Genomic DNA, 144,179 nt, shown 5'->3' on the forward strand with positions numbered 1-144,179 from the left:
ACAAACATAATTAAAACAGTGAGGTACTTATATACTAATAGGCTCATGAATTAATGTCCAGGATGATATAACATCAAGGAATATATTCATGTAACCTCTAGAACAATGTAATACTCAACAAATATATATTGTTTTTAAAATGGTATAGCCAACTAGAAAATAATATGAACTTGGATTTAAACCAGGTAGCAGGACAAATTCCAGATGGATCAAATATTTGAAATGAAAAACAAGAAACTTTTAAAAATAGAAGAAGCCATAGGAGAATTTGTTTTATTCTTATAACTTTTAGAAGCTCTTTCTAAAATAAATAAAATCCTGAAGCCAGAAAAATAAGATTGATAAATTCATTGGGCGCCTGAGTGGCTCAGTCGTTAAGCGTCTGCCTTCGGCTCAGGTCATGATCCCAGGGTCCTGGGATCGAGTCCCGCATCGGGCTCCCTGCTCTGCGGGAAGCCTGCTTCTCCCTCTCCCACTCCCTCTGCTTGTGTTCCCTCTTTCGCTGTGTCTCTCTCTGTCAAATAAATAAATAAAATCTTTAAAAAAAAATAAATAAATAAGATTGATAAATTCAAGTACATAAACAATTTCCGCATGGCAAAAATCCATCAGAATAAGAGCTAAATGTAAGATATAAAATGATAAAATACATTTGCAACTTTTAACATAGGCAAAAGATTAATTCCCCTGATTTATATATATATAAACCAAATCAGTAAGAAAAAAGATCAATAACTCAATAGAAAAATAAGCCAAATATATAAGCAAACAATGGAAAAGGAACTACAAAACTACAAATTATTTTTAATATATTGAAGATGCTCAATCTCACTTATTATTAGAAAAATGCAAATTAAAATTACACTAAGATGCCATTTTTCACCTATCAGATTGGCAAATGTCTAAAAGCTTGATAAATTTCCCTGTCAGTGTGGGTGTGGGAAACATGTCTGCTAACACATTGCAAGTGGGAGTGTAGACTGGTACTTCTCAATGGTGAGTACCTACCTTTTGACCTAGCAACTCCATTTCTGAGAATTTACCTTATAGAAATACTTATACCTGTGCTACTTGTTGTTTGTACAAGGTTATTACTCATTGCATCATTGTTCTTACAGCAAACACTTGGAGACAACCTAAATATACAATGTAAGAGTGACTAAATAAATGATGGTACAGTCATACAGTGGAATGCTATGTAGCTGAAATAAACAGTGAGAAAGCCTTGTATGTACAGATAAGGAATGCCCCAAATCTATTGTAAGGTTTTTTTTTTTTTAAAGAGAATGACTTAAAAGTATGAGTATTATTTGTTTCTTTTTAAAGGGAAGATAATATGCATAAAGTATCTCTGAAGACATAGGCAAAAGCCTGATAACATTGATTTCCTTCACAGAAGGAAACTTGATGATTGCAACAAGGAGAGTTTTTTCACTGAATTCACTTTTGTATCAATTTTATTGTCATAATTTTTATTTATTTTTTAAAACAATTTCCTATTTCAAAGTTAGTAAATAAAATGTATGAAGTAAAGCAAAATAATATTCCTTCATTAAATTGGCAAATTTTGGGAAACTGTGGCTATCTCTAAGCTTGGATTTGCCCATCAGCATGCTGTGACAATGTTCGTATGTTTTTTTGCATCATTGATTTAGCTGTCATGCCATGTTATAAATGTATGTGGTTTATTGGATGCATGAAAAATTCTAACTAATACATGAAACATTATAATACGTGAAAACTAGTACATGAAGGCTAATACATGAAAAATTCTCCCCCATTGTTTTTTTTTTTTTACAAAATAATTAAAATTCCTTTTATTTATTACATGAGAGTATTATATGAAAATTAAAAGTTTATTTTCTGAGTCTTTACTATTTTGAAGACTAATTGAAAGTTTGCCAAATCTGTAGTCTTATCCAATTGAACCATAAAGATTTTACATAATTTCATCATCCAAATGAGTCGAGAATATCAAACTTTTTTCCTATAGCTTGCATTATCATGTTTTCAAATGACACATTGGGACACTTTAAGGAGTTATGGAATTTGTTGGGTCATAGGTAGCTTTTTAAGAACATGAAATACAATAAAACATAATAGAATGGAAAATATCAGAGTGAATCACATGTAATAAAAATACATGTTCTGGGTTGTGACGAAAATTGTATTTCTTACATACCAGGTGCTAAGGGTTCTGGTGCTAGGGACATAATGACAAACAAGACTGTTCCAGCCCTTATAAACTTTACAGTCTATTGGAAAGAGTCAGGCAAGAAAGAAGCAAGCAAACAAACCAGTGCAGGTTACAAACAGTGCCAACAAGGAATTACCAGTATGCTGGAAGGAAGAATACCAGGGATGGTAATGTCTTAAATAGAGCATCCACGGAAGGTCTCTGAGGAGGCTGATGTTCAAGTTGCTGCTGAAGGATGAAAAGAAGCCAGTCATCTGATGGTCCAGAGAAGAGCTCCAGGCACAGGGAATGGCAAGCATGGACCCCAAGCCGAGAAAGAATGAGGTGTGTTCTGGGGATAGAAGCATGAGATAAGACTAAGCAGAGAAATAGGAGTCAGACCATGCCAGGTCTCCCAGGCCAGGAGAAAGCAAATATGGATTTTGTTCCAAGTACAGTGTGAGGCTACTAAAGGACTTTTATCAGGGCAGTTACATGTTAGTGCTTGAGTTTTAAAATAGCATCCTGGTTTCTCAGTGTAGGATGAATTAAAAATAAGGCAAGGGTGGCTTTGTCTAAAGTGAGGAGTGAATGAATTTGCCCTTGATTTGGAGTTAGAACTGATATATCATCAATGTAGAGTTACACAGAAAGGAAATGTCAACAAAAATGACCAGCCTCATGGCTTTAATAGCTGGGTGTATGACAATACCATTAGTTGCATTTTTATGGCTATCTGCTCATCTAACAGACTTAATACAATGTCAATGGCATGACATCTGATTAGCTTTGGCCTCATGGATATGCTTTCCTTCATATGTAATATGGAAAGTTAACTTTGAATGACATTCTAAATGTATGTTCACTGTTGGATCTAAATTTTATGTATATGTACATTTTTTATAACTTTGAGCTATTCAATTTATGCTGAATAAAAACTTAAAAAACTTAGAGCCTCATATCTATACTCTATAGAGTTTTTTTTGACCTGATAGTTACAAATGATGTTTCACATTAGCAGAACTCATAAAGCTATTTTCCAAAATTTCATAAAAAGGACTTGGACAATTTGATCATCTTGCAAGGTGACCCTTTGTGAAAAATAAGTTGTAACACTTCCTTATTTTTCATCACATTGTTTTTATGTCCTGTTGCTGGAGGGTAGACACAATTGAAACATCAGTTAGTGCCGTGTAATACGATTTGTTACTGATCTTGAGTCTGGTCAATCTTTCACGTTCATTTTCAATTAAAAAATATTTTTGGTTTTTAGCTAATAATCTATTTCTAATTTTAAGGAAAATTCAAAAATAATTAAAAAAATAAAAAATGATGAAAAATTACTACTTATAAATATTGAAATGGAAATATCCCAATCTCCAAATTTATAATAATTCCATCCCATATATCATGGACAAAAAAATTCCAACCTATGCTTAAAAGAATCTATAACAAGATATTAGGAATATGAGCTTTGTTGGGTTCAGTTATTATTAGGAAATGATTATGCATTGATGTATGCTTGCCTTAGCAGATGTTCTGGCTTTCCCTGGCCTTTAATTGAGGGGATGCCCTTGGGCCATGCAGGTGAGCTGCCTGTGTGATCTTATGGGGCCTGGGCATCTGTAGGCCTCTGCTTACAAGATCAATGCAGGATTACATTTATTAATTACTGATTTAGGAATAACAAGTTAAAATTCAAATATAGGTATTGGTAAAAAGCAAATTTTAAGTCTTTAAGAGAAAAGACACACTTGTAGCCCAAACAATTGCATTATTAAATAGATGATGCATTTGAGGATACATGCTCTCTTCTATGGTTTTGAAACAGTTAAAAAAATCTATTTTTCAAAATTAAATTGGAAAAGAATGTTTGTAGAACCATTGAAGCATATCTCTGCAGCCCAAATGTTCCAGGGGCATGGTTCAAAAACCACACAGACAGACAAGACTGATAACTAAGAGGACACAGAGAAGATAGACTCTGCTCTGCAGGTTCTGCTTTGATGATCCTCTCCCAGCCATCCCATAACTTCTCTGGAGTGCTCAAGGCCATGGATTTAGAAAAAAAGCCAAATATTTTTTCAATTTCTGTACAGTATCAGAAGGGCAACCAAAAATAATGGGAAGAAAAAAGCCCAGACTTTGCTACTATCTAGCTCTAAGGCCCCTAGGCAAATAAACTCATTCAAGTTTGGTTTCCTCATCTGCTAACATCTGGCTCATAGGGCAGCTCTGAGTAACAAGTGAGGAAATATGTATAATTGATCCACCCCATTGCCTGATATATATTAAGAATTAATTAAACAAGGGCATATTAGGTATCTACTACATGCAAATTTCAATTATAAGAGCTGTGAGGAAAAAAAAAAAGTAGACCACAGAACCTTGTCCTTCAGGAACTTATGCCAACAATGTGAGGAAGAAGGCAAACGAAAGCCTGACAGTCCTTGTGCCAGGCTGTGCTAGGTTCAGAGTGATGGACTCTGTCTAAAAAACAAAGTGATTGAAGCTCACATTTAAATAAGTCACAGTTAGTCTGCTATTTCATTTCTGAGCTCTTAGTTTCTTTGTGCAGTGCTGAGCTGTTGCTGTTTCCAATAATTAATTAGGGGTCAGAGTGCTGGACTTAAGGTGTACCATCTACAATGGGGAGAAATACTTGATTTCTTTTTGTATGTAAAACCACTCTGGACAATGGGGATATGAAACTCACGTCAAACAGCTGCTGAGATTTGGAAAGAAGAGACTCCGTTCGGTGACAAAGCAAGAGAAAGGAATGGCACTCTCACTCAGGAGATGCACCCATACATACAAGATGCTCAGCAGGAGATGGACATGTCTGGAACTAAAGAACAGATGGATCTGACTAAACCCCAGAATTCTCTAGTTTTACAATCTTTCTGGTTCAGTTAAATCATAAGTGTATTTTGCTTAAATGCTTTTCACCCTTGATTTTCAGACATAAGCTTTTACCAATGATATTTAACCAAATGACATTAAAAATTATTTTTCTGAATCCAAACTTAATTTTTAAGAACTATAAACAACTCTTAGTATCTTCTCCTCCTCTCTCTCTCTATAGATATCTGTATCTATCATCTTTCTATCATCTATCTTTCATCTATCATCTATCTATCTATCATCTATCTATTATCTATCTATCTATCTATCATCTATCATCTATCTATATCTACATCTATATTTGTATATATAAAGCATTTTGCCCTTGGAAAAATAAGTGGTTTTAATTTTACCCAGTGTAAGAAAACTCCAAGTCCATGAATTTTGAACTTGCTGTTTAAATTTTCAGCACAGCCGTCAGCACCTTGCTCCCTTCCTAGGAGGCTTAACATTTGTGGAAGAGGCTAAAATGCTTGCATACATATGTGAAATAGGTAAAATAGACATCATTTTCTGAATGTTTCCAGTCAAGAAACAGAAGTTAAATGCTGAAGGTCACATGGCCAATAAATGTTCAAGCCTGGTTTAGTACTCAGGGCGAGGGATTCCATGTCCGTACCACCCATGAGAGGGATACATAACCTGAAGCCAACTTGTTGGCATTTGACCTACTATATGTGCGTGTACATAACCCAAGCTCCAGGAAGAAAAAAAAAAATCCCCAAGGAAAGCATGCCAACAGGTGGGGACAAGGAACAAAGGAAAATCCCCAAGGAAAGCATGCCAACAGGTGGGGACAAGGAACAAAGGAACAGAAGAGATTCTGCAAGTAGAACTCACTGACTGCCTTGATTAATTGCCGCCCACACAACTAGGTGTTGCTGCTGTTTACTTAGAATTCTGCCAGCAATGAGGGTTCTGGATTCCTGAGGATTGCTCCATTCCTAGGCCTAACTGAAAGTCATTATCAATTATATCTGATGCATGACCACCACCCCAGCCTTCCATTCTCACCGTGTTGGGGCCAGGCAGCCAGCTGTGTGCATACACACCATTAAAGCTGCCCCTGCATGCTCTTCCTCATGAGTGCACCTTCAGTCCCCCTCAGGAACTTCACCCCTCCACTTACGTAGTTTCTGCTTGTGGCTTCATTTTGTGTTTCTCAAAGCTTAGGGGAACTCTATGGGATTTGCCTTGCAGGTAGAGGCAGTGATTAAAAGGACTGGCAAATAAAAGAAAAAAGAGGAGTAGAATTTGCCTCTGAAATGTGGAAAAGCTTCTCTTCCCAATCTCTCTACTGCTGTGGTTTTCATCAGACTTCCAGAGTTCAGGGAGGAATTGAGTAGAAGTCTGAGGGAACCTGTCGAAGAGTCTGAGGCCCTAGGCAGGCACTGGGCAGGGAGAGCTGGGTTCAGAGTTACACTTAATTCATCCCAGCAGCTTTGGGGTGCTTACTGGGAAATTACTGGTACCTTGCCAAACTGAGCCAGAAGCCTTCTCTTCTTGTGCCTCACCCAGGCAAAATAGTAGTTTTCCAGAGTTGCATCTCCTGCTGCCCCCAGGTCCTGCCTTGATCACACACATGGTGGCATGTTCATGGGGTGTAGGCTGAATGACAGGGATGGCTATAAACATCATTCTTGTCACTACCATGTAAATGGTAATTCTCTCCCACTGGCCTATACTTTCATGCCTGGACTTCCATCTCTATTCTTCATTAAGTTATTGAGTTTCCTTGTTCCCATGGCCTCTCTCTGTCTCTCTGTAAATAGTTTCTAAAAATTGTGGTAAAACCACATAACATAAAATTTACTATTGTAACCATTTTTAAGTGTACAGTTTAGTGATGTTAAGTATATTCACACCTGTGTGCAAAAGATCTATGGCCCCTCTTTTAAAACACAATGTCCTTGAAACAGGTAGCATATTATGGGTGCCTGAGCTTTCTGAAGCCATGAGATCATGAAGCCATGAGATCATGTCCCTTCAGTAACAGGACAGACACAGTGCTCACAGCCAGGGAACATGGGAGAGTTGGGACAAAGAGGGCCTCAGGTATGAGGGAAGGAGAAAGGGGGACAGAATTGTCACAGCCCAAACCCCTATGAGCTATCCCTACCCTGATGCCACATCACTCCCTCTCAACCGAAGACAAGGGGAGATGCTTAAAGAGAAATAGAATGATTACCAGAAACCCCATTTCTTTAATTGATTATAGATGGCTAATGTTTAAAATACATGGGCGAAAACTATTATACAAAGAATTTTGTTAAACAAAGACAAAATAAAAAACGTTTTTTAAAATTCTTAACCTTTCATTTTTAACCTAAATATTTTCCAGAATAAAATTATTTTAAAATTCATTGTTAGTTCCTAAGAATAAAATTCTCCAATTTACACAGTCCAAGATATAGAGCAATCAGTGCAAAGTCTAGGACAAAATAAAGGCTTGTCTTTCACATACCAAAAACAGTTCTTCCATTGGACATTCCAGGCACTGTGACCAGAAACAAATGATATAACCAACCCCTTCAGTGGGGGAAGGGGGAAAGAAGTGTTTCTTGCTTTTTTTTTCCAGTTGTGGTAAAAATACACATAACATAAAATTTACCATCTTATGTTTAAGTGTACAGTTCACTGGCATTCAGTATGTTTATATTTTTGGGCAACCATCACTACCATTTATCTATAGAGCCCTTTTCATCTTGCAAAACTGAAATTCTGTATTGTTTAATTCCACTAAACAGTAACTCCCCCTACCGCCCTGGCAACCACCATTCCACTTTCTGTCTCTATGAATTTGACCACTCTAGGAACCTCACGTAAGTGAAATCATACAATACTGGTTCTTTTGTAACTGGCTTATTTCATTTAGTATAATGTCTTCAAGATTAATCCATAATATTGCATATGTCAGAATTTTTTCCTTTTTAAAGCCAAGTAATATTCTATTCCACTGTATGGATATACCACATTTATTCATTCATGCATCCATTAATGGATACTTGGGTTGCTTCCACCTTTTGGCTACCGTGAATAATGCTGCTATGAACATGGGTATGCAAATATCTTGCTTTCTAAATTCCATTGTCATTGGACAAATCATGAATCATCTCACTGCTGTCTCGTCAGGGACCTCAGAGTCATCGTTAGGTTTTGAGTCTATTAATACCTCTTACAATAACTTTAGGCCTCAGAGTAGGCAATCCTCAGTCAAAATGGTTTTGATTATTCCTTCCACCTCTTTGGAAGTTAGGATGGGCCATTAAGCTTTCTTGAGAGTTGTAACTTCTGATCCTGCCCCCCTTAAGGTTTGAATCAAAATTCCAGCTCACGTCAAGGATGAAAATCTTGGTTGAAAATGAGTTAAAGTTGTGTGTAAAAAGGAAAAAAAAAAAAGGCTGAATCTGGTGTAAGACAATGATACTTTCTTGGGTTGGCTAATCTGAGTATGGGTCTGAAAACCTAAATAATCAAAGATCTGGGCAAACAAATGTAGGAAGGAAGGCTTATATTGGGAAGTCATCAACAGCATGGGAACATTAAATGTACAGGAACTTACAACCTACCAGAGAAAAATTAACAGGATATTTATATAATTTTTAAAAAGCACACTTTGTTTTTAAAAAACATGAAATACATATTGAAGTATCAAAGTATAAGTGAACCATAACAATATTTGAATTAGCATAGTTTCTCCTTATGATGATAAATAAAAGCTTTATTGACCCCAAATTTACCTGATAATAGTAAAGCAGGTAATCATCGAATCCTGGGTAGAGTATGGCTGGATTTGGATGTCAGGGTTTAGGGTTTAAATCCTGCTCTGCTACCTGGGTAAGCTAGTTACTCTCCCTGATTCTGTTTCCTTTACTGTATAATGGGAAAAATGATTTTTTAAAAAATTCCTCACAAGAACATTATCAGAATTAAATGGCACATGTGTTAAAGTGCCCGGCACAAGCCAGGCATTGAATGCTTGCTCATGCTCATTTCCCTTCCCTCCTAACTCCTGATAGATTTCACAGGTCAGGCAATGGTGTCTTTTCAGAAACAACGATGGTGTTGCCATCGTTGGAAAAGAGTAACTTCATCTGAGCCAAACCAGTTCAGTTGCTAAGTTAGGAATAAAGATCTCTTTTCAAGAGGAAAGAGATCTGGCCCAAATGGAAAGCTGAATACTCTGTCCCCCAAGTTCTTTTCTAGTCTCTGCTCGTCACACTTGCTAAGATTTTGGAGGTTCCAAATCAACAGGATGCCAGATTACTCCTGTGTGGAAATGTTATGTCTCAGAAGATGTATCTTTGGTTTTCCATTGAAGGCCTCATTCTCCAAGGGCAAGTCAACATGTCAAGGCCAACTGCACAAAGGGAATGACATATGATGATTTGGTTTTTTCTCTGGGTTCTTGGCATTTTTCTTTACCAAAAAATTTATGTCTGTTTGGTGTTGTTTTTGGTCCCAGCTGCATTTAAATGTACCTCTTTTATATTGCTTTGTTCTTTTAGTGACATAACTGCCCTCCAATTATTGCTGCAATCTGCACTTTGCTTTCTTCTCCTTGTAGCTCTTTGTATAGTGTATACAGTGAGGGAAATGATGCAGGCTGTTTAGAAATACTCTGGTCAATTTGCTTGTCTCCCCTTCTTCATATGATTATCTGCAGACATGCTGTGTTTACCAGCCATAAGCCATGAAACATGCACCTCCCTTGGAAGAGTACTGGAGGAGAATGGCATGTGGTGGGAATTAGCACAGAAAACCGGGACAGGAATACCAGAACCTAGATCCTAAACTCATCTCTACACCCAACCATGTGCTAAATGACCAACAGCATCTGTGAGTATGGTGTTCTCTGAGCAGTGTCATTTGTTCAGTATTGAGTATGACAAAGCAGCAGAGACAGAGGATGCCACATATTGACCACAAAATGATGTCCTTCCTTCCCTAAAATCCTTCTGCAAGATAGATATTAAATAACCAATTCCAGACGTGTTCAGGGTCCCAACAGGATAAAGCCAAGATCCCACTGGAACATAGTTTAAGCCTCAATGCCTCAAAGAAGGCTTGAGTTGGTTGGTCTCACAGAGGATCAGGAGAAAATGGAATTGGGCTATTGCTCTGAACAGATCCTGTCAAAATAGTGAATGCCATCAGAGACAAGTCATTGGCTTGACTGAGAACTCCAGTTAGCACATACCCTAAACAGTTGCGTCATGCGTCCTGGTTTGGGACAGGGCAGCGTTCTCCAATGACACTTCTTTCAGGAGCAGCCAGTGTACTTCCACTCCACAGTCCCCAGGCTGGTAATACCAAAAGTTTCCTATGAGTGGGGTGGTGAAATGCAGCTCAAACCTCCCTGGGTCCATTGAACACCCACGCTTCCTCCTCAATAGGTGGGTTTATAAGAGAAAGTAGTTATCAGGTGCACCATTAGCATATTTTTCAGAACAATTGCCTGCAACCAACACTTTTATCAGCTTGGCTTTCTTCTCCCAGAATGCAGTCCTTGGCAGGAAGTCAGCTCTTTATTGACTTTACTACTAGGATAAACAAACCTCCTTTGACATACAGAATGGCAGAAACTGTGACTTCCTTCCCACCTCCCATGGAGGCAAAGCAGTTCAAGTTGGAGGAAACAGAGGGTTGGGCTTAACATGGATTCAGAGCAAAAGTCATGGTTAAATATCTGGCCAAAATGCTCCCTGTGCAGGCAAGAGGAGTGAAAGGTGTCAGAAACACCAAGGAAGCCTCAAATGTGAAAAGGAAGGGAAGAGAGTCCAGGAAGAAAGGGATAGATCCACTTCCCAAGAGATATTTGTTTTGCAAACAAGGAAGTCTCAATGAGCCTTTTTAGCTTTAGCTTTGCACTCTGAATCTGCTCCATCTTATTTAGTGAAAAGATTGTAAGTGAACTTGAAAGACAAGGAAGCATTTTAGTAACTGTGGAATTAGTACATTAAAAAGCAAAACTTAGGAATATAATCACAAAAGCAACTTTTATTTTTGTTCTTCTGCTACCCATTTAAACTTGCTCAATGCAGTTTAAAGGTAGTCTTCTCCTGCTCCTGGATGAAAAATCAAACCATCTCCATGACTTCCTGCTCACTATTTTGTAACAGAAAATCCTACCTGTACTGTAATATGTGAGCAAACATAATTAGGCAATTACAATGTTCAATCCAAATGATTAATAGAACTCTAAATGATACTGTATTAAATCTTCAATTCCCTGTACCAAGCTTGGGTGGGCTGGAGGCTGGCTTATAGTGGTGGCATCAGAGAGGAGGAAGAGGGGCTTGGTTCTTCTCTATTTCTCCACTTTGTTTACTAGGTTTCCAACCTGGGCATGGTCAAGAGGTGGTGAGGGAGGGAACAGATGGTAAGAAAGTTTTTACTTGAGTGATGTAACAAAATGGCTTCAGGGTCACTGAACTGGTATATGTTTATAGCTGGCTTTCCTATGGGCATTTTTATGGGTTCATTGGAGTTAGGGGGCACTGAAAAATTTGCTAATACTTCCCAAAATGTAGACAGTTTATTTTCTTCTGAATAATTCCAGAAAAATACTCAATAATTAGGATATTTTTATTTGGTGGCAAAACTGAAGCCATGCATGTCAATAAAGAACAAAATATATGTTATTCCACATTATAATGAAGACAAATCAGGACAGAGTTAATTTTATCCCTCCTATAATATGTAGCCAGTCTAGCTTTTGTACATGTGGCTGACCAATGTCTGTGTCCCTCCCCTTTCTGATCCTGGCCATCCAATGCTCTGAGGCTCTGTTCCATGGAGAGAATATGTTCCTGGTCCTGCCTCTAGGTCACTGAGGAATAGGGAGAATCTTTAGTCCTGCTAAAGGAAGGAGAGGTGCTCTTGTCATTGCATCTTGGAAATCAAATCTCATTTTGCTGTAGAAATATTAGGTCTCCCAATTTGAGAAATAGGAAAATATTATTACCCCACAGGATTTGAGAGATTTAGGATATTAATGAGTGAAAGTACCCTTTATATAGCCAAATTGCAGTAAATATGAGTTCCTTCCCTATTTCTTTAAAAGAGTTTACTGTGAATGAGTGGGGAAAAGAAAGACTGAAAGTACAATAATTGAAAATGTCCATTATGTGGCAAGCACTGGTTAGGATAAATAGTACTATCAATGCTCAAAATCAATTGCTTTGTACATTAATCAGGATTTTAGGATTAATCTGAAACTTTATAATCATTTTGGCAGGTATTTTTGAGAAAAATGTGTTAAAGATTCTGAACAAGTGTTTCTGCATGAAATTTTGGACTAAACCCTGGCAAGTATTATATATAGATGTGTGTGTGTGTGTGTATATATATATACACACACACACACATATGGAAATGTTATCATCAAACATATTTTGTGAAATATTCTCTATTAGAGATTAAATGAATTTTAACCTGTTTTACTAGAAAATTATAATTTTTAATTCTGTTACCAAAATTCCCAAGCTTTTCTGCTTAAGGCTCAAGGAAATAAATTATATTAATTAGAAAATAGGTTGCACCACTCATCTATCTTTTGGGTCTTCAGATAAACAAATACCCAAAGAATATTTGGAAGGATTAAATGTCTCCAAAGCAGGCTAAACGAATATGTGACACTCTGCTTCCAGGATTAATCTGGGCTGGGAAATAGAAAGATTGTGGCTTTCCCTGCTGAAAGATGTCTATTGTTCTCCCTCCTGGTAAATCGCCACAAGGCTGTCAGGTAGGCTCATCCCCATGTTGCTACGTCATAAAATTTAGATGATACAAAGACACATCATCACTCTGCCAAACCCTAAGATACAAGGCCCAGGTATGTCACTGCCAAGTGGGAACCACTTTGGTTCATACAGGAGGGACATACCAGCAGGAGAGAGGTTCTGAGGAAGCAGGTGTCTGAAGACAAGACACATTTGGCTTTCCCAGTGGTGCTAGCCCATGCACTCTGGGAATATTCTTTGCATTAATCTTAATTATAGAGACCAATTGATTGAAGACCTAGGATTTGTTGAGTAATTTTCTGATGCATACCAGTGTACTATTTACTGCACTTCTTTCCCACTCTCTTCATTAATTAAGTCACTCATCTGTCAACATCAGATCTATTATCTACAATAGTGTTCCATGTGCCATGGAGATCCCCCACCTGTGTCTTGAACCTTCATTTTCCTTCTTTCTGCTGTCCAAACTCTTCCTAACTTTCTAATCTGGCTCAAGTTCTACATTTTCTCTCAGTGATTCTCTCAAGATTCACCTGGAAGGCTTTTGTCAACTATGTATCCCCACCAGAATCTTGTAACTAGTGGAATGTTGGCTCTTAATAGATATTGACTTTAATTATTTGAAAATGGAGTCCATTTCTTCCACACTTGAGTTGGAAAACTGTGTCACCTGGTACTCATGTTGCATCTTTCTCCTATCTTGAAAAACGCTTATGGAATTGGAAGTATTTTGATAATTTTCTAATATATTTTCTTGTAGCTAAATTAGAATGGTATCTGCACAGAATTGAAGGAATGTTGAAATACTGAAAGAACATAAGCTAGAAAGTAGAGTACTAGCATGCTCTGTTTTTCAGTTTTCCCATCTGTTCAGTGGGAAACATGATGCCTAAAATAGGCCTCTGGTACAAAGATAAATCCCACTAAATCTTTGATAGAGGTGAAGCTTCATGAGCAGTTCTGGGTGGGTTGTGAATATCTTTCAGACATCGCTCAAGTTATTTAATTTTCTCTCCAAATTTTCAACCTTTTCTCTTGGCAGAGTTTGTACTTGTTTGTAACAATTTTAATCATGTTGTTACAAATGATAGTTGCTTTCATGAGCAAATCATTATAATATTTTTTAAATTTCTGCCTTCTATTGCTAAACACACACACACACGCACACACACACTGTCATATGAAACACAGCACAGGTAATTTCTTGATTACACTGATGCTTTCATACAGAGATCTCTTATTCGTCTTTGAGCTCCTTTACCCTTCTCCCCACCCACCCCATCTTCCACAGGGAAGAAGACAACAGAAAGCATCAGTGTGCCCTCCCTCTGACACCATCACCTCAAGACTTTCTTCCCAAGCAAAGCCCACTTTAAGCCACTCCCCATGGCCTCCGGCATGCCCCCGACCAGCAGTTTTGAGGAAGGTCAGGATCCTTTGCGTGTCTATGTTGCTTGCTGTCAGGCACCAAAATAGTAACTCCCCTTCTTCCCTTCTACAAACACACAAAGTTTTCCCCCTTGCTTGCTTGCCTTGTACAAAAGAAAGAAAACATCCTCAAGTCCTGGACTTCTGCCAGTTTTCAAAAATAATTGAACTTCCCTTACTTTCAAAGAGATTAGGTCTCTGAGACTTCTAAGTTCAGATGTTCAACTCTGTGGGTGCTGCTTAAGCTTTGACTGACCTTTCCTCAGGACCCTCTGATGACATAACAGGCGACCCTATGGGCTGAGGAACAAGTGTCTTGTTATCTGTTTCCTGTTATCTCAGCCGCTGAGACCAATGGGGACCATGGCTCCAGGGGTGAGGGGAGAGTCTGCTGCTGAGGACAGAAGTGTGTCCATGGTCCCCAGCATCTCTAGAATAAAAAGCTCAGTGCATTTCTGTGGATAGCCTCTTTGTTCTGTTCTGTCAAGTGCATTTTTAGTTCTGATACAAAATATCAACTTCCTGTTTCGGTTTCCTCTCCTCCAGTTTTCTCATCCTGAAGCCTCAAGCCTGTTGACAAACACCACCAAACAGCATGCCCCATGACGGCTGCTATGGGAGCAGTTCTTTCTCATCCATAGTTGGTGATTTGGAAAGCAGTGGGGTGTAGTGGGAAGAACCGTCTTTGCAGCTACACTTACTTGGGCCAGTCCAAATTCAGCATATATCACAGTTTGACTTTGAGCAGGAAACTGGCTTCTCTGAACCTCAGTTTCTCTACCTTTAAAATTGAGGAACACCTTACAGGGTTTTTTTTTTTTTTCCAAATTAAAGATCATGTATGCAAAATTCCTTGTGCTGTGCTTGCTACAAAATAAGTCATCAATACTTTATTAGTGTTATTATTGTTAAAAGTATGCTTTCCATGCTCTTTGAAACTCTGCTTGAGCTAGCACAAAAGGAACTTAGGTTAGCTACAAAATAATAGACAAGAATTAATCTTTTTCTTCTAAAACTTATACTTCAATTTTAAAATTAAAACCTTGAGAGACTTCAAAATGAATATTGTGGCAAAAATGTAAAAAAACAATAAAAATGAATATTGTGAAAGAAAATGAATGTTGACTTCTGTTGGTACTTGGAAACATCCCATATTTCCACCTACATTATGCTTGCTCTTGAATCTCTCCTCAAAAATACTAAGTTATTTTGGTAGGATCAGAGGCTTCCCTCTTGGGTACTAATGAAGAGTCTTGTAATGCTCTTCTAACCTTCTTATCAGGATCTGTATTAGTCTGCTTAGGCTGCCATAACAAAATACCACAGACTGGGTGGCTTAAATAATAGATATTTATTTTCATACAGTTCTGGAGGCTGGAAGTCTGAGATCAAGGTGTTGGCAGGGTTGGTTTCTTCTGAGACCTCTCTTCTTAGCTTGCAGATGACTACCTCCATATTGTATCCTCACATGGTCACCTTTTGGTCAGTGTATATGTCTATGTCCACCTCCTCTTAAAAGATCAGTCCTACTGGATTAGGGCCCAGCCATGTGACTTCATTTTCCCTTAAATACCTCTATAAAGTCCCCCTCTCCAAATATGTCATATTCAAAAGTAGTGGGGGGTTAGAACTTCAACACATGAATTTTGTAGGTGAGTGCAGGGGGGAGACACAATTCAGCCCATTATAAGGTCTCTGCAAGAAGGACATTTGGAGGTGACACTTCACCAAGATCTGCTCCCAAGGATGGCACTGATGTTTGAGCCAGGAGTGTCAAGTGTCATCTCCCAGTGTTACTACAGCTGCCAGCCCTCAAGATGCAAAATCTCCTTTTGTACTCTTTGGTCCTTTTTGCCAAAGACAACCTATGCTCCCCACCCCTCTATATATTTGATGACTAAGTTGGACCTCACTGTATCTTCATGAAGACAATGTCTTTACCTTCAGTCTCAGTTTCTCTTTTCACAAGGCTCATAGATGAGTACCATGGCTTGAGTAATGCTAGACCTATGTGGGGTGCCCATCTGAAGGGGTACTCAGAGCCACTTTCTTCCTAAGAAGGAGGCTTGGTTACTGGCATGCAACTAAAATGCCCAGCTCTGTCCCCCTAAAGGATGAGTTCATTCTCAGATGATTCCACAGCTCCACATCCTTCTATTTCACTTGACATACCCACAAGGATATGAACCTGAACATTGTACTATGCTTAAGCTCAGGCTACCATTCATGTTTCTACACTTTGCTGTGAAATGTATCTTTTCATAGGTTTTTAAGCTGAAAGATTTTTAAGCCAGTGATAGACATCCCATATGTTTTTTATGGAGTCCTCTTACAATATCTTTGCTGTTTATGTTCCATAACTTCTGTCATAAACTAGGATGGAATTTCATAGAAGTTTTGAAAGAAGAGAGAGATAAAGAAAGAAAGCAAGTGACTACTTACTCTATGAGGATTAGGACAGGACAGTGTCTATTTCATCCACCCATGTATAGTCAGTGGTTATCAAGGTGACCAACACATAGTGAGAACTCGGAAATATTTGTGGATTGTTGAAAGGTATATGTGGCTATAGTAAGCACTAGTAGAAGAGAGAGATCCAATAACTAACTACTATTTTGTAGCTCAAGCCAGATTTTCTGGGCACTTTTTTAGACCAGGACATATGGGAAGTCTTAACTCTCTAGAGGTGAGCTTAACTTAGGCCTAGCCATAACCATACACACAGACACAGACATAAACATGCACATACTCATATCAGTGGTCCTTTGTCCTCTATGGATCACATGCAAGCAAAAAAAAAAAAAATATGCAAGTGGAGTTCTGCTCACTAAAGACATCTCTGTCACATTTCCAGCATCTTCATGTTGCCATCAAAGTATGCAGGTACAACATGACATCATGGCATCCTTGATGCTAGTTGGAAAATGGTAGCTATCTTCCTTCAGCATATGGATGGTCCACTACACATTATCTTGGATTCTATAAGCCAGTTTTTATATTGTTGCCACTTCATTGGTCCCAAGTTGGAAAATAAGTAAGGTATTTATGGAATTGTACTAAAGAATGATTCAGACATTCTCCATATATAGGATGTTGGATTGAGTTTCAGAACATTTTCTCATTAATGTATTATTTTGTATCTGAACATAGTCACCAATGTACAAATCTATCCTTTTGCATACATATATCTCAAATCTTTTCCAACTCTATAAGTCTCTCCAAATTGTCCAGTCTTGGGCTAATACCCAGATGTTCAGTTTTTTAGAACACATCACTGGCTGGAACACTATAAAGAGTCCTTCATGATAACTTTATTGATAGCACTAATAAAATGAGGAATCCTCCAACCTTGCGCAGATTTTTATGATGCATTTCTTAGTATTTAATGCATTATGTTTCCATTACCAATTTAAATAATTACTCACAGCTACCTATGATGCATGTTCCTGAGAAGCCCTCACCCACTTTTCCCTTCCCTCTCAAGGAATTAAGTTTCAATTGTAGCACAAAATCCCTCTGTCCATGGTAGCCTTATATACAAAGTGATTTGCTTGCTGACTTAACAGTAATAAACAGAAAAGAAAAAAATGTCTCCTGTTATAGTGAGACATCCACTGTGATCATGTGATGGATGATTTTAGATATGATTCTTAAATTTCTTACTCCAGCCAGAACATTCCCCTTAACCCTGGTTCAGGATCCTGGGATATTTTGATATTTTATCATGATATTTTATTGTAAATTTGGATTTGACTTCTGAGCAGAAGAAAGAAGCAAGAGGAGCAGAAGAAAGGAGTAAAAATAAATGATAGAATTTACAGAGGGGAAAATAAGATAAGATTGAAGAGAAAAACATAGATCATGAAGGTAATAAAGGAAGAATAATAACATAGGAAATGTGCAGACCCATAAGAAGGCTGTAGATGAGACTTGTGATATAATTCTAAGGTTTTGGAAGACCTTAAGTTGTACTCCCTCAGTCTGACAACTGGGTAAGTGTGGGGGGGGTGATGAATATGAGGGTAAAATATCCCAGAAACAGCAACAACAAAACACTTCTCAGAAGCTGCATCAAAGGGCATAAATATTGCTTTTCTAATTCCATTCATGCCAAGAATAGATGCCTATGCAAGGGATTCTCAACCTTGGCACTTTTGTTATTTTGTGCCAGATAATTCTTTGTTGGGGGGATTGTCCTGTGCATTGTAAGATATTTAGCAGTATCCATTAGATGCAGTAACCTCCTCCTCTCAGTTGTGACAACAAAAAGTGTCTCCAGACATTGCCAAATGTTGCCAACATTGTCCCCAGCAGTTAACAACCACTGGGTAGAGAGGGGAGAAGGAAATAAATATGACAAGGAAATTCATATTATTCTCCTTGGATTCACCACTACATAAGGATGTCAGACAGCAGAGGTAAGCAAATATGTAGAGAGGTTATCTTAATAAAACTTAAATTAAACTTGGCTTTGAACAACCCTCCTTCCCCATCTTCTTGCCTTCCCACAACTATGCACATTATTTCCTCTTTCACTGGACCTGTTCCAATAGCTGTGTGAGTCTTCCAAATCAAATTTATTTGCCTATGACAATCACCTCTTTGATTCTACTGTAAGGCGTGGGGGAAGCCATTCTGTCCTGTTGTGAAAGGCTCCTTCGGTTTTCTGTGATCTCCCTAGGTGTATAGATTGCAAAACCCAGGTATAGACAAGGAGCTTAGACAATGGGAAGACTTATTAGTAAATCCTTTGAAGTGTGCCAAAGGCAGATGCCTCTTCTTTTTCTTTCTCCCTCCCTCTTTCTTCTCATCCTCCATTCCAGATGCCAATGGTGGGAACTGGCAAAACAATGAAAGTAAACTGAAGAATGAGATCAGGAAAGAAAGGAGTTTTCAGAAGTGACATGGAGAAGGCTGCCAATTCTTCCTTTCCTCACTAGCAAAAAACTCAGGAGGCAGCGGTCTGTACCCTAACCTGAGGCCTGGGTCCTAAGGGTGAGGGAGGCACTTCGGAGAACAGGCCTCATGTGATCATGCATGGCTGTTAGGGCTTGGTGTAGGGGTTGGGAAGTCATACAAGCTTGACTGATCAGCTTTGGATGCAATAAGCTATGGCCTGAAATGGGCTGGAGGGGCACAACTCATCTCTATTGCAACCTTCTTTTTAACACTTGGTTTAAAAAGTTGCTTTAAAGTCTTCAGCCCCTACCATTCCTCTCTGCCCTTGGGAAGCTATCCCTACTCTTGGCCAGCTGTGTCAGCTTACTGGGAGAAGGTGTGACATGCTTATTCACCTCTGGGAAGAAGAAAAGTCTAAAGGTACATTTTGATATTGTAGGGAAGGAAAATGTTACCTTTCTTCCTTTCTAGGTTCTTTGTCTGATCTAATGACTAAATTGACATAACACAGATTAAGAAAAGAAAAACAAGGGGGAAGAGCAAGATGGCAGAGGAATAGGAGACCTAAATTTCATCTGGTCCCAGCAATTAAGCTAGATAGGGATCAAACCATTTTGAACACCTATGAACTCAACAGGAGATCGAAAGAAAGAATAGCAGCAACTCTCTGAACAGAAAAGCGACCACTTTCTGGAAGGTAGGATGTGTAGAGAAGTGAATTGGAGGTGATATTTGGGGAGATAGATGGCGGGGGAGGGGGCCTCCATCAGCTGGTTCCCGGCAAGTGATAGAGCTGCGGAGCACAAAATCAAACTTTTAGAAGTCTGCTCCACTAAGGGACGTTGCTCCAGTAGCTAAGCAGGAGGTGGAACCCTCCCTGGGACAGTGTGGTCACAGAAAGACCAGGGGTGCCTGAGTGTGGCAGAGCTCCCAGGTATCGGAGTGGGGAAGCTCAGCTGCAGAGACTGAGCCGAGGAGCAGGCTCTTAGCTCGGGGTGCCCATAAACCATGATCCGTGGCACAGTCGGGCCACTGTTCCTCCAGCAGGGACTCAACAAGCAGCAGATCCGGGGAGACTCCCCTTCCCCCCCAGGAGGAGCAGCACGAGAGTGCACCACAGGAATCTGCTGGGTTTAGAGACTCCAAACGGGGTCGTGTACCAGAGATAGAAATGCTCTGTCACAGGCTGGATGAGCACAGAGTGTGGCCGGAGACTGGGGAGACGGGAGTGATTGACTGCTTTTCTCTGGGGGCGCACTGAGGAGTGGGGCCCCAGGTTCTCAACTCCTCTGGGGTGGAGATTGGGAGGCCGCCATTTCACTCTCGTCCTCCAAAGTTGTACAGAAAGCTTGCAGGGAACAAAAGCTCCCCAGAGCAAACCTGAGCAGATTACTAGCCTGGACCCAGCAAGGGCGGAACAATTCCGCCTCTGGCAAAGACATTTGAGAACCACTGCAACAGGTCCCTCCCCCAGAAGATCAGCAAAACAGCCAGCAAAGACCAAGTTTACCGATCAATGAGAACAGCAGAACACCAGCACTAGGGGAATACAGCACATAGAATTCATGGCTTTAGTCCCCCTGATTCTTTAGTCCTTCAAAGTTAATTTTTTTAATTTTCTTTTTTTTATTTTTCTTTTTTTTAATTTTTCTTTTTCCCTTTTTCAATGAACATCTTATCAATCCCTTTATTAAAAATCCTTTTTATTTTTCAATTTTAGAGTCATATTCTATCCCTTCATAGTAGTTAACCTTATTTTTGGTATATATATATATATATAAGTGGTTCTCTCTTTAAAATTCTGGGATACAGTTTCTTCTAACAGACCAAAATATACCCTAAATCTCTAGTGTATGGCTTTGTTCTAGTCTCCTGCCTGATCACATTCTCTCCTCCCTTTTTTTTTATTTCTCTTCTTTCTCTTTTCAACCAACTTCTTATCTTATCAATTCTTTTGATAAAATCTTTTATAATTTTCATCTTTATGGTCATATTCCATCCCTTCATCGTAATTACCCTTAATTTTGTACATATATAAGCTTTTCTTTCTTGAAATTTTGGAAGGCACTTTCTTCTAACAGACCAAAATATGCCCAAAATCTAGTGTGTGGCACTCATCTATTAACCAGCCTGATCATATTTGATCATATTCTTTTTTTTTCTTTTTCTTTTTTTTTTCTTTCTTTCCCTTTCTTTTCCCCCGGTTTCAGGTCTCTTCTGATTTGTTCAGCATATATTTTTCTGGGGTCGTTGTTACTCTGTTAGCATTTTCTTCTCGCATTCATCTATTCTCCTTTGGACAAAATGACAAGACAGAAAAAATCAGCTCAAAAAAAAAGAACAAGAGGCAGTACCAACTGCCAGGGACCTAATCAATATGGACATTAGTAAGATGTTGGACTAGAGTTCAGAATGATGATTTTAAAGATACTAGCTGGGCTTGAGAAAAGCGTGGAAGATATTAGAGAAACCCTTTCTGGAGAAATAAAAGAGCTAAAATCTAACCAAGTAGAAATCAAAAAGGCTATTAATGAGGTGCAATAAAAAATGGAGGCTCTAACTGCTAGGATAAATGAGGCAGAAGAAAGAATCAGTGAGATAGAAGACCAAATGATGGAAAATAAAGAAGCTGAGAAAAAGAGAGATAAACAACTACTGGATCATGAGGGCAGAATTTGAGAGATAAGTGATACCATAAGATAAAACAATATTAGAATAATTGGGATCCCAGAAGAAGAAGAAAGAGAGAGAGGGGCAGAGGGTATATTGGAGCAAATTATAGCAGAGAACTTCCCTAATTTGGGGAAGGAAACAGGCATCAAAATCCAGGAGGCATGGAGAACACCCCTCAAAATCAATAAAAATAGGTCAACACCCCAACATCTAATAGTAAAACTTACAAGTCTCAGAGACAAAGAGAAAATCCTGAAAGCAGCTTGGGATAAGAGATCTGTAACCTACAATGGTAGAAACATTAGATTGGCAACAGACCTATCCACAGAGACCTGGCAGGCCAGAAAGGACTGGCATGATATAGTCAGAGCACTAAACGAGAAAAATATGCAGCCAAAAATACTATATCCAGCTAGGGTGTCATTGAAAATAGAAGGAGAGATAAAAAGCTTTCAGGACAAACAAAAACTAAAGGAATTTGCAAACACGAAACCAGCCCTACAAGAAATATTGAAAGGGGTCCTCTAAGCAAAGAGAGAGCCTAAAAGTAACATAGACCAAAAAGGAACACAGACAATGTACAGTAACAGTCACCTTAAGGCAATACAATGGCACTAAAGTCCTATCTTTCAATAGTTACCCTGAATGTAAATGGGCTAAATGCCCCAATCAAAAGACACAGGCTATCAGATTGGATTAAAAAACAAGACCCATCGACATGCTGTCTGCAAGAGACACATTTTAGACCCAAAGACACCACCAGATTGAAAGTGAGGGGGTGGAAAACTATTTACCATGCTAATGGACACCAAAAGAAAGCTGGAGTGGCAATCCTTATATCAGACAAATTAGATTTTAAACCAAAGACTGTAATAAGAGATGAGGAAGGACACTATATCCTACTTAAACAGTCTATCCAACAAGAAGTTCTAACAAGTGTAAATATCTATGTCCCTAACATGGGAGCAGCCAATTATATAAGCCAATTAATAACAAAAGCAAAGAAACACATTGACAAAAATACAATAATAGTGGGGGACTTTAACACCCCCCTCACTGAAATGGACAGATCATCTAAGCAAAAGATCAACAAGGAAATAAAGACTTTAAAGGACACACTGGGCCAAATGGTCTTCATAGATATATTCAGAACATTCCATCCCAAAGCAACAGAATACACATTCTTCTCTAGTGCCGATGGAACAGTCTCCAGAATAGATCACATCCTAGGTCACAAATCAGGTCTCAACCTGTACCAAAAGATTGGGATCATTCCCTGCCTATTTTCAGACCACAATGCTTTGAAACTAGAACTCAATCACAAGAGGAATTTTGGAAAGAATTCAAATACATGGAGGCTTAAGAGCATCCTACTAAAGAATGAATGGGTCAACCAGGAAATTAAAGAAGAATTAAAAAAATTCATGGAAACCAATGAAAATGAAAACACAACTGTTCAAAATCTTTGAGATGCAGCAAAGGCAGTCCTAAGAGGAAAGTATATAGCAACAAAAGCCTTTCTCAAGAAATAAGAAAGTTCTCAAATACACAACCTAACCCTACACCTAAAGGAGCTTGGGAAAGAACAGCAAATAAAGCCTAAACCCAGAAGGAGAAGAGAAATAATAAAGATTAGAGCAGAAATCAATGAAATAGAAGCCAAAAGAACAGTAGAACAGATCAACGAAACTAGGAGCTGGTTCTTTGAAAGAATGAACAAGATTGATAAACCCCTGGCCAGACTTATCAAAAAGAGAAGAGAAAGGACCCAAAAAAATAAAATCATGAATGAAAGAGGAGAGATCACAACCAACACCAAAGAAATACAAACAATTATAAGAACATATTATGAACAACTATATGCCAGCAAATTAGATTGTCTGTAAGAAATGGATGCATTCCTAGAGATGTATCAACTACCAAAACTGAACCAGGAAGAAATAGAAAACCTGAACAGACCTATAACCAGCAAGGAAATTGAAGCAGTCATCAAAAATCTCCCAACAAACAAGAGTCCAGGGCCAGATGGCTTCCCAGGGGAATTCTACCAAACATTTCAAGAAGAATTAATACCTATTCTTCTGAAACTGTTCCAAAAAATAGAAATGGAAGGAAAATTTCCAAACTCGTTTTATGAGGCCACCATTACCTTGATCCCAAAACCAGACAAAGACCCCATCAAAAAGGAGAATTACAGACCAATATCCTTGATGAACATGGATGCAAAAATTCTCAGAAAATACTAGTCAATAGGATCCAACAGTACATTAAAAGGATTATTCACCACGACCAAGTGGGATTTATCCCTGGGCTGCAAGGTGGGTTCAAATCTGCAAATCAATCAACGTGATACAATACATTAATAAAAGAAAGAACAAGAAACATATGATCCTCTCAATAGATGCAGAAAAAGCATTTGACAAAGTACAGCATCCTTTCTTGATCAAAACTCTTCAGAGTATAGGCATAGAGGGTACATACCTCAATATCATAAAAGCCATCTATGAAAAACCCACAGCGAATATCATTCTCAATGGGGAAAAACTGAGAGCTTTCCCCCTAAGGTCAGGAACACAGCAGGGATGTTCACTATCACCACCGCTATTCAACATAGTACTAGAATTCCTAGACACAGCCATCAGACATCAAAAAGAAATAAAAGGCATCTGAATCAGCAAAGAAGTGAAACCCTCACTCTTTGCAGATGATATGATACTTTATGTGAAAAACCCAAAAGACTCCACCCCAAAACTGCTAGAACTCATACAGGAATTCAGGAAAGTGGTAGGATATAAAATCAATGCACAGAAATCAGTGGCATTCCTATACACCAACAACAAGACAGAAGGAAGAGAAATTAAGGAGTCGATCCCATTTACAATTGCACCCAAAACCATAAGATACCTAGGAATAAATCTAACCAAAGAGGCAAAGGATCTGTACTCAGAAAACTATAGAATACTCATGAAAGAAATTGAGGAAGACACAAAGAAATGGAAAAACGTTCCATGCTCATGGATTGGAAGGACAAATATTGTGAAAATGTCTATGCTACCTAGAGCAATTTACACATTTAATGCAATCCCTATCAAAAGACCATCCACTTTTTTCAAGGAAATGGAACAAATAATCCTAAAATTTGTATGGAACAAGAAAAGACCCTGAATAGCCAGAGGAATGTTGAAAAAGAAAGGCAAAGCTGGCGGCATCACAATTCCGGACTTCAAGCTCTATTACAAAACTGTCATCATCAAGACAGTATGGTACTGGCACAAAAACAGACACATCGATCAATGGAACAGAATAGAGAGACCAGAAATGAACCCTCAAACCTATGGTCAACTCATCTTCGATAAAGCAGGAAAGAATGTCCAATGGAAAAAAGACAGTCTCTTCAACAAATGGTGTTGGGGAAATTGGACAGCCACATGCAGAAGAATGAAACTGGACCATTTCCTCATACCACACACAAAAATAGACTCCAAATGGTTGAAAGACCTCAATGTGAGACAGAAGTCCATCAAAATCCTAAAGGAGAACACAGGCAGCAACCTTTTCGACCTCAGCCACAGCAACTTCTTCCTAGAAACATCGCCAAAGGCAAGGGAAGCAAGGGCAAAAATGAACTATTGGGACTTCATCAAGATAAAAAGCTTTTGCAAAGCAAAGGAAACAGTCAACAAAACCAAAAGACAACTGACAGAATGGGAGAAGATATTTGCAAATGACATATCAGATAAAGGGCTAGTATCCAAAATCTATAAAGAACTTATCAAACTCAACACCCAAAGAACAAATGATCTAACCAAGAAATGGGCAGAAGACATGAACAGATATTTTTCCAAAGAAGACATCTAAATGCCAACAGATACATGAAAAAGTGCTCAACATCGCTCAGCATCAGGGAAATCCAAATCAAAAGCTCAGTGAGTTACCACCTCACACCAGTCAGAATGGCTAAAATTAACAAGTCAGGAAACAACAGATGTTGGCGGGGATGTGGAGAAAGGGGAGCCCTCCTACACCGTTGGTGGGAATGCAAGCTGGTGCAGCCACTCTGGAAAACAGTATGGAGGTTCTTCAAAAAGTTGAAAATAGTGCTACCCCTATGATGCAACAATTGCACTCCTGGGTATTTACCCCAAAGATACAAATGTCGGGTTCTGAAGGTGTATGTGCACCCCGATGTTTATAGCAGCAATGTCCACAATAGCCACTATTGAAAGAGCCAAGATGTCCATAGACAGATGAATGGATAAAGAAGATATGGTGTACACACACACACACACACACACACACACACACACACACACACAATATGGAATATTATGCAGCCATCAAAAGGAATGAGATCTTGCCATTTGCAATGATGTGGATGGAACTGGAGGGTATTATGCTGAGCGAAATAAGTCAATCAGAGAAAGAAATGTATCATATGACCTCACTGATATGAGGAATTCTTAAACTCAGGAAACAAACTGAGGGTTGCTGGAGTGGTGGGGGGTGGGAGGGATGGGGTGGCTGGGTGAAAGACATTGGGGAGGGTATGTGCTATGGTGAGTGCTGTGAATTTTGTAGAACTGTTGAATCATGACCTGTACCTCTGAAACAAATAATACATTATATGTTAAAAAAAAAAAAAAAAGAAGATAGTAGGAAGGGAAAAATGAAGGGGGAGAATCGGAGGGGGAGATGAACCATGAGAGACTATGGACTCTGAGAAACAACCTGAGTGTTCTAGAAGGGGGGGGGATGGGTTAGCCTGGTGATAGGTATTAAAGAGGACACATATTGAATGGAGCACTGGGTGTTATATGCAAACAATGAATCATGGAATACTACATCAAAAACTAATGATGTAATGTATGGTGATTAATATAACATAATAAAATAAAATTAAAAAAACAAGAAAAGATAAATAAATTTAATACATATGTATAAGAGCTCATCAAAATATGAAACCCAGAAGTGACCAAACAGGCAGATTTTATGTCTTTTAGACAAAGATACAATAAATTTGTGAAGAATTCAGAAGACAGAGGGGTTAGGGCTTGGGGCAGTAAGTTAGGAAAGAAAACAAGGCTTGTTCATATAATTTTCTTCGCCTTGAATTTCCTATCTCTGGTGATAAGAATTCCTTCTACCTCCAGGGGCAATGAAGTCACCCTTCACATGGGGAATTTATTTCCTGCTTTCAGGGGGATGAAAGAGGGTCAGAGTATCATTCTCACAGTGGCTGTTTCTTAAATAATTTTAATTAGAAATAATCAATATGCCAAAGTGGCATATTTGAGAGCAGCCTTCCTGGAGTCCCATAAATTTCCTCCTCTGAAATTTCCCTGGAAATTTTACATGTTAGAAAATGAGCTGATTGCTGTGAAGAACAGAATTAGGTTAGTAGCTGAGTAGTAGATTGTTCTGTATCTCACTGAACAAGTCTTTTAGTCCTGAGAACAGTTGAGACTCATTTTAGAAGGGAGTGATGCAAGTGGGCTTTCAAAGTTAGGCTATTGTATAAACAATCAGGTATTCAGTAAGAGGCCTTTCTATGGTAACAAAAGAGAAACAACGGTTAATGATTGGAGCAATTTTCAAACCAGTTTCTGAGTTCTGAGTGTACCCAAATGAGAAGATTATTTTAAATTTTTTTTATTTAATATTCAATTTAATTAACATATTGTATTATTAGTTTCAGAGGTAGAGATTAGTGATTCATCATTTGCATACAACACTCAGTGCTCATTACATCACATGCCCTCCTTAATGCCCACCACACAGTTACCCCATCTCCCACCCACCTCCCCTCCAGCAACCCTCAGTTTGTTTCCTAGAGTTAAGAGTCTCCTGTAGTTAGTGTCCCTCTCTGATTTTGTCTTATTTTATTTTTCTTACCCTTCCCCTATGTTCATCTGTTTTGTTTCTTAAATTCCACATATGAGTGAAATAATATGATATTTATCTTTCTGACTTATTTAACTTCACACAATACCCTCTAGTTCCACCCACATCATTGCAAATGGTAAAATTTCATTCTTTTTGATGGCTGAGTAGTATTTCATTGTGTATATACACACCACATCTTTTTATCCATTCGTTTATTGATGGACATCTGGGCTCTTTCCATAGTTTGGCTATTGTGGACATTGCTGTTATAAATATTGGGGTGCATGTGCCCTTTCAAACCACTATGTTTGCATCCTTTGGATAAATACCTAGTAGTGCAATTGCTGGGTTGTAGGGTAGCTCTATTTTTAACTTTTTGAGGAAACTCCATACTTTTTTCCAGAGTGGCTATACCAGCTTGCATTCCCAGCAAGAGTGTAAGAGGGTTCCCCTTTCTCCGCATCCTCACCAACATCTGTTGTTTCTTGAGTTGTTAATTTTAGCCATTCTGACTAGTGTGAGGTGGTATCTCATTGTGGTTTTGACTTGTATTTCCCTGATGCTGAGTGATGTTGAGCATTTTTTCATGTGTCTGTTGGTCATTTATGTCTTCTTTGGAGAATCGAAAAGATTTTATTTTATTTTTATTTTTTTAAAGATTTTATTTACGTATTTGACAGAGAGAGAGACAGTGAGAGAGGGAACACAAGCAGGGGGAGTGGGAGAGGGAGAAGCAAGCTTCCTGCGGAGCTGGGAGCCTGATGCGGGGCTGGATCCCAGGACCCTGGGAACATGACGTGAGCCGAAGGCAGACACTTAATGACTGAGCCACCCAGGCACCCTGAATCAAGAAGATTTTAGATGTCAGGTTTGAAGCATCTTCAGATAGACTGAGAAAGTCAATGGCCATCTGACAGATTTTCCTATTGTCTAGTTGGAATGTCTTTGGTGATCTTTCCAAGAGTCTTACACAGCAATAGGCAGGAAGATCATCCATATAGGAGTTGTGGTGATTTACATAAAGTTTATATAGAATTGTCCAACTAGTTTTAATAATTATAAGACAGAAGAGTGGGAGAAAAATTAGAAATATTAGTTTGGAGAGTCATAGTCAAATATTGGAGGAAACAAGAAAAATTCAGGATTTGACCAGTTTACAGGTAGAAAACAAAACCTCAACGACAATCAACAGAACTAGAATCTAATATCCACAAGTGTGTATTATTGTATTATCTCCACAAGTGTGTATTATTGTATTATTGTAACACATATTTTTCCTCTTATAGTCACCTGCATTATTAAAGATAACCATAGAGAGCTAATTTGTTGGTAAATTAGGTCCAATTTCAATAAACTTAGCCTGATTATTTATGCAAGGACAGCAAGAATAGTGATTGACCATATAGGCTCTTTTAAGTCTGCTTTGTTTGAACTTTTCATAAGAAATCTCAGATTGAATGGTAAAAAGCCTCTCCAGGCTAAGAAGCCAGGCTAAGAACTTGCCATGAGATTTTGCCAGTAATGCCTGCAAATTTGGGTGAATTCCTCTCCTTTTGAGGTCCCCAAGTTATCCTGAGGTTCCTGAGCCTGCCAGGAAATTACTTTCTTTACCCTGATAAGGCTGCTGGAAACTCTATAAGCAAGATACCAGACTGGTATTTCCAGGAGGCTTTATTGGCTCCATAGAGGCAACCTTAGTTCCTGAGCTGTCTGGTCATATCTATATGTCTCTCTAAAACATGATATTCCAATCATATAACCAATGTTTCCAACTGTGTCCTGTTATAAGGAGGACAGATTCTTATTGAAATTATGCAGATAAGTATATTGCCATGAGAATAAGAGTATCCTCTGAGAGTTTCTGAATTCTAGAGGGGGAAAGAGGGGCCCCTAAGTGGTGCAGTCAGTTGGGTATCTGACTCCTGGTTTCAGCTCAGGTCATGATCTTAAGGTCTTGGGATCAAGTCGTGTGTTGGTTCTGAGCTCAGCAAGGAGTCTGCTAAAGTTTCTCTCTCCCTTTCCTTTTGCCCACCCCCACCCCATGTTCACTCTTTCTCTCTCTCTCTCAAATAAATAAATAAATATTTCATCTTTATTCACAAAGGTATATTTTGCCAAATTGCTTTAAGTCATGGCTAGCCTAAGAGAAAAATAAAAAAGTTTCTTTAAATCTGCAAAGAGAAAACATTTTTTAAAAAATCAGCAATGTTTCAAACAAAAAGTCATAAAAAATAATTATCCTTCTCAGTTCATTTAATCCCTGGTAATTACTATTTGTTCTGCTGGAACTCCAGGTTTTTTGTATTAGTTCTAGAAATTTTTACCCAGTTCAGTTTTTTTATATCTTAAAGTTATCAGAAACCTGTATTCTATAGTATTTTCCATGAGTGCCCTTGAAGTTGAAACACTTTTACAAACACCTTTGTGAAAGAATCAGAGTAAAACACCATCTGTAAATGACAAGACTTAAAAATTGTCGTGATTAAAGATCTGATGAGAGCTCACTACAATGTAATTGACAGAATATTTTTTTATTTCTATGACATAAATTTTAAGATAATAACTGAAATAACCACTGATAACATTATACCAGGACATATTAGATTTCTAGGAATTTCATACAATTTGTAGAACACATATACTTACACTTATACTTTTTATTTGACAATGCTTCCCATGTAACATACTATATCAAATAAGCCCAATTAGTGTAACATTTTTTTTTAATAAGGAGAAAAAAAACAATTTTTTGTTTGTGTGATTTTCCAGGGACCTTTGAAAATCCTGCAAATTTTAGGTCAAAAGACTTCATTTAAAATTTGATTTGGAGAAGTTTGTCAAAAATATCAAAAAGGTCTTAAAACATTTGGTCAAATAGGATCATAGGTCATTGTGAACTAGTACTCCATTACCAATTTAACCAAAGTGACAATTAAGACTTCACAGGCAAATACAGAAAAATATAGTTATAAACAAAGCATAACAAAACAAAACCAACTTGGTTCTTTCAGTAGAGAAGCCTTGACTTTAAGTAATAAAGGACCTGATGAAAGCAGTGTGAAGCACAGTTGGTAAGACACAAAATCTTTGTTTTCTAAGTAGATTACTGAAAAGGTAAAGAAAAACCTTTGTTTAGATTTCTTATTAAGAACAGACGAATAATCTAAGAAAACTTTGTCCTTTTAACAGAGAGAGAAAACCAAATTTCAATTCTGTACCAGATTATTTTTGATATTAAAAAATTCATTTAACTTAATTAAATTTATTTTAATCTTAGCCAGCTTGCGTACACATTAAAATTCCTTTCCAAAGATTCTTTTTCCACAGACCTTCTATAACTTTCTTTTTTACATTCAGATTTTGTCTTGGGTTTTCCTCTTCCCCATTTTGAAATAATTAACTTCTCTTTAGGACAAAATTACTTTCTTTTCCTCCAACGAAAATGTATTTCCATTCCTCATACCTTCTTTTACTGAAAACACACAGTCTGCTTTCCTTCATTCAGAGATGTTTCCCTTATTGTTTCTAGTGGTTTTAATTACATACATTAGAATTTTAAGCCTTAAAAACCTTAATTTTTAGTGAAAATAAAGAAGTAAACAATTATATACTGCCGTTTATATTAACATTCTGTGGCTTGGCAAATTTATAAAAACTTTTATAATTTCTAGAAACATGTTTTTTCACAGCAAATTTATCAGTGTGACACAAAACCTGTTTACTAATAGAAAAAAAAAATGCCACTAGTTCTTCTATAAAAGGAAGCAACAGTGAATAAGCCTATGCTCAGTAATTGATGTTTTAGTATTTTATCTTATTTGGAAACGATTTAAATATTTAATGACTATCCATCATTTAATTTAATTTAGTAAAACTCTTAACAGTGAAGTCACCAAAGAGATTTGGGTAACTATTTTTAATTAGACATACCATCAAACAATCATTACTGAAAAGTTCACATAAAAATTCTTATCCCACTTACATCTATTTAATTTACCTGTTCTTTACAATCATACTTAGATTACTCATGGAAGTTTTATGAGACGTTAAAGTGGCTAGCCATCATCTTAAGTTATTTTCCTGGCTGACAAATTTTGTAACAGAGAAAATATGAGCTTATTTGACTTTCAGGAAACCTAGCCAGAATAAAAGTTGCATGTTTGCACTACATTTAATCCTGGTAATTCTGAAGACATTTCTATTTAATTAAACCAACAAACTTAAAGACGCTTTTATTTACTGAAAATTATCCTAGATGACGTGAACTTGAAAGACGTTTGAGTTAGTTTTTATGTTTCTAGAGTTTTAAAATATTTAATTCATAAACGCTTATTTTTAAGCCAATTAAAAAGAGCTTTTTCACAAATTAATTTTTGCAATACCACCCAGAGGTAGAAAAATACCATATCCATAACATACATATACATATATATAGACATACATAAACATACAGACAGACACAAACAGAGGTCTCATAGCTTTCATTTTGAAACGTGAGCTACGAATCAGGTGCGATACAAATTCACTGGCTTATAAGTAATTGTGTCTCTGGCAGATGGAACAAGTTAAGGTTACCCACTTAAAAGTCTTTTTGCTAACACTTGAGGAGACTTTGAAGATTTATATTTTTTCTTGCCAAGTAATCTTAAGGAGACTATGGTCTAGAGTTTAGGCAAGAGAGCCTTTCTAGCATTTTGTATTTTTCAAAGGTCCCCTCACCTTTTTTAGCTTCAAGAGTTTTAGTTACCTCCTAGGGTGTTAATATTTTAATGGTAAGATCTGCATCTTCAAGGGACAGAGAAATAATGTAAGTTGGTTTCTCTCCCTCTCTCCCTCTCTGTCAATCTCTCTCTCAGTTTCAGATGTTTGTTTGTTTTGGTTTGGTTTGGTTTGGTTTTTTTGTGGTTTGTGTGTATGTGTGTGTTTTTGTAGGCTTTTCTGAAAGTGGAGGTATAATTTATAATTTAAATTTATAATTTAAATTTGTAATTTAAAAGACTTGCTTCTCTGCATTCTTTAGATGGGCTTCTAGGATATATCTGCAAAGAACATTGCATAGGAAGGCTTGAAGCTGGCAGAGCTTGATTATAGGGCCCAGCAAAATAAGCTTTATTGTTCATCCCAGGTGCTCCTGCTAAATTTACTTCTTGGCTTTTAGCATTTACATAAGTAACTGTATATACTGGGCCCAGGAATTAGACTGTAGTGCTTATAAGAAAAAGGATGCTAAAAAAGGCAACCGGGTGTTTAAGGGATTTTCTGGGGAAGGTGGAGGAGTTTTAGGAGTTAAGGTAATTTGCTGAGAGGATGGGGCTGGATTTTAAGAAGAGGAATTTATGTTGGATGTGGACTTTAAAATTTAATTCCTGTTCTTTCATCTTGTTAAGGGAGTCCCTAAGGCTAGCTGTTATACTTCCTTGTATCCACTTTTTAATTTGCTTTTTTTATAGGTACCAAAAAGACAATTGTTTAGGATGAGAGATCTCTAAAAATTTTTTTTTAATAGAGCAATTCAGAGGATCTATCATCTAGCCATTGACAAGTAGAATCATATATTAATCTCAGTAGCAACTCAAACCAATAAGATTTTTTTTATGGTTTAACCAAGGATACAAGAGGCATCCTACAAGAGAGTGAAGAGGTAGTCCTCACAAGATCCAGACACATAGCCTAAGAAAACACAGATGATAATTATGAGGGGCCCTCTTTTTAAATAGTTGTTTCAAAACACAGGGAATCTTGTGTTCCCACCACCTTTGGAACAGAATAGGGTGACTTAACAAGCCAAAGTTCACCTTTTTTTTTTTTTTTTAAGATTCTCTAAGCTCAGATCCATAGCCTATTTAGCTACCTACCAGATGCATATGCATCCTCCTGCTGGCAGAGACCAGAGAGAATACTTTCACTGGTCATAAAGTAGACAAAAGAAAACAATGACCTTCTCTGGGAGTAGAAAGCATCAATAGCAAACAAATTTTTACTAAAGTCGATATAACCAAGGAACTAGTTTATACAAGTATTTTCTCCAGTTAATTTAAATTTAGAAAAAAAAGAAAAAGACTCCCATCACTCTCATTTTTAACAAACCCTGCAGGCAGAGACCCAACTGATGTGGTGAGAATTCTTAGCTTCTGCAGGCATATGTTAGAGGCCCTAGGATCTCTCAGTCACAGCAGCCCTGGAGTGAGCAGGGTCCAGCCAGAGAAGACTCCTGGCTGACTTGCCAAAACTATAGAGGAGGAAAACTTTCCTTTTTCTTCCCTCTAGTTTCTTTGGCTGGTCTAATAATGAAATCAATGGAAGACAGATTTCTTTTAGACAAAAAAAAAAAATACATTTGTGAAGAATTGAGAAGGCAAATGGGCTTGTGCTTGGTGTAGTGAATTAGTAGAGAAGTAACAAGTTTTCTTTGTATTGTCTTCTCAGCCCTGAATTTCCTATCTTTGGTGATTAGGATGCCTTTTACCTTCCAGTTGCAATGACAGTACCCTTACATGGGGAATTTATTTCCTTCTTTTAGGGGGACAGGGGAGGGTCAGAATGTCCTTGCACTGGCTGTTACTTAAGTAACTTTATTTTTTTTTAATATTTTATTTATTTGACAGAGAGAGCACAAGCAGAGGGAGAGAGGGAGAAGCAGGCTTCCTGCTGAGCAAGGAGCCCGATGTGGGACTCAATCCCAGGACCCTGGGATCATGACTCGGGCTGAAGGCAGCCGCTTAACTGACTGAGCCACCCAGGTGTCCCTCCTAAGTAACTTTAATTAAAAATAATCAATATGCCAAAGTGGCATATTTTGGGGAAGACTTCCCTGAACCCTATCAATATTTAATAAACATGAAGAGGCTGCTTTGACATTCCTTTATTCAATGTGGGAAGGGGAGAACTTACATGCAAAGAAATAAGACCAAGGATTTTACTTTGAGGAAGAGAAGATCAGTGAAGAGCAGTATATCTAAAATCACACCATGACAGCCTTTAAAATAAAAGGTAAATTAAAAAAACATCCTGAGACTTCATGATACACATCCATAAAATCTAGGCAGATCCCTCTTCATGATGCTCTTCAGGATTCTACATCTGAAGTATCTTCAAATCTTTATATCCAATCCTTCACACTGAGGGGTTTTTTCTGGGGAGAAACTGGGCCCTTTAAGAGTACGGTTATGAACATCATCACAGCAAATGCACTCCAGAGGAGGGCCTGGTAATGAGGCTGTGGACTAGTAACCTTACTGGGGTCATCTGGAAAGTCAGTGCAAATCTGGAAGCAGAACTCCATGGGCCTCACCCAGTGTTTGGGTGGTAGTGAGTGCTGCACAGTGCTTTAGCCTTGGTAGTGACAGGAAATGCACCCCACACAGGATCAACACAAGGGGTCAGTTTGCTTTCCATGCTCCCCATCCTGAACTGTTCTATATACTCTTCCTGGGTATACACAAGACCTCTTTGGATCCCAAGACAATGTCTTCCATCTTTAAATAATGTGGTCATTCTTCCTATGAGCAAGTCTGAAGTTATTTACCAGTTATTTCTTTCTTAAAAATTGTATTGTTTTGTTAAGAATGATTAGAGGTCTGCTGTCAGGAAATTTTGAAAATATAGAGAAGCAAAACAAAACAAAAGAAAATCAACCATAACGAGTCTAAGGAAGATGGAGGAAGAGTAGGGGACCCTAGTTTCATCTGGTCCCTGAAATTCAGCAATCAAATCATTCTGAACACCTGTGAACTCAACCAGAGATCTGAGAAAAGAATTGCTGCAAGTCTACAAACAGAAAAAAGACCACTTTTTGCAAGAATGACAAGACAGAAGAACTCACCACAAAAAAGAGAAGAAGAAACAGTACTGACTGCCAGGGACCTAATCTGTATGGATATAAGTAAGATGTCTGAAGTAGAGTTCAGAATAATGATTATAAAGATATACCTGGGCTTGAAAAAAGCATGGAAAACACTAGAGAATCCCTTTCTGGAGAAATAAAAGAATTAAAATCTAATCAGGTCTAAATCAAAAAGGCTATTAATGACATGCAATAAAAAATGTAGGCTGTAACTGATAGAATAAATGAGGCAGAAGAGAGAATCAGTGATATAGAAGACAAAATGATAGAGAATAAAGAAACCAAGAAAAAGCGAGATAAACAAATAAAGAAACTGAGAGGGGTGTCCTGGTGGCTCAGTGAGTTAAGCAGCTGTTTTGGCTCAAGTCAAGATCCCAGGATCCTGGGATTGAGCCCTCCATCAGGCTCCCTGCTCAGTGGAGAGGCTGCTTCTCTCTTTCTTCTGACCCTTTTCCCTACTTGTGCCCTCTCTCTCAAAAAATAAATAAAATCTTTAAAAAAGAAAAAAGAGAGATCACAAGGGGAGAATTTGAGAGATAAGTGATACCATAAAACAAAACAATATTAAAATAATTAGAGTCCCCTAAGAAGAGAAAAGAGAGAGAGAGAGAGAGAAGGGGACAGAAGGTACGTTTGAGCAAATCATAGCTGAGAACTTCCCTAATCTGGGGAATGAAACAGGCATTCAAGTCCAGGAGGCACCTCAAAATCAATAAAAATAGGTCAACACCTTGATATATGATAGTGAAGCTTCAAATTTCAGAGACAAAGAGAAAATCCTGAAAGCAGCTTGGGGATAAGAGGCCCATAACCTACAAGGGTAGAAACATAAGGCTGACAAAAGACCTACCCACAGAGACTTGACAGGCAAGAAAAGACTGGCATGATATATATTCTGGTAATGAGAAAAATATGAGTGCAGCCAAGAATATTTTATCCAGCAAGGCTGCCATTCAGAATAGAAGGAGAGATAAAGAGCTTCCAGGACAAACAGAAACTAAAAGAATTTGTGATCACTAAACCAGCCCTGCAAGAAATATTAAAGGGGATCCTGTAAGCAAAGAGAGAGCCCAAAAATAACATAGACCAGAAAGGAAGAGAAAATATACAGAAACGATGAATTTAAAGGCAATACAATGGCACTAAATTCATATCTTTCTTTTTTTTTTTTTTTTAAGATTTTATTTATTTTATTGAGAGAGAGAGAGCACAAGAGGGGGGAAGCGGGAGAGGGAGAAGCAGACTCCCTGCCGAGCAGGGAGCCCGGTGCGGGACTCAATCCCGGGACTCCAGGATCATGACCTGAGCCGAAGGCAGTTGCTCAAACAACTGAGCCACCCAGGCGCCCGATATCTTTCAATAATTACTCTGTGTAAATGGGCTAAATGCTCCAATCAAAAGGCACAGGGTATCAGATTAGATAAAAAAGCAAGACCCATCGATATGCTGTCTACAAGGGGACAGGGCAGAGATGGCAGAGGAGTAGGGACCCTATTTCAACTGGTCCCCTGAATTGAGCTGGATATTAGCCAGACCACTCTGAACACCCACAAAATCAGCCTGAGATGTAAGATCTATACAGACAGAATATCCCCGGTGGTTGACTTCGGGGTATGAAGTGGGGAGCTGTGATTCTGTGGGCAGATATTGGAAGATAAACAGAAGAGGGAGGGAGCTTCCAGGATCCTGCACCACCAGAGCACAAAAACCTCCTGTGCTAGGGAATGGACACAGACTTGCAGACTGGTAGTGGTGGGGAAGGGACTTTAAGGTAGCCCCTAGACTGAAACCTGGAGCTATGGGGGCATGCATGTAAACTGGGAGAGGCTGGCAGTTTTAGAAGCACAAAGGGCAGAGACATACCTGGACCTGAAAGTGAGGGCTGAGAGTGCTGCTGTGGGGTGCACAACCCAGGACGCTGCAGTTTTAGCAGCACAGACAGAAACGGAGACAGTGTGGCCTGGAGAGCTCACTGAAGAACAAACTGCGACCTCTGTGTTCTGAGGCAGAGGTCTGGAAATGGTCACTTCTGCTCTGACTCTCGGAAAAGAGGTGGAAAGCCACCAGAGAACAAAAGCCCCAAAAAACTGGTTTTCACTGAGCCATCCCCCCTCACAGGGGGCAGGGCAACTCTGCCCAAACACGGTTGCTTGAGTAACAGCATGGCAGGCCCCTCCCCCAGAAGACAGGCCTGGAAAACAAGAGGCCAGCAACCCTAAGGTCCCTATAATACAGGTGCATCTTGCTTGTGTTGTTGTCAATAATTTGCACTCTATACATTCCCTCAACCACCCCTCAACAGAATGACTAAGAGGAGGAACCCCCCAAACAGGAAAGACTCAGAGACTGTGACTTCTGCCACAGAACAAATGGATATGGATATAAGCAAGATATTGGAAATAGACTTCAGGGTACCAGTTATGAACACAATGGCTAGGATGGAGAAAATGATTAATGGCAACATAGGGTCTCTACGGGCAGAAATGAGAGCTAATCTGGCAGAACTTAAAAATGCGATCAATGAGATCCAATCTAATTAGATACTCTAACAGCTAGAGAAAGTGAGGCAGAAGAACGAATGAGTGATCTAGAAGATAAACTTATAAAAAGAAGGAACAGGAGGAGGCCTGGAATAAACAGCTTAAAATCCATGAAAACAGAATTAGAGAAATAAGTGATTCCATGAAACGTTCCAATGTCAGAATTATTGGGATCCCTGAGGAGGTGGAGAGAGAGAGAGAGGACTAGAAGATATATTTGAGCAAATTGTAGCTGAGAATTTCCTTAATCTGGGGAATGAAAAAAGCATTCGTGTCTGAGAGGCAGAGACGACCCCTCCCAAGATCCAGGAAAACAGGCCAACACCCCAGCATGTAATAGTAAAACTTGCAAATCTTAGAACAAAGGAAACCATCTTAAGGGCAGTTAGGGGGAAGAGATTCCTTACGTACAGAGGGAGGAACATCAGAATAACGTCAGACCTATCCTCAGAGACCTGGCAAGCCAGAAAGGCCTGGAAAGACATATTCAGGGTACCAAAGTAAAAGAACATGCAGCCAAGAATACCTTATCTGGCAAGGCTGTCATTTAGAATGGATGGAGAGATGCAGAGATTCCAGGACTGGCAGAAACTGAAAGAATATGTGACCACTAAGCCGGCCCTGCAAGAAATATTAAGGGGGGACTCTATAAAAGAAGAAAGACCCCAAGAGTGATATAGAACAGAAATTTACAGAGACAATCTATAGAAACAAGGACTTCACAGGCAACATGATGACAATAAAATCATATCTTTCAATAATCACTCTCAACGTGAACGGCCTAAATGCTCCCATAAAATGACACAAGGTTGCAGATTGGATAAAAAGACAGGACCCCTCCATATGCTGTCTATAAGAGACTCATTCTGAACCCAAAGATACATCGAGACTGAAAGTGAAGGGATGGAGAACCATCTTTCATGCCAATGGACCTCAAAAGAAAGCTGGGATAGCAATTCTCATATCAGACAAATTAGATTTTAAGCTAAAGACTGTAGTTAGAGACACAGAAGGACACTATATCATTCTTAAAGGGTATATCCAACAAGAAAATCTAACAATTGTAAATATCTACACCCCCAACATGGATTTATCTAGATTTATCTAGACAACTACATAAGCCTACTCTTAACCAAAATAAAGAGACATATTGATAATAAAACTCTAATTGTAGGAGACTTCAATACTCCACCCTCAGCAATAGACAGATCATCTAAGCAGAAAATCAACAAAGAAACATGAGCTTTGAATGACACACTGGATCAGATGGACCTCATAAATATATACAGAACATTCCAAACTAAAGCAACAGAATATTCATTCTTCTCAAGTGCACATGGAACTTTCTCCAGAATAGACCACATACTGGGTCACAAATCAGGTCTCAACTGATACCAAAAGATTGAGATTATTCCTTGCATATTCTCAGACCATAATGCTTTAAAACTGGAACTCAATCATAAGAAAAAATTTGGCAGAAATTCAAACACTTTGAAACTAAAGACCACTCTGCTCAGGAATGTTTGGGTCCACCAGGAAATCAAAGAAGAACTTAAACAATTCATGGAAACCAATGAGAATGAAAACACATCGGTCCAAACATATGGGATACTGCAAAGGCAGTCCTAAGGGGGAAATACATAGCCATCCAAGCCTCATTCAAAAAAATAGAAAAATCCCGAATTCACCAACTATCTTTGCACCACAAAGAACTGGAGATAAAACAACAAATGATGCCTAAGTCACAAATTAGAAGAGAACTAATTAAGATTAGAGCAGAGATCAATGAATTAGAAACCAGAAATATGATAGAGCAGATGAAGAAAAATAGAAGCTAGTTCTTTGAAAAAATTAATAAAATCGATAAACCACTGGCCAGACTTATCCAAAAGAAAAGAGAAAGGACCCAAATTAATAAAATTATGAATGAAAGGGGAGAGATCACAACTAACACCAAGGAAATAGAAACAATTATTAGAAATTATTATCAACAACTATATGCCAATAAATTAAGCAACCTGGAAGAAATGGTTGCCTTCCTGGAAACCTATAAACTACCAAGACTGAAACGGGAAGAAATTGACAACCTGAATAGGCCAATAACCAGTAATGAGATTGAAACAGTGATCACACACCTCCCCAAAAAACACGAGTCCAGGGCCTGATGGATTCCCTGGGGAATTCTCCCAAACATTCAAAGAAGAAATAATACCTATTCTCCTGAAGTTGTTTCAAAAAATAGAAACAGAAGGAAAGCTTCTAGACTCATTCTATGAGGCCAGCATTACCTTGATCCCCAAACCAGGCAAAGGCCCCATCAAAAAGGAGAATTACAGACCAATATCCCTGATGAATACGGATGCCAAAATTCTCAACAAAATCCTAGCTAGTAGGATCCAACAGTACATTAAAAGGATCATCCACCATGACCATGTGGGATTTATTTCCGGGATGCAAGCATGGTTCAACATTTGCAAATCAATCACTGTGATAGAACACATTAATAAGAGGAGAGAGAAGAACCATAGGGTCCTCTCGGGTGGAATACTCGCGGGACAGTGTGGTCTCAGGACCCTCGGGGTCACAGAAAGACCGGGGGTGCCTGAGTGCGGCAGAGCTCCCAGGTATCGGAGCAGGGAAGCCGGCTGCAGAGACGGAGCCCAGGCGCGGGCTCTCAGCTCGGGGTTGCTATAAACCGTGATCCGCGGCACAGTCGGGCCACTGCTCCTCCAGCAGGGACCCAACAAGCGGCAGATCTGGGGAGACTCACCTTCTTCCCCCGGGAGAAGAGGTGCGGGAGCGCACCGCAGGGATCTGCTGGGTTTGGAGACTCCACCCGGGGTTGGGTGCCAGATAGAAAGGTGCGGTCACAGGCCGGGTGAGCGCGGAGTGCGGCCGGAGACCGGGGAGATGGGAGTGACTGACTGCTTTTCTCTGGGGGCTCGCTGAGGAGCGGGACCCCGAGTTCTCGGCTCCTCCGGGGCGGAGACTGGGAGGCCGCCATTTTCACTCTCCGCCTCCAAAGCTGTACGGAAAGCTTGCAGGGAACAAAAGCTCTGGAGAGCAAACCCGAGCAGATTACTTAGCCCGGACCAGCAAGGGCGGGGCAATTTTGCCTTCGGCAAAGACATTTGGGAACCACGGCAACAGGCCCCTCCCCCAGAAGATCAGTGAGAACAGCCAGCCAAGACCAAGTTTACCGATCAATGAGAACGGCAGAACTCCAGCGCTAGGGGAATACTGCACATAGAATTCATGCCTTTTTTACCATGATTCTTTAGTCTTTCAAAGTTAATTATTTTTTTAAACTGTCTTTTTTTTTTTCTTTTTTCTTTTTTTTTGAATTTTTCTTTTTCCCTTTTTCAACCAACATCTTATCAATCCCTTTTTTAAAAAAAATTTTTTTATTTTTCATTTTTAAAGTCATATTCTATCCCTTCATAGTAGTTACCCGTATTTTTGGCATATATATATATAAGTTGTTCTCTCTTTAAAATCTTGAGATAGTTTCTTCTAACAGATCAAAATATACTCTAAATCTCTAGTGTATGGTTTTTTTCTACTCCCCTGCCTGATCACATTCTCTCCCTTTTTTCTTTCTTTTTTTTTTTCTAATCCTCTTCTTTCTTTTTTCAAACAACTTATCAAATCCTTTTATAAAATTTTTTATAATTTCCATCTTTACAGTCATATTCCATCCCTTCATCATATCAACCCTTATTTTTGTACATATATAAGTTTTTCTTTCTTTAAAATTTTGGGAGGGACTTTCTTTTAACAGACCAAAATACACCCAAATTCTAGTGTGTGGCACTGATCTATAAACCAGCCTGATCATATTTGATCACATTCTGTTTTTGTTTTGTTTTGTTTTGTTCTGCTTTTGTTTGTTTTTATCTTTATCTTTATCTTTTTCTTTTTTCTTTTTTTCTTTCTTTTTCTTTTTTCTCTCTTTCCCTTTCTTTTCCCACTGCTTCAGGTCTTTTCTGATTTGTTTAGAGTATATTTTCTGGGGACGTTGTTACCCTGCTAGCATTTTGTTCTCTCATTAATCTATTCTCCTCTGCACAAAATGACAAGACGGAAAAAATCACCTCAACAAAAAGAACAAGAGGTAGTACCGACTGCCAGGGACCTACTCAATACGGACATTAGTACGATGTCAGATCTAGAGTTCAGAATCATCACTTTAAAGATACTAGCTGGGCTTGAAAAAAGCATGGATGTTATTAGAGAAACCCTTTCTGGAGAAGTAAAAGAACTAAAATCGAACCAAGTAGAAATCAAAAAGGTTATTAATGAGGTGCAATCAAATATGGGGACGCTAACTGCTAGGATAAATGAGGCAGAAGAAAGAATCAGTGAGATAGAAGACCAAATGATGGAAAATAAAGAAGCTGAGAAAAAGAGAGATAAACAACTACTGGATCACGAGGGCAGAATTCGAGAGATAAACGATACCATAAGACGAAACATCATTAGAATAATTGGGATCCCAGAAGAAGAAGAAAGAGAGAGAGAGGCAGAAGGTATAATGGAGCAAATTATAGCAAAGAACTTCCCTAATTTGGGGAAGGAAACAGGCATCAAAATCCAGGAAGCACAGAGAACCCCTCTCAAAATCAATAAAAATAGGTCAACACCCCGACATCTAATAGTAAAACTTACGAGTTTCAGAGACAAAGAGAAAATCCTGAAAGCAGCTCGGGAGAAGAGATATGTAACCTACAATGGTAGAAACATTAGATTGGCAACAGACTTATCCACAGAGACCTGGCAGGCCAGGAAGGACTGGCATATTATATTCAGAGCACTAAATGAGAAAAATATGCATCCAAGAATACTATATCCAGCTAGGCTGTCATTGAAAATTGAAGGAGAGATAAAAAGCTTCCAGGACAAACAAAAACTAAAAGAATTTGCAAACACGAAACCAGCACTACAAGAAATCTTGAAAGGGGTCCTCTAAGCAAAGAGAGAGCCTAAAAGCAACATAGACCAGAAAGGAACACAAACAATATACAGTAACAGTCACTTTACAGGCAATACAATGGCACTAAATTCCTATCTTTCAATAGTTACCCTGAATGTAAATGGGCTAAATGCCCCAATCAAAAGACACAGGCTATCAGATTGGATTAAAAAACAAGACCCATCGATATGCTGTCTGCAAGAGACTCATTTTAGACCCAAAGACACCCCCAGATTTAAAGTGAGGGGGTGGAAAACCATTTACCATGCTAATGGACACCAAAAGAAAGCTGGGGTGGCAATCCTTATATCAGACAAATTAGATTTTAAACCAAAGACTGTAATAAGAGATGAGGAAGGACACTATATCCTACTTAAAGGGTCTATCCAACAAGAAGATCTAACAATTGTAAATATCTATGCTCTTAACATGGGAGCAGCCAATTATATAAACCAATTAATAATGAAGGCAAAGAAACACATCAACAAAATACAATAATAATAGGGGACTTTAACACCCCCCTCACTGAAATGGACAGATCGTCTAAGCAAAAGATCAACAAGGAAATAAAGACTTTAAATGACACACTGGACCAAATGGACTTCACATATTCAGAACATTCCATCCCAAAGCAACAGAATACACATTCTTCTCTAGTGCCCATGGAACATTCTCCAGAATACATCACATCCTAGGTCATAAATCAGGTCTCAACCAGTACCAGAAGATTGGGATCATCCCCTGCATATTTTCAGACCACAATGCTTTGAAACTAGAACTCAATCACAAGAGGAAAGTCGGAAAGAACTCAAATACATGGAGGCTAAAGAGCATCCTACTGAAGAATGAATGGGTCAACCAGGAAATTAAAGAAGAATTTAAAAAATTCATGGAAACCAATGAAAATGAAAACACAACTATTCAAAATCTTTGGGATACAGCAAAGGCAGTCCTAAGAGGAAAGTATATAGCAATACAAGCCTTTCTCAAGAAACAAGAAAGGTCTCAAGTACACAACCTAACCCTACACCTAAAGGAGCTGGAGAAAGAACAGCAAATAAAGCCTAAACCCAGCAGGAGAAGAGAAATAATAAAGATCAGAGCAGAAATCAATGAAATAGAAACCAAAAGAACAGTAGAACAGATCAACGAAACTAGGAGCTGGTTCTTTGAACGAATTAACAAGATTGATAAGCCCCTGGCCAGACTTATCAAAAAGAAAAGAGAAATGACCCAAATCAACAAAATCATGAATGAAAGAGGAGATATCACAACCAACACCAAAGAAATACAAACAATTCTAAAACATATTATGAGCAACTCTATACCAGCAAATTAGATAACCTGGAAGTAATGGATGCATTCCTAGAGATGTATCAACTACCAAAACTGAACCAGGAAGAAATAGAAAACCTGAACAGACGTATAACCACTAAGGAAATAGAAGCAGTCATCAAAAATTTCCCAAAACGCAAAAGCCCAGGGCCAGATGGCTTCCCAGGGGAATTCTACCAAACATTTCAAGAAGAATTAGTACCTATCCTTCTGAAACTGTTCCAAAAAATAGAAATGGAAGGAAAACTTCCAAACTCATTTTATGAGGCCAGCATTACCTTGATCCCAAAACCAGACAAAGACCCCATCAAAAAGGAGAATTACAGACCAATATCCCTGATGAACATGGATGCAAAAATTCTCACCAAAATACTAGCCAAGAGGATCCAACAGTACATTAAAAGGATTATTCACCACGACCAAGTGGGATTTACGGGTTGGTTCAACATCCGCAAATCAATCAACGTGATACAATACATTAACAAAAGAAAGAACAAGAACCATATGATCCTCTCAATAGATGCAGAAAAAGCATTTGACAAAGTACAGCATCCTTTCTTGATCAAAACTCTTCAGAGTATAGGGATAGAGGGTACATACCTCAATATCATAAAAGCCATCTATGAAAAACCCACAGCGAATATCATTCTCAATGGGGAAAAACTGAGAGCTTTCCCCCTAAGGTCAGGAACGTGGCAGGGATGTCCACTATTACCACTGCTATTCAACATAGTATTGGAAGTCCTAGCCACAGCAATCAGACAACAAAAAGAAATCAAAGGCATCCAAATTGGTAAAGAAGAAGTCAAACTCTCACTCTTTGCAGATGATATGATACTTTATGTGGAAAATCCCAAAGACTCCACCCCAAAACTGCTAGAACTCATACAGGAATTCAGTAAAGTGGCAGGATATAAAATCAATGCACAGAAGTCAGTGGCATTCCTATACACCAACAACAATTAAGAAGAAAGAGAAATTAAGGAGTCGATCCCATTTACAATTGCACCCAAAATCATAAGATACCTAGGAATAAATCTAACCAAAGAGGCAAAGGATCTGTACTCAGAAAACTATAAAATACTCATGAAAGAAATTGAGGAAGACACAAAGAAATGGAAAAACGTTCCATGCTCACGGATTGGAAGAACAAATATTGTGAAGATGTCAATCCTACCTAGAGCAATCTACACATTCAATGCAATCCCCATCAAAATACCATCCACTTTCTTCAAAGAAATGGAACAAATAATCCTAAAATTTGTATGGAACCAGAAAAGACCCCGCATAGCCAGAGGAATGTTGAAAAAGAAAGGCAAAGCTGGCGGCATCACAATTCCGGACTTCCAGCTCTACTACAAAGCTGTCATCATCAAGACAGTATGGTACTGGCACAAAAACAGACACATCGATCAATGGAACAGAATAGAAAGCCCAGAAATTGACCCTGAACTCTATGGTCAACTCATCTTTGACAAAGCAGGAAAGAATGTCCAATGGAAAAAAGACAGTCTCTTCAACAAATGGTGTTGGGAAAATTGGACAGCCACGTGCAGAAGAATGAAACTGGACCATTTCCTTACACCACACACAAAAATAGACTCCAAATGGTTGAAAGACCTCAATGTGAGACAGGAGTCCATCAAAATCCTAAAGGAGAACACAGGCAGCAACCTCTTTGACCTCAGTCGCAGCAACTTCTTCCTAGAAACATCGCCAAAGGCAAGGGAAGCAAGGGCAAAAATGAACTATTGGGACTTCATCAAGATAAAAAGCTTTTGCAAAGCAAAGGAAACAGTCAACAAAACCAAAAGACAACTGACAGAATGGGAGAAGATATTTGCAAATGACATATCAGATAAAGGATCTAGTATCCAAAATCTATAAAGAACTCATCAAACTCAACACCAAAAGAACAAAGAATCCAATCAAGAAATGGGCAGAAGACATGAACCAACATTTTTCCAAAGAAGACATCCAAATGGCCAGCAGACACATGAAAAAGTGTTCAATATCGCTCGGCATCAGGGAAATCCAAATCAAAACCTCAATGAGATACCACCTCACACCAGTCAGAATGGCTAAAATTAACAAGTCAGGAAATGACAGATGTTGGTGGGGATGCGGAGAAAGGGGAACCCTCCTACGCTGTTGGTGGGAATGCAAGCTGGTGCAGCCACTCTGGAAAACAGTATGGAGGTTCTTCAAAAAGTTGAAAATAGAGCTACCATATGATCCAGCAATTGCACTCCTGGGTATTTACCCCAAAGATACAAAAGTAGGGACCCAAAAGGGTACGTGCACCCTGATGTTTATAGCAGCAATGTCCACAATAGCCAAACTGTGGAAAGAGCCAAGATGTCCATCAACAGATGAATGGATAAAGAAGAGGTGGTATATATATACAATGGAATATTATGCAGCCATCAAAAGGAATGAGATCTTGCCATTTGCAACGACGTGATGGAACTGGAGGGTATTATGCTGAGCGAAATAAGTCAAACAGAGAAAGACATGTATCATATGACCTCACTGATATGAGGAATTCTTAATCTCAGGAAACAAACTGAGGGTTGCCGGAGTGGGGGGTGGGGTGGGGGGGATGGGGTGACTAGGTGATGGACACTGGGGAGGGTATGTGTTCTGGTAAGCGCTGTGAATTGTGCAAGACTGTTGAATCTCAGATCTGGACCTCTGAAACAAATAATGCAATATATGTTAAGAAAGAAAAAAAGAAGAAGAAGAATGTAGCAGGAGGGGACGAATGAAGGGGGGGAAATCGGAGGGGGAGAAGACCCATGAGAGATGATGGACTCTGAAAAACAAACTGAGGGTTCTAGAGGGGAGGGGGTGGGAGGATGGGTTAGCCTGGTGATGGGTATTGAGGAGGGCACGTTCTGCATGGAGCACTGGGTGTTATGCACAAACAATGAATCATGGAACACTATATCTAAAACTAATGATGTAATGTATGGGGATTAACATAACAATAAAAAAATTTGTGAACTAAAAAAAAAAAAAAAAAAGAACCATAGGGTCCTCTCAATTGATGCAGAAAAAGCCTTTGACAACATACAGCATCCTTTCCTGATTAAAACCCTTCAGAGCAAAGGGATAGAGGGAACATTCCTCAAGTTCATAAAATCCATCTATGAAAAACCCACAGCGAATATCATCCTCAATGGGGAAAAGCTGAGAGCCTTTCCCTTAAGATCTGGAACATGACAAGGATGTCCACTCTCACCATTATTGTTCAACATAGTACAAGAAGTCCTAGCAACAGCAATCAGACAACAAAGAGAAATAAAAGGTATTCAAATTGGCAAAGAAGAAGTCAAACTCTCTCTCTTCCCACATGACTTGATACTTTATGTGGAAAACCCAAAAGACTCCACCCACAAATTACTAGAACTCATACAGCAATTCAGTAATGTGGCAGGATACAAAATCAATGCACAGAAATCAGTTGCTTTCTTATACACTAACAATGCAACTATAGAAAGACAAATTAGAGAATCAATTCCATTTACAATAGTACCAAAACCCATAATATACCTCGGAATAAACCTAACCAAAGAGGTAAAGGATCTATACTCTAGTAACTACAGAACACTAATGAAAGAAATTGAAGAAGACACAAAAAGATGGAAAAACATTCCATACTCATGGATCAGAAGAACAAACATTGTTAAAATGTCTATGGTGCCCAGAGCAATCTATACTTTCAACGTCATCCTGATCAAAATACCAATGGCATTTTTCAAAGTGCTGGAACAAACAATCCTAAAATTTGTATGGAACCAGAAAAGACCCCAAATTGCCAAGGAAATATTGAAAAAGTAAAACAAAGCTGGGGACATCACATTGCCTGATTTCAAGCTATATTACAAAGCAGTGATCACCAAGATAGCATGGTACTGGCACAAAAACAGACATATAGACCAATGGAACAGAATAGAGAGCCCAGATATGGACCCTCAACTCTATGGTCAAATAATCTGAGAAAGCAGGAAAAAATATGTAATGGAAAAAGACAGTCTCTTCCATAAATGGTGCTGTGAGAATTGGACACCTATATACCTAAGAATGAAATTTGACCATTCTTTAACACCATACACAAAGATAAACTCAAAATGGTTGAAAGACCTCAATGTGAGACAGGAATCCATCAAAATCCTAGAGGAGAACATAGGCAATAACCTCTTCGACATCAGCCACAGCAACTTCTTTCAAGACACATCTCCAAAGGCAAGTGAAACAAAAGCAAACATGAATTTTTGGGACTTCAACAAGATAAAAAGCTTCTGCACAGCAAAGGAAACAGTCAACAAAACAAAGAGGCAGCCCACAGAATGGGAGAAGATATTTGCAAATAACACTACAGATAAAGGGCTGGTATCCAAGATCTATAAAGAACTTCTCAAACTCAACACCCAAAAAACAATAATCAAGTCAAAAAATGGGCAGAAGGCACAATCAGACACTTCTCAAAGGAAGACATACAAATGGCTAACAAACACATGAAAAAATGTTCATCATCATTAGCCGTCAGGGAAATTCAAATCAAATCCACACTGAGATACAACCTTACACCAGTTAGAAAGGCAAGAAACAACAAATATTGGAGAGGTTGTGGAGAAAGGGGAACCCTCTTACACTGTTGATGGGAATGCAAGTTGGTACAGCCACTTTGGAAAACAGTGTGCAGGTTCCTCAAAAAATTAAAAATAGAGCTACCCTATGACCCAGCAATTGCACTACTGGGCATTTAACTCAAAGATACAGATGTAGTGAAAAGAAGGGCCATATGCACCCCAATGTTCATAGCAGGAATGTCACAATAGCCAAACTGTGGAAAGAGCCAAGATGCCCTTCAACAGATGAATGGATAAAGAAGATGTGGTCCCTATATACAATGGAATATTACTCAGCCATCAGAAAGGATGAATACCCAACTTTTCATCAACATGGATGGGACTGGAGGAGATTATGCTAGGTGAAATAGGCCAAGCAGAGAAAGTCAATTAGCATATGGTTTCACTTATTTGTGGAACATAAGGAATAGCATGGAGGACATTAGGAGAAGGAAGGGAAAAGTGAAGGGGGGGAAATCAGAGGGGGAGAGGAACCATGAGAGACTATGGACTCAGAGAAACAAACTGAGGGTTTTGGGGGGGGATGGGTTAGCCTGGTGATGGGTATTAAGGAGGGCAGGTACTGCATGGAGCACTGGATGTTATACACAAACAATGAATCATGGAACACTACAGCTAAAACTAATGATGTACTCTATGGTGACTAACATAACATAATAAAAAAAAAAAGATATGCTGTTTACAAGAGACTCATTTCAGACCCAGAGTCATCTCCAGATTGAAAATAAGAGGGTGGAGAACCATTTATCATGCTAATGGACATCAAAAGAAAGCTGGGGTAGCAATCCTTATATCAGACAAATTAGATTTTAAACTGTGATAAGACTGTAATAAAGACTGTAATAAGAGATGAAGATGGACACTATATTATAATTAAGCGATCTATCCAACAAGAAGATCTAACAATTATAAATATTTATGCCCTTAACATGAGAGCAGCCAAATAGATAAACTAATTAATAACAAAATTAAAGAAACACATTGATTATAATACAGTAATAGTAGGGTATTTAATGTCACACTCCCTGCAATGGACAGATCATCTAAGCAGGAGAGTAACAAGAAAACAAGGGCATTGAAGGACACACTGGACCAGATGGACTTCACAGATATATTCAAAGCATTCTACCCTAAAACAACAGAACACACATTCTTCTCGAGTGCACTTGGGACATTCTCCAGAATAGATCACATACTGGGTCACAAATCAGGTCTCAACTGGTACCAAAAGATTGGGATTATTCCTTGCATATTTTCAGACCACAGTGCTTTGAAACTTGAACTCAATCACAAGAGGAAATTTGGAAAGAACTCAAATACATGGAGGTTAAAGGGCATCCTACTAAAGAATGAATGGGTCAACATGGAAATTAAAGAAGAATTTAAAAAACTTATGGAAACAAATGAAAATGAAAACACAATTGTTCAAAATCTTTGGGATGCAGCAAAGGCTGTCCTAAGAGGGGAGTATATAGCAATAGAAGCCTTTCTCAAGAAACAAGAAAGGTCTCAAATAAACAACCTAACCTTAAAGGAGCTGGAGAAAGAACAGCAAATAAAGCCTAAACCCAGCAGAAGAGAATTAATAAAGGTTAGAGCAGAAATCAATGCAATGGAAAACAAAAGAACAGTAGAACAGATCAATGAAACTAGGAATTTGTTCTTTGAAAAAATTAATAAGATTGATAACTGTCTAGCCATAGTTATCAAAATGAAAAGATAAAGGACCCAAACTAATAAAACCATGAATGAAAGGGGGAGAGATCACGGCCAACACCAAAGAAATACAATTATAAGAACATATTGTGAGCAACTATATGCCAACAATTTAGGCAATCTGGAAGAAATGGATGCATTCCTAGAAATGTATAAATTGCCAAAACTGAAACAGGAAGATATAGAAAACCTGAAGGCACCCATAACCAGCAAGGAAATCGAAGCAGTAATCAAAAATCTCCCAACAAACAAGAGCCCAGGGCCAGATGGCTTCCCAGGGGAATTCTACCAAACATTTAAAGAAGAATTAATACTTATTCTTCTGAAGCTGTTTCAAAAAATAGAAACGGAAGGAAAATTTCCAAACTCTATGAGGCCAGCATTACCTTGATCCCAAAACCAGACAAAGATCCCACCAAGAAGGAGAATTACAGACCAATATTCCTGATGAACAGGGATGCCAAAATTCTCACAAGATAGCCAATAGGCTCCAACAGTACATTAAAAGGTTTATCCACCACGACTAAGTGGGATTTATTCCTTGGCTGAAAGGATGGTTCAACATCCACAAATCAATCAATGTGACACACTACATTAATAAAAGAAAGGACAAGAACCAGATGATCCCCTCAATAGATGCAGAAAAAGCATTTTACAATGTACAGCATCCTTTCTTGATAAAAACTCTCCACAGTGTAGGGATAGAGGGAACATACCTCAATATCATAAAAACCATATACAGAAAGCCCACAGTGAATATCATTCTCAAAGGGGAAAAACTGATCTAATGGGGCACCTGCACACCAATGTTTACAGCAGCAATGTCCACAATTGCCAAACTGTGGAAAGATCTGAGATGTCCATTGACAGATGAATGGATAAAGATTTGGTATATATAAACAATGGAATATTACTCAGCCATCAGAAAGGATGAATACTTATCATTTACATCAATGTGGATGGAACTGGAGGGTATTATGCTGAGTGAAATAAGTCAATCAGAGAAAGACAATTATTATATGGTTTCACTCATATGTGGAGTATAAGAAATAGCACAGAGGATCATAGGGGAAGTGAGGGAAAACTGAATGGGAAGTAATCAGAGAGGGAGACAAACCATGAGAGACCCTTAACTATAGGAAAAAACTGAGGGTTGCTGGAGGGGAGGTGGGTGGGGGGGATGGGTAATTGGGTGATGGGTATTAAGTAGGGCACGTGATGTGATAAGCACTGGGTGTTATATGCACCTGTTAAATTACTGAACTCTACATCTGAAACTAATGATGTACTATATGTTGGCTAATTGAATTTAAATTAAAAAAAATCCATAAAAAACCCCCACAATGAGATACCACCTCACACTAGTCAGAATGGCTAAAATTAACAAGCCAGGAAACTACAGATGTAGGAGAGGTTGCGGAGAAAGGGGAACCCTCCTACACTGTTTGTGGGAATGCAAGCTGGTGCAGCCACTCTGGAAAACAGTATGGAGGTTCCTCAAAAAGTTGAAAATAAAGCTACCCTACGACCCAGCAATTGCACTACTAAGTATTTATCCTGAAGACACAAATGTATTGATCTGAAGGGGCACCTGCACCCCAATGTTTACAGCAGCAATGTTCACAATAGTCAGACTATGGAAAGAGCCAGGATGTCCATCAACAAATGAGTGGATAATTAAGATGTTGTATATGCATATATATGTATATATGTATGTATATGTATATTCAATGGGATATTACTCAGCCATCAAAAAAATGAAATCTTGCCTTTTGCAATGATGTGGATGGAACTAGAGGGTATTATGCTAAGGGAAATAAGTCAATCAGAGAAAGGCAAATATCATATTATTTCACTCATATGTGGAATTTAAGACACAAAGCAGAGGAGCATAGGGGAACGGAGGGGAAAAAATAAAACAAGATGGAAATCAGAGAGGGAGACAAACCGTAAGAGACTCTTAATCATAGGAAACAAACTGAGGGTTGGCGGCGGGGGGGGGGGGGGGGGGGGGATGGGCTAACTGGGAGATGGGCATTAAGGAGGGCATGCGATGTAATGAGCACTGGGTGTTATATGCAACTGATGAATCACTGAACTCTACCTCTGAAATTAATAATACACTGTATGTTAATTAATTGAGTTAAAAAATAATCTTAGGAAAAAAATAAAGCTGAAGAGGGATAAAAAGTAAAGATAATCAACCATAATCCCCAAACTGCTATGCAAAGTTAACTTATGCTAACATTTTGTCTATATTCATCCAGTTTTTTTCTTTATAAAGATGTTCATTTAAAAAAAAAGTCATTTATTATTTTTCTTTAATAATTTCCTGAAAATTATTATATTTTTTCAAGTGATATGTGAGTGTGGACTTCTTAGAGTAATTGTTCCCAAATTTGATGTGCACTGTACTCATCTAGGAAATTTTTAGGAACAGCAGAGATGCCTGGGTTCTGACCCTAAAGAACTTTTTTTTTTTTTTTTAATTAAGTTAGTCTTGAGTGTGGCCTGGAAATTTGGATATTTAGAAGCTCTCCAGACAATTACATTGTGCAACTCAGGTTGAAAACCTGCTCCTTGGTCTTCCTGCTAATGGCCTCTTTTATGGGATAAGCACCAGGCTTTCTGGACCTGCACCAGCCTTCCTATATTATAAAAAACCAACCAAAGCACAGTCTTCATTTAAGCCCTAATGTTGCTCCACTCCAGACCTTTAAACCCTACCTCCACCCTAGTCTGTCCCTCAGTGCTCCCCTGACACATCCCACCATGTAAGGAACTACATGAAATAACAAACTAGTGGTGACTTAACTGCTTCCTGCAATGTAGAATTGTAGGCTCATGGGTGGATCAAGCAATTAAAGGAATTAAAATGTAGGCTGCCACCCATGTCAGCCTAGCATCTGTTCCCATAATCCCCCAGGAAGCAGTGGAGGCTTCAGGGAGAGACCATGCACATAAAAGCTATAGAAATAGGAGGGAAGGATACATTTTCTAAATCACAGTTTCCTACACCTAGATATTGGAGAACCACAGAATTGAGTCTCCTTGGGGTTTGTCAGCTGCCTACTCTTCCTGAAGTGGATAAAGGAGATTATATTGTTTATTGAACTAATCTAACTGCTGGGTTAAATGCTAATCTGAATAGCGAGTATTAAAAATCTCCTGGTAGATTTTCCTTTTGTGATACAAAAAGATGAAGATTTCTTTAATGCCTTTTCTTACCTTTCTGTTTGTCTGAGACCTTTAAGGAGCCCACACATCATTGCTTTGGAATATTTTAAAATATGCTTTAAATATGGTCCACAGGGGTGCCTGGGTGGTTAAGCATTTGCCTTCAGCTCAGATCATGATCCCGGGGTCCTAGGATGTGCCCTCCATCAGGCTCCTTGCTCAGTGGGGAGCCTGCTTCTCCCTCTCCCTCTGCCTGCCACTCCCACTGCTTGTGCTCTCTCTCTCTCTCTCTGGTAAATAAATAAATAAAATATTTAAAATAAATAAATACATACATACATACATAAATACATAAATAAATAAATATGCTTTGCAATATTTTTATACCCTTTCACATACCCTGCAAGCCCTTTACATACAGGTCTGAATAATATAACCAGAAGAGGTTTGAAAAAGAGGCCTATTTGTCTATCATAACTTATACTCGGTTTCCTTCCAACACTCATACTCTATGATTCCAAGTCTAAGGAAGATGGCAGAGTAGGGGTGATCTCCTTAGCACACAAGGCATAACTATGTATTCACACATGGTGATGGTGGTCAGAGGACAGAAAGCACAGTTTGATGATGATCTTATAAGAAGCCTCTTAGTTTAAATACCATAATATCAAAGTGTTTACCAGTGTGAGCCTATTGATCAGGGGACATGAAGGAGGTAAAAACTAAAACCCTTTGGAACACTTGTGCACTGTTGGTGGGGATGTAAAATGGTGCAACCAGTGTGGAAAATGGTATTGTGATTCCTCAAAAAGTTAAACATAGAATTGCCATATGCCCAGCAATTCCATGGCTGGGCATATACCCAAAAGAATTAAAAACAGGGTCTCAAGGGGATATCTGTACACCCATATTCACAGCAGCATTATTCCCAATAGCCAAAAGGTAGAAACAACCTAAGTGTTCATCAATAGATGAGTGAATAAGGATAATGTGGTGTATACATACAGTAAAATATGATTCAGCCTTAAAAAAGAAGGAAATTCCAACACATGCTGCAACATGGATAAACCTTGAGGATATTACACTAAGTGAAATAAGCCAGTCACAACAGGACAAAGATCCACTTATAATGAGGTTCCTGGAGTAGTGAAATTCATAGAGACAGAAAGTAGAATTGGTGGTTGCCAGGGGCAGGGGGAGGAGGAGTGGGGAGTTAGTGAGTACAGAGTTTCAGTTTGGGACGATGAAAAGAGCCCTTTGGATGGATGGTGGTGATGGGTGCACAGCAATGCGAGTGTACTGAATGCCACTGAACTGTACACTTAAAAATGATTAAAATGGTATATTTCATGTTATGTGTATTCTACCACAGTTGTAAAAGGAAAAAATTAAACTAAAACCTTGCTTTTGTGAACCCTGCACAGAAAACAACACAAAATCTCCTTGACACAATCAAGAATCACTTTTGTTGCTATAAGACTTCAAAGAAGGAAAGGCCAAGCTGGGAGGGGGGGAAGCCTAGAAGAGGAGAGCATTCAGAGCAGAAGCTGCAAGGTCTGAGAGGCTGAGGGAAACCTGGGACCCACAAGGAATAGAGAATTTGATTTTCTTCATGAGTATTAGGTACACTAGTTTCTCTTTCTGTTTTCTGTTCATTTTCCCATTTTACTATTGAGCAATATTTTTTTTTTTCAGAGACCCAAACTCACAAAGGGTGAATGAGAGAGATTTTCCCTATACATGTGGGTTCCAGAAAGGCTAGTGCATAGGAGGGCAGCTGAGGAAGAACCCTATATACTCTTTACCTAGAGTCTCCAATTGTTATTTCACCACACCTGCTTTATCATTTTCTTTTCTGTGTATATGTATTTTTATATATATAGTATAAATATATAGTATATGTGTATATTTATAGTATATATATAGTGTATTTATGTGTGTGTGTATATGTGTATATATATATATATATACACACACACATTTTTACCCCCAAAATACATGTTTCCTAAAGGCAAAGAGGAGAATTTCCTACAATCACCATACAACCATCCAAATCAAGAGATTAACATGAACAACAATGTGAATATACTTAACACTACTGAACTGTACACTTAGAAGTGGTTAAGATGATAAATTTTATGTTATACATTTTTTTACCACAATAAGAAAAAGGAAAAGAAACAAAATTAACACTAATGCATTACTATCCTCTAACCCATGGAGCTCATTGAAATCTCACTGTTCATTCCAATAATGTTCTTAATGGAAAGGAAAGGAAAGGAGAGGAGAGGAGAGGAGAGGAGGGGAAGGGAGGGGAGGGGAGGGGAGGGGAGGGAGGGAAAGGGAGGGGAGGGGAAGGGAGGGGAAAGGAAGATGTGGTTCAGGATCTATATGAAGACCATGCATTTCACTTAGCTACTACCATGGTCCTACTTTTCTTCACTTGGAAAAAGCTCTTAGTTTGTCCTTGTTTTTCAGGATCTCATCATTTTTTTAAGAAACCAGCCAATTATTCTGTAAAGTGTCCCACAATTTGGGTTTATCTGTCACTTTCTCATGACTGGGTTGGAGTCATGAGTTTTTGGCAGGAATCCCAGAGAAGTGATTGGTGTCCTTCCCAGTGACTCATCTCAGAAGATGCAGGACCTGGCTGAATTTAATCACTACTGATGTCAACTCTGGTCACTTGGTTTGGGTCTTCTGGATTTCTCCACTGCAAAGTTTCTATTTTCTCTTATATAATTTGTGAGCCTTCTGTAGGGAAATACTTTGAGAATAGGCAAATATCTTGTGCTTTATTAAACTTCCATCCACTAGTTTCAGCATCCATTGATGATTCTTGCTTAATTCAATTATTATTATTTTGGTTGCTAAGTGGGGATTTTCTAATTTCATATTTCCTTCCACATTTCATAGTTGCATTCTACTGTGAAGAAGAACTTTTACTTCCCCACCTCCCACGTATTTATTTATTTGTATCAGAATGAACTCATGATTCCAATTTTATTCAGTGACTTATAATTTGTTACTATCATTATTTATTTTGATGCTCAGATTATCCAAGGTTCAGCCAGTGGGAGCCCTTCTGCCTGTCTCCTGTGTCTTCTTCACATATCCCCATTTTGGAGTATTTCTTTACTTTCCGGTAGGAGAAGATATTCCAGGCCCACTTTGTACTTACCATGTCTGAGCCTGAAATCATCAGTTTCTCCAAGAAGCCCTCGATCATTTTAGTGGAGAAGGTTGTTTAGCAGTTAAGATCTGGGTACAAGATGCACTCAATGCCACTGTGGTGTGATTGCTCGTAGGTCCTCTCAACAGAGAGAGCTAGGAAACATATATGTATATCCATATCCTCTACATGAAATGCACATCTCTAATTATATATTAAAAACCATGAGTTCACACAGGTGCTCCACCTCCAGTCCAAAAGTTGAGGGCTTATTCTGGTCTTCCCACTTTCCATTGTGATAATTACCTTCTTCAGTACTGAGAAACCTGACTCTCATCTTCCTTAGTATATTTATTTACTTATTTTGCTCAGTGCCTTGTATGGAACCATGTCTACATTGGTCACCTCCTCCGTGTTCCCCAGCCTGGTCCCCTTCTCATCACCTCCTGTCCTTGACCTGGTAGGTCTCCCTTTCAGCTCCTTCTGTGATCCTGACCCTACCCTCTTGTCTGCCTCCTTGGATTCCCCCCATACATATTTTTTATACAAAATAAAAAAAAATGGAAGCAAAAAAAAAGAGCAGAAATTTTAATTGGAACACCGTTCCTATGTTTACAGAATATTTTCTTTCTCTAATTTGTGGTTCTTAAAAGGATGTAGAAAACAAAGTTAATCTAAATCTGGAGGGTAAGAGCATTAGGACAGAGTGGGATGGGGGTTTGAAAGTGTTCTCCAGGAGATTCCCTTTAAGCCATACCCCTGCCTCCAACTGACAACACCTTCTCTAGATGTAAAGTCTGCTTTCAAAAGTTTCCCATCTACTGCTGAAACTAAAATAAATAGCATCTGTATTTTTTGGATTCTATGACAATGATTATAAAATCTGTCATAGATTTAACATTAGCTTTTTCAGTGGAAAAATTCCCTTTACCTTAAACATATGCATTAGATAAGATGGACTAGGCAATGGGACAGGAACAAATAAACCCCATATATCTTACTTAACAATAGTTTATTCTTCTTTCATATCTCAGTTGAATGCAGGTTGGGCAGCCGTCATTCCTCTTAGGGCTATGTGATCTGGAGTACATGGCCTCTGAGGCCGCTGAAGGAGACTCACAAGGTTTTAACTGCCTCAACCTGAAAATGACACATAATATTTTAGCTCCTTTTTTGCAGGCCCAAAACAACTGCAAAGAGGCTAGGGAATGTAGAGAATCCCATGGGTGTTTAGTGAGAACCAACAGTCCTTCCAGACTGTATTATTCCTTAATTTCATATGTCTTAAGATGAGGGGTATAAATATGGTTCAGAATTGAGGAAATATGTTATACTAAAACACTTTAACTCAAAGGAAAATTATAAATATTAGTTTCAATTAGAACTTTAGCAAAATTTTGTTGTAGTTTTAATATTAGAAGCTTTAAAAAATTATGCATATTTTACATTATTTTCTTCAAACAACAGTTGACTCATAAGTTGATAAACTCATGCTCAGCAAAAATCAAGCTGGCTTTTTTTCTCAAAGATTGTGTGTACTTTTGGTGCAATATCTGCCTTCTTGCAAGCAAAATTTTCCTCTTTGCAGACATTCAGAGCTATGTAAAGACTGTTTCTCAGGCCATGTGTCTTTGTGTCAGGCATGCTATCATAATGACTCCCTCTTAAAGAGCTTGCCTTGTAAAGTGGACATAAAATGACCTAATTCTAGTGGAATTTTAGTTGATTTGAGAAGCAAATGTTGAGCCTTAGCTAGAAATTGTCATGAGGTTGCTCTCACAGAAATCGCTGAGTAGATCAAGCCCAAATGTGGTTACCAATAAGAAGCATTCTAAGTCACAAATTGCTCCGCTCCATGTGTGACCTTTCAATGCACTGCTTTCTGAAGGCCTGAGTCACTGCCTGGGCAGCTCTTAGAGAACTCCATGTAGACACTGAGAACAGATAACACATTTTTATAAGTCAGTGAATCAATGTCAGTTGTAGCTTAGGGCATGTCAGGGCTGTAGAAACAGTATAAAATTATACAGGGTGTGAACCAGGCACAGAACAATAGAAAGAGAGGCCATGTGTTTTTATATTGGTGATTAATAAGAAAAATGTATGTTTTATTTATCTTGGGGTCATGCCAGCTTGTGGGCAGTATGTGGGTGTGTGAGGCTCTTTGTAGTGAAAATCAGCATGGAGGGTAAGTGTGTAGGAATTACGTTCTTCCTTTGACCAAGTAAGGTAGCCAGGCTGCAAGGAAGTCCGTCATTACCTCCTCCTTTCAGGGAGTCATAAACATGGCAAAAGAATGACTTGCCTGGATTGATAGTATCATGGCCTCTAAGACCCATGAGCAAAAATTCTTACACTCAGAAAGTCAAGGGCAGAGGGAACACTTTGGCACAAACTCTTGTGTAAGCAATACCAAGGACCCTGGAGAAAGCTCTTGAGATAAACAAGAGAGGCCCCTTCTTCTGAGGCAACGTCTGCATTGTTTTTCACAAAGAACTTTCATGCTCATTGTCTCCTGAATTCTTCTCAATATCCCTGTAAAGGAAAGAGGTCAGGTGTCCTTATTCCCTACCAGATAAGGAAACAAAAATATTAAGGGACCAGCTTACAATCAGACAACTAATAGAGGCCAGGACTAGTAGCCAGGTGTTTGTACTTCAAACTTGTATATCATTCTGGGTCGCTATGCCCAGATTTTCATGCTCTGTCACAAAATTGAGTATCTTCAAAATCTGGGTAGGGATGTCAGGTGAAGGAGGGCAGCTGGAAGCTGGCTTGGGTCTCCCTGGGGGTGGGGGTTACTGGAGAGAGTCTATAACAACTCCAGGTTCCCATGTTCACTCACCATCCTAAGATTCTTGCCCTGTAAAATACAGACCCAGCATTTGCTGCTGGCTTTCAGGAGAGCCAGGCAGTCAAAAGCTTGAAAGTTTTCTATTTTTAAGTGTGTTGGCAACTAATTTGACTTGTTTTTTAAATCGCACACCTGTGAACTGAATTTGGTTTAGAGGTTGTGACCACTGCTACCACCACTACTCTGGGCAGAGAGTCAGACCTAGGATGGATGGAAGACAAGAGAGGGGGCAGGGGATCCTAAAGGAAATAACAAAGCATGGATATCTCCTTAGAAAGGGAGAGATCTGGAATAAGGTTGAAACAAAGGAAAGGATCAAAATGGGAGTAGTTTCCACTTTTTTGTCTCTGAAGAAGAGGAATCCCAGGAAAGACTTGTGGTGCATATCCTCATAAGAAGAGCCCGCTCTTCAGCTCAGCTAATGGAAACAAGTTGCTGAAGATGAAGAAAGGTAAACTAAGAAAAAATTGCTGGGTAAGACTGTGTAAATAGACAAGAATTTTGTACATTTAAGATGCCAGAGAAGTGGTAATATGACCATAAGTATCTCAAGCATTCATTAAACACTTGGTACGTTTTTGAGGACTGCTGAAATGCTTACCATTATTAGGCCCATATTAGAATGGGGAAACAGAGTCATTAGTTGGTTAAATAATTTGCCTGAGGTCACCCATGGAGGTTGTGGCACCCAGTAGAGTCTGACTCTACACTCATGCTTATAGCTACTTTGGTATTATATGCTCTGATCTGAGGGAAGAGAATGTTCCCAAGACTGGATATGAATAGATCAGAAGGACTGACACAGATGGAGTGATGGCTTCCTTCTCCAGGGAATCCCAGCCTTCCTGGTGGGATTCTTGCTGATACGATTCTCTAATCTAATCTGTTGTAGACACAATGATATGGGTTTTATCAATGTCTGATTACCTACCAATTCACCACTGAGTATTTCAGAGGACTTGTTAAATAATCAGCAAGTATAAATCATGGCTTTTACCCTTAAGGAAATTGGGGAGACAAGATTTACTCTACAGAAATAAGAGCAAACAATAGAATCTCCACTTTCATGTCCATCCAAATGGATGAAGAGGTAGGATCTAGGCCAGGAAACATCAGCCTGATCTTATACAACCAGAGTTTAGGGAACAACTATTCCTTTGGATTTCTTAAAGAAATAGCAAATTCTGGGAAATAAGTTTCAGGTGAGCAACTTTTTCACTGATATCAGTTGGATGAACAGAAGCATGCCAGTGAGCAGAGGGGAACAAGTGAAAATTCTCGGTCTCCTTCATCCTTGATGCCTTTGTCAAGCTTCAGACAAGGCCTCTGGTTCTTACAGTTTTCTGGCCTTCCTGTGCAGCTGCTGATGAGATGTGTTTAGCTCTCTTCAGGAATGCCCGTGGGCCTCATTTCAGATGGAATAGATTAAACTAGAGGGCAAGAGGGAGTTTTGAAGAAAATATAATATTCCAAAAAGGCATGTCTTCAAGTTTCATGATCACAAACTAAGAGGAACACATGTATAAGACTTGTGTGATGTTTCACTAGCCAGGCAGTTAGTTCAGAACAGGTCTGAGCATGCTGTCACAAGCACATGCTCTTTATCAATTCCAGAGCTATAAATTAATAATTTACAATGATTTATCTAACTTAATTTACACAACTGCCCTCAGAAATCTTTCTAAACTTACGTTAACCCTATTATCTTAACAGTGGCTTGGTTGGTAAAAGGCATAATGAAAGACCTTAAAGCAATAAATTAAAAGAACAAAGTTTTTCCTACATGTAAAGAAGAAAGCAGGACAGCTCAAGTCTTGTTCTGGTAAATGCTGATGACTGATCATGTGACCATGAACAAATCAATTTGTCTCTCAGAGCTTCTGTTTCCTCGATGTGAATTCAGTAAGAATAACAAATACTTCACTCTGTTGTTGAAACAGCTGGTCATAAGACAGAGTATGTAAGTGTCCTTTGAAGTTTTCAAGTGCCATAAAAAATAAAGATATTAGAAAGACATAGGCTAGAACTTCAGAGACTGCACCTCACATTCATAATTTAAATAAGCAGTTTTCCTTATCATTTACTGAAATATTCTAAGGTCCTACTTTCTATTGACTGAAAGCCTGGAACAGGAACTGCAGATTCCAGGACTCCTATCAAGTGAGAGGTACTCACTCTGCTTCTACACGAGGAGATGCATGCTCTCTCAGCTACAGATGGACAGAACAATGACCTCCTCCAACAGGAAGCACAGAGCTGGTCCGGGGCAACATCGAGCCTAAGGAACTTTCCTCATTAAAGCCAAAAGCACATGGTGATCAACCTGGTTATTTATAGCAGTAAGAATAGACAAGTATGAATTTCTAGATAATGGAGTGCTTATTAAGCAGTCAACTCTGGAGAAAAATCTCCACACTATCCACTGTGTGTGAGTCTGGTGTGTGTGTGTGTGTAGTATGTGGCATGTGGTGTGTGTGTGGCATGTAGTATGTGTGTGTGGTGTGTATATGTGTAGTGTATGTTTTATGTGTGTGTGTGGTATATAGTGTGTGTGGTATATGGTGTGAGTGTGTGGTGTGTGGTATGCGGGAGGGTATGGTATATGTGTGGTGTATGTATGTGTGGTTATTTGTATGTGTAGTATGCAGTGTGTGTGGTGTGTGTATGTGTGGTATGTGTGTGTGGTGTGTGTGGTATATGGTGTGAGTGTATGGAAATGGAAATACACTTGAGTTCTCAAGATGAAAAGGAGATTTATGCTGAGGCTGTATATGGCCTAGAACTGGGTGGGTGAATGGAACAGACACCAGGCACCAAAGGAAAGACTTGAAACCTTGAATGTGTGTTGTGTGGTATGTGTGGGGGATATAGTATGTGTGTAGGTGTGTGTGTGTGGTATATGATGTGAGTGTGTGATGTGTTTGTGTGTGATATGTGTGTGGGGTGTGGTATGTGTATGGGGGTTGTGTGTATGGTATATCGTGTGAGTGCATGGTATGTGTGTGTGATGTGTGTGTGGGGTGTGTGTGTGTGGTATATGGTGTGAGTGCGTGATGTGTGTGTGTATGATATGTATATGGGGTATATGGTATGAGTGTGTGGTGTGTGATATGTGTGTGTGGTATGTGTGTGGTATATGGTGTGAGTGTGTGGTGTGTGTGCATGTGTGGTGTGTGTGGTATATGGTATGAGTGTGTGGTGTGTGATATGTGTGTGTGGTATGTGTGTGGTATATGGTGTGAGTATGTGGTGTGTGTGCATGTGTGGTGTGTGTGGTATATGGTATGAGTGTGTGGTGTACGGTATGTGTGTGGGGGATGCGTGTGTGGTACATGTGTGGGTGACTTATCAAGCTGTCAACATATCAATGAGTGGACATCCTTCTTCAGTCAGGGCTCAATAAATGGTGAAAGCTGAAAGAGCAGTGAGGAAAAATAATAGCAGGTGAAACCAATATAAGCAAACAAAGGTTGACTCACTGATAAAAATTGTCTCCAAACAACATTCTTGAAAAAATAAATAACTCAAGCTGATAGTGAAATAATCAGAAATGCCAAAGTAGACTGTTTTTGATAGGGTATAATTTCCTGAAGTCTTTTTATTTTAGTGCTGATTTATATATATATAATTTTGAAAAGTGCTTTACCAGGTACTGAGAAGCCACAGCTAGTCATGAAACCTACCCACTCTTTCTAAATTCAGAGTTATCCTTATGGGAGATTTTTTTTCCTTTTCTATTAAAAAAAAAAGTCTATTAAAAAATGGTTGATATTCTGTGTTACTGCATAGATATAGTTTGTAACTATGTTCGTTGTCTTCAGTGTGGGAAATGGAAACACTCTTGAGTTTTCAAGGTGAAAAGGGGATTTATGCTGAAGTTGTACATGCACTAGAACTGGGTGGATGGATGGAAACAAAGCAAGCAGTTCCTCTCTCTCACTTTCCCTGATGGTCATAATTTCTCTTACTCTCTCTGGGTCATCCTCTATCACTCTCAGTCTTTTTTTGTCTTTATTTTTATTTTATTTAATTATGGTAAACAAAACCTCATGATTTAGTGTGTCTATTTTTTTATTATGTTCAGTTAGCCGGCATATAGTACATCATTAGTTTTTGATGTAGTGCACTCTAAGTCTTGCTCTGTGTGTGTGAGTGTGCATGCGTGTGTGTGTGTGTGTGTCTATGTATTCAGTAAATGCCTACCTATTAGACAACAGACTATTTTTTGTCTGGCCTGGGCACAAAACCTCTTCAAAAATGAATGAAGGTGGTCTTACTACATTTCCCAACATCCAGCAGGTTAACTAAATCATTAATTTCCGGATATTTATTTAACACTATGCAGGGAATTTTTTAAATGCTTAGGCTAATAGGATGCTAAAGATGGAGCTTCTCTATCTTTATTGGCTAATATTTTTGGACAATAATATTGACCCATTCTTGTTCTCCCTGAAAGATCAAAATAACATAACTCTTCCCAGATAACTGATCAACTAAGACTGTCATCACAGTAAGCTTAATACTGACTTGGATGCATTATCAGGGTCCCGTCTATAATAATTAAACTAGAGTTAAACGTTATGAGCTACATCATCCCTGCACTAAGATTACAGTGACTGCAGTTTTCCTGTTTTGCATCTTTCAGATGATAAATCACCCACAGTCCTTTGGCTCAAGCCCTGGATTGAAGCCCCTCAGTTGTATGGAGTAGATGTGTGGACACTAACATGGACCTCAGGGCTGGGACCTCTCCTTAGAACAGAGCTGAGGTTCCAAATGCCTGTTTCAACCTGGGCAAGCTTGGAAATCCTTGAAATTTAAAATCCCCTTATCTCAGACCTCTCTAAGTGATGTTTCACATCTTTTAGATTCCTACTGAGGAGGGTCTGAGGCTGGCTTGTCATGATTCTCTCCATTTGCATGTCACTGATGTGGGGTAGCTATGCCTTGTAGGGCTGTGCTTGTAAATCTTCCATGTGATAAGCTGGGCAACAGTAGGTCTTTATAGGACTTGTTTTCGCAGTGTTATACGGCTATCTGCTGTCGTTTCCAAAGGGCACCGCTTTTCAAGAAACTACTTCAGGCAAGGTCCTCTTGCCTCCAGACTGTCTTCACTGCTGTCCTTGTCGCATCTGCTGCCATAGACTACAGATAAAATGACCAGATAAAATGAGTCAGCATGCCCTCTCTACCCTCATTCCTGTATTTATCCCTCAGATGCTTGAAGCTACACAGATGTGCTTCAGGGTGACCCACTAAGGCTGCACCGGTTTTAGCACTGGATCGCCACATCCTGGGAACCCCTCACCCTGATGCTCCTTCCCTGTGCAGCCGGGGAACATGCCCCATGAAATCAGAGCACTCCAAACAGCCATGGGGGGCAGTAGGCAGTAGCCTGACCTCCAAAAAGCATCAAGCTTAGAAGCAGAGAACCAGAACTAGAACCAGAAAAACAAAAATCAGAAACCAAAGAAAATAGTTGTTGTTCCCTTTCTCCATAATGAACCAAGAGGTCTCAAAATCTGCTGAGTTGGAAGTCTAATTCCTGAGGACTTTTTGGATTCTAACCCAGTGCCTTTGAAGAGCTGAGGAAGTCCATCTTACTGTGACATTTCCATTTCTTCCTCTAATAAAAGCAAATGAATCCCAAACCACACAGTATTTACTAAATGTTTCACTTGTACATTCAGAGCCATTGATCCCGCCTGCCAGGTGCCAACATGAAGAGGGTGAAGACCCAAAGCCTGCCTTCCTGGAACCTGCAGGCTAGCAAAGTCTTAGAGCAGGTCTTTGGACAGCACAGAAGGGCAGACAATGGGGCCACATCAATGTGACAGGCAGTAAGTATCACAAGAGTTCAGAAGAGGCCAAGCTCTCTTTCCTAGTCTTGAAAAAGTGATGTTTGAGCTGAGCCTTGATAAGTTAAGATGTTGATGAGCCCAGGCAGATGAAGAGCAACATTTCAGGTGAAAGAAATATGTGCAAATAGCAGGATGTGCACATTCAAGCAGGCTTCAGCCCAGTACACAGTAGGCGCTCAGTAACTGCTGTATTATTAAACAGGGAAGTAAATATCTGGAAATTAGCAATTGCTGTGTCATCATCCAAGCTTTCAGTTTTGGTTACTCTAGGCAGGGAAAGTGGAAGGCATGAAAAAGAGTGAAACGGGATTTTATTCAGGGAAGCCATCTTTAAACCTTACCCACATTGGAGCAGAGACTCAGCAGCAACTCAGCAGAGCTTTTTGGTTTGAAACCAGACTTTATGCTTTCAGAGCACCTCTCCCTTGTACATTTCTGAGCAGACTTTTGGGCGTTTTCTGTAAGGTAGGTACTGCTGTCATCCTCTTGGCAGAATAATGTTCAGGAGTTATAGTAGGTCATGTGGCAATAAGGGGTTGCAACACTGAGCCATTTGTTCTAAGCACTAAGAGCCCTGCAGTTATGGCCTCACCATCCAATTACTAGCATGACTGGGAAAGGCAATTACCATTTACTTGGCCCTCATTAAGTTAAATCCACAAAGGCCACATGGCACAGCCTCGTCCATGTGTAACCCAAACTCATCAACAGCCAAAAAGGGTGTGGCCTGGAAGAAGAGTGTGGGTGGAAAGGAGACAGGAGGTAGGTTGCTATGGTGATTTTCCTCACCAGGTTTATTACTTAAAATGGTTCTAGGAGCCAACACATACCTCTGAGCCACTACCAAGCCAGATGCGGCTAGCGCTGGGGGCTTTGGTATTCCCCAGCTCAAGAGGTTTTAGCAATAACAGGCTAGAAAACATGGAATGGGAAAAATTAGAAAATATTAGAACTAGAAGGGACCACAAAGATGACATAAGATAAATGTTCCCAACATATATGCTCTGGATCTTGGGGATGTTAGGGCAAAATTCTGAATTATTAAAAGAGGCCCCTAGTGGGGCACCTGAGTGGCTCAATCAGTTGGGTGTCTGACTCCTGATTTCACCTCAGGTCATGATCTTGGGGTGGTGGGATCAAACCCCACATCGGGCTTTGTGCTCAGCGGGGCATCTGCTTAAGATTCTCTCCCTCTGCCCCACTCCCTGCTCTTTCTCTTTCTCTCTTTAAAAATAAATAAAGAAATATTGAAAAAAAAAAAAGGCCCCCAGATCCTTAGGTGTAGCAAGAAAAGACATCTATTGGATGTCCTGAACCTATGTGATCTAATCTCACATTTTAGCTAAAGAGGCTGGAATCAGGGAAGCAGTTTGTTCATGTCGGTAAAGCTGATTTGTAGGGGAATTTGTGCTGGAGTCTATGCTTCCTGATTCCTACTCTTTCCTCTTCACCCCACTTGCTTATCTCTCCCCACACATATGTGGACAGATTGACTTTTCCCACTGGGACTGAAAATTGAAAATGAAGCCTGTGATCTATAAGCACAGGGAACTTGGACCTGAAGTTGAGACCCCCATGTTTACCCACATAAGGCTGTGGTTTTAATGTCATGGGAATTTTCTTTACCTGGAGGTCACAGACTTTGCCTCCCTGAGGTAGGTTCTTTAGGGCAAATGTGATGGAGCCTCAGCCTGTCTTATGCTTTGCAGACTGCTTACATGGTGCTCATTACCAAAGGATGTTGCAGAGATTTTAAGAAAATGTGGCTGAGGACACAGCACTCCCCTACACCACTGCTCACACTGACACAGAAAGAGAGGAGAAAGTCACTGTAGAAATAGTACAAGAAAAATGACTTCATCTTGAATAAAGGAACCAAATTAAAGTGAAGAGTGAGGGCAAAATAGGTTACATTTTGCATTTGCCCATTAGCAATGGGCATTTGGGCTATAATTTCCCAGCAGCCAGATCAACTGGGAGAGTGATATGCCCTGTGCTTTCTCAGGACATCCATCCTGGGAATGTAAGGCTTGGGAAAATCATCCTAGTATCCTGTAGACTCACCCTCTGTTCCAACAACTACTTTTACATGTGCTGAAATGTCCATTCACACCAAACATCAATTTGGTCCCGAAGGGGTACATCTGTTGCCAAAAGAGAGCATATAGCCTTAGAGGATATGTGGTCGGGTGGTTCCAACATTTCTCTTAGTCACCTAAAACTCTGTGTGACAGTAAATCACTGCCTGTTTGTAAAGCATCTTGAACATCCTCACCCCACCACCTGCTGTTAGTGTCCAGCTAGTGTGGAGGTGCTCACTTCAGGTGGTCCCTGGAAATTACCTAAGGAGCCTTTGAAAAATGGCTTGATCTGGACCTCAGTAGACCTCACAGAGATTCTGGTTTCACTTGGGGTAGGACCCGGACATTAGTATCCTTTAAATTTTGATTTTAACGTGTAGCCAGGCTGCAGGAACCACTGAGCTAGATGGAGACATGAAGGGAGGGTGGCAAGTCACCTAAAGATACCTTTGGTGGCAGTGGTTGGCATCTCTCCTGGCTGCAACAAAACAATCTCCTGGCATTTCCTTCCCAGTGAAATGTCTGAGTTTACCTAATAATAATGATAATAATAATGAAAATATATTCCTATTACCTCAATAGCAGTTACCATTTCTTGAATGCTTACGTGAGCTGGATAATAAACTAATTATATTTTACACATTTTTTTCAGTCAACCCTTGCAGCTACCCAGCAACTCCATGCCATAAAATGAGCAGAATGAGGCTCCCATTAGTGTCAGTAGGGCAGTGTTAGCTCAAGCTTCTCCCAAAGGCTCTGTGTAACCCCTGCACCCAAGAAGCAGGGCCGCCTCAACTCTACCTTCTGCATCTCTTATTTTAAAGCTTCTTTCCTCAAGGGGATTATAAGAGAGAACCAGATAAAAGAAATAAATACCAGCCAACCAAGTTGTCTTGGGGTTGAAACAATAGCCTTTCAACAGAGTAGCAGTTGGAAAGGTTAATGAGGCAGAGTGTGAATACCCTGACCACCTTCCCACCATGCACACAGCTCTCCCTCTCACTGAGGTCTTTGCCAGCCCCTGGAATTCCTGTTCCAGCCCATGAGCTGCTATGGCAGCATGCTGCCCTGGAGAGTACCTGATGCTTATCTTTCCTGAGACCTGTGAGAGCCCAAGTTTAGCGCTCTCTGATTGATGAGGGGCTCAGGCCCTTCAGCAGTTCAGTCTGTCCTCCCAGTTCAGGGAGTGCCCGCCCCATTCCTCTTACTCCCTCCCACACTTCTCTGCTCCTTTATCTACTTCTATATCCACTTTCAGGTTCCTCTGGGTTTAGTTTGAGGCCACCACCTCTACCACCAAATGAAAAACACCTTCCTCTCCTCCTGATCCTTCCCTCTGCTAGAAACATGTCTGGCTGTGCCCATCTTCAATCTTCCACCAGACAACCTTCCAGCTTAACTGTGGTCCTAGAACTTTGGTGTTCAAAAGTACCCCTGAGGGGCACCTGGGTGGCTCAGTCAGTTAAGCGTCTGCCTTGGGCTCAGGTCATGATCTCAGGGTCCTGGGATCAAGCCCTGCATTGGGTTCCCTGCTCAGCAGGGAACCTGCTTCTCCCTCTCCCTCTGCCCCTCCCCCTGTTTGTGTGTTCTCTCTCTCACAAATACATAAATAAAATCTTAAAAAAAAAAAAAAACAACCTCTCATCACCCTGTAGTGTCTGATTCAGTATATCTGGGGTGGGCCCAAGAATCTTAATGAATATTCCAGATGATTCTGATGTGGTGGATTCAAGGACTGCACTTTGAGAAATAATTTCCCAAAGCCACCGCCCCAAGACTACAATTTTTTGTAAAAGGAAGCCCATCCTTACAGTCTCTGCTTCTCCCACTCACCTCTTCCCTGTAATTTGGCATCCCTGTCCCCCTTGCACGTCCCTGAAACTGGTCTCAGGTTGATGAAGCAATGACCTCATGCTTAGCAAATCAATGGTCCTCTGTTCGGATCTCATTTTCCTTGTTGAATCTCTAGTGTTTGGAGGGGCCACATGCCCACTTACCCACTTCTTGGAATTTCTTTATCTGTGTGTGTGTGTGTGTTAAAATATACACAATGTAAAATTTACCCTTTTGAGACTTTTATGTGTTTACTTCAGTGACATTAAGTATATTCATAATGTTTAGTTCTCTTACCTTTAATAACTACATCTGTTCCTGCCTCTCAAATTTTTTTTTTTAGGAAGGAATTTTTATTGGAAATTACATTGGTTTAGGTTCAGGGTTACATTAACATTATTTCTCAGAAACACAATTTATGAACTTAGGCTTACTAGTTATTTGGCATCTGTAAAGCAAAAATATAGTTTGAATTCTTATATTTTTTTAAATTTTATTTTACTATGTTAATCACCATACATTACATCATTAACTTTTGATGTAGTGTTCCATGATACATTGTTTGCATACAACACCCAGTGCTCCATTCAATAAGTACCCTCTTTAATACCCATCACCAGGCTAACCCATCCCCACCCCGAGAACCCTCAGTTTGTTTCTCAGAGTCCATAGTCTCTCATGGTTCGTCTCCTCCTCCGATTTCCCCCCCTTCAATTTTCCCTTCCTACTATCTTCTTCTTCTTTTTTTTTTTTTAACATATAATGTATTATTTGTTTCAGAGGTACAGGTCTGTGATTCATCAGTCTTACACAATTCACAGGGCTCACCATGGCATATACCCTCCCCAATGTCTATCACCCAGCCATTATATTTTTGATTGGTTGTCCTATTGAATATAAATGCAGGTTACTATTATCAGACTCTGGTCATCTAATGTTTTTTCTTTTTTATTTAAATTCAATTAGCCCACATATAGTAAATCATTAGTTTCAGATGTAGTATTCAATGATTCATCAGTTGCATATAACAACACCCAGTGCTCATCACATCATGTGTCCTCCTTAATGCCCATCACCCAGTTACCCCAACCTCCAGCTACCTCCCCTCCAGAAACCCTCAGTTTGTTTCCCAGAGTCAAGAGTCTCTCGTGATTTGTCTCCCTCTCTGATTTCTTCCCAGTCTTCCCTCCCTTCCCCTATGATCCTCTGCACTATTTCTTATATTTCAGTGAAACCATATGATAATTGTCTTTGTCTTATTTCACTTGGCATAATCAAATTCTTATCTGTAAAAATTCTGTGCTAAGCCTCTTTTTCCTCCTGCTCCCTAAATTCCTGCCCTTACTTCTGACCCTCAAAACTTTCTACACTGGCTCCCTCAATTCTCTCTCGTCTACACCTATTATTTCTGATTGGTAAACACCCAAACATTTCTCTCTCGATTTAGGCTCCCTCCTGAGCCCTAAATGCACATTTTGCACTGCCTGCTGAACTTCTTTAGTTCGGTACCCAACAGGCATCTCAGATTCAACATTTCCAAGCTGATTTAATCACTTTCCTCTAGCACACTTCCTCCTCCACACTTCCTGGTTTATGCAATGGTGTCACCATTTTTTTAATTACTCACTTCAACACAAGTCTGGGAATAAATTATAAACTTTGCCAGTACCTTAGCCTATACAATTAATTGAAAAATCCTATTGATTAGATCTTAATCAATATTTATGCACATGTACTTATTAGGGATTTTCTGTATTTGGGATGCTGTGGTGAATAGAGCTCTGTTCCTGCCCTCAGAAGCTTACAAGCTCATGGGGGAGGCCTTTACAATGCAGTGTCATGGGAATCATGGACAAGCATGCCCCCAAATCACATCTATGATACCAGATGCCATGAGAACACAGAAGCGGAACAACCAGCTATATGGGTCTCAACCCTAGTTGCATATTAACACCAGAGGAGCTTTTGGAAAATATCAATGGTTTCATCTTAGGTTCATTACATCTCCTGTCTGTTTCACCCACCTAAAATTGGGCTAATACATACCCATAATTTTTAACAATAGTAGGAAGTGATTTTAAAAGAAAATATCAGGGGCGCCTGGGTGGTTCTGTCAGTTAAGCTTCTGACTCTTGATTTCGGCTCAGGTCATGATCTCAGGGTCAAGGGATCGAGCCCCAGTCGGGCTCCATGCTCAGTGGAGAGTCTGCTTGAGATTTTCTCTCTTCCTTTGCCACTCCCCCTGCTCACACTCCCTCTCTCTCTCTCTCTCAAATAAATAAATAAATAAAATCTTTAAAAAAAAAAGAAGAGGAAAATATCATACCAGTTAAATCACATGATTTCTGAGACATTTTTCCCCTAACAATCCAGGAAAGAGGAGACATAGATGGAGTATAGAAGAAACAAGATTGCTCAAAATTTCATCACTGTGGAAGGGAGTTCATTATGCTATTTTCTATTTTGGACATATTTGAGATTTTCCATTATGAAAAAGCTTTTTAAGGATTGTGTGTGTGTGTGTGTGTGTGTGTGTGTGTGTGTGTGTGTGTGTGTGTAATGAGTAGAAGTTACAGAAAAAAAGTGATTGGAAATATTTCAAACACTGAAAATATATAATGTACATTGTTTAGGCAGAGAGCAGTAGTATCTTTTTAATTCTTTCTCCTAAAAACCAGCTTCATTTAGGCCTTTTTTGTCTCTCTTGGGATAGAAGACTGGTTGAAGCTGGTTGTTATATTATCCTTCGATTATAAACTCAATGTTTGTGTACCCCCCAAATTCATATGTAGAAACCCCATCCCCCAGTGTGATGATACTAGAAGGTGAGGCCTTTGGGAGATGATCAGGATTAGATGAGGTCATGAGTGAGGCCTCCTGAATGGGATTAGTGTCCTTTTAAGAGTCAAGCAAGACTTTTCTTGCTTGTTTCTCCTTTTTGCTCTCTGCCACGTTAAGGCTACAAGAAAGTGGCAGTCTGCAACCTGGACAAGGACTCTCAACAGAACTTGACCACACTGGCTCCCTGATCTTGGACTTCCAGCCTCCTGAACTATGAGAAATATATTTGTTATATATAAGCCACCCAATCTATGGTTCTTTGTTATAGCAGCCAAAACTAACACCTTCTAACTTTTCTTTCTCTCTTCAGTTCATTTATTTGTTCTCACTCATTCAATAAATATTTAGTGCTACTCACTGTTCGTGGCATGGAGAATACAGCCATTTACCAGGAAAAAAACCAGACAAATCTTCTGTCTCAGGATATGTATTTTCATAGGAAGGGGGAACTAAGTAAGCCTGCTTTAAACTAAGGTATAATTGACATATAATACCCTATTAGTTTCATGTGTACATCATAGGGAAATATTCTTATAATGCAAGGTCTTAGTATTCTGATATGATGGTGTCAGTGGTAGAAGCTATGTGTTTGCATGTGTGACTTTCTATCCCCTCTAGGCCTAAAGGTGTGTTTGAGGATGGGCTTGTTATTCCCCCTGCATGTCCTCCTGGAAGGAATGGTGAACACCAGTGCCCTATCAGATGGGCTAAGTGCTGTAACTTCAGGCATGGTTCCCAGAATCAAAGTCCTTGCAGAGCACAGGTTCTGGGAAGTAGAGAAAACTCCCCACTGAAGAAATATGCAGTGAGGCAGCCCACTGACTCAACAAGGCACTCAGCTCAGAGGCTGCCTCCAGAATCAGATTTGGAGGATGAAAAGAGGACTGGCTACTCACAGCCACACTTCTATGGTTCAGGTTGGTTGTAGGTGAGGGTGACCTACTGTCCTAGCTTACCCCAGACTGGGGGATTTCCTAGGATGTGGGGCTTCCAGTGATAATACGAGGATGGTCCTGGGCCAACTAGGACAGATGGGCACCCTAGTGTAGGGTTGTGCCATTAGAGCTGAAACATTTTTTCCTAGAGGAGCATTCCAGCAGAGAACATGATGTATGGCAATGTTTAAACTTACATGATACAAATAAGCAAATTATCTTTAATCAGTTGATGCCCTCCTCTGATGTGGCCTTTGTGAATCAACAGCAGACAGAGCAGTCTGGGTTGATTTGGACATGGGCAGAGTCCCCTTCCGCCAGGATATCACCCACCATGTAAGGTCTGTGGAGCCCTTCTCTGCGGTGGTTGTAACTTAGGAATCCACTAAGTTGTTTAGGCTTTGACATGACTAAAGTAACTTGTTAAATTGATATCTCACTGTTTCAGGAACCATTTAGTCTAAAAACCATTTAGTTTTAGACTAAATGAAAGCACTAACGTAAGTACTTTTCTTGCTGCCAGATGTCTTCTGAAAACTGCCTCACTGATAGAAGGTAAGGTCTGGAATCACAGCCTAACAGCTGACTGGACAAATAGTGGATGCTGGCTCAGACTGGCCAGTTGATTTCTCCCTCCCCAAAATGTGAAGTTTGGCCAAGGAATATCTAGTTAGCTATACACACCATAGTTATTTAATTCTGACCATTCTGTCAAGGGACTAGTTAAGAAAGATTTATTAAGGGCCTTCTTTGCATTTGACCCTCTTTGTGGTATGGGGATTCCAGGAATGAGATGCTTTTTTGAGGATGCCCATTTGGAACCAGCACCCCAGTAAGTAAGCAGAGAAGGCTGTTCTGCAAAGAAGTGCTGGAAACTGTAGAAGTCTCCATGTCAAACCAAATATGAGAGACCTGGGCACAGGAGGGAGGGACAAAAGAATGAGCCTGACCACTTCCAGGCCCCATTCCTGGTCCTATGTCTGCCCTTGGTCCCAGGAGGTTCCTTGTGTATTTCTAGCACATGCCTCCTTTTACTATGCCCAGGTAGGATTTTACCCCTTCAACCAGACAAACTCTAACTAAGGCAAGCCCCTGAATTTATTTTGCCAATACCCTCCAGATGAGAATGAATTTGTTTAAATCCATTCTTCTGTTCCCAGAGCATGTTCAGAATGTTTAGTCTTCAGTAGATTTCCCAAGATTGCTATGTAATGGTGGTGATTCTCCTGCTGTCCTCCTATAAATGCAGAAGCAAGGAAAAGCAGATCAGGAAAAACTCATGCAAAAGTCAGCATTTGTGTTTTCTTTAGCTTCCTGGTCTCGTAGAGTCTTGAACATTTGATACTGCAAAGGTGATATGAGTACGATGTGAACTTCCAAACACTTATTTACCAAAGCTAACAACCTTTATACAACCATTCAGAGTTGAACTTTAAAATCATTTAGTAACTATTTTTCCCATTAGTCTCTACTTCAGATCATTTTAGTCTATTAATTTGTTTAAAATTCAAATATATTCATGTGAGCTGGAATGATTCTCCATGGGCATAATGATCCTAAATTTTCTCCTGGTCTTTTATAATTGGGAGACTTGCAGGTTTGGTTTATAAAGGGCATGCTTCTTGTGCCAAAAGTTCATAAAGTAAAATCTAGGTTTAGTGACAAATAGGAAGGGATTTCAACGAATAATTCAGTCATACAGGTTAACCAGAAAGACTAGGCACTTCTGCTGGACGCAGGATCCCAGCCTCATGTCCACACCTGTGCTCTGGGAACCTCTGGGGAAAGACCAGAAATGGATTCAGTGTGGAGGGGTGAGAGGTGGGCAGAGGCCAGGCCTAGGGCGGCTCCCCCCCTCCCCCCACTCCACCCAGCCTCCCTTCCCTTCTGGCCCCTGGAAGCCCCCAGGAAGCTCAGGAACCTGGCAAAATCCCACATCAAAGAATTAGATCCACATTGTATCTTTGATCTTTTAGACCAGGGGTCAGAAAAGTACAACCCACACACCAAATCCAGCCCCCCGGGTTCTCACTGTTTTTGAAAAATTCTCTTGAAAACAGCCACAATATTTGCTTACGTATTGTCTGAGGCTGCTTTGCTGCAATAGCAGAGTTGAGCAGTTGTGACAGTGACAAAACCTAAAATATTTACTATCAGGTCCTTTATAGAAGAGGTTTGCCAGACCCTGTTCTCAACCCACACGGAGTAAAAAGTATCAGAACTCTTGCAAGTGTTCTAGTACTTTCTTCCTTATGACTAAGCTGATTTCAGACTATAAGTTTATGGGAGTGGCAAGATAGGTCAATCTATTTGGGGTTTAAGTGAAATGTTGTCAGAAGCCATTCCCTTGATCAACATGGACAGTTTTCTTAGATAAGCTGTGAATTTGTTCTCAGGCTCCCCTCGAGGTTTCATACTTTTCTGGGGTGGGTGCAGCCAATGCTCAACTCTGCCACAGTTGCTGATGTCAGGATGGAAGGGAAAAGATGTCATCTAGATGCTGCCAGGGAGCCAGAGGGGTCAGCTTGCCTCGTCCTCCTCATACCCTCACTTCTCTGTATAGTTAAGCACAGTTCTCTGTTCTACATTGTGTTCATTTCTGTGTGGAATATAAAAGAAAAATGTTACAAAGGTTTGCCACCCCCAAGAAGCTTACAATCTTGCTAATATTCCTAACAACTCTGCAAACAGCAAGTAATTATAATTTCCCTCCAAAAGGGAAGAAACAAAATACAAAATTAGGTTCTAAGCATATCTGAAACAGGGATGAAAATGGAGTAATTAGAAAACTGTGAGGAGAAAGCTTTTTCTTTGAGCATGCATGTTATCAGGAAGGTATTTCCCCCATGGATCAGAACATATTTTACCCAGAATTAAAAATGTTCCAATATCAATACAATAGAGAGAACCACTTAATTGAACATGTTCTGGGGTGAAATGGGGAAAATCAAACAGGTGTTTGATAGATATACACAAGAATTATTCCAAAGTCCATAACTTCTGTATAATCAAGGAGACTTTTTCAATTTTGGAATCCCCACCTGAGCTATAAACATAGGCTTCTATTGCACTAAGGGACTCAAGAAGAGAGAACATAAAAAGCTAGTTTCACGAAAATAATAATACATTTCTGGGGCAGGCCAAGCAGCAGTCTTTTGAAAAATGTTTTGAAGGCAGAGAATGACCCTTTAGGTCTGGCAAAAACACAGCTAATGCAATAGATAATAGGGAGAAAGCCTCACTTCTTAAAGTCTGAACAAGCAATTGGAGACAGGAGAACTTAGGATTCGCAGCAACAAATATGAATGCCCGATAAGAGACGCAACCACATTGGTGCAGAGCAGAATGGAACATGGGACAGAACTTCAGCATGAAGCACAGAGCACACAGGGACTGGGGACAGGCACGGGATCCTTTGCAGCTATGAGTTTATTGCCACTCCTTGAGAGGGAGCCTGGAAGAAAAAGGACCCAACTGTATGATTTATTGCCCACGATGTACCTAATTCTAATTAAATAAGGTATAATGTTTCTTTTTTGGTAATAACAATGTAGTTATTTTCTTGTTTCTTAAACCCCAAATAGAAGAATCTCTTTGTCCCACTGGACAGTAGCACTCAGGTTCAGGTGGCTGGGGCTGGTGAGTTGTGAAGCAATCCTGCTGAAAGCTTGCTCAGGCTCAGGCCCATGTGGGGTGCCACTGTTAGAGAGTTACTGTGTGCAAGGCACCGTCCTGCCTCTAGGGTGTTCACTTTTCCCTCTGACGATAATCAATTCTTCATTCTTTTAATGCTTGATGGTCGAAGAAGGGTACAAATTTTCCAAGGATCCTGTTTCTCCTCCTCCATTGTGTTACCTTGAAAGCGCCTCCCCCAAAATAAAACAAGACCAGCAGACCTGAGTGAAACTGCAGCTAGTGAGTCCTGGTGGGGTTAACAGCTTTGGGGAAGGATTGGCTAAACAGGTTAGGACTACTGGTTATTAATCAAAACAATTTAATTAAGTTCAATAATACTGCATGTGGCAAGGCAGGAAATACGTGCTGATAGTTTTAGAACAAAATTGTGCAAGGACTTGAACAAAACATGAATGTTTTGCACAGTACCCAGGAAGACATCAAGAAAAATCAGATTTATAAACACATATCCTAAAGCAATTACTGCATTCCAATTTCTCTAGAAAAGGTATTATGATTTATATTAATTTTGGCTTCTGCTGTAGGCTAATACCCTTTCAGGTCTATTTCTAACCGTTACAGACTCTTAAAAATGTATACAATTGTAGTGAATTGTTCCTCCACAAAATTTACTTAATACAGTGACTTAAGAAGAATTTTCACCTCTAACACTTGAAGCTTCTGTTTTTAGATACATGGGTCTGTTCTATCCCATCTAGAATTCATTCTATCCCTCTCTTGTAAACACCAAACACTCCGGGAGCAATAAGCCTGGCTACCGTCAGAAAGCCAGGCCCGCTGATCCGACCTCAGGAAATCCTCAGCTCAGCACACCGGACAGGCCCAGAGTGAAGGAGCCCAACCCACTCCTTGGAAAAGGTCCAGCAAGTTATCGAAGTTCAGCTCCCTATGTTATTTCCATGACACTCATATACACCAGAAATGTTTATCCAGCAGGGAATGCAAACCCAATCAAGGGTGTCTTATCTTATATCAAAGCCATGCTAAATTAAAAAATAGAAAATATTTCCCCTGTGTCCTGATTTAGATAATGCTGTTGAAATATAATCAAGAAAAAAGATAAGCGGTACATGTCACGCAACTCCAAAAGAGGAGACACAAACAGACAATGTATGCAAAGGAACAACGTTAAAAGAATAAAGGAGAGGTAAGAAGGGGACCAAGGTTTTTATGAGTATAATTTCCTTTAGTAAAATTTTTTTCAAAAAGTGAAACCTGTATATCCTAACAATTTCCTGACATCACCGCCCAGGAAACCCACGTAAGTTCTTAGACTAGATGAGCAATGACAGGACTACATTACTAAAGAGACTCTCCTATAAGCCACTGGGCTTTAGGATTCCTAATTATTTCTAAACCCACTGCCTGATATAAGAGGGCAGGCCACCAATGCTGGGAAGCACAAATTTCCCCCCACCAGCAAACCACGCTGCCACTGCCCTCACGGTCCTTGCCCTGACCTCTGCTTGACCACACCTGTCGGAGGTTTACCTGGGGCAGAGGGAGGGAAAGGAGGGAGTAGGCAGACCTTTGGGGGTCAGTCAACTGGAACCCGGAAGCTTGCATGGTGCGTGATCTGACCCTGAGTCAGCCTGAAGTCTACGGACCAGCACTGGCTGTCCCTCACCTAGGAGCTCCACTCACCTTTCTCACTGACTTCCTGGAAGCACCTAGAAGCAAACATAAACTCTACTATCTGCAACTCCGAGCTCTTGTTTTTAAATAAGATGCTTTAAAGTACTTTGAGTGTCTCTCCAGAGTAAGCCTGTTTGAGACCTCCAGTATTCTTCACCTGGAGGGGCACAGGTAATAAACTCGGGTTCCTGTTTATGTACCTGTTAAAACCGTGTTGGTAGCAACAGTAAAGCAGCCAGAACAGATGCTCGCACCAAACCGTCCACACCAGTCAGCATGAAGCATCTCAGCCAGGATTTGCAGCACAAAGTTCTTGGGCTGTGAAAGGTCATTATTACCTCAAGTTTCTGTTTCAAACTTTTCAGACTGTGCAACTCTTAACAGATATTGAGATATAGGAGACTAGGGGAGAGGGAACCAAGCAAAAAGGAACTAATATTTACCTCCACTATCACGAAGAGATTACTCTGCCCGTACACTTGCATATGGTGATTGCTCAAGTGCTTAACTCTTTTTTTTTTTTTAATTGCAAATACCAGTGTGAACCGGTTTTGAGAAGGAGTTTGCATTAAAACTGCTCTGCCATTTGCAAAATCTGATCAAGAGATCTCAGCTCCTCAGCTGGTGAAAAGAACCCTGAGTTCATGAAATTATTAGAGTAAATCTAAATGAAGCTTAATAGCACTTAGCACTTCAAAGCACACTGAACACATTAACTAATTAATCACCACCTTACCCCTTCCAGGTATAGAAATAGCTATTATCCTCACTTACAGTTGGGGTAAATGAGGCCTCGGTGGCAGCACAGTTGCCCTGGGCCCCCGATGACGTTTGTATCTACAGTGAAAGCAAAAGCAGGCTTTTCTGAGTACCTTGTCTTTTGGCACATCCACTCTTCTCAGATTTTCTTTCCTTCTAGATCTCCGTTAAAACATTTCACATTTGGACTTGGAGAGATTTCAAATCTTTTCCTAAATGTGACTGTTTCTGACATAGATACTTTAAAACCAAGGGGGTCCAAACTGATTAAAGATGTAACAAATTGGATCGCTGGAAAGTTCATGTCATCAGCCAAGGAAAGAGGGAGGTTAATCTGATTGAATAATGAGTTTCATCTGGATTTGCCTATGCCATCTGTTACAAAATGTTTTCCAAATTGTGTAGTGTGAAGGCAGGATTTCACAGAATAGGAAGATCAACTATTATAACAAAAGTAACATGTTCTTACCCTTCCTAAAAAAAGGTAAATTTCTCCCCAGTGTCCATATTATGTAAAGTAAACACATGGAGACATGACAGAACAAGATTTAGGAAGCTGTAGGCGCCTCTGAGCAGTAAATTCCCCAAATTCTCCAAATTAATCTGTAAACTTTTTTAAGGCGCTGATACTTCTTGTACTAACGCCTCATTGTCTCTATAACCTTCAAGACATATAACATCTGAGACAGGGAATCGTTTTTCTGATAAAGGGACTATTAGAGCAGAAAGTGAACCTTGAGATAGCTGGCTTCAGTCCATGAAAGTGACAGGTAAAAAATCTGGTCAGTGAAATGAAGCAATGAGAATGCAGATTCAGGTCTCCTAATTCTCAAACCACTGCTGACATAGATAGAAGGGAACCTATTTATTGTGTGCATTAGTCTGTAATTTTACAGATGACAACTAGAGACAGACCAGGAAGAGAACCCAGGGATGCTGATTCTCAGTTCTACATTCTTTCTACTGTACCATACTGGCTCTGCAGTTTCTTTCACTTTATTTTGTTTTGTTTTACCTTACTTAGTGAATTTTTCATTTAATTTTAGTTTTTGTTTTGCTTTAGTGCATTCCTGGGTGCCACCATAAGTAAATCATTGCAAGGTGGATGACATTTTCTCATGGGGATAATGATAAAATCAAGGATTGTATTTCTAATCAAGAATGTAGCATCAAACAGACCATATGTATGAACAGCAACACTTATATGGGCAAAGATTAAACAACCACAAACCTTTAAAATAATTTTCATCTCTCTAAGCCTCAATTACCTCATCTGTAAAATAGGTATAATGGCAGGATCTATCTCATAATATTGAAAGATTAATAGAGATAATGTTAAAACACTCAACAGAGTATTTCCCTAGCTTTTAGCAAGTGCTCTTAAAGTTTTAGGCTAACTTTTATGAACTGTGAGTTCATTACAGCACCCTTCATATTTTGTTGCTCGTAATCCTCACAACAGTGTTAAAAGGTAGGTGCCATTATTGTTCCCATTTTTAAAATGAAAAAAACAAAGGTCCAGAGATGCAAAGTAACTTGTTCAAGGCACATAGCTGGTAAGTGACCCACCTGGCATTCAACTGAGAGGATTTGACTTCAGGGTCTATAATCTTAACTCCTGTTCTACAGATAGAGTTGACATGTAATAAGAAATGTTAATATTATCATTTCATTTAAACAGAAGAATTGGTATCTGTATCATACAGAGGATACATGTGTTATGAGCATTATTTTATTAAAGGCCTTATTTTACTCTGAAGTGAAATACATCAAAATATAAACACACTAAGCCTGACATTGGCCCTAAAGGAATACCCAGGAGATAAATGTACAATAATATAGAGGTGCTTTATACTAATATATGGTTCATATTATTATAAAGTATGGTCCAAGAAAGTTTGAGTTCAAGTTTCTTTTTTTTTTTTCCAAGTAATTACTCAATATAAATTATCGAAAACTATTGTGTGAGGTTGGTGTTCCATGCCTGCCACTGTTGTTAAGGACATCTGAGCTGTTGTTTTATTGCTGGAAAGCATGGAGGTTTTTGTTGTTGTTGTTGTTGTTTTTAACTGTGAAAGATTTAAAGTACACTGTAAAGAATGGAAAACAAAGTAATGTGCTCACACATACCACCACCCAGCTTTGTCAGACCTTCATGTTTGATCAACTTCAACACTGTTTTATTTAAAACTCTTAGGAAAATAGGAATAGAGGAGAAATTCTTGAATCTAAAAAGCAAAGCTACACACATTCCACAACTCACAGGCTTGGCGTGTTGTTTCCTTTAAAGCTGAGAACATCTACACAAGCCTACCCACTCTGCCTCCTGGGCCTGGAGGGCCCAGCTACAGAAAGGAAAGAAATGGAAGAAAGATCTAAAGGAAACCATAAAACTGGAATCACTCCCTGTGTGGTGGTGGTGGTGAGTTTGGTTGTTAATTTCTAGTTTAATTGGATGCTTGCTGGAGAACACAGTCTGTGTGATAACAATTCTTTGTTTTTGTTTAGATTTGTATTCGGGGCTAGAGGGGTGAATTTTAGGTGATATTCCGTGCACACTTGACTAGAATGTGATCTTTTAACTTGGGGATGCAGAATTCCCTATATACAGTTAAGAGGGTTGATCTTGTTAATTGCATGGCTAGAGATTGTAAAAACTGTTCAAAAACTCCAAAACCTTTAATTCGTTATCTTTATGAGAGTGCTCTGTGCCAGACCATACACAGCCCAGAAGGCCCAAATTGTCACTGATTGTGCTTGCTTTGAGTCAGGCACTACCAAGAATTATTCTAAGCTCGTTTAAGCTACATAATCATAAAATTAATTTGATTGACCCTTTGGGTGCTTGAATTTCCCTTACAAAGACCCCACCAAGCAGCACGAATCCCTCCAGGACTGGGGTGCTTGGCCTCTGGAAACACACCCTGCTGGGATGGGAGATCTCAGGAGCCCTCACTGGGTTGTCTTCCACACCATAGGTAAGTGGCTTCCAAAAGGTCAGGGCAAAAGTCTCGACTCATTTAGGCATTATTTATCAATTCTTTCAACAAATATTAGTTGAACACCTGCCATTCTAGCTCCTTGAGGTAAACTGTGAACAAAGTGGTGAAGTGCCTGCCCTCAGTTTATAATCAAGGGACAAGAAAGATTTTCCATTTTCTCCTTGGAAGCCTGTCATCTTTTGCTTTAAGACATTGAGATGATGTTACCAGGGTTTATAATCTCAGAATTATGTATTTCCTTATTATTTAGCAAATCTTAAAATATCTCTAATGCTCTTTTGCCATAAAGTCAAATTTATTGTTACTAACGTAGTTATTTCGGCTTCCTTTTCTTTAATATTTGCATAGGCCACCTCCATGTGATGCAGGGCCATTGTTAGGAAATCCCCAGGCAGATTCTGTCCATCCCAAGTCCAGAACAATACAGAGAAGCTTGGGTCTTACCTCTCTTTGCTGGTAGACAAGATTTCCTTTATTCTACTTGCTCATTGAGATGGCAATCCTTTGCGGCCCTGGCTAGTGGTAACATTTGCCGCATTCAGTGTTACTTCATTTACCCTGGATGGCTCCAAGCCCAAGCCCCAAACCCCTGGGATGCCACCTGCCAGCCCCCAGCCAGGCCCCAAGGTAAGACTTAGACTTTCTGCTCAGCTTTCCAGCTCCTTTTTCCATCTGACCCCTGGAAGCACCCCATACTTTCTTGCAAACTTGGCTCCACATTCAAAAGGATGTTTGCTAACATGTTACTAGCACTTAGGGATATTTGTAGTTGGGAAGATTTCAGATTATTTATCCACCACATTTCTGCAAACAGACCTTCCCTAAGAATCATTTTTAAAAGCTAGAAATGACTTAACTTTTCTCACCTTTAGCCTCTCTTTTCTCTAAAGTTTATTCAAAGATTGAGTCAAACCACCCCTACTCCCCTCCCCCCCCATCAAAATGCAGCTATCTGAGTGCTTCACACATCATTGGAAAGTCATAGAAACTAGTTTTAGGTCATTTGAAACCTTGTAAAGGAGCTCGAAACACCCCTGCCACAATTGCGTGGCAGGCAGCTTAGCAGCCTCTGGGAAGTTGAGGCCTGAGGTATTTTCATTTATTAGACAACCCTGAACCTTGAAAATGCAAAATATGCAGATCGCCTATGTAGATTTAATTCTTCCCCAAAGCAACTCCATGCTTTACAGGAAAAGGCAGAACATAAATCCAAATACTAGTTATTTAAATCCCAGACTACGATAGTTAAAATGAACCTAAGATTTATGACTCTTTTATGCCATAGAATCAAATCCCAATGCCTCCTGTCACGCCTTTTCTTCTCTCTCCTTCCAGTAGTAAATAATAATAAAAAGGGACTTTATGGATGGTTTCTTCCCAAATCTGAGATCAAGCTGATGGCAGATCAGCTTTTCAAACTTCTAAAAGCAAAGTGCCTTCTCCCCGGCCCTACCCTTGCTTCTCTCTCATGTGCATGTGTGCCTGCGTGGGTGGACCTGCCCGTGAGCATGCACATACACGGGCACACACAGACACACTCACACACACTTGTCTCATCTTATGATTTACAGCCTCCAAACAGATTAGGCATTTTCTTTACAGGTGGTATTTTCTCTACTACTATCTCTTTCCTTCATCCATTCATTGTAAAATATATTTAAGTGCCATTTTCTAGGTGCATCTATGGGATACAAAAAGGAATAAAATCAGCAAAAATCCCTGTCCCCAAGGACTTCACATTTTAATGGCTCATCATCATTATTGCTACCATCTATTGAGCACCTGCTGTATGTTAGACTATGTTCTACCTGCCTTACCTATACATTATCTCTAATTTTCATAACTTCCCTGCAAGGTGAATTATTATCCCACTTAACAGGTGAAGAAGTGGAATCTCACATAGAATAATGTGATTCAAAGCTACAGTCCCCTGATTCCAAAGTCTTTGCTCTTTCATACCATAGTGATAATATTCCAGCTGAACAAACCAAGCAGCTTGCTTTCTATGAAATCTTTGCTGACCGCCCCCCCCCCCCCCGCTCTTGAGCCTCCTACCCATTTCATGATGGCATTGAGCTTCCACTATAGTTACTTGCTGAAGCACCTGTTCCTCCTCCGTCATTCAAGCTACAGATCATAGACCATTCATCATGGTGTCTTCAGTGCTCAGCACTGTACCAGATCAAATTAAAATAAGAGATATTGAATTACTAAACAAATGTCTTCTCGCTAATGCTAGCCTCAAGCATCTGCAGGGAAGCCACCCATCAGAGGTGGTGGTGATTGCTTCAAGGTTGTACAAACAGATTGGAAACTTCTTTCCCTGATTTGCTCTTATTTAACCATCATCCTTCACAATAAGCGCCTAAAATGCTGAGTCACGCAGCTGGGTGAAGTATCCTAACCAACTTAAATAAGACAATGTACTCGTGTAAAATGATATATGATAAAAGATGATACAATGTAATAAAAAAAAAAGCTGGTATTATTTCTATTGTTTACATAAGCTTTTGGCCCTTTAGCTAACAAAGCCTCATTAGGCAGCTGTTCATTTTGTCATAAGTACTGCGATTTTATTCCGAAAACTTTATCTTTATCTACTTCCTCTGTAAAATCATAACTACAGTTTAGTTCTCAAAATCAAGAAAAATTCTGCTTAATAAAACACATTTCTAAAATATTTTCCAAACCTAATAACTGATGTTCTAAACCCCAATCTTCTTTTTCTTCAAAGCAATTTGCCCCTTTCCCAAAGAATCACTAGATAAGAAACAATTATGGCAAACATCTTCTACGTTTTGTGTGTGCCAGCACTTATATAAATGCTTTCCAAGCACTATCTTCTTTTAATTCTCAACTATGGTTTGAGCACTATTATAATCATCCCCATTGTACACATGAGGAAATAAATCACAGGAAGCATAAGTTGCCCAAGGTCACGTATCTGCTAAGTGGCAGACCCTGGATTTAAGCCCAAGAGAGCAAATTCTGGAGTCCACACTTTATTTTTTAATTTCTCATTTACACAAGTAATACACTCAACTCATTCAAAAATCAAAACAATCTAAAGAGGCATACTGTGCAAAGTCTTGCTCCCACTCCAGTCTTCCTGTTTTCTCTTTGCCCACCTCTGACCTCAACTCCAATATGCAGGTAACAACTTTTATTAGTTTTTTCTGTTTCCTTTTTTGGTTTTTTAATGTGAATGCAAGAACATACAAATAATATGTTCTTATGTTTTTCCCTTTCTTACACAAGAGGTAGTATGTTACACACACTTTGCTTTTCCCTGTTAACAATCAGTCTTTGAGATCTTTTCATAAATTTTTGAGGTCTTTTCATAAATGAGCCTTCTCATCCTTTTATACATATTCTGTCATATGGGTGTGTCATTTCTTTAACCAGTTCTGTATTGATGGAATTTAGGTTGTTTCCATTTTTGCTGCTTACACGTTGTTGCCATGAATAATCTCAATGTTAGTCTTTTCCTATGTGTTGGTATATCTGCAGGGCAACTACCCAGAAGAGGGATTTTTAGGTCAAAAGATAATGTTCTTATGATTTTCTTAATATTGAGAAATTCCTCTCTATATTCATTGACCAATTTACACATCTTCTTGCAATTTGAGTACATGTTTATTTTCTTGCAGCCTCACCAGCAGAATATGTTATTCAATGTACTTGAATTTTTGCCCATTTCATAGGTAAAAAAAAGGGTATCTCACTGAATTCATATTTCTCTAATTTTTTAAAAGGTTTTATTTATTTATTTTTGTGAGAGACAGAGAGTGCACACAAGCAGGGGAGGGGCAGAGGGAGAAGCAGACCACTCTCCTGCTGAGTGGGGAGTCCAATGCAGGACTCAATCCCTGGGATCTTGACCTAAGCCAAAGGAAGATGCTTAACCAACTGAGCCATCCAGGCACCCTCGTAATTCTCTTATTACCAGTGAGGTTGAACATCTTCTCATATCTTAATGCTTGTTTGTCATGTTTTCTTTTCCATTCCTTTTTCTTTTTCATATCCCTTGCCCAGTTTTCAATTGGTTTTCTGTTTTTTTTCTTAATGAAATCTGGGATGTTCTTTAAACCATTTTGCTATAGTGACTCCCAGGAAATACTGGAAACAATATTACTAAGGAAGTTGCCATAAATGTAACATGTTATCAAAATGTTTTTGGTAAAAGTTAAAAGACCTTCCTCATTACTTTTAACATTAAACTCTATTTATCAACTAAAATAATTCATATTAAATGATCTATGAACTCTAGTCTATTAGTTATTCATTAATATAATAGAGGAAAACAGAGACAATAATGTAAAAATGTAAATAATTGAGATGAAATTTAGACCCCAAGAATTTCACTAACAGGAGATTGATTTATTCCAAGAACATTTCATATTTACTCAGCTGATCAATAACCTTTTCAATAGTGAGGAAATAAAGGAAAAGGAAAATCTTTTTCTTCTGTCACCTTTCTGAAGTATGTGCAAATTATATTTAGTGTCTAGATTTCTCTGGATATCTGAAACACTGTGTATTTTTTTTTAATTTTCCAAGCACTCTCAAACTCATTGACAATCCACAGACCATCTCCTTAGAGATATGAACTGAGCAGTTGCCCATAGCAACCATCCTAACCCTTCTGACTATTTATATCTCTAATCCCCAGATCTCAGGCAACTGGTTGTCTTGGATTATAGGTGCTCAAAGCTGTAGGAACTGCTTTGTAATTTCTATCCGTTGGTGCATCTTTAAATACCACAGTAAATTCATAGCCTCTCCCCATTTCCCAGGCTTCTGGAAAAGGAAGGGGAATGAGTCCATAGTCTTCAGGGACTGGACTGGAGCCAGAGCTTAACTAAGAGCTGCTACAAGGTCAGAATCAAAGGCGAAGGCTTAGGGCCATCTACCAGATCAAGGTGTTTGATGTCTCTGTGATTATTTGGTTATAAAAAGCTGGCAGAGCCAGGACACTTCTCCAAAAAGGATAAATTTACAGTAATACATGTAGTTGGATGGTATATATTGAATGCTTACAGGGACAGAACATGTGTATAGGCATAAGGCTTTTGAGAAAAAGTCTGAAGCCCACAATCCCATTAAGGGATCAAAACCAAACACCTAGAAGATGATCAGGGTCTCTGGTAAATCCAGTCAGAGCAGGATTTGAGTAGAAGTTTCCCTACTGGACTGATTTGCTGATGTAAGTAACATGACACTTCCTTATTTGTGTCTTTGAATTTCTTGGCTAATATGACACAGCAAAAGGATTTTTTTTTAATTTTTTATTTTATTATATTATGTTAGTCACCATACAATACATCATTAATTTTTGATGTAGAGATCCACGATTCATTGTTTTTGTATAACACCCAGTGCTCCATGCAGTACGTGCCCTCCTTAATACCCATCACCAGACTAACCCATCCCCTTACTCCCCTCCCCTCTAAAACCCTCAGTTTGCTTCTCTGAGTCCATAATCTTTCATGGTTCATCTCTCCCTCCTATTCCCCCCACCTTCCTTTTCCCCTTCCTTTTCCTAATGCCCTCCATGCTATTCCTTATGTTCCACAAATAAGTGAAACCATATAATAATTGACTTTCTCTGCCTGACTTATTTCACTTAGCATAATCTCCTCCAGTCCCATCCATGTTGATGAAAAGTTGGGTATTCATCCTTTCTGATGGCTGAGTAATATTCCATTATATATAGGGACCACATCTTCTTTATCCATTCATCTGTTGAAGGGCATCTCGGCTCTTTCCACAGTTTGGCTATTTGTGGACATTGCTGCTATGAACACTGGGGTGCATATATGGCCCTTCTTTTCACTACATCTGTGCCTTTGGGGTAAATACCCAGTAGTGCAATTGCTGGGTCATAGGGTAGCTCTATTTTTAATTTTTTGAGGCACCTCCACACTCTTTTCCAAAGTGGCTGTACCAACTTGCATTCCCACCAACAGTGTAAGAGGGTTCCGCTTTCTCCATAACCTCTCCAACATTTGTTGTTTCTTGCCCTGTCAATTTTTGCCAGTCTAACTGGTGTAAGGTGGTATCTCAATGTGGTTTTGATTTGAATTTCCCTGATGGCTAATGATGATGAACATTTTTTCATGTGTCTGTTAGCCATTTGTATGTCTTCTTCAGAGAAGTGTCTTTTCATGTCTTCTGCCCATTTTTTGACTGGATTATTTATTTTTTGGATGTTGAGTTTGAGAAGTTCTTTATAGATCTTGGATACCAGCCCTTTATCTGTAGTGTCATTTGCAAATATCTTCTCCCATTCTGTGGGTACTCTAGGAACTACAGAACACTCATGAAAGAAATTGGAGAAGACACAAAGAGATGGAAAAACATTCCTTGCTCATGGATCAGAAGAATAAACATTGTTAAAATGTCTGTGCTGCCCAGAGCAATCTATACCTTCAATGCCATCCCAATCAAAATTCCAATGACATTTTTCAAAGTGCTGGAACAAACAATCCTAAAATTTATATGGAATCAGAAAAGACCTCAAATCACCAAGGAAATGTTGAAAAAGAAAAACAAAGCTGGGGGCATCATGTTGCCCAATTTCAAGCTATATTACAAAGCAGTGATCACCAAGACAGCATGGTACTGGCACAAAAACAGACATATAGACCAATGGAATAGAATAGAGAGCCCAGATATGGACCCTCAACTCTATGGTCAAATAATCTTCAACAAAGCAGGAAAAAATATGCAATGGGAAAAAGAGAGTCTCTTCAATAAATGGTGCTGGGGAAATTGGACAGCTATATACAGAATAATGAAACTCGACCATTCTCTAACACCATACACAAAGATAAACTCAAAATGGTTGAAAGACCTCAATGTGAGACAGGAATCCATCAAAATCCTAGAGGAGAACATAGGCAGTAACCTCTTTGACATCGGCCACAGCAACTTCTTTCAAGATACATCTCCAAAAGCTAGTGAAACAAAAGCAAAAATGAACTTTTGGGACTTCATCAAGATAAAAAGCTTCTGCACAGCAAAGGAAACAGTCAACAGAACAAAGAGGCAACCCACAGCAACGGGATTTTTTTAAAAGCCAATCACACACCTATAATTCTATTACATTAAAAAATAGATTCAAATCTTTTAACTCCTCTTTGAGAGTTGAGAAAATGTTTGCACACACACTCAAATCTATAATGGGTGCAATATCTATGTACATGGAGCATAGGGTTAGGTTCATTTATCATATAATCCACAAACAACTCCTGCATGAGTCAGTAAAAACTTGTAGTCAGGTTTGTTCTACTCTAGATGGGGAAATTGTGATGAGTGAAGAATGAACATTAATCATGCACATTTAGAATTTAGACCCTGTTGACATCCACCATGACCAACACAACTACCGTAAAACCAGAAACAATATTTCCTTCTTTTCACATCCCACTTTCATGGCAATTCTTCCCTCTGAACCCAAAATGCAAAGCTAGCCTTTAGGGGAAGATTTTGTTTCATTTCAGACTGACTCCTACAAATTGCATTCACAATGAAGTGTCGGGCTGTAGCCTGGAAACCCAATGAAAGGGAGGTGTGTTTCCCAGTGATCTGAAGACAGTGGATTAGAACATGCCCCTTCATGACATTATCCCAATGGCCTTGAAAAGCTCATTTTCAAGAGAGAAACCTTTTGATCTTAGCATACATGGAATACAATATATGACCTCTTAGACTGCCTGATCTGGTCCCTGCCTCCCCTTCCAGTATCTTTTCATCCTGGTCTCCTTGGCTCTGTGCTCTACCCACATGAAGATTCCTTCAGTCCTGCAAACACACAGCACTCCTCCCATCTCAGGGCCACCTATGGACCTTCATCTCTTCCCTCTCTTTTCACTCCCACCAGCATTTGCTTTGGTTAGCCAACATCTTCAGAATCCCAGAATACTTGTCACTTTAAGAATTCTTCCTTGACCCCTGATTTCTCCTAGTGGCACTTAAACCAGAATGTGAAATCTATGATAGCAGAGACACACTTTGCCTTATTCTGCTCTGTCCCCAGCAGCCAGCACACAGCAGGGGACAAAAGTTTTTCATGAGTAAATGATGTAGGCTGTGTCGTATTTGTCTTTATCATTACTGCCTGCATACTGGAAACACTAAATAAATGTCTTCTCAGTGAATGAATGGATAAATCAATGAAAGACTTCATATAAATACAATTTAGCATTAAAACATTGAATGTAAGTATTAAATATTCTTTTTTATCATTTAAGTTACATTCAGGTCATTTTTCTCCTGCATAGTTTCTTAGAAATTCTACTGTGAAAAACAACAATTCCAGAGTGACAGAAACATTCCTAAGCCCACAAAGAGCTGACTTGGAATTTTTTTGTGGGTAGGTGTCACTTCTCCCAGGATTGGACTCCTTTTGGGGAGTGACCTGTTATTCCCAAGATCAGAGAAGCTTCTCATTTGGCCCGCTGTTATGGCCCATTTCTGAACTGTGTTGAATTTTCTTTCTTTCCTTCCTTCTTTTTTAAAAAATCAGTTTGGCCCCAAGTTTAAGAGAACTGAGAGGTTTTTCACTTCATTTTAGAGGTTAATAGAATCTGGTTGAACTGGATTATAATTCAAGAGATTCCTGTGCCATGGCTTCTCCTAGGAAAATGTCCTTTCTCCTTATTGCCCTAGAGCCCCAGGAAGCTAAGAATAAAACCTCCAGGGTCAAAAGTCTAAGTTTAAAAGGAGGAGAATTTCACGCATATAACCACTCTCCACTCCAAAACAATCCCTCAGACACCCAACACACACCCAAACACGCAGCACCCACAGGTATCTCTACCACATACCCAATGTGCACACAATACCCACAAATACCCCCAACTGCCCCCCCACACACACACCAGATGGGGACCTAACTTTTTTGAATCCTAGAACAAGGGTCCCCTTTACGTCTTGTCTCCACTCTTCTTTCCATTCCCCTGTTCCATCCTTCAATCTAGCCCCTATTTGAAGCTATTTGCCCTGACACTAAAATTTATTTTGATTAGGGAAGATTCAAAAGAAATGTCAATTCTTAGAAAAAGTTCCAGTGAAGGAGAATTTGGGGTTTGACCTCTGTTGTGTTTTTTTGCTTACTTTTGGTCTTTCTCTTGGGGGCTGTAGTTATACCACACCAAATTGGCAATAGATTATTTAGTAGTTCTGAATTAAAATACAACTGCTCCATTCTAGAATTAGTCCTTTTCCTCATTTTTCTTACCAAACATGAGAATTGCCCTTCTTATATTCTATCTTTAAGCCCTCCTATTAAGGAAGAAGACAATCAGTGTATTAAATCATTGACAGATTAGTGCTATTTAACTATTTTTCATAGTAATGTTACATTTTAAAAGAAGATATGGGCAATGGCAGGAAAAATCTGCTTTCATCACAGGAATAACCCTCTAAAGATGGAAAGTTAATACTGTGGTGTCTGAGTAGGGACATCCATATAATTTATTGATGGCTCTTCCTCCTCATAGCACCACCTAGGGACATGAGACAATGGGAATGTGAATCTAAGAGAACCCCTTTATCCCCAGCTGCCCAGGGCACTCTGGCATGTGATTCAACATCTTGGCATCTCCAAGGCCTGAGAAGCAGAAGATAATTTGCACTCTTCTTGCAGGGGAGTGACATAGACGAGTGCTAGCTCTCCATTGGAGGACAGAGCTCCTGAGGGCAGCCCAGGCAGAATGGCTCCGTGGACCATCCCCTCAGGCATTCTGCTTGGAAAGGTCTTAAGGATTGTTTCCTAAATAGACAATTTTATAGCAGCACCTCTTTGAATTCACATAGCACTAATTAACACAGTGATGAACACAGCCAGAAGCTAACCCTGAAACTTCTCATGGAATCACCTAAGGAAATTTCCCAGGTGTCAAATGAGAATACTGAGGAACCTCCTTACCACAAAGCACTGTTCAGATTTAAAAAGAAGGGTAAAGGATCTGCCCCCTCAGAATTACCATGTGACATGCTTAAAAATAGCATAAACAAGGACATTAAAAGCATCAACTGTAGTGGTGCATGGGTAGCTCAGTCAGCAAGGCTCAGACTCAATTTTGGATCAGGTCATGACCTCAGGGTCATGAGATCAAGCCCTGTGTTGGGCTCCGTGCTCAGTGGGGAGCCTGCATGGGATTCTCTCTTTCTCTCTCTCTCTCTGTCCCTCCCCCCACCCCTCTCCCTCTCTCAATAACAAAAATAAAATAAATAAGAAATTTTTAAAAAACATCAACTGTAGAGAGGCTGAATGGCCAGCAACAGTTCACTAACATCTTCTGAATGAAACTTGTTTCAATTCTATCCAGCTGATCTTCTAGAAAAGCTGTTTCCACAGCATATGACTGTGTGGTACTGTTCTCTGTGAATAGACATAAAGCAGAAAAGAGTTAAGGGAAGCTTGCAAACATCCATCCCTCATCTGTTTTCTAAAAATACTCCTTCTCACTGTTTTATCTCCAACTTGTCAGGACCAGGTGTTGTTCAAGGACTGGAGGTCTGTTGGCCTCTGACCTCCATGCTTCATTCTCCTGAAGGGGTGGGGAAAGGAGCCCTTGGCGACGGGCATGGCCTTCAGTGGTCAATGGGCAGTCATTGATGGTCCAAAACATCCCTACCCAGGGAGGCTCAGCAGCCCTGGGGAAAGAGATGGCTAATCTACTGACCTCAGAGAAGGATCACTTCCTTCATTTTTCCCCCTCACTTCCAAATTTTGACTTCACATAGCTTACATCTTTAAATTGCAGTGATAGCCACATTTCTTGAGCACCCACTGTGTGCTGGTTGTCTGCTGGGCATTTTGCATTTTATATACATATATATATTATATATGTATATATACATTCATTCCTGGCTTCCTCTCTGACCTCTTCCCTACCTATGTCCATTTCTCCTTTAGCCACACTGACGCTTGAACATTCCAGGCCTGGACCACTCTGGACCTTGGTACTTTGAGCCTGCTGTTGCCCTTGCCTGATTCTTCCCCCCTTTTTGCTGTTTTCCTCCTTTCCTTAAGAGTTTTATTTAAAAGTTACCTATTCAGATTACAGTATATAAAATTCCTACCCAAACCCACATCTGGTGCACCCCAGAACACATCCAAATCATATTCCCCCCATTCACAGCCTTTTTTTCTCCTAAGAGTTTCTACTCCATACAGTGTACCGTATATTTTGCTTACTAGTTTTATTTATTGCCTATCTCCTCTCAACTCTAAGCTCTGGGCAAAGGTCCTTTTCTATTTGTTTACTACCATATTCTCATTGTCTAGGATAGTGCCTGGCATACAGAAGGCGCTCAGTGGATGGGAGTGGAATCAGCTGAATAGTGCCTGGCTCCCTGGGATTTTGTTATTAGTCCCACTTCTAAGCACTCTTGATCTCAGAGAGTTTGAATGACATGCCCGAGGGCACATGGTTGTAAGGTGGCCCTAGTTCTGGACTCTGCCCAATCCTGGGTCTGTGCTCCGAACCAGTTCCTCCTGCCACACACACTCCTCCCTACCTATTTGGTCCTTGAGATGTTCCTGTCACACAACCCTCAAAAAGTGCATGGGCAGGAAGATGTGCAAGTGAGGAGGAAAGTCTGGCCAGCCCAGTGTGGCTCAACGTCAGCCCCACTGGGTATTGATGATCCTCATTTATGTCGCATAATGTGTTTTTGTTCTGTTTTGTTTTGTTTTAAGTAGGCTCCATGTCCAGCGTGGAGCCCAACACAGGGCTTGAAACCATGACCCTGAGATCTATGTTGCATAATCTTAATAGCAGTGTATTCCCTCCATGTCATGATTTTTGATTTACAAAGCATATCCATTTCTCATTTGATCATCACCACAAACTTATCAGTGAATCGTGACAAGTATTATTTTCTCCTTGAGGACACTAGTGAAGGGAGGTTAGGTAATGTGTAACTTGCCCTGAATCTTCTGGTGAGCAGGGATCCCAATGGGATAGAAAGCTGGTATTTCAGCCCCTCCATTGTTCTGTCTCCTCACACTAGGCACTGAGTTGGCTTGTCCACTCTACTCCAAGCACTGTTCTCCAAAGAGGGATGCTCACCAGTCCTTCCCACTTCTCACTGCATTCCAGGAAGGCAGCAAAATTGGCCCCCCAGAACCTGGGCTGCTCCCTGGCCCAGTGGGTGGGATCAGATGCTTGGAACCAACCACCAAAAAGAAGGGGAGTCCACCCACTCCTTTGCTTGTACATAAGTCATTCTACCTCATTTCTTTTTAAAAATTTCTATTATGGAAAGTTTCAACCATAAACAAAAGTAGAGAGAATTGTATACTAAATTCCTCCCTGCCATCACCTACCTTCAACAAATGACTCATAGCTAATTTTACTTCCCTGTATTCTTGTATTTTCCTTACTTTCTTGGATTATTTTTTTATAGCAAATTCCAGCAATCACATTATTTAAAAAATGTATCACCAACAGGCCTAGACGCCCCTTTTTAAAATAACCACAACATCATCACCACACAAAAAATTTTTATTTCTTCAATGTCAATAAGTGTCCAGCCAGTTTTCACATTTCCCCAACTCTCTCACGAATTTGTAAAATAAATAAATAAATAAATAAATAAATAAATAAATAAATAAATAAAAGTGTTTTTTTGAATGAGAATCCAAACAAGGCCTATACTTTGTGATTGGTTAATAGGTCACTTGGTTCATTCTATATTTCTTTTTTTTCCTCAGATTTTCTTGTTGTTGAAGAAGAAAATAGGTCTTGTCTGAATTTTGCTGATTGTATCCCTGTGTTCTATCCTTTTTATTTTCTCCAGTTGATAATTATATCTAGAGGTTGATCAAATTCAGTTTCAGCATCTTTGGTAAGAATCCTTTATAGGTGACACTGCATGTATACTTGTACTGGGAGCCACAAAATGTCTGGTTGTCCCTCTTTTGTGATGATCCTTGCATAGACTAGACTTTGCTCATAACTCATAATGCAGAAGGGAAGGAGGGCAGGAGGGAGGGAGGAGATACTAAGCAGATTAATGAGCACATCCGGTACAGCCTATGACATATCCTGCTTCCCCCACACTTACATGAATACAAACTAGACTGTACTTGAGTTCTGATGTCCTGGGGTGGAGTGCCTGAAAACCTCACTGGTTGTCGCTACAGCTCAGTCTCCCAACCAGCCCCATCTACAGGCCCTTCTGTTCTTTTTGTGTCACTTCTGAGTGTGGACTCTGGGTTATAACAACCTAAGTTCAAATCCTGTACTACCACTTATTGACGGGAGCTTGTCTAGAAGACTTTATTTCCTCTTTAATAGTGGTTCTCAGCTAGGATAATTGACCCCCCACCCCACCCCTTGGGGATGTTTGGCAATGTCAGGAGATATGGGTTGTCATGAAGAAGGACGCTATTTACATCTATTGGACAGAGGTCAGGGATACTGCTCAACACCCTGCAATGCACAGACAGGCCCCTACCACAAAGAATGATCAGGCCCCAAATGTCAATGGTACTGGGGTAGGAAATCCCTGCTCTATAAACAATGATAATTTCTACCTTGCAGGTTTGTTGGGTAGATCAACTGAGGCAATGTTACACCAAACAAGTGTACAAGAGTGTCAGCCTCCTTCCTTTCTTGGTAAACCAGTATGAAGTCCTTGTTTTAGCTGAAGACCAGATGTGAGTATCATGCCAGGAATAGAACTAAGACTCCTATTGTGACTGTAGTGGGTCAGGGGACAGGGACTCTTGAGCTGGCCCTGCCAGCAGCTGGCTGAGTGACTTTGGGTATGCTTTGCTCCTCTCTGGCCTCAATTTCCTCATCAGTAAAATGAGATGGATTCTGAAGATCTCTTTGTCCCTCTAAGCTCTAAAACTCTTTGAGTCTAATTTTATTCCTTTCTTAGAAAGGCCTAACTAGCTTTTGTAGATGCCAGATAGTGTGGATTAAGTGGGGTTATGATGGGAATCACCACCTGTGTATCCTTCAAGCCTTTATAGGTAGCACTAATTTCAATTCTTGGGGAGGCAATATTATTTGTGATTTGTTTTCTTTAATAGGGTGGGGACAGTTTCAGAGGCTTCCAGGGGTCTTCCACGGGATCTCAGAACACAAGCAAAAGGAGTCATGTGGGTTTTATTCCAACTACCAAGTATACCTATCCTGATTATACATTTAGGTACCAAAGAAGTGACAGTAATAGTCCCTGGATGCAGTGAACTCACTTTGAATCAGATCAAGACTTCATTTATGCTCTGGTTTTCATGAGACCCTCACTCTAAAATGAGAGCCACTATGACGCTTTAGGTCTCAGAGGTCAATATCAGCTCAAACTGTGTGCCCAACACTCCTCAAAATGCTTGAGTATTCTCCTTTCTTCAGTCGTGATGACCCAAGTAAATAGGTGTAGGTCCATCTGGAGAAGGACTGGGGGGATCACTAGCATAGACATGTGGTTTAGAATTGTCAGATCCTTCCTGGTAGACACCCAGCTTCTCCTTCAGTCAATAGATTCCAAGTATGAGAATTTCCCCAGTTCCAGAAACTGGGAGAGTGATCACGACTTGGTTATAGAAGTTAGGCAATATCTTTATTGGCGGCTTATCTATCTTGCCCTAAGAACACTGTATTCAGGACTCCTTGGAAGCTACTCTGACGTGTTACTTTTTCCATTAACTGTGTCCACCTTGCTCCTGACAGGTAAGCACCACCAGTTTGTCTTTATTATTTCAGTGTCCCGTCATCCCCATTGCTCCCAGGGACCCCAGTTCTCTAACTACCCCTGTAGACACTCTTAGCCTGGGAGGTAGAGGACAGTCACCACTTCTCAGCAATGCTAAATGAAGTCTCTTTTATACATAGCTGGTACATTTTCAGCTTCATACATGAAGGCCCAATTCTATGATTTTTGTATCCCTTTCTCTACCATTTGCCATGCCAATCTGGCACATCTGCTTCACTGAGTGTGGGCCATTGCTTTGTACAAACTTTTATAGTTATTTTAGTAGCCTGTGGACACTTTTCTTCCAGGGTCCATGGCATGGCAGCATCATCCAGTTCCTTCACTGTTTAGTCCCTTTTCTCCCTGGACAGGTTAAAACTTCCATGATTGGGTTGTACTGTGATCCGACCCTAATTGTTGGTCTGGTCACCAGGAAGGGAAATAACCCTGAGGGGGATATATGTTGTATTGCAAGGCATAGGATTCTGTATTGTCTTCAAGCAAGTGAGAAAGCTCTAGCCTTTTTCCTGAAGACCTAGAGAGTTCAGGAGAACTAGGATTTTGAAGTTCTTCAGTGCATCAATTCAGATGTCTTCTTTCTGAGTCAGGGGCTTGCTTTCTTCCTGAGCAAGGTCACAATTTCTTGTTATTTTGCATGTCTTATAATTTTTTTACTGATTAGTGGATATTTTATGTAATATATTGGAGGAATTCAGGATTCTGATTTTCCCCAAGGGAATAATTGTTGTTATTCTTCATTTATTTGTTTAATAACTTAGTGAGACTATTTCACTCTCACTGTATAGCCACTGATGTCTCTGCTGAGTCCCGTCCTTCCTTCCTTCCTTCCTTCCTTCCTTCCTTCCTTCTATTTATATATTTTAAGCCGGCTTCCTAGGAGCTACCCGTATGTCTGCACAGCTTAGTTATCAGAGGAAGATTGATCAGTATTTATGATGATTGACCATAGCCAGTATGGCTTTCATTCTCTGATGATGGATAGGCATGTGGGTTGGGGAACACATTCAAAGTTCAGACTATTTCCAAGACTGCCTTAGCTTTTACTTTCTGCAGGTCCCTCTTGTTTCTCCTATGTGTGTGCACTCAGACTCTACTGACTGGGGGTGTGTGGGAGACTTTAGATGGCTCTGGTCAAACCCAGATGTGTAGAGAGCTCATTAAACCCACTATGCCTGTTTTATTTCTTGGAATTCTGCATTAAATATCCAGCTAGTCCACTAGCCATTGCTTGCCTCATTTGTCCCTGAGACTACCACTCTCACTGACAATACTCACTGACAGTACTCAGAATCAAAGAAGCCCCTTCCAGCAGTGCCTGCCCCACTGGTTGGGAGGGGGACTTGGTCAATTTCCAGAGTACTAAAATGATTGTTTTGACAGTTTTTTTCCAGCACAATAGTTGCTTTGGTGGAAGAGGACTTGTCACCCTCTTCATTTTCCTACAGTGAAAATGAATCTTCCTAAATATTTTTTTAAAGATTTTATTTATTTATTTGAGAGAGAAAGAGAGAGAGCACAAGTGGGGGGCAGAGGCAAAGGGAGAGGGAAGGAGAAGCAGCCTCCCCAGTGAGCAGGGAGCCCAGCGCGGGGTTCGATCCCAAGACTCTGGGATCATGACCTGAGTGGAAGGCAGATGCTTATCCGACTGAGCCACCCAGGTGCCCCCTTCCCAAATATTTTTATAAACCTCTAACAATAAAGCCCACTCTGAGAAGAATGGACAAACAGAGCTGAATTCTGGGTCAGCCTGCATGGTTTACAGGTGGTCACGTTCAGATCTCCCTGGCCCACAAAACATGCTTGACAATGCAAGAAAAGGTCTGCCAAATTTGGTGGTTTTGAGGGATATCAGATCCTACGACTCCGCGTTTATTCATACCTCTGGCCTGGTGGCACCCTTCCCTTTGGGGTGAATGTGGCTGACAGCACATGCCTGCAGTGGCTCTTGACTCAGCTATGAGTTCCCCATCTTCCTTGTCCGGAGGCCAGACTGACAACTCAGACTCACAAGTCAGGCTTCACTCTGGGAAGGCAGATGCAACACCAGCCTCAGCTGCAACTTGTCTCTCCCCTACCCCGCTCTCAGCCCAAGTGCTTGCCCATTCCTGCCAGGACACTGTGTCAAAAGTGAGGGCCTGACCTTGCAGTGGGCCACCGTGCTTCTGGGTAAGACCCAGTCAGAAGAGTGAAGAGTCTGATCATTAGAAGGCAACTATTTGACTAGAAGTAGAAATCACAATCAAAACATTTCTTTGGCAGGTTGTGCTGGTCAGCAAAAAGTCATTACTGAGTCATCCACTATATGCTTAAATAGAGTCAATATCTCACCTAAACATAGCAGGAAATAGTTTCTACTTTTTTAAGGGGAAAAATGATAATATCATTCTGTATAAAAATTTTCAAGTATAGACTGAGAGCTACCTTATCTCTTTAATCCCAACCCCCAAAATAAGCTAGTCATAAATAGAATTTTTTTTAAAGATTTTATTTATTTATTTGAGAGAGAGAGAGAGAGATAGTGAGAGAGCATTAGCAGGGGAGAGAGGGAGAAGCAGACTCCCCGCCGAGCAAGGCGCCTGATGTGGGCTCGATTCCAAGACCCTGGGATCATGACCTGAGCTGAAGGAAGAGGCTTAACTGAGCCACCCAGAAGCCCCCATAAATAGAATTTTTAAGTACACAGAATATATTGGTAATTATCAATGTAGTTCCATTAAAGTTTTAAACCTAAAAATATTTATTTTTAAACCTAAAAAATATTTTAAACCTAAAAATATTAGGCTTATTATCTTATTTAAAATATCACTTATCACTTATTATCTTTTTTAAATATCTTTAAAATCGCTCAATACTTTTCCACTTTTCTTCAGCACAACTCCTGAGCTTATAATTATTTGACAATTCTTTTTTTAATTTTAAGTAATCTCTATGCCCAATGTGGGGCTCAAACTCATGATACCGAGATCAAGAGTCACACGCTCCACCAACTGGGCCAGCCAGATGCCTCTTGCCAATTCTTTTTTGTTTGAAATATTAGATAGATATGATAAAGGATCATAAAGTAAAAGTTGCTCTAAATGTTTATTTAAAATATTTTCTGTTTATTAACAATACCTGTGAAATTCCTAATTAATGCAAATAAGGCTCTAGCTAATAATGGATCAAAACTTTAACTATTTCCTAAGTGATTTTTTACTGTATAAAAATGCATTTATACTTTAAACTGAACAATTAAGACATTTTGCTTTTGATGTTGATTGCCACTTTCAAGAATTATAATTTATTAATATAATTCATTTAAATAGATTTGATGTACATAAATCATCTCTTTTGAAATGTTACATTGTTAATAAATGAGTATTGAGCATGTATACAGCTATGTACAGGAAGGAGAAAAAATATTTATGTTCACTGATATTAATAGATAGATACGGTAGTGCCCTCCTCCTCCTAATATTCCATCATGCAAATAGTTGTCTCCTATGGAGTCCAAGCTGAAGAGAAAAAATACATTGGCCGTTAAGATAAGTTTCAGTTGTATCAAAACTGCATAGTAGTGGAGGGCTTGGCAGAGCCCTAACTGAGCAAGGCAAGTAAGATAAATAGAGGGTTTGTGAAGTAGCTGAGAAATAACATAGAGATTGCTAGCTGCTGCCAAACTCCAGTAGAAGGCTGGGGTTAGTGCAGAGTGGGAGCTTAGGGAGCTAAGGCAGGGGTGCAGACAATAAGGAGGAGGGGAACTTTTCTACTCAGTTCTTGTTTACTCCACCTCTGATCTGAGGGTCAGTAATAATGAAGTTAAAAACCAGTTCCGCACACTGAAGAAATCCTGTAAACTTAGGATTATCGTTGTTGAATCATGGTGACATGTCTCTCTATTGTTTAAAAACACTCTAATGGATGGAACTTAGCAAATATTGTTAAGAACAGTACCAGCCAGGCTAACCTGCAGCTTCTCAGACATGTTATTACTTGCTACTATGGAGTGATCCTCAAATAGTTTACTTAGAGGGTTACTAAGCATGTCAGAGACAAGAAGCAATTTACCCCTCACTTAAAGAACAATGATTGTTATCAAATACAGGAGATATTTAAAACTAACCAACCAACCAACCAACCAACCAAACAATCCCCTCACTCATTCTATTGGCATCATGCTTAGCTTCTCTTTTCTCTCTCTCTCTCTGCTGATGTATTAAAGGATTTGGTGTTAAAAGGGTTTCGGCAGCAGCCTATTGTAAAGTAGCAGTTGTATTGGTTGGGGAAATAACTTGATGACTGAATATGTTTAGCCATCTTAAAAATCAAACCAGTTTTGCTCCTTGGAGGATCTCACTGTGTGGGGTTGGAAATCACTCTGAAACTGTACCTGGGTAGAGAAGCCAGAAGAGAGTAGTGGCCACAGAACTGAGGTGACAGTCTACTCCCTAAAAGTCAAGCCTTCAAGTCCAGGGCCAGGACCTGGTTCTTTAGTAAGCAGAGAACAAGGAGAACACCAGAGAGCTATTTCCATTCTTGTTTATTTCTTCTCTACAGATTCCAAGGTTTGAAAAAGAACATTCCAGAAAAGGAAATAGAAAACTTTAAAATAAAGTGAGGCAGACTTTGACATCTTCTAATCACCCTCTTGTGGCACTGATTTTGAAGAGAAAAGGAGAGTTGCATGTCCAGATACCTTTTCCAGGAATCCAATACCTCTAACATCCGTAGGGTCGAGTTATGAGCACTCTAAGGAGCACTCTGCACATTGTTCTCTGAAGTCTGACTATTAATCTGCTTGTAAATCTTTCTCTGTTCCCTCCAAATCCTAGCAAACCTGTAACACAACTGTGATGGAGTCAGAAGCTATTAAGCATCTTTTGAGAGAAAGGAGAAGGACCAATGAGGCCACCAGGTCTTTTTCTATTTCCTCTTCATGGCAACCTAGGAAATCCACCCCCGGTTCTATCTATCTGAAGACACCAAAGTACTGACACCGGAGCTCTGTGTCTAATGCTAAAATAGCAAACTCCCTTCTAAGTTTTTAAGTTTTCAACAATTTGTGGAAAATACAGGATTTTTATAAAGTTTTAGTTTACAAGACTTCATGGAATGCTTTTTTCAGAACACTAAAGGGGAAAAAAAAAGATTGCCTGAGGGGAAGTAGCATTCAGCTTGCTCTCTCTTCTTTCTTCTTTCCTTCTACCCCACTGAGAAATCTACAGACCTGAAACCTGATGATCCTATCTTTGTAAGGTGATAAGATGACACATTCTTGCCAGATTAGATGCTATTTTAAAAACTGCTGAGGTGATGACCTGATGTTGTGAATAAGGATATAATCAAATTTCATGGTCATCACCTGAGCCTTGGCAATGATGCACACTTTCATGGATCGTTACTGAGGGCAGGCTCATAAATGCTTCTCAGAAACACCTCCTTTGATCTTCACATCAATGCTCCAAACAAGCACTGCTTTAGTCCCATTTACATGTGAAGAAGTCAAGGCACAGAGAGACAGAATGGTTCCTCCAGGTGACATGAGTAGAAAGGAATGCAACCCATTCTGTCCAACTCCCAAGTGCTAAGCTTCCAACCACCTCTTCTATTGCTTCTGCTTTATACATAGACCCTGGCTGAAAACGTTGGCATTACAAGGCATGCAAGAGGATGCTAATGAGTCCACTTTGGCTGATGCAAGAATTAAGCAGAGTTAATCTGGGTATTCAGCCAGGGTCCAGCAATGAAGGAGGGCTTCACTGAAGAAGAGGAGCTTGGAGTGGTCTTGAAGAATTTCACTACTTAGTGACAGAAGGGTTTTTAGGCAGATGCAAAAAATCAGCAAAATCGTGGGAGTGGTAATGATTAGGGAACACGGAGAGGGTGGCAACAAGGGTCAGCACCTATGTGACAGAATGTACATGGATGATCAGCAGGACACATGATCAGATTGAGCAGGCAGGACTCTGGAATACGGGAAATGGAGTCTAGATCTCACAGCATGAGCAATGTAAGCACAGTAGTTTCTCATTTAATAATTATTTGTTGAGGGTATCCTATATATCAGGCCCAGTGCTGGTTGGCATGGGTACAGCCGTGAATGAACCAGGCTGAGTTCCTGCCCTCACAGACCTCACATTCAAAGAAGGGAGGAAGTGGATGTTAAAGAAGCTTAATAAGTCAAATAGAGTTCACCTGCAGTTGGCTTTCTATTTCCAGAGACCTCCGTCTTCCTTTCTACCAAATCTCCAAATGGCAATAGCCTGAAGATGTCTGTTTCAAATGCCAGTTTCAACCTTGCCTTCCATATATCAAATCCCATCTCTCTTAGGTTAAAGAAGCACAATATATTTGTGTTGGGAGTAAATTTAGAAATCATTTAGTAAATGCTATTCACTTCAGAGATGAAGAAACTGAAGGCCCAGACAGGTGACCTCACTGGTGTAAAGTTTGACAGAGAATTGGTGGCAGAATTAGAATTAGATTCATTTCCAGATCCACTCATATCTAACCTGGGGTTCTTTCCATTATGCTGTCTGCCTCCCAGTCATGCCCTTTGTTCTTTTTGCCTCTAATCTTTCTCCTCTGAAAAACTCACAGTGAGAAGGATGACTTCCCTTATACCAATTCTTAAGTCCCTGGGACAGAGCAAATTCTCTGTCTTCCAGCCAGCAAGATTGAAGATGGCAGCTACCAAATAAGGACAAATTTTACAGCCTCCTTGCTGCCCTGGAAACCGGATAATGGCCAGAGCTCATCAAGATAGGAATCGGGGCAGAGCCAGGAAGAAATAGGGACAAGAGTTCCTGTATAAATGCTTTCCTAAAGGGAGAAAAGTCCTCTAGCAATGTGAATAATTACCTCTCCATTTATGTTTGACAAACAGGAATTTTTACATGGAAGGTTTATACAGAGAAGCCACAAACAACCAGTGTTATAATGACCCCCACACAACCCCTTGCATAATGCTCTGGAAATGCACTGAGAAGTCTGGAGAAGGTCCAAAATAAGCTGCGTGGCAAGAGGAAGCAAGTCTTGGTCTCAGACATTCAGCAGAATCAAGCAGACTCCTGAAGAGTCCACCATGCAAAGCCTGAATGCATCTGGTCTCTTACTATTCTCAGTGCAAAGGAAACACAGAGGTCTGAAGTGAGTAATTTAAAAGGTAACTCTTCCTTCCTCCCCTCGACCCAGGACCACATAAAGACTCAACTGAAACAGGTAACCCTAAGAAGATACCATACAGGGGCACCTGGGTGGCTCAGTCCGTTAAGAGTCTGCCTTTGGCTCAGGTCGTGATCCCAGGGTCCTGGGATCAAGCCCCACGTTGGGCTCCCTGCTCAGCTGAGAGCCTGCTTCTCCCTCTCCCTCTGCTGCTCCCCCTGCTTGTGCTCTCTCTCTCTCTCTCTCTCTCCCTGTCAAATAAATAAAATCTTTATAAAAAAAAATTAAAAAGAAGATACCATACAACAGGCATTAAGCAAAGTCAATCCTTTCAGGTTCCTTGCTGGTCTAGATGGCTTCTTCATTTGGTTTGACTTCAGCAGCCTGTTATCTCTACTTCAGCTTTCAGAAAACCAAAGCAAGGTTCTTCCCCAGAGGCCAAATGCTCATCTACTTTCTCATAGACTCAACATTAGGCTGTACTCCGGGATTAAGAAATATCAGTGAGATTCTCAAATATTCTTGCTTGACAACATCTCCAACTCAAAAGGGCCCCAAAAACCACCCCACTAGAATCAAAGCCCTAACATTTGCAAGCTCATAGTTTATTGTTTCTTCAGTTGGCCTGTTGAAAGATAAATTACAGGGGGAAATAAAAACAACACATTGCCCTCAGCAGATTATTCTTTACTGAATAATACCTTGTCTTTTAACACTCCTCTTAAGAAATAGCTTTCTGCCTGTGGGTTCTCTTGTGCTATACCTAAGATAGCCTACACACCTCTAAACTTTCAAAAGCAAAGCCCATGATTTCACAGACCCAGAAATGTTTATTTTCTCTCAGCCAATAACATATGCTTGGGTTTATGCTAACTCTATACTAGAGTCACAAGGATTATAATGAAGCATGAAGTTAAGAATAATAGATTATGGAGAGTTAAAAGAAACCCATAGCCCATTTAGACCAACCCTTTTCTTTGGCAAAGGAGTTCCCTGATCCAGAGAGGTTAAGGGTTTACTGCAAGACACCCTGGCTGGTTGAAGGCAGAGTTAGCATTTGAAGCTATGTCTTCTGATCCCTAACTTTCTAGGGCTCTTGCCTAGAAATCACACTGCCATGTGAACAAATATGAAAGCAAGGGGAATAAAAAGTGCAGGTACTGTTCCCTGAAGAATACTCACATTTTCTTTGGGCCAATTTTCTTTGCAATTATCCTTAAGTAAATATCCAGAAATAAATTAGATATAGCCCAGTGGTGCTTCCAAGGAATTCAAAATCCTATCCTGAATATTATCTAAGCAGGAAGGAACAACCTATTGAATGTTTCCTAGAAAATGTAAATCTGACATGGAACCATAAAATTATATCTCATCATATGTCTTTCCTGTTTGAAAAATCTTAGTGACTGAAAAAAAGGTGCCACTTGAGAGAGCCGGCAAAAATATATCTCATTTTTGCAGAGGTTGCCATGATAAGAATGGGAAGAACAGAGGTAAGTTACAAAAGAAAGAGACAAAGTCTAAATATCTGGGCCAACTTCCCCTGTGAGATCAGTTCTGGGTTTATCATTCTTAAAAAATGCCATATATAATTACCATCTCTTTTTGCCCACAGAGGGCAATGCCCAGGAGGCTCTGGTGGAACAGGAATTTAAAATGTGGTCATTTAAGGGCCAAGATGCATGAAAACATCATCAGTTACTGTGCTCAGTCTGGTGTTTTGGGCACTGTGTGGGATTTCGGTGGGGTCTGTTTCCTGAGAATGAAAGCTTGTCTTCTGGAAGTGACACACAGGGACCACCTGCAGACAATGTTTATAAATTCACTGGCAGGGACTGACTGATCTTACAATGGGACCATGTAATATAAACATTTCATTATTCTACAAAGGAATATGCACAATGCCACCTAAGGTCCTCTAAGAGAAGGTCTGTGGAGTTACGATGGGAAAACACCACTCACACAGAAATAGAGCCTTGTTCCTTTGAAGCAACATTAATATTAACTTCACCCACATAAAAATTGCATTTTAACTTGAGGATTGTTTGTAATCTCTTTAGATATCTAAGATAAAATTAAGACAGAATACAGAGCTCCAAATTTCCTAAATTCAGGGATTAATCTGTTTCAACAGACGCTCTTGGCATGCATGTGAATGTGTGTACCTCTAAGTGTGTGAGTATGCACATCCCTTTGAGGTTTGCTTATTTGGTAGCATTAATTTAAAAAGCACACACCCCAGAGAATTTTATTATGTGAGATACTAGAATGTAGGAGTTAGAAAGGGAATTAATATTTCCCTGGTAATAGCAAGCAGATGAAATTAAGTATGAGGAAGGAAGGAAGGAAGGAAGGAAGGAAGGAAGGAAGGAAGGAAGAGAAAGGAGGAAGGAAGAAAGGAAAAGGAAGAAGGAAGAAAGGGAAGGAAGAGAAATAAAGAAGAACAGCCTTTGGTTATCTGAGGTAAGCAGCAATGAATACCATTGTCTCACACTCCCGAACATAGCCTGGCAGAGTTTTTTGAGGGAAACAATTGCTTTTAACCTAATACAATCCATTCAGTGCTCATTAGGCCTCAAAAAAATTAAATAAATAAAAATCATTTGGTGTAAATACAATTTGAAACTAGTGCTGACTTCTACATCAAACAGATGTAAGGAAATGAGTTTTAGATCAATTTAGAGCTGAGTTATTTCTAGAAAGAGCAGGAAAGCAGACAAGAAGCCCTTCAGTTGTGTCCAAGTGCCTTTAGGAGAGGGGCTGTTAGCAGCAGAGAGAGAGATAGGGATGATTCCACTGAAATAAAATTACCCTATATTTGGGAATAAACAAACTCCACATGGCACTGAGATTTATGACCACTGGGATCGCCTGTGGGAACATGTACAGCTCAGACACTACAAACTATTTTCCTGTTGTAGCCATAACATAACTACTTCAGGTGATTACATATCTACAAACTGAAAAATAAACTATGAACAAGGCCTCACTTCACGTTGCATCAAAGGCTCTAGAACAGCGTTTGGAACAGGAAACAGGAAGGTGAAGAATGCAGTGTGCTGACTCACCACTGATGGCTCTCCAGGGTTTGGAAATCTCACAATATTCATTCCTGCCTTAAAGTCGTAATAATAGAGAAGAGTAAAATCCATTTTAAAAGGGAAGAGAGAAGACTTACGTTACTAAAAAATATAGATTTTGGAGTAAATTTCAGTATGAGATCAGATTATTCAAAATGAAATTTGGTTTTAAATAGGCTAATGACTTATGGAATGTACTTTGGGGAAGATGAAGACCTATAAATCGGTAGTTAAGTGTCTGAACTTCTGGGTTGGTGATCATAATGAGAAAAATAGGAATCAGCAGGGTAGAGGGGTGTTGCTGTAGATTTGGTATTGTCTGTATTCATCTCCCTTTTAAAGGGTAGAATATACTAAACTTGTGACATGAAAATCAGGACAGCTGACTCAAGCAGGAAGCTAACAACAAATCAAAGCACACTTCTGAGACAAGGCTGAAAGCCATCGGCAGCTTCATTTGATGCCATGTGGAGAGATCCCACTGCAGGAAGCCCCCAACTTAACAATGGTTCAGCTTGCAAGTTTTTTACTTTGTAATAGTGCAAAAGCAATACACACTCGGTAGAAACCATACTTCAGATTTTGAATTTTGATCTTTCCCCCTGGCTAGTGATATGCAGGACAATCCTCTCTCCTGATGCTGGGCAGTGGCTGCAGGTCCCAGTCGGCCATGATCATGAGATGAACAGATACACCTACAACCATTCTGCTACCCACACAACTATTCCGTTTTTCAATTTCAGTACAGTATTCACTAAATTACATGAGATATTCAATACTTGTTATAAAATAGGCTTTATGTTAGATGATTTTGCCCAGTGGTAGGCTAATGTAAATGTTCTGAGCACATTTAAGGTAGGCTAGGCTAAGCTTATGATTTTCAATTGGCTAAGTGTATTAAATGCATTTTTGACTTAGGATATTTTCAACTTAAAATGGATTTATTGGTATGTATACCCATCATAGTTCAAGGAACATATGTAGTTGACCCTCAAAAGAATTCTGATAAAAGAACTTAAATGAGGGGCTCCTGGGTGGCTCAGTTGGTTAAACATCTGCCTTGGGCTCAGGTCATGATCTCAGGGTCCAGGATCGAGCCCTGTGTCAGGTTCCCTGCTCAGCCGGGAGCCTGTTTCTCCCTCTCCCCTCTGCTGCTCCCCCTACTTGTGCTCTCTCTCTGTCTCTCTCTCTCTCTCTCTCTTGCTCTATCAAATAAATAAATAAAATCTTTAAAAAAAAATTTAATGGGATCTTATGACCTCTGAGTTCCTGGTTCTTGGCATTGCTAAGGCTCAGACTCATCCCTGAACCATGATTCAGAGGAAATGAGGTTTTGCAAAAACGGGAGCTACAAGGGCAATGAAAGAGGTCCTGATGGGGAGATGTAGTCTTTCTCTCCTGTATCCTTAGGGTCCTACCCGATGCCTGAAACATGACAGGAATTCACTAAAAATGTTGATTAAATGGATGAACAAATAAACCAAAGAATGAATGAATAAGTGAATGAATGAATATTGTGAAGGATGCAAAAAGATTGTTTAATATAGTCAATACAATTAAAGAGCTTACAATCAAGTTGAAGAGAAAATTAACAAACAAAATTAAGAACTACACAAGAAAGTGGAGTGTCTTCTTTGCCCTACATACTATCTCTTTCTTAGGAAACCTACCTCACCCACATTCCCGCTCAGGGTATGGCCCTAGATTTCTATGTTCTGTTTCATGAAACACCACCCATCCTCTAAGCCAAGCTCATTGGACTAAAGGAAGGATTTGATACAATGCAAGGCAGTGCCCTGGCACAAAAGTGTTCTCCCCGAATGGAGCATATCAGATTCTGTCCTCAAGAAACTGAGATAATTAAGTGGCAAATACTGGGAGTGGAAGCTGAAAAGATTCTGACAGAGGCACAAGCAAGTCAATACCATGAGGATTCTAGAGTTGAGAGGAAGGATAAATTATGAACAAACTGAAAAATTTTGAGAAAGGATGTAGAGATCAGTAATAGGTAAAGTACAAAAATACATGGAAAGAGGGTGAGACAGTGGTTGAATCATGGTAAAGGTGGTGCTCTGGGGTGATGAACCAGAATCTCCTGCTGAAAAGGGTTCTGGAGCTGAGCGACCTTCCAGGTTTAATTTCCGTGAGGCCAAATTTTACTATTTTGCAATTTCTCTTCTCAAATTTCCATGGGATTCTTTTGCCCTTGATGCCATGCACAGCCTTACAATACACTTCATTTTTCTTTGACTGAGTGAATCCTTATGTCTGGTAAGTCCAGAAGCCTCCCTAATATAAAAAGGACTCTTACAATGCAGAGCTTGAACATGACTGGCTGAGATGGTAAAGGCACTTGGGCACAGAAAAATAATACTTAAATCTGAAATGATCAGTACATTTTAAAATGGATCAGATATTGTAAAGGTAAAAAGGGAGAGGGGAAAAATAAAAAAGACTGCCAAAGAAGGCATATCATCTTAGCAGACACCTAGTGACAGAAAGGCAACAATCCCTGTGGAAGGAGTAGTCATGCTTGTCATTTGCCTTTCTGCCACACTTCGCTGATTTGCTATGCATTACTGGACTACATTTCCCAGTGTTCCCTGTCTCTATGACTCTCTGGTAGGTTTGGCAAATGGGAGGCTTTGTTGGGAGCTAGAAGGGCAGGTGGAAGACAAAAGTTAAAATGTTTCTTCCTCTCTCTCTCTGAGGTAGGTAGTATTCCTAGTAGCATGTACATCTCTGAATTTTTTTTTAAAAAAGCAATTTAATATCAATTATGATTCTTTAGAAATTAAGTAGTTAGAAACAAAAGGCTGTTAAATATCCAGAGTTGGTGGAAGTGTGGAAAAAACCCCTTGCTTACACTTTGGTAGAAATGCATATTGGTACCACCATTCTGAAGGGCAATATGTCCATTATAAGGGCAGGGAATGGAAGTATCTATCATAATTTAACAGTTGTAGACCTTTGACCCTAGCCATGAAAAATCTAAGATCACGAGTCTATAAACCTAGGAATCTAGGAATTTACAGTTTAGGAATGTATCTCACAAGTAATAGTTTTATATCCACAGTTATTCAAAGGTTGTAACAGAAAAATAGAAAAAAATAGATAGCTAAAAAAATTGAAAAAAAAAAAACCCTATAACTTTCCATCAGTTAATGAACTTAACTACTTAAATGAACTACAGGATAACCATATTATGGAATGTTTGATCCTCCGAAAAGCGTAAGATAGATTGTGCTGTACTGACATGGGAAAAAATGATACATTGTTATATTTAAAAAACAGAAAGCAATGAGAGCAGACAGTTATTTGCCTCTTCAGTAGCCTCCTCCTCATTGGTATTGACTCATCCTAAATAAACCAGGATAATCACGCTAATACCAGTGATTGGATTAAGAATGGCTAATGACCCAATCCAGGTCATTAAAACCTAAGAAATCTGCTAGGGAGCTTCTGAGAAAGGATTTTTTTTTCCTCTGATAAAGAGAAACAGGAAGCGACTGTCTTCTTCCACTAAATGTCTAATATATGCCTATGATGGCTAGAACTACAGTGACCATCACTGGCCTGTGATGAACAAGCCATGTACAAAACTCACATATACATAAGGAAAGGGCGAATGTGGAAGCAATTTGAGTCCTAAATGATATTGTAGAGCTACTGAATTAACATGGAGCAAACTTAGCTTGACACTTCTTGTTATGTGAAGTAATACATTTTCTTGACTGTTTAAGAGTCATTGAGCCTGGGTTTTATTTTACTAGCAGCCCAAAGCATCCTAACAAATATAGTGTGTGCATAAAATAACATGTATATGTGACATATAGTATATTTACATGGAATACCCATGTGTATTTGTAAGTACAAGACAAAGACCTGAAAGGCAAACCCACCAAACTGTTTATAGCGGCCAGCCACTCTTCCCATGATCAACCCCGGATCCTTCAGAAGCACTCACTCTTCTGCTTTGCCCCCACCTCCCTGGCTGCTACTTCTCAGTCTCAATGGCTGGCTTCTTCATCTTTCTCTGCTGGAACTTTAAAATATTTCTGAGTGGTTCCTAGGCCTTCTTAATGTCTCAGGAGTGAACTCAGATAAGGAATTCAGATGTGGGAACAGGGAAACTTTCACTTTTTATTTTTACTTTATATATTTTCTCTTTCTTTCTCTTTCTTTTTTTTTTTAACAGTGAAAGTATATTAATTTTGCAAATAAAGGTGAGGGATGTGTCTGTGTCTACTGCCAGTTATCTCATACCTAGATTATAACCAGATTAGCCCTGGTCCATTAGTGGATGGCAAGTAAGACTATCAAAGAATGCTGCAGAGATGTGGGGTGCAGGGTGTGGTATGGGGAATTAGTAAGTCCAGGTTCTCATGCACCAGTTATCTAACTTTAAATAGTTCTCATAACCTCTCTATCAGTTTTTTTCATCTCCTAAATAGGGTTAGTAATAGTAGTCCAGCCTTCCAGCTTATACTAGCAAAGGACACGTGAGGCACAAGCAAGGCAATTGTGTAAATATGCTTCCAGAATTTTAAAACCCTGCAATATATAGGAGGTACCGCTATCATCATCATTGTTGTCGTCATGGCTATGGTTTGCCTATTTGTGTTTCCTCAAAATTCATGTGTTGAAGACCTAATGCCCAATGTGATAGTATTAAGAGGAGGGAGTTTTGGGGTGCCTGGGTGACTCATTCAGTCAAGCGACTGACTCTTCATTTGGGCTCAGGTCATGATCTTGGGGTGTGGGATTAAACCCCACATCGGGCTCCATGTTCAGTAGGGAGCCTGCTTGAGATTCTCTCTCCTGCTCCTTCTTCCTCTCCCTGAGTGTGCTCTCTCTCTCTTTCTTTCCATCTCTCTCAAATAAATAAAGAAATAAATCTTAAAAAAAAAAAAAGGTGGGAGCTTTGAAGGGTGATTAGTTCATGAGGGTGGGGCCCTTATGAATGGAATTATTGTCCTTATAAATGAGACCACAGAGGGCTATCTAGCCACCCAGAGATCTACCATGTGAGGGAAGAATGAAAAGTCTGAGACCTGGAAAAGAGCCCTCACTAGAACCCAACCATGCTGGCACCCTGATCTGGAACTTCTAGCCTCCAGAACTGTAAGAAATAAATTTCTGTTGTTTATAAGCTACCCAGTCTCTGGTATTTTGTCATAATGGCCCTAATTGACTAAGACAGTCATCATCATCAACTTTGACTCTTTGAAGCCATCATCATCTTTGGAAAGGGAAAAATTGAGTCATGTGGTTCACCAATTCAAATCTAGAGTTTTAAGGCACTGGTTGACTTGCCATTCTGCTCAAAGTGGGAGATAATTTCTTGCTGTCTCCTCTTTCATTCTGAGCAGGGTAGTAAGCCACTTTGCCTGAGAAAGTGATATTATCAGCACCATAAATACAGGCCTGCAGGGCTCTTTTCCACTCAGAAGGCCAAGTTTTTGTCAACTCATCTTGCTCTTGGCAGGGGCAACATTTTCTTCTTTGAAAATAATCTAGGATGTGAGCTGCATGAGTCCTTCTACATCTAAGTCAATGAAACTCCAGTTTCAATAAATTTTCTTTTGTAGAAAAGAATATCCTTCATTTTTTATATCTTCTTAGTAAGAGTTTAAATAATTGCTGGCTCATGCAAATTAATCTTACTGAAAGAAAAAAAAGTAATCATTTTAAAAAACAAAGCTGAAATCTGCATCACTACAAAATGGAACGAAATTAAGTCAACTGTATTCAAACGAAGGTACATAGAGCACCAATAAGGTGCTGGTCCCTCTGCTAGGTAGTTCAAATTACACAGAGATGAATGAGATGCATCACTAAAACACAATGACAGACATTGGATTTGAATTAAAGCAATCTTGATAAATTCAAAATCTTAGTTTGCATATAATTGTAAACTTTTAGAGATGACAGATATTCTAAGATTTTTTTTTTTCTAAGCAATTTTTTTATGGCTCTCTTTTATGGTACTCATCATGCCTCAATGAGCCTCCAAGATATGGTTCAAGATATCTTATAACCTTTTCTAGGAACCCATTTCATTTCCAAAAGCACATGGAACAGGAAATTCTCTGTAACTGTACCAGATCCCTGAGGCTCAGATCAAGCCAATTTCTCTTCTCAGACCTAAGTGGATATTTTGAAGCTCACCATTTTTACAGATGGAAAATAACTAAACAATTACTCACCAGATTTCTTCATCCATTAATTTATCATCAGAATCAATCAAATTGCTTCTCTGGACCGAGGGCTGTGGGCAGGAAGCTCTGAGTGCTCCTGAGTGTGAGGCAGACCCATCCTGCCCCTCCAAGGTCACTGCTAGCAGAAAGGAAATTAACAAACAATGGAGAAGAGGGGATAAAGTGGGATTAGCAGGAAGCTTCTCATTTTGGTTGAAACTTGAAGAATAAATATTCTGTGCTGAACAAACCAAAATCATTCAACAATCATTCCCGCATCCTTTTTTAGGCAAGCCTGTTTTCCACCTATAACCACAGATGTGATCTCCCCTTACCATTCTTCAGATGTGCTAAACCTCCCTTAGATTCTGTTATTGTTAGAGCATAAATCTTGCTCCCCAATAGGATATCAGCTTCTCAAGGATGGGTATCATGTCACCTATTGCTTTGCAGCATTCACTGTACTCACCCCAGGGTAAAGCCCCCAGGTGTTGGGGAAGCTCTTGCCATTGGGCTGACCATCCTCATGGGGCCATACTCTGCTTTCACTGTCCTGATGCTTCTCTGAAACCTCATATCACATATCATAGCTGCTTTTTTAATACACCCACTGAGTACAGTTTAAAAACAGCCACCAGGACAGAGGCTTTCAAACGTGTTTTGCTACAACTCATGGTGAGAAATATGTTTCCATTACCATCCATCACATATGTATATAAGCTGAAATAAGAGCATCATGAAGTAAAGCATACATTGTGTGATGTGTGTGTTCCATTTTTTGGTATTACCTTCCAATTTATTCTAATCTTTCTCTCTAGTACTGTTCTGTCTTATTTTATTTTTTAAATGCTGGAAGTAGGTCCACCAAATTGATGTCACAACCCACTAATGATTACAAAACTCTGCTTTAGAGGTTCCTGACATCTTGGAGCTCCAAGTGACAACCTTGGTTTGCAAAAATGACTAGGACATAGTCACAGCCTCCAAAAAGTATACTTTCCAAGGGGTGAAACAACAGCATTAAAATTAACACATTTAACATTTCCAGTTAGCATGTATTATGCAATTAATGTGCTTCTTTTTTTTTTAGAAAAGCTATTATTAAATCAGTGGTGTGTGTTATAATGAATAGCCTCTCAGAAGCAGTGTGATGTCGTGCTTTAAGGATGATGTCACATAACTCACTACCCCTAACATTCTCCTATTTTGAATATCCCACGTGGATCACTTTAGTTAATTTCAGGAAAGGTAATTCATTATGCTTCCCAGATATCTAGAGAGTAACTCCCCATACCAGTTGTCTATTCACTGCAATATTGAAGGAAAACTTCAATTCAGACTCTTTCCAAGTTGCTACTACCAAAGACCCTGATGCCAATATTGTTCCACTAAGCCAGGGATCAAAAAGCTCTTTCCAGAAAGGACCAGATAGCTAATATTTAGGCTTTGAGAATCATAGAGCATTCATTGCAACTTCTAAATTCTGCTCTTGTAGCACAAATACATAAAGAATGGTGTGGTTATATTCCCATAAAATTTTATTTATAGACTCTGAAATTTGAATTTCATAGCATTTTCACATGTCTTGAATATTATTCTTCTTTGACCTTTTTCAACATTTAAAAATGTAAAACCCATTCTTAGCTCATGGGCTGTACTAAAACAGGTATGAGCTGAAGTTGGCTCCAGGGACTATAGTTTATTGACCCCTGCTCCAAGCCAATAGGATCTTGGAAGATAGAAAATATTTTATCTTCACCATGTGCTGAGATTCTCCACCTTAAGCCCCCCTGAGAACCCTGGAACAGAGACAAACTGAAGAGGCCATCCAGGCAATTTTCTCTTGATGTGTGTACTGAAGAAGAGTCACGTGGAGAATATAAAGAGTTGTTTATAAAAGGGCTGTTGCCTGGGGCAAGAAATCTTAAAACAACTGTAGCTTTTTTAAAAAGAGGGAGAGGTTATAAATGGAAGGGCAGGAATTCCTCTGCTGGTGCTTGTGGCCACAACTCCTTTTAGGTTAAAAGGAATAAATCCACATTTTAAAACAATCAGGCTCAGCCCATCATGTGGATTTTTCTATTGCACAGCCTTCCAGGATAAACTATCACCTTGTTTCACAATGTGTTCATCCAGTCTTAGCTACTATGGAAAATTTTCATAATCCAATAGGCAGCATGCTCAATGAAGTGTTTCATTAGCCAGATCAGTGTGATCAATCCTCATTGCCCTATGAGCAGCTGCACAGACCAGACACATTACTATGTGGCCAGTATTCTAAAATATAGTGCTAAACCCTTAGGCAAGTCTAGATTATTTCCCTACTCTTGCACTGGGACATACAGATGGGCCTTTTCTTGAGGAATTAAAAGGTACAGGACACAGACAAAGAGACAACTTCATCATATCTTCCATCTTTCTTTTTCTTTGCTCTTTTATTTACAAAATTAACACTTAATTTAAAAATCAATCCAGAAGTGTCCAAGCTAAATGAACCCTTTCTCAACACTTACCCCTTCCTCAACCAATTCCATTCCCCAACAAAAAAGTTACTCTTGGCAACTTGGGGTGTCCTATGTAAATACAAATACATATACATAATGTATGTGCTATGTTTAACCTCTTTTTCAGCATTTTGCTTTTTGATTTCATGAGGATCTCCATTCATGTCAGTACATGTGGAACCACCTCATTCTTATTTAACAGCTTCATGGGCATATATAAGTTGTATCTTCTTTATATGTTATCAGCTGAGCATGATGTTTTTACCTGAGAATATGACAAGCTCTTTTCTCCAGAAGAAGCAGTGAATAGGTTAATTGATTTTTAATTGTTTGTTCCTCACATTCTGTGTGTGCCACACCGGTAACACTTGAGTGTTTCACCAAAAGGCAAATTTCTAAAAGCTAATTGGGAGGGACTTGCTACCAGAGATTCTTCTGTAGAGCATTTTTTGGTTTTAATGCTTCTGAAATGCATTTTAAAATAACTTCACTGGTCATGGGATATCTGTGATATTATCTAGGCAAGTTTGACCTGAGAGGATTCCTTCAGAATCAAAAATGTTTGAATTCATCTGCAGAAACATAACCCAGGGGATGCTCTTTACTAGTCAGACTCTGTAGAACAGGAACTGGTCTGAAGATAAAAGGAAAAATTAGTTTGGTAACAGCTGGGAACAGAGGAAGTATATAGCTTAAAAAAAAAAAACCTTTATTGAAGAGTACTGTATATAACTATACACAGAAGTCACTCTCTTAAGTATACAACTGAATGGTTTTCAGTACATTTATGCAGTTGTGCAATCATCATGCCAATCTAATTTTAGATCATTTTCATCCCCCCCAAAAGAAGCTTTGTACCTATTTGCCATCTATTTCATTCCCAGCAATTGCCAATCTACTTTCAGTCTCTATACATTTGCCTTTTCTCGAAATTTTGTAAAATGATACCGTACATCATGTGATCTTTTGTGACTGACTTCTCTCACTTAGCATAAGGTGTTTATGGCTTATCCAAGTTGTAGCATGTGTCAGTACTTCATTTACTTCTTAATGGCTGAATAATATTCCATCGAATGAATATAGCAGTTTGTTAAATCACCAGTTGATGGACACTTGGATTGTTTCCACTTTTTTGACAATTATGCATAATGCTGATATAAACATTTGCATACAAGTCTTTGTGTGAACATATGTTTTGAATGTTTTTATTTATCTTGGGTAGATACCCAAGAGTGAAATTGCTAGGTCATGTAGTAAACCTATTTTAACATTTTAAGAAACTGCCAAATTGTTTTCCAAATTGACTGCACCATTTAAAGTATGTATCTTTGCCTCTTGCTTTTAAAAAAGACCTGGGGATTGTTATTATCTAACCTAACAACAACTCAAGATTAATTATTGCGCTTGTTAGCTCATTATGGGGAAAAGGTATTTATTTTCAATTTGTTATGTACATAATGAATTTTATTTCAATGGTCCATTATGATTTGCAATGTCTGGTGGTTTTCATTAACCTCCATTGGAGATTTCCTCCATTCTGACCATTTCTATCGAATCTATTATACATGGGTAGTTAATTTTTCTGAAAACAGCCATTCCTTGCATGTGTGTAAGACATGGAGATCAAGGCAGAGACAAAGAAATCCAGATGCAAATTCACTACATAAATAAATGCTTTAATAGTCTGAAAATGCTTGTGACCTTTTATTTTTTAAAACATCTGTTCCTGCATTAGTCATGCTCTCCTCCAGTAATAATTAGCAAGTGTATTTATATATATCACTCAGGACATGCTCTTGTGATTTTTATATTTCTACTAGGACTTTACATCATAACCCATTAAAAGCATGCCTTTGTCATCCTTACAAGAGTTCTAAGAAAGTGATGGTAATGGCCAGGTCTTAAGAGTTACTTGGAAGGTGATATGATTTAGTGAATTAAGAACAAGAAAAAAAAAGTTATAAATATACAGTGAGAATCATGATAGGTCAAAAAGACCTCTTGAAAAGCTATCTGATCCACCTGAACCCCTCTATCCTGGAAGTCAAGCATGCTTTTGAATCATTTTAGATAGATAAAGGTCTATCCTAAGTGTAAAAAGGGGAAAAGATTCTGTAGGAATCTTCTAAGGGAAAAGATTCAAAAGATCTTTCTGGCAACCAACTCATAAAACTAGGAACCTTCCATTTCCTCCACATTTTTCAAGGTAGCTAGCTTAAGCCTCTCATCTTGAAGCTTACATCAAGTTACCTTTGTATATGCTCAAGTTCAGGGAACTGAAGGAAGTCCAGGATCATTGGACCCTTAGAACACACAGAGAGAAGAGTGGCTAGGATGAGACATAGATCAGATCAAAGAGAGACGCTGAGGCCACAGCAAGGATTTTAAACTTTATCCTAAGGGCAAGTGGCTTGGCATGATAATAAGGGGTATGAGTAAACATTCCAAATGAGAGATGATGGTGGCTTGTCTGTGATGATGGCTGTAAGAGAAACAACTGGAAAATTTAAGATAACTGTTTGAAGTTAGAAATGATAGAACTTGAGAACTGGTTGGCAGTGAAGATTCAGGAGAAGAAGGCGTCAGAAATGATTTGAAGTTTCTAACATGTGGAGCTAAGAGGCTGACAGTACAATTTACTGAGGAAGAGAATACTAATATTGTGGGAAGTGCAAGTTTGAGGGAAAGATCATGAACTCAGTTTTAGACATGTTCAGATTAATATGTCAGTATGATCTCCAAGTGGATTTGGAGTTCAAAATATAAACATAAAAATTTTGCAGTTATTGAAAAATTGATGACAACTGAAATGATAAAAAACACATGAAATTGCCTGAAGAAAGGGTCGCAAGTAAGGAAAGCAAGCCTAAGGCAAATCCCTGATAAATTTTAATATATAAGGGTCAGGAGAAGGAAAAGTAAGGTCAAAGGAAAAGAAGAAGTCACCACAGTAGAGAGACAGAGAGAGATGTCACCATGACCTTGTTAAGAATAGCCTCAGTGAGGTGCTGGGGCACATACTGACTGCACTGGATCAAAGACGAAGGAAAATAATGGATATCTTCTTGAATGGGTTGTAGAACATGCAGTGTTCTAAAAGTAGAGCCAAAAGGTTGTGTTCAGGTAAAGAAGTGGAGAGATTGTCCAGTCAACAAGGCTGAAAATGAGGAGGCTGCCTTTATATCCATAGGCTGTATTGGTTGGCTTGCATTTTACATCTCGTTTGCCTTTTGTTTTGCCTTTCCTTGTCATCTGCCTCTCTTCTTGGGGCAGAACTAGAGGGGAAAGGTTGGAATTGTGGTGGCATATTTTCCCAAACCCTCCTGTCTTCTCCCTTTCTCCCTAGCCCAAGGAAAAGCCTAACCACATTTCCTGTCACCCTCCTGAAAAGAGTTACTGGTTATTCTCTTTCTCTATTTTTTGTTTTAAAAAGCTACCTCTACTTTGTTACTTAATAAATAAGCCTGTTGGTTTTCTTCCCACAACCATCAACCATTTATGCTCCCTACGTTCTGATGGTGGAAGGTCATTCCCCTTGGTCTTTGGACATCCTGGGTCTACTTTTCAGAAAGTCTTCTCTGACTCAGAGTAAAGTGAAGCAGGCTCACACCTCAACCCAAACTCACCAAAACTTTGATCTCACAGGCCTCACAGTAATGGGAAAGAAGCCACATAAGTTCAGGACATTTCCTCCTAAGAACAAAATTCCTAACACCTTCCCTCCTCACCTTCCCTCCTTTTTCTCCCTTTCCTGCCCCTACCTTTGGTAACAGTCCATCTCTCCTTCCTTCATTGTTGCCTCTAGAGCTTCTCCTGGTACTGAGTCAAAACAGCAATATTCTTGCTGGCCAGACATTGTGTGTGCCATCTCAACTACAGAAAACAAGGGGATTTTTCTAAGGATAAGTGTGTTGTATTCAGGAAGGGATTTACAAACAATCCAAAGGCATCCCTCCTTCTCTGTGGAAGCAAAAACCACTATTCTAAGCTGTGAGAAGGGACAGTTCTGCTATCTCTTGGACCTGTCTCTCAGGAGAGTGCCCTACCATCAAGAGACATTTCCCAAATGTCCTCTTCACCCTGGTGGGCCTCCAGTAACCCACCTGTCATGGTTTAGAATCTTAGAGTGTAATCTCTCAAATATTAGGTGTTCCCTCATCTGCTGAAAGAGGAGTCAGAATGAAGCTCCTCCTTTGAGGATCTCCCCAGTACTGGTATGATGTATGCAAATGTTTCTACTCCTAAATTAAGACAATTTCAAAAGAGAATTATATTATAGGTAGGAAAGTGGTACATTTTTAGTGAACTTGGATATCCCTTGTGTCTCACAAAATATCCACCTTTCATGAAGAAGGAATTCTCTCCTGGACTCCTAACCTAGCCTTCCTATACTCAGGTTTGCCCCATCTCCTCAAGCAACTCCTTCTTCATATCCCAATTTGAACCAATCTAAGGGGCAAGGAAAAGGGGGAACATCTTTTCCCATAGAAAGACATCTCTATCCCTGGATTTCCCCCACCAAATCAATGACATGAAGTGTTGACTAGTCCCAGGCTTCAGCCATGTAGGAATGAAACCTCTATATTGAATCCATCCTTACACCAACTGAGAGCATGAGGAGCCTCATAAAGAGGAGGGTGGGTCCTTCAAATCAAGGTTCTTTCTAATATCTCCTACTGTATGTTTTGGCTCTATTGAAACTCTAAATTGAATTAACACTAAAACATTAACACTAAAAGCTGTTGTGGGTGCAGCCATGTAGGAAGTTCAACTTTAAAAATAAGTATGTCTTTCAAGTCCAAACATAATGTTTTTGAGTCATTACTGTATACACCCATGAGAAAGAACTAATACTTCAATTATGAAGGCAACCACTCTGCTCATGGAATCTCTGACTCTCCAGCATCACACAGAAGTACAGGTGTAGTTTTTCCTGCTTCACCTGGAGCCTGCTGGGATCATGAAGGAACAACACTGGATCAGCTGTTAAGTGTCCTGTTACCCCTTCTTGAGGAAGGGCATGGAAGCTGCTGCTTCTGTTCACCAGACACACTGTTTTGAAGACAAGTACACTCTGTCCCAGACTTCTCAGCATGGATCACAATCCAGTCTCTGACTGGTATTGGGACCAATCAGGATGCTGAGTCCAGGGTGGAGGCGGGGGCAAGAATTTCTAGAAGGTGTCTAGAAATACATGCAGCACCTGCAGCAATAGGAAAGAGGGAGAAAGAGAAAATGAAGGCAATCCCAAGAGATAATAGTAGAGAGAAAATTTCTTGAGTCTGGCTGCTATTTGAAGAAGGGGCATCTGGAAGTCAGCCATTCAGAAGTCAGAGTCTTGTCACATTTGATAAAAGAGGCTGAGACTATGCAATCCCTCATCCAAATGATTTGTAGCATGTAATACTGATTCTCATTTATAGCAAGGACTCTAATCAACAAGCTCAGATCTGTTGATATAGCAGTGTGTGAACTAGGATCATTGTTAGAGCGCTCAGCTGAAACTTGAAATTGAGTGCTCCTTAATCTTCTGAAGGTTAAGGATCCTTTGAGAATCCAGGGCTGGAGACCCCTCTCCAGAACAACTTATATCCACATTTTCACAAAAATTTTTTAGGGTGGGGGGGCGAGTGCTTCACAGATGCTAAAGCCATACAAGGAACTCTTTTACAGTAGTACTTTTTAATCTTTTTACAAAATAGTCCATTTTTAGAAATGTAAAAATCTCTTTTAATGTTAATTGCAAAAGAGACCAAAACTTGTAGCTAAAAAAAAGCAAAGCAGTGAGACCAAGAAAAAAAAAAAAAAAAAAAAAGCCTTTCCTGATTATAAGAGCTCCTCCCCACTCTTTTTTTTTTTTTTTTTAAGATTTTATTTATTTATTTGACAGAGAGAGAGAACAAATAAGCAAAGCAGCGGGCAGAGGGAGAGGGAGAAGTGGGCTCCCTGCTGAGCAAGGAGCCCGATGTCAGACTATATCCCAGGACCCTGGAATCATGACCTGAGCCAAAGGCAGATGCTTAACCGACTGAGCCACCCAGGTGCTCCAACCTCCCCACTCTTTTAAAAACCATGTCCTATAGGAACATGGAGCAGCAAGAGAGGCAAAGACCGAGCCCTGCACAATAGGAGTAATTAAAGTCACATAGCATCGACAGTTAATTTCATTCTTGATATGTGATTAGGTTTGATCTTTTAACAACCTATAAGGATGGCATTATATGCATTTTATATTTAAACTTGCCATGGTCACACAAAGAAGGACCTGATCCCTGTCTTCTCACTTCCAATTCTGTGTTTGGTCAATTCTTTTTCCTCCTGGTATACCTTATCTTGCTGTTATTTTACAAAGTTTGTAATATATGCAAATTAAACAGAATTTATATATAGTTAGAAGTTCATTCCATCCCTGGAAAGAGACCTAGCAGGATAAAGAAATTGAGTGGTCTAATTGTCAATAAAATAGAAATCTATTAACTTTTTCCAAAAGAGAATTTTAAGTAATTTTATCATTTTCTGCAAACAAAAGAAACCTTTCCCTTTTCTAAGAAATATTGATTGTAGAGAATGGTAACAGTTTATTAAATTATTACAATTATCAATTATTAATATCATTAGAACTATAAGAATAGGAAATGATCATCCCCTCACACCTTGGAATTTTATCCATCTCTTCTGGAGCAGTTGTGCTGCCACTCCTCCCCAACCCAAAGCTATGGTGCTGCATAGAGTGGGAGGCAATGCCCATGCTGGAGAGAAGGCAAGAGAAATGCAGGAGGGGAAAGTGGCTGTCTCTGAGGGAGGTCCTGAGGCTGAGTGAGGAAGCAGAGAGAATGGTCAAGGCTATTGTCCCAAACATCCTCCTCAAACCTAGTTGGTTATCCCAGAATCCTGTTATTACCACCTATCAATTTGTTCTTCTAAATACCAGAGTCTCTGAATTTGTAAATGAAGTCATGAAACAACAACAAAGTAAAAAAAGAAAAGCATAAACCTTTGTAGACCAATTGTGCAGCTGGTTTCCTAATGTACGGACATTTCTACTCTGCTTGCCCAACAGTGTGACTTTATTGCATCTCTTTCAGCAGATGAGGAAAGGAAAGAGGACTAATGACTAAATGAGCCCCCACCTGTCCCTGTGATTCACCCAAATAATAAAGCATAATGGAAGGTTTTTGCTTGATTTTGAGAATTCAAAGACAGCTTTTCCTTTCATAATTTGGACCTTCTCTTCCCAGTCCTTCAGGCATAGAAATGCCCTTGTCTAGAATTGGATTAATGACCACTTGTGAAAAATAGTGCTTCAAAAGCCACATGTGAAGTCTTACATACCATCTACTGCACATATATTTATGCCAAATTAGTGGCTATTGTAGGATATTAGCTAGATACAGACTAAGCTGTTGTAACAAAGATTCTCCAAATAGGATAGTTTATTTCTTTCTTAGGTAATGACCCAGTGATGAAAAATGCAATGTGCAAAGCTACTCACAGCACCTGGCTTACAAGTTTGTTCTAATCATCACTGTTTTCCAACTAACAGGAAAGAAACAGAAAAGACATTGAAGGTGGCGTCACTTCCACTCATATTTCATTGTATCAGACTTTACTACTTGGCCACAACTAGCTGCAAGGTAGATAAGAAAACATAATCTGTAGATGGATGACCATGTGTCCAACAGCTAAATGGAGTTTCCAAAAGGAAAAATGGGACAATGGATATTGGGGAAGAGTTAACCATCTCTGTCACATGAGGTATCTATGGCAGGTTGGCTCAGCTTGAAATCTTCATTTATAAGGCCACATTCTTGGATTTGTTAGAAGTTTCAGCCAAATGTGTTAAATGTGTTAGTTCATTTTATTCTATCCTTTGCTGACACATTGCTCTATTGTCCCATGCCTATTTCTTCCATCTAAGTCAACCCCAGCTGCCAATTCCAGCTTCCCTGAAAGTTCAAAAATTAATCCACACTTCAAGCACTTGAATTTGTGTACTGCCCATAGACAGAGTTCTTAGGTAATGACTTTCTGCCCAGAGTATCACCTGTTTGTAAGTCCCTGTTAATCTGTATTGACTATCATTTGAGCCTCTTCTGTCTTATTTGGTATCACTCAAAGATTACCCATTTGGTGAATCAGGAATAAGATGAAAATGTCCCATGGACACCATGCTTTTCTCCTGGGGCCGCACCTCTGTAATCAAGCTTTGCATTTGATTTTATTACCAGGAAATGTCTCATACTAGGTCTTGATTTCTGGGTCTACTCTACTTGCCCCAGATTGTCTTGAGTGGGCATTGTGTCATGCCCCCATGACCCATGTTTTCTATCCAGCTCTCCATCCAGCTCTTCTGATGATATGTGGTAAGAGGGAGTAGATGATCCACAGGCATCTGTCACCTCTGTCAGGTTCTTTCAGGTGTACCTGCCAGAGGTCCCACCATCAGATACATAATTGAGGTGGGATTTATAGAGACCAAAGATCTTTGGGGATATGTTTAACTGATTTTCATTTCTTTGTTGATCCTATGTATTAGGAATTTGATTTTTTAAATCTTTCATTGATAAAAGCACTGGAAAACTAAGAGGCAAAATTTTTATATGATTTTGCAGTTGTGGAGCCTGAACCAGGATTATTATTCATAACTTGACTTTAACTTTAGAATCCTACTTCAAGGAATCCATCCTGAAGAAATAATTACACATATAAACAAAGAATTATGTACAGAGCTATTCACCCTAGTATATGTTTAGCTAAACATTGGTAACTACTTAACTGTCCAACAAAAGGAAAATAATTAAGAACATTGCTTTCTAGACTTCAGTCATTCATGATTTTTCTCATAATCAACTTGGACTTTTACTTTTTCAACACTTTCCTTTAAATCTACTTTAAACCAATAGCTCTTCTTTTTACTTAGCCTCATTCTAAGCAATAATATCCATGATGTAACAGGAATATATAGTAATAAGATATTTTTCTCAAATATATATTAACATAACTACAAAATACATAGCTGTTAGAGTAAAAATATTCATCTGTATGCTAGCTAAAATAGCCTTATATACCACCAGTGATACATGTATCCTAGGTTTGATAACTTAAGGAAATCATACTGTATCCAGACAGCATTAAAATTAATTTCTTTGGTATGGGAAAATGTTTATGCTATGATATAAAGTGGGTAGAAAAATACGGCAGAAAGTTTTATAAATATATACATATATATGAAAAATTTGACTGGAAATACACAAATATAAGATTGATTATCTCTGAGAGGTGAGATTAATTACTTGCTATTTTCTTCTTTATGCTTTTTTGGACTTTACAACAGTAAATATGCACTATTTTTAAGCCAGGGGGAGAAAAGTTTTATTTTTAAGCCTTTTATTAAGTATTCATTTAATGAGTCTATGAGCTAGGTATTGCCCGAGGGCACCTGTAATATAGATGAACATAGAGAACAGTGAACATAAAGCAATGAGTGAGCATAATGCAAAAGCTGCTAGCAAAAATGAAAGATCTTTCCCTTTGTTTAGTGCTTTTCCTGTCTCACATTAGAACCCAATACTTTCTCAGTGACTGAAGTCGGGAGAATCAGAATAAGCCCTTCTGAGGACAAACAGATGTCCAATAAGACTGGGTGATTTTGATTGGGTCGTCAATAGCTGAGACCTCCCGGAGACACCTTAAAAGTGAGCCCTTGAGGCATTTTCACAGGAGTTTCCATTTTTACAGATGGGACCCCGCCTGGCCTTCTAAGACCCACGAGAATCAGAAACAGATGAGGAATCATGCCTTATTCTCATACATGAGAACCACTGACCCACTAAAATCTCACAATACTCTGGAAAAAAAGAAAAGTCAACCTGCTCTTACAACAAATCACCTCAATGATTATGTAAATGATGATGTATGTGATTGTTTAAGAAAATATGAATAATATTAATAAATTAATATGTCTACTACTAATAATGAGGAAAAAAAAAATCTACTGCCCGCAAATCTAAGTAAGGGAAGTCCAAATCTGTTTTTGGATATAAACACCGACCACCAGGGATGGTGGTCCTGGGATGAGCCTTGGAAATTGAGGGATAAATGATAGAGTCCCAGGCTTCAAGGAACTCAGACTAGAGCCAGGGCAACAGTCAATCATGAGGTCTCCTGGGATTCTTCATTAACATGGGTCTGAACATTTAGGCTAAAAAGAGCAATTTTTAAAAATATATAATCAAATTTTGCCATGTAATAAATTTTTCTCATTTTTCTGTGGGTTAGTTCTTCTTTTGTTCAAAGGTGATACTTATAAACTTGATATCCTAACACTAAATAGCTAGAGAGCCCAATCTGAATAAACAATCTTTATAAAGGAAAATGCAAGAAATTTAATAAAAGATATTTTGATTTAATTAATTGTTTTAAGTAAATAACAATCACATAGTCCAATATCTTTACAGAGATTTTAATGGGAAACAATAGTATTTTAAAATTTCAATTATCATTTTAAAACAAGAATCAAGAAAGCCGGGACACCTGGGTGGCTCAGTTAAGCGGCTGCCTTTGGCTCAGGTCATGATCCCAGAGTCCTGGGATCGAGTCCCGCACTGGGCTTTCTGCTCAGCAGGGAGTCTTCTTCTCCCTCACCCTGCTTCTCCCTCTGCTTGTGCTCTCTCTCTCTCTGTGTCAAATAAATAAATAAAATCTTAAAAAAAAAAAGAATCAGAAAATCCTGTTCTGGCTGCAGAAGATACAGAATCCCTAAGGAGGAATCCAAAGAAATGTTGGTACACAGAGCTCATGTAGCCACTGAACTAAGCAGGAACTACACACATCCCCAAACACACACATATATATACTTACACACAGTGAAAAGGCAAACACACCCAGATCATCTTAAATTATCATCATCTTGACAGCAAGTGTTCCTAGATGCCAGGAGCTCTAAAGGCCCAAGAGGATGGCCCAAGACTGTTCTTGTAGGTCAACACGAATTAACTCTTAGAAGGTAAAAATCCTGGTATCTTCTAGGTGCAGAGGATATCTGGGAAGAGGTGTAGATACTGTCTTTTCCTTGGATTCTGCCCTAATGCTAATCTCTAACTCAACTAGCCTTAAAGGCTAAAGCTGGACTTAATGGCTGAAACTGCCCACAAGTACCTCCTGCTGGGGTCAAGAAAATATCTAGTACTAATCCTCTACTTTTAAGTGCAGTGAATGGCCCAGCCAGATCTTAACCTCAAGTCTTTGATTTAGATCCAAGCACACAGCACAAGGCAAAGTATGAAAGGGAGACTCTTATATCAGTCTCCAAGAGTGCTCTAGTATCAGCATTTTTCCAAGGTTAGCTTAGAATGTCCCATAGAAGCTAGGCTTGCATGTGGCCTAGAAACATCAGATTCCTTGTGTGCCAAAGATTGATGCTCCCATGTTTTACTTGTATCAGACATATATAATGCCCATAATTAAAACCTGATATTGTCGCCCATCTCATCCCAGACCTTTTAGGTTTTTTTTTTTAATTTTTTAAATTTAAAATCAATTAGCCAATATATAGTACATCATCAGTTTTAGATACAGTGTTTTTTTAAGAATATAATAAGCATCTCAATCCCTTTCACAATCCTCCTTTCTGTACAGAGTATTTAAAGACCGTATCCTGAAGCTGGAAAATAGTGGCCAGACTAGATAAAAAAGATGGTGAGGTCAGGAGAAGTGTTGAAGAAAGACCCATATGCCACTCTCACTCTCACAGCAGGGATTGAGCCCACCACCTCTAAACAGGAAGAAAACCAAAACTGATTCAATGCCCACACTAATATTTAAACACATTGTGCCACAGCAGATCCAGTGACTGCCCTAAATAAGTATAAGCATTAAGACAATGCAATCTCTAGTTAAATTTAAGTAAGAATCAAATGTCTACTTTTTCACAAATATGAAAATGAATGGATAGCAGTATTGATCAATGGAATATTGTTTTAGCACAAACTGTGTGATACTTTGTACAAGCTCTTTGAAAAGAAGAAAATTTTCTGTGGTTGAGAATCTTAGACTCTAGCCAGAGAGGGAAATTTTATTTTATTTTTTTCTCTTTTCTTAAAAAGGTATAATTGACATATAACATTATGTTAATTTCAGTTGTGCAATCAAGAGACAAATTTTAAATGAATACTGTACAAGAAACTGGTTATTGCCCCCCAGCACTCCCTTCTTCTCAGTAATAGAACCCCGGAGTTTTAGCTAGGCCAAAGGCCCCCTGCATAAAAAATATACATCAGCCTCCTTTGTAGCTAGGTATGCATGTGTGACTAAGTTAAGGACAATAGGTCATGAGCAGAAATAAAGTGTAAAACTGTGACCAATCTTGATAAAGATGAAGCCTTGGTTCTCTCCTATCCTCTTCTTATGGGTTAGGAATGGCAAAGAGGGCAGCTATCTCAAAAGTCACATGCTGAGAATGGCAGAGCCACCCCACCAACCCCACCAACCCTACAGACCTCACCTCTGGAAAATGACTGTCAGAAAGAAAAAAACATCATTACACTTAATCCACTATATTGGGGGTATTTCCTTGATAGCAGCTTAAGTTAAAAAACACAATTTCATAGTAACAAATCTGTGTGTGGGAGTTGGAGGGATGGCAATGACAGGACAGATAGAGGGAACAAGTGCAGCATAGGACTGGAAAAAGCAGGAAAAGTGGAAGGAGCCATGGGCTCTTCTAAGGGGGATTGGCAAGATGGGAGAAGGATACACAGACCTGTAGCAAGCACAGCATTGTGCAAACAGTAGGCACTCAGTAAATTTTGAGTAATGGCTGAGTAGGGCTCGAAAGCCCACTTAGGCATTGGGACCTTATCCCGGAGGCAACAGTAAAGCAGCTGAGTAATGTGGTAAAAGGGTTGCTTGAGGAAAATCAACTTGGCAGAAGCATGCAAAATTGGATGGGAGTGTTGAAAAAATTAAAAAAAACAAGCAAAAAAAATTTTGTAGGTTAGGGTAATAGAGAAGACAACCACATAATTTGTCATTCAAACTGGCATACTCCTAAGAATGAATGGGGTGCTGTTAATAAGTACACTGGGACATTGGGCATAAACTGGGATTTTCCCAGGCAAACCACCATGCAACATCAACATGGAAACAGATAAACAGACTTCTCAGGGTGTGCTCCTTCATTTTAATACTTTTTTGACCACCACCCCCCCACACCCCTGCCATAGACTTTCTGTATTGTCTGTCTATAGGGTCAATTTTCAGACTAGCCCCAAAGATTAGGCTGATTTTATGTTCTATGCTCCATTGTGTTGGGTGAGAAAGGGCCATATTTTTCAAGGGTTTTTTTTTTTTTTTCTCATCACTTGCTCCTTTTTTATCTTCACAGGAAGTAAACATTGATTATTTTTTAATCACCTCCTTTTTTGCATCCTCTCTGGAGCAGTGTGTTTATTACTTTTAAAGCCCAGCCATAACTAAAATTCCTGTGTTTGCTTTTGTTCCTCTACACTCTATTCATGGAAATAGACTGAGGTTCTCCCACCTGGCATAGAGAGACAAGGACAGCAGCATGGGGTTCCTCTGTGTGGAAATCCACAGGTCCGGCCAGGTTGGGAAGTGTGGATGACATTCAGAAAAGAGTTAGCCATAGAAAGAATGGTGGCTGTGAGAATTTCCCTTAAGAATTCGGGATTTGGGATTAATACCGTGGGAACTGTTCACCTTTCTCTTTTAAAATATTCCATATAAACAAGTTTTCAGCTCTAAATCCTTGGGAAATGTCTTGAAAGGAATTTACCTGGGTTCGCTGTTCATGCATTACACAGGTATTTGTAGATTTACCATTTTAGCAAACAAACCCAAACATCCCTGCTCTCAGATCTCTCATAGAGGCAAATTCCAAGACAGAGAGGTAAGCAAACCTCTCTGCACTGGGGCTCCCATGAATCAGATTCAGGCAAGGCAAGCACTATCTCTGGTGGGTGTGAAGTACTTGGGGAGTTTTCAGGCTATAAGACAAGTGAAAACACGCTTGAGCTGCCGCCCAAGAGTCAAGTATTTTCCTGTTGAAGCCCAACAGTTTCAGGCCCAAGCAGATACCCTGTGCCACCTAATGGAATTATAATGGAATCCAATGCTTCACAGCCCCCACCCAAGGTCAGTCTAAAATGGAAATCTCTGTCATATAGAATGTAAGAGACCTTAGAAATCAGAGACATTGCCCAGATCATCCCCTGACATTAAAAATGTGGAAATGGAGCTTGGAAAACCAAGGGGTTCGTCTAAGGTCACCAAGTAGCGGCTGTGTTATGCTGTTGGCTTTATCAAAGCTCAAGGTACTGGGCATGTCAGAAGAATTGGCTGGGCTGTGGGTAGGGGGAGAAGCCAGCAGGAATGGGGGAGATGGGAAGGTAAGAGGAGTACCTCCCAGGCTACCGACCTCTCCAAAGAAGCCAGGAAACACGACCATAATCCTGGGCAGGCACATGGTATCTTTGGCAACTACAGACCACTGTTGGTCCAACAGCTTGCCAGGAAGTCAGAAATGCACAAAAATGTCTATTACCCTCTGATTCAGTCCAATTAAAAAACCCAAAGGAGTAGAATCTTCACAGATTTTGGATTCTCACAACTTGTCTATGAAGGGAAAAGACCCACAGAAGCTGTTGCATAATTAGGTGACTTTAAATGGTCAAACCAGTCATTTAAATTTGAAATCCATTGACTTTCCCTTCCTGTGCCTGTCTCCAGTATTAGCTAGCCTTTTCTTTTATCCAAATATGTAAAAACAGAAGGCTCTTTTTTTCAGTGTCTGGTACATGGTATACATTTAATACAAAAGTGTTAACTTGAATCAAAACTTCAGAATGAATTATCACACAGATTCATACTCGGTTCAAGAACTTATCATCTTTTCAGACCACCTCAGCACTAGAAACCACGTAAATAGAGAGGTGGAGTCAGAAGTTGAGAGGCATCCCTTGGCACTTATTTAAGAAGGATGTTACTGGGGCACCTGGGTGGTTCAGTCAGTTAAGCTGCTGACTCTGGATTTCAGCTCAGGTCGTGATCTCGGGGTCGTGGGATCAAGCCCTGTGCTGGGCTCCATGCTCAGCGAGCAGTCTGCTTGCTCCTCTCCCTCTGCTCCTCCCCTTGCCCCTCCCCCTGCTTGCTCTCTCTCACTCTATCTCTAAAATAAATAAATAAATAAATAAATAAATAAATAAATAAATAAATAATAAAATCTTTAAAAAAGAAAAAGAAAGATGCTTCTGCTTTAAGCCCCAAATAGGGATACTGTAGGAGACCCCATTTCTACTCTGAGGCTTGGAGGCAGCAGTGGGAACCATGGCAGAGCCTAGCAGGGCTCATGTAGTGTCATGAACTGATGACATCTGTATACATGGGCATTGACATTGCTGCATGCACATGCCTACTCACGCACAGACACACGCTATTATGCTTTATGCTGCAACTCATATAGGCTTAGGAATTACACAACAACAAAAGAAAAACAAATCACATAGAAAGACAGAAGAATCAAGGCTTACAAGATCCACCACAAAAAGATGACCACATTTGAGTGACATATGTGGCTGTAAGACTTTTAGCAACTAGGTCTGAAAGGAAAAATGAGTTTAGCTATGACATTTTCATCATCTGATAATAGAATATGCAAATTACAGGGAACACTCTTTTTTTTATAGAACTGAATGCAGATAGGAAAGAGCTATGGGACTGAGGTGGAAGACAGTCCCATCTGTGGGATCAGAGCAGAGATCCTTGCTCACTTGGCTCATGCAGACCTGTGCATGCAGCAGAGGGTACTCAGCGAAAAGATCTGGGTGCTTTAGACAGAGAATGGCCCAACAACAAGCACCTAATAACACATGTTCACAAGAAGCCCCCTCCGGCTTTTGTGGCTTTAGCCCTACCCAGGCATACCAAGCTAGAGCTGATCAGGTCTGCCTTTCCACACTCAGAAGTATGGTTCCTATGCATATTGAATAAGAATTTTCTGGATCTTTACAACAAACAATAAACAACTCTTTACCAAATTATTTTTATGGAAAATTGAGAAATGGAGAAAAATGGAGATGGCTAGATCCCTGTGTACTCATTGAGAGTTATTGATAGCTACTAATAAAATGGACTCTGGTTCATGTAATTAAAAAAAAAAAAATTACTGGAAGCTAGCTGTCAAATCATCAGGAAGGCCAAGAATCAGACTTATAAAATAGGCAGGAAGCAGGATCATCTGGTGGCTGCAGACACAGCCAAGTCCCTTCCACAGCACCAGCCCCATCATGACCCTGTCTTATGGGTAGTCTCCAACTGGCTCTGTATCTTTCAACATCTCATTCCATATTCAGAGTCCCACATGAGCCATCTAGGTGACCATGTCTGGCACGCATCTGACAGGGATACAAAGAGGTCATGACTAGCCCCTTTGGGGTTTTATAGGGAGATGGAAGCAGCACCCTGCCTCCCACTAAGAGGCATGCATTGGGGGATCCCCTACTCCCACAGAGAGTACAGATGCTGGCCAGCAGCAACTACCACAAAACCTAGCAGTTGTCTACTACAGGGAGAACTGGTCCAGTGCATGTGTGTGCGACTTGGGGAAGAGGGTGGGGTTCCAAGGGGGCATAGTGAAGAGGAGGTGGTTACAGAGAGAAGGCAGAGCCAGAGAAAAGGGAAAGGAAAGGAAGAAACCAAAACTATGAGAAAGACTGAATTTCATCATCATTCCACAATTTCCATGTATCATTTCTTTTCATATCAAGGATTTGAGAACTTCCAATGAATGTCCTCAGAACTATAAAGGTACAGGGCACCTGAGAATAAAGAATGGAAACAATCTTATTAAATCACTCTCATTGCTTTATAGTCATACCGTATGTAAAATAAGTTTTCAAAGGGTGATGTGACCATAAACTGTGCATCTGCTATAAGGCACATACATAGGTTTCAGGACATGACTGTAAATGGAATTAAAGCCAAAGCAGACACATTTCAATTAGTTTTCCCAATTTTACCCCTTCTGGATATTTCACAATTGTCAAATCTTTTCTAATTTTGAAGACTACTGTAGTTGAATATCTTGTAAATTGAATTAGGGGCCATCCCTGGTATGGCCACACATGAAAGGAGGATTAAGTAACTATATTTTGTTCATTCCAATTTCTTTTTTTTAAAGATTTATTTATTTATTTAGAGGGAGAGCATGTGTGCATGAGAGTTGGGGGAGAGGCAGAGGGAAAAGGGAAGAGAGAATCTCAAGCAGGCTCCACGCTGAGCACAGAGCCTGACTCAGGGCTCAATCCCAGGACCCTGAAATCCTGACCTGAGTCAAAACCAAAACCAACTTAACCACCTGCGCCAGCCAGGCACCCCATTCATTCCAATTTCAAAGCTGTTTTATCTTATTTTATTGCTATGCATCCTTTTATAATATATATTTTTGAAAGTTATTCAATGATAACTCACTTACAAAACAATTTTTCCCAGCTTGTGTCAAATAGAAGTTGAACAATAATGAAAATGCACAATAAATCACAAATTCTCCTCCAAATATGTGAATCAGAAATTAAGCACCATAATTCTTGATCACCAGTAGGTATTAAAGGAAATGTAGCCCTTGAGAAGCCACATGGCTTATGCAGCATAACACAACAGAGGCAAGATTTTGAAACCACGATCTAATGTCTTGATGTTACCCTTGTGGCAGCCAAATTGTTATCATTATTGCTTTCTCCCCTGTACTCTATTCCCCTTTATAAGAAATAAATGTAATTTTATAAAAATTCTTCTGTAACTTTCCAAATGCAGCCCAACAATTTGGGGAGAGGGTGATTTAAAGTCAGAAGAAAAGCCACTAACACCTTCTGCATGACCTTGCTACCCAGAGGTCTGGGCCATGGTGATCCAAGTATTCCCACCCTGTACACCTCATCTTCCTTCTTAATGATCTGATCTGCCTTCTTCTTGTCAATATGTCTGGAGAGCATGTTTTCCCAAGTAAACCTGGTCTGGCTCAGGAATCTTGACATTCCATTCAAATGAAAAAGCATATTGTTGAAAACTAGCTGCAGAGAGACAGACAGACAGGTATACACATAGTGTCTTCACTTGACATTTTCACGTCTGAGAATGTAGCTCAGCAGCAACAGACCATTCGGGGGTGGGGGAATGTTGAGAGAAACCTGATCCTATGAAATTACATCTTGACATTCTAGAAGATACATAACCCATACCTTGACTTCTGAACACCTATGCTCCTTTTATTTCGGAGTATGGTGAGAGTACAAAGCCCAGATTCATACAGTTAGGTCTGTGGTTGATTGAAGACCTAGAGAGGAGGTCACACTTTAGGCTTCCTCAGCTTGAACCTATCATGAATGTCTACAGAAAACTAGCACAGCACTTGGACATTGCTCATCAGAACCACAAAGTGGGCACATGTGAGGGCAGACTGAAGGCTCAGAGATAAGATTCCAGAGAAAAGGAAGGTTCCTCCAGATTGGGGGCAGATCACTTCAGTGTTGTTTAGCTCTCTGGCAAAGAGCCACTTTTGGAGTCCTGGAGCTCAGGCCTTGGGGGATGGACATGAAGGTGCTGCTTTGCCCCCAGATTCTGAAGCTTACAGACAGCTCAGACAATGGCTGAGATGCTGAGGTTCTTTTTTTCTTGTTTTCTCATGTTTTTTTTTTAATTCCAGAATATCATTCCTTGCTAAAATTCCTGACCCAAAAAGGCCAGAGATTATGATTACTATTCCTCCCCAACTTCAAATATGCTATAGTGCCTTTATTTCTCAGGCTCTTTAAAATCACCAGAGAATGGCAGAGACAGATTGCCTTCAGTGTTGGGTGTTCACAGCCAGGAATTCCCTGAAGTATCAGGGCCATGAAGTGACTGTTGACCATAGTCTTTCCAAAACTGGAATTCAGCTGCCACCTCATATGAAGAACAGAAACATCAACTTCATGGAATTTGGGGTACAGCCTGCATTTGAGAGAATCACCTCCTCTTTGTTCCACTGTCATTTACTCTTCTTAGAAAAGAGATATGCAAACAATGAATCATGGAACACTACATCAAAAACTAATGATGTATGGTGATTAACATAACATAATAATAATAAAAAAAAAGAAAGGAGATATGATTTTGAGGACACTTTGCCTATTGGGCTGATTTCCATAGGGAACCTCCATAGAGGCCACTTACCTGGCTTGTCCAAATAATGAATGATTTCCTTTGGCTCACATGCCAAGTGTCTAGTTAGTTGTGGCAGATGGAAGTAGGGATTTCTTCTAAGACATGCCATGGTAACCTTCACGGAAACAAAACACATGGTGCTGCCTTCTTAGGAGGCCCAGGGAAGCACTTCAAAGCTTCTTGTCTTCTTCCATCTGAGACCAGGATGCAGGATAGGCTTTTCTACATGTTTCAATGACTACATCCAGACTCACACTGAAATCCATTCTCCAAGGGTTCTCCATCTATCAAGATATTTGAAACAAGGTTTGAACCTGGCTCTTCTAAAATCTAACTGGCCTAATTGTTTAATCAAACCTGACAGTACCCATGTTTCTGGAAGAACCTCCTGGTTATTGAAGTTATGTTAGAAACTGAAGAGAATGGAACTTCCACCTCACCAGCAATGGATTTTGAATCCTACTAGACAAAGAAGAATGTGCTATAATCACTTTGAGTGTCCTTTTCTGCTAACTCAGCGAACCTCAGTGTGAGCTCCCAGCAGAGACAAACCCAGGATAAGAATCTCTTTAGCAGGAGGTGAAGTTATCAGAACTGAAAAGGCTGACTTTTAGTTTAGTCTGAGGTATTCACATTTAGCCATTTAAATAAAGAAAAGCCTGATAACTTGTCAGTAAAATAGCAAATCAAAGGATAATTTTTGTAGAAACCTAGTGTCAAAAAGTTTCTAAAAAGGATATCAGATACTCTGGCAGGTAAAGAAATAAGGCACACAGCTACTGCCCCCAGGAAGCATGCTGTCTTACACCCGTGAAGCACTCAAGAAACCTTCTATGATGGGGTTGACCAAGGGCCAGATAAAATATCCCACCTGACCTAGGAATTTCAGCTGCGCCTTGAAGTAGGCTTGACCTGACTATTGTCATTGAAGTAGACTTTGTGGAATAACGGAGTAGAATCAAAAGGGGACTTGGATTTGGATATTTGGGGACAAATTAAGTGCATCTCAGATCTAGACATGAACACTCTCTGGTAGGTCTGTTTCCTAGAAGGAGGATTAGAGTTCTGGGTGAATCCCATCCCATGACATCTCTAAGTAGTCCCATGGACTGACTCAGCTAGACCCTTGTGGCCACCGCCTGTCTCCAACAGTTCTTTCCTCTGCTCCAGAAGCCAGTCTCTGTCTCCTTCCCTCTCTCATCCTATTTTCTCCTTGTTAATGTTCCCAGTCAGTTGGTATGCTGGTCTCTTAGATTGGTGTGATTCAATAATTTTTTCTCTGACCCACATGACAGATCCTGTGTATTAGTCACAGAGTACCAGGAATGCCCTAAAGGAGTAGAGACCACAGACAGGATTATTCCCAACTCTGACATGCAAGGCACAGCGCTCAGAGCTAAATAAACTTGGGAAAATGTTCACAGAGCTGCCATATGTGTGATATTACAGCCTCCAGGCCAGAGTAATTACACACTGAATTTTTACTTTAGTTTAAATTTAGAATTTAGAGAGGACTTAATTCACTATTTAAGAATGTCTATTTTCAGTGTTGACCTTGGACTTAGATTTGAGTGTGTGTGTGTGGGTGTGTGCGTGCTCATGCATCTGTGTATACTTGATTTTTTAGGGGCCTAGGAGATCTGCCTGGTTACTTTGCAATTAGAAATTCATCACCTGGGCTTAAGCATTAAAGGTGGGAGTGTAGGGTGGGGAGAAAGGAGGAGCTCTCTCTTATTAAAGTGTGAATATCCCTGTCTGTTTAGTCAGACGTTTCTTTCTTTCTCAGAATAAATGCACCCCACTGATGTTTAACTGAGATTTTATTTCAACTGGATTATCAATTGTCCAGCCTGCACATTTCATAGGTAAAGAAATCAGTTCCATAAAAGGGCAGTGGCCAGTCTGTGTTCAGTAGGTTCAAGAGAGAAATCAGATTTCCTGACAGCCCAAGAAGGCATTTTCCATCACAGCACCCATTACATCTTGATCCTCCCACTCCACTTTCCTCCCAAAATACAGTTTCAAATTAAGTCAGTTCTACTACCCTAATTTCCACATCCTTGGAAATGTCTTCCTTAAACTCAGAGTCAGGGTAAATGATGGTGGCCCTGGAATTCTCACTTGGGTTTAAGGGGCTGGTATGTTGAGCATGTCCCTGAGTGGAAACATCCTATATAAGGTGAAGTATGGGAGCATGAGACACAAATTTCACAAAGCCAAAACTTTATAACTTCAAGAAGAATACGTTAAGTCCTTACTAAATAAAATTACAGTATTGAGGGGACAGAGAGCTCAGGATCTCCACCAAGCTGGTTCCCAAACAAGATTCATCCACACTTCTATTTCTGGTATTTTCCAGGACTATAAGAAGACCATTACTTTGAGGTCATTTTGCTTTATTTTATCCCATTAGAATTTGTATGGGTAAGATTTTCTCTCACTATTTTCCTCTTCTCTTAGAAAAGTGAGAAGTTAGTAAAACATAAGCTCTATAAGGAAGAGAGTATACCTGCCTCATTCTCTATTTTATCCCCATCATATAACACAGTGCCTGGCACATACTAAGCCTTCAGTAAATACTTGTTATTAAATAAATAAATGAATGGAAAGTATGGTTAAATAAAATATATTATATTTACAGGGTTCTACTTTGTATCAAAGATACTATTATGAGATTTGGATATGTTATGGAGTTTGATATCTCATTGAAAATACATAATAGAAAAGATAGGACTTATGAATAATTAATCCTACCAATAGATTCCTCAGGTAGAAATGTGTCCAAAATCTGATAGTTCAAGAATACAAAGACCTCAAGGTTTTAGTAGTGAAGCACTAGCTCCTATTGTCCTACCCCTCTCATGGATAACAACTATAAATATTGATCAAGAAAAGAAATTGAAGACACAAATAAAAGGAAAGATATTCCATGCTCATGGATTGGAAAAATTAATGTTACTAAACTGCCCATACTATCCCCCAAAATCTATAAATTCAATACAAATGCACATCAGAAAAACATACAGTTATTAAGAATCAAATGAAAAGGGGCACCTGGGTGGCTCAGTCTGTTAAGTGGCTGCCTTCGGCTCAGGTCATGATCCTGGGGTCTTAGGATCGAGCCCCACATCCGGCTCCCTGCTCAACAGAGAGCCTGCTTCTCCCTCTCCATCTGTCTGCCACTCTGCCTACTTGCGCTCTCTCTCTCTCTATCTCTGTCAAATAAATAAATAAAATCTTTAAAAAAAAAGAATCAAATGAAAAGTCTAGATTTGAAAAGTAGAATATCAAAAATCCAATGATATTTTTCACAGAAATAGAACAAACAATGCTGAAGTTCGTACAGAACCACAAAAGACCCTGAATAGCCAAAGCAATCTTAAATAGGAAGAACAAAGCTGAAGGCACCACACTTCTGATTTCAAACTATATAATAAAGCAATAGTAATCAAAACAGTATGGTATTGGCATAAAAATAGAAACATAGAAATATGGAACAGAATAGATTCCCCAGAAATAAACTTATGCATATATAGTGCATTAATTTATGTGAAAATAATCACAAATATACAATGAGAAAAGAATAGTGTCTTCAATAAGTGGTGAAGAGAAAACTGAATGGCCACATGCAAAAAAATGAAACTGGACCATTATCTGACACCATACACCAATCAATTTGAAATGGATTAAAGACTTGAACATAAAACCTAAAACCACAAAACTCCTAGGACAAAAAACACAGGGGGAAGTTCCTAGACATGAGTCTTGGCAAAGATTTTTTTCGATTTGACACCAAAAGCAAAGACAACAAAAACAAAAATAAACAAGTGGGACTACATCAAACTAAAAAGCTTGTGTATAGCAAGGAAACCACCAAAAAAAATGAAAAAGCAACCCTTCCAAAACTGAATCAGAAAGGAATAGAAAATCTGAACAGATCTATTACGAACAATGAAATCAAATCAATAATTAAAAAAAAAAAACTAACAACAAACAAAAGTCCAAGACCAAATGGCTTCACAGGTGAATTCTACCAAACATTTAAAGAGTTAATATCTATTCTTCTCAAACTATCCCAAAAAATAGAAGAGAAAGGAAAGCTTCCAAATTCATTCTATGAGGCCAGCATTACCCTGATACCAAAACCCTGACACCAAAGATGCTACAAAAAACCAACCAAACAAAAACAACAACAAACAGGACTATCAACCCATATCTCTGATGAACTTAGATGCAAAAATTCTCAACAAAACATTAGCAAACCAAATCCAGCAACACATTAAAAAAATTATTCACCATAATTAAGTGAGAGTTATTCTAGGGATGCAATCAATCTACATGATATATCACATTAACACGAGAAAGGATATGATCATCTCAATAGATGCAGAAAAAGCATTTGACAAAATACAACATCCATTCATTATAAAAACTCTCAACAAAGTAAGTTTAGAGGGAACATACCTTAATATAATAAAGGTCATATATAAAAACCTCTAAAATAAATGAGGAAACAAAATAAAAGGGACAAACAAAAAACCAGACTCTTAAATACAGAGAGTAAAGTGGTGGTTGCCAGAGGGGAGGTAGGTGGGGGATGGGTGAAATAGGTGAAGGGGATTAAGAGGACACCTACTTTGATGAGCACTGAGAAATGTATAGAATTGTTGAATCACTATATTGTACATCTGAAACTAATATAACATTGTATAACGTTAATTGTATTTGAAAAAAATGAAGAGCTAATATATGGTATGGGAGAACATATCTGCAAATCATGTATCTGATAAGGGGTTAATATTCAAAATATGTAATGAACTCATGCAATTCAACAGAAAACAAGTAATCCCCCCCAAAAAATAGGCAGAGGATATGAATAGACATTTTTACAAAAAGACATACAAATTGACAAAATGTATATAACAAGGTGCTCAACCTCACTAATCATCAGGGAGATGCAAATCAAAATCACAATGGGATGTCACCTCACACCTGTTAAAATGGCTAAAAAGAAAAAATAATAACTGGTGTTGGTGAGGACTGTTGGTGTAGAAAAGGTAATTCTTGTACACTGTGATAATGTAATTTGGTACAGCCGGTATGAAAAACAATATGGAAGTTCCTCAAAAAATTAAAAATAGAACTACCTTATGATCCAGCAATCCCACTTCTGTGTATTTATCCAAAGAAAATGAAATTGCTGTCTCTCAAAAAGATACCTGCACCTCATATTCACTGCAGCATTATTTACAAGAGCCAAGACATGTAAACAACCTGTGCCCTTTGACAGATGAATGGATAAAGAAAATGATTGTGAATATATATACATATATATATGTATATATACATATAATTTAGCTACAAAGGAGAAGGAAACCCTATTTGCAACAACATGAATCGATCTTGAGGGCATTGTGCTAAGTAAAATAAATTAGACAGAGAAAGACAAATACCGTATGATCTAGCTTAAATTTGGAATATTTTTAAAAAATGAAGTCATAGATATAGAGAACAAACTGGTGGTTGCCAGAGGTGGGTGAAATGGGTGAAGGCATCAAAAGGTACAAACCTCCTGTTATAAGATCAGTAAGTGCTGGGAATGTAATGAACCATTTGGTGACTACATACTTAATAATTCTGTGTTGTATATTTGAAAGTCGCTAAGAGAGTAGATCTTAAAAGTTCTCATCACAAGAAAAAAAGTTTTAACTATGGAGGTAATGGATGTTAGCTAAACTTAATTTGGTAATCATTTTGCAATATACATGTACATCAAATCATTGTTACAGACCTGAAATGAATACAATTTTATATGTCAATTACATTTCAATTTTTTAAAAAATGATGTGTCCCTGAAGAAAGAAAATGGTCTCCTAGATCCTAGCTTCCATTGTGTAAGGAGTACTTTTTTTTTTTCCTGGAAAAGCAGATTCTTCTGAGGTGTATGCAATCCTATTCTTGATCCTTAATCTATTACTCCAGCAATCTGAGAAATTAGCTGAAGGAAATTTCACTTTTAATTCCCCTCCACAAATACCAATACAAGCATTAATAATAAGCAACCTCACTCCCATCTGAGCCCCACACTGACAAGGGCATAGAAAATCTTTTCCTTTTACACTTTCTGCTACTGTCTTGACCACATATGACATATAGGAAAGAAATTTCAACTGAGGCCTCCAAAGCTCTACTTTAATTCTTTCCATATTTCTTGCTTTGGGGCATTTACCAAGGGTTTTATGAGCTGAGCAGCCAACTGCATTGTTTATTCACCCTGCAGTATCATCAAACTCTTGCCAAATCCATCCAAAATCTTCTGGGGGTAGGGAGAAGTATTTGTCAAAATATAAAAAAACAACTACCTGCAGGCATTACCAAAAGAAGGCAGAGATGTAGGGGAATCCACACTTGGAAGGAAAGAACCATTCTGGGCAGTGTTTGAAATTTCTGTCCAGTCAGGTAAACTACCTCCTAAAATTAAAATTCAATTATCTTCAGAGAAACATACCATAATTGAGAAACCCTACAACAAATCAATTACAATATCGGCACTAGGATCCAAAATTAGACAGTTGAAGAAACTCAAGAGTTTCAATGGAGACTGACCCAAGATCACCCAGATGTTGTAATTAATAGAAAAGGATTCTAAAGCTCTGTTCTAGAACATAAAGGGAATCATACTTGTAATGAATGAACAACTAAGAAAGCTCATCAGAGAAACAGACATTCATTAAGAATCAAATGGAAATCCTAGATCTAAAAAATGTTGAACATCTTCTTAGAAAAATTTACTAGATAGCTATTACAAGAGAATGGAGATGACAAAGATTCAGTGAACTTAAACACTGAGCTCTAGAAATTAACCAATCTGAAGAAATAAGAGCACAAAGATGGAAGAAAAATTAACAAGCCTCAGTGACAAAATTAGAGGATCTAAAATATATGCAATTAATGTAATTACAGTCATAAAAGGAAAGGAGGGAGAAGGAATGGCACCAAATGTTTGAAAACATCATGGCAAATACTTATCAATTACTTCTTTCTGTATCATAAGAATGGACATTCTATGACAATTCAGATGTTTTATTGCTTCTAATTACACTTAAGGTTATCATGGAAACCATCTTTCTCTCATATCCTCATCCTTCTTGTTCTCATAGAATATAATCGGAACAATTTTTTTTGTCCAGGGCTTAGTTGTTTCAAAATTATTTTAATTTAACATGTAAGAATTTTTTAACTCTAAAATAAACATTGGAATTTGAAATATTCTTGAACTTAAAGACATGGCATGCAACATTATTACAATATTATTGATTATATTCCCTGTGCTATACTTTTCATCCCCATGACTTACTTATTTTATATCTTAATCCCCTTCACCTATTTTACCCAACCCCATACCCCCTACTCTGGAAACCACCAGTTTTTTTCTGTATTTGTGTTTCTGGTTTTTGTTTGTTTGTAATAATGTTATGTGGTGACAAATGGTAACTACACATATTGTGGTAAGCAATGGTATAATGTACAGAGCTGGTAATTCACTATGTTGTTCACTTGAAATTAATGTAACATTGTATGTCAACTATGCTTCATTTAAAAAAAAATATTCAAAAATCCTTTCAAGTGTGGTTACTATTTAATAAGCACAGAGTTTTTGTTTGAGGTAATGACAAAGTTTTAGAAATAGTGGTGGTGGTTGTACAAAATCGTGAATGTAACTAATGCCACTGAATTGTACATTAAAATGATAAAATGGCAAATTTTATGTATATGTATTTTGCCATTATTTTAAAAAGTTAATAATGTAACATACCAAAAACTATTGAGTTGTATATCATAAATGGGTGAATTGTTGACATGTGAATTATATCTCAATAAAGCTGTTACATTTTTTAATAAAAAAAATGGAATGAATTTGTAAACAAGGAAAATACAAATTTCAGTTTATCCCACATGATAATAAATAGAACGGGCCCTGAAGCTTCCGTGACTTTTTCTTTCTAAAAGGGAGATCTTAACTTTGCAACAGCTGACGCTGGATTGTTTAATTTTTTGTGGGTTATTTCTCCATGACCCTAACAGAACAAGAAGGAATGATCTCCATTGTTTCAGCATTACCCTTCCACTTTGCTGGAAGTGCTTCTGAATCAGCATTCAATGACCAGGTCATCTAGACATTGTAAAATTACAAAATCATATTAAGTTCTTTGGACATCAGTATTTGGAAGAGGCATGTCTAGCTACTGAACAAACAAAAACCAGTATACAGCTCTCCAGACATTTCTCCAGAACAAAGAGGCTAAGAGGCTTGCTGAAGGGCTTTCTTCTCAGTTGTTTGATCCTTTCCAATAGACCAGAAATTAGCCTTTCAACTTAGGCCAATAAGACACATTTGTTTGGCCAACAACACAAGCAAGTCGAGTGTGGCTTAGGCTCTTGGGAATCGATCTACACTGACAGGCGAGCCTAAATTCTTGCTGCCAACATTGATCCCACTTTTGTAGGCTCCATACAGAGAATATGAAAAACAGTCTTTCTCTCTCTTGCTAAGTATCTCCTTTATTATTATCATCATTATTTGGAGGAATTTTAAAAACGTGCTATGTTTTGCAAAAAGGTGCAAGCTGCCAAATGCTCTGCACGAGATGGAGGGTTAGTCATCCGGCACTGTCAG

The sequence above is a fragment of the Halichoerus grypus genome, chromosome 9 (assembly GCF_964656455.1).
Source record: "Halichoerus grypus chromosome 9, mHalGry1.hap1.1, whole genome shotgun sequence".
Classification (NCBI taxonomy): Eukaryota; Metazoa; Chordata; class Mammalia; order Carnivora; family Phocidae; genus Halichoerus; species Halichoerus grypus.